The 144,179-nt window shown below is 42.2% G+C and overlaps 2 protein-coding genes and 2 long non-coding RNA genes across 14 annotated transcripts; 3 read left to right on the top strand and 1 right to left on the bottom strand.

Moving 5' to 3' along the window:
• The first annotated feature begins 7,730 nt into the window (after positions 1-7,730).
• CHRNA1 (cholinergic receptor nicotinic alpha 1 subunit) lies at positions 7,731-18,840 on the top strand. The gene is made up of 9 exons (XM_038421749.2): positions 7,731-7,956; positions 10,514-10,659; positions 10,765-10,809; positions 11,293-11,402; positions 11,821-12,016; positions 12,577-12,814; positions 14,095-14,318; positions 15,674-15,913; positions 18,605-18,840. The coding sequence occupies exons 1-9, from the start codon at positions 7,917-7,919 to the stop codon at positions 18,734-18,736; spliced, it is 1,371 nt and encodes a 456-aa protein (XP_038277677.1). The 5' UTR covers positions 7,731-7,916; the 3' UTR covers positions 18,737-18,840.
• A 7,988-nt stretch (positions 18,841-26,828) lies between these two features.
• Positions 26,829-29,344, bottom strand: LOC119863756. Its single transcript, XR_006277838.1, has 3 exons — positions 29,289-29,344; positions 28,511-28,664; positions 26,829-27,855 (listed from the first exon to the last, which is right to left on the bottom strand). It is a non-coding gene; the product is annotated as an uncharacterized LOC119863756 (long non-coding RNA).
• Positions 29,345-33,480: 4,136 nt separating this feature from the next.
• WIPF1 (WAS/WASL interacting protein family member 1) lies at positions 33,481-116,355 on the top strand. Of its 11 annotated transcripts, none has more exons than XM_043505311.1 (9): positions 33,481-33,856; positions 83,890-84,005; positions 97,436-97,524; positions 99,030-99,159; positions 102,101-102,253; positions 104,701-105,468; positions 108,310-108,531; positions 111,083-111,196; positions 112,585-116,355. In XM_043505311.1, the coding sequence occupies exons 3-9, from the start codon at positions 97,474-97,476 to the stop codon at positions 112,638-112,640; spliced, it is 1,494 nt and encodes a 497-aa protein (XP_043361246.1). In that variant the 5' UTR covers positions 33,481-33,856; positions 83,890-84,005; positions 97,436-97,473; the 3' UTR covers positions 112,641-116,355. The 11 variants fall into 11 exon arrangements, with proteins under 11 accessions (XP_043361246.1, XP_038277252.1, XP_043361242.1 ...); XM_043505307.1 differs by lacking the exon at positions 33,481-33,856 and adding an exon at positions 40,095-40,315; XM_038421329.2 differs by lacking the exon at positions 33,481-33,856 and adding an exon at positions 62,081-62,331.
• A 23,091-nt stretch (positions 116,356-139,446) lies between these two features.
• Positions 139,447-142,622, top strand: LOC122458127. The gene is made up of 2 exons (XR_006278007.1): positions 139,447-139,528; positions 141,886-142,622. It is a non-coding gene; the product is annotated as an uncharacterized LOC122458127 (long non-coding RNA).
• The last annotated feature ends 1,557 nt before the right edge of the window (positions 142,623-144,179 follow it).

Genomic DNA, 144,179 nt, shown 5'->3' with positions numbered 1-144,179 from the left:
ATCACGCACAACACAACCACCAAGTCTTGCCTCCAGTGCTTCATTTGTACCAGGGCTTGCCAGGTTCTGAGCTCGGGAACCTCTAGGTTTGGCAGTCCACAGCCCCAGTATCTCTGGGCTTGCTGTGTCAGTTATGAAAGTAAAAAATATTGCTTGAGCCTCGGCACCTCTCTCATTACAAATTAAGCACTGCTTCCCTCTGCATTCATAGTGATCGTTCTGGGGAACGGGAACATCACAGTACCTTATCCCCATCTGCACAGTGTACTTCTAAAACTGTTTTTAATACCATAATAAGGAGCTTGTGGGCCTGTCTTTGGGTTTTTATTAGTTATGGATCAGCAGCAATTTGTTCGATGTTATACAAACATATGAGAAGACATGATCTTTTCTGCAAGGATCTTACAATCTGGTTAAACCACAAAACAAACAGTTCAGAATGCACTGGGTGATCATACTCTACTACCATTAAAAAGTCCATATTTACCACTTGTTACCAGTGGAATGTTGTGCACATATTGGTAAAGTTCCTGAAATAACCAGGAAAAACACATGCTTTGGTGTGAAACTAGGCACTAATGAATTGTGTGCTGAGAAATTCAAATATAGTTTGTCACATGGAGAGATGAAATCAGTTCTTGGGACTGTAAAATACATTTACAGTATTTCCTGTTCTGACCAGAGAGAAATACTGTGGTATCTCAGATAGCACAGTGAGGTGAATGTTGACTTTTAAATGGCACAGGTTGTAACCTTAGGTGAGGTGAGGTTCAGACCAGGGGTGGCAGAGCCTTCCCAAAAGTGGGGGGGGCAGGGGCCCCTGCCCCCTCCCCCTCCATGGCCCTGCTCCACCCCTTCTGCCCCAGGCCCACCCCTGGCCAAGCCAGAAGTCAGACTGGTCTGGGAGCCGTGGACTCTCCAGCTGCCTGGGATGGGGGGGCTGAGAGCAGCCCCCAGCTGTATCCCTGCCCCGTGCCCTCCTTGTGGCATGGGGATGGGGCCTCGGAACTGCAGCCTGGCCATGGAAAGAGCTGCGTGGCTAGACAGCTGTGGGGACCCGGGGCGCAGACCCTCCACCTGCTCTGGGGGGGGGGACCCAGGGGCGGTGACATGGGACGGGGGCTGCTCTTGGTACCCCAACCCTGGGCAGGTGGAGGGTCCGTGGCGCAGCGCCCCATGCTGCCCAGGCTCCCCAGCTGGCGTCCAGCTTCCAGCCTGGCCAGAAGAGCAGGACCTTGGGGGGAAGAGGAGGGGTGGGGAGGTCCGTGGTGAAAAGTGGACAGGTCCAGGCCCATCCACTTTCAAAAAAATGGGAGTGCCTTGGCCCACCTTGTTCCAGCGCCCTTGGTTCAGTCACTTTGCAGAGGTCATTGTTAGATCATTTCATTCAATAAGCAAAGGCTTAAAGAGAAGACCTACTGTGTGTGAAGAAAAAGATGGCGCTAGTTCTAACCCTAAGTGCCATTTTGTATATTTTCAAAATATATTTTAAAAAAATGAAATAAACTAATCTCTGCAAATGAATCCAGTAGTAAAAGAGCCAGTACGGTAGGGCTAGCTGTTCTGGGGATCTATCAGAGTTACAAAAGCATTTCCCAGGTGATGTACATTTATTTTGGTTGCCCAGTGCTCTCTTATTCCAGATGTGATGCACAATGATTTAACAAGTCTATCTTTTACTTTGATGAGAGCATTTCACTGGAGGCAGACAACCTCCTGATGTATGTTTGAGTTTTCAAATCCATAGCTCAGATTATTTGTGGAATAAGTCATGTAGCGCTTGACATGCCAGTGAATTAAGACCTGTTATTAGTTTTGTTTTTGGTAGCCATGACATTGAAAAAGGGGTTGTAGTTAGGGCTGTCAATTAATGGCAGTTAACTCGCATGATAAACTCAAAAAAATTAATCATGATTAAAAAAATTAATTGTAATTAAGCGCAGTATTAATCGCACTGTTAAACAAAAGACTACCAATTGAAATTTATTAAATATTTTGCATGTTTTTCTACATTTTCATATATAGTATTCTGTGTTGCAATTGAAATCATAGGGTATATTATTTTTATTACAAATATTTGCACTGTAAAAATGATGAACAAAAGAAATAGCATTTTTCAATTCACCTCATACAAGTACTGGAGTGCAATCTCTTTGTCATGAAAGTGCAATTTACAAATGTAGATTTTTTTTGTTACATAGCTACACTCAAAAACAAAACAAAGTAAAACTTCAGAGCCTTCAAGTCCACTCAATCCTACTTCTTTTTCAGCCAATCGCAAAGCAAACAAGTTTGTTTACATTTACAGAAGATAATGCTGCCCTCTTCTTATTTACAATGTCACCAGAAAATGAGAACAGGCATTTGCATGGCACTTTTGTAGCTGGCATTGCAAGGTATTTACATGCCAGATATGCTAAACATTCTTATGCCCCTTCATGTTTCGGCTACCATTCCAGAGGACATGCTTCCATGCTGATAACGCTCATTAAAAAAATAATGTGTTAATTAAATTTGTGACTGAACTCCTTGGGGGAGAATTGTATGTTCCCTACTCTGTTTTACCTGCATTCTGCCATATATTTGATGACTTCAAACATGTTGTTCATTTTAAGAACACTTTCACTACAGATTTGACAAAATGCAAAGAAGATAAGAATGTGAGATTTCCAAAGATAACTACAGCACTCGACCCAAGGTTTAAGAATCTAAAGTGCCTTCCAAAATCTGAGAGGGATGAGTTGTGGAGCATGCTTTCAAAATTCTTAAAAGAGCAACATTCCAGTGCGGAAACTACAGAACTCGAACAGTGGCAATAGAACCTACATGGCCAGATTTCAAGCTTTAATCACTTAGCCCATGCTGTCTGTGAAATTTAATTTTCTATGGCCATACTTTTGTGCCTTGCAAATCTCATCCATCTATGTAAAGAGGAACATATTGCCTGCCTGTTATACAAAAAGCTCAAAACAAGCTGCTCTAGCAATTCTACTGATGCTGAAAGGGCCTGGGTAGTGGATCTAGCCAAAACCAATGGGGAAATGTTTAGATACAACTAGGCCTGCACCAGATCACCATAGTGGCCAAAGTATCCTTAAAATCCCAGAGCAGTTTGGATGCCTTTTACAATGAATTAGCCAGGACTGTGTGATCCAACATGGTGCACTTGTTTGTTAGAATGGGCATCTATTGGGCAGCCCTCCCATGAGTGCAGTGCTGAATGATTTCTGATTTCAAATATGGAGGTTCATGAATGCCAGCTTGGATTGGATTTACCTTTCTCAGTCATAATAGTGAGTCATAAATGCTCTACCTGGTACATGTCTTACCACAGAAAAATCAATAGCTGTCTGTACCAAGCTAGCAGCTGAAATAGTGAACTCTGTTTTCATGGATTGACCTGCTGGGAAAGTATTAAGTCTGTTTTACTAACTCTCTGATGCAGGTGGCTCATTAGTCTGTGCAGATATAAGGGAGATGGACCTAGCTACCTTGAGAGAGAAGACTTGATCCAACAGTGCAAAGCAGCTACCTGACGATTCCCTCAATGCAGGAGAATTTCCAAGAGGGAAAAGCACTGTTGTAGCTAGCTGTAATCCCTTTGCACTCTTCAAAGTAGAAGGCACGGCCGGGAAAACAGCTGGAGTACTGCCATGCCAGAATTCTCCCTTGGGAACTGGAGGTAGGTGCAAGCGAGAGCAACCCTTACAAACTGGGGTTTTGCCAACTTTCCCCCCCCCCAACCCAACTAGGGTCTAACCCTGGGTGCAACTCAGCTAGCACCAGATTTAAATCCTAGTCCTGAAATAGGAGCCCTAGAAGCAGCCAAGTCTAAGAAGATGGCTTGAGATGAATTTGGAATCTCATTGTTAATTTATTTATTAATAATCAAAACTCCAGAAAGGGGGCAGACTTTTGATTCTATATAGTTTTATACAAGAGGGCTGAGCCGTGTCTGATATGAAAACTCTAACTTCTAAATTTCCTGATGTTGGCTAATTGAATTAGCCCACAATATTGCCCTAAAATAGGCATTTGCATGAATTAATGCAGTCATTGCCCAAATATTTTTGTCTGCATCCCCCCTTATCTGGTCCGTAGTCCCCCAGGAACCATGCTCTGGAGCTGGGGCTGGGTGTGGGGCCACAGTCAGGAGTGGGGTCAGCGCTGCAGCTGGGGCCTCAGCTAAGAGCAGGGCCAGGAGCTGGGGGCCATGGCCAGAAGCTGGGCCAGAGCTGTGGCAGGGGCAGGAGGTGAGGCCAAAGTGGAGCTGGGGACAGAGCAGGGCTGGGTGGCACTCCCTCCCCACTCCCATGGGGTCTGCTCCGGGCCCTACTGGGACCCCCGGAATGTTTCTTTGCAGACCCGTGGGGTCTCACCCCACAGTTTAGGGACCACTGAATTAATGTTTAGTCCTTGTGCTGTTCTTAAAAATACATTGGAAGGAATGTGAAAAGTGCATTCCGACGGGATCTCAAGATAGTTAATTCTTTAACTGCGTCTCCTGTTGAAAATATGTATTTCCTCTGTTTTGGTTTTCCTAGTGATTGTTTGTGATAGTTATCTCTTAAATGCTGTTGATGTGCCCACTGCATCTTTTCTAACCATCTGTTGCCACCTGCTGGTGATATTATTGAGTTGCCAGACTAGAGTGTTATGGTTTCCAGTAGAAAATGTATGCCATACTGTACATAACTAGGGGCAATCTGGTATCAAACACATGGCAAATGTACAAATTACTTTTCAAACAATCTGCCTTCTGTTATCAGATATCGCCATAATCTACTGTCACCAACAATGCCATTTTTCGCATATCAAACTGAACTAAACACTGTTAAGGTGTTCTTGGTTTACAATTATATATGAAGTAAACAAGCTTCTATTATTTATTTCTCAGCTCTTATCCCCCTTCATTTTCCTGACAGTATAGCCAGTTACACTGGCTTAACGCTTTTATACACAAACACATGCACTGAACACTCACCCCCACCCCCTGTCTCTTAAATGAGGGATTGCACGGCAGATCCATGTGAACTAAATATCCTGAGTTAAACCATGTAATAGAAGTGGTTTGGAGACAAAGAAACCTACTCACCCCTTTTCCCTGCCCTGTTCAAAATTATCTTTATTCCTTTTTTTATTTCATTTCTGGTTCTTATGTCAACAAATGACATAGATGAAGTTGCCATTATAGCCTCGTCTTTCTGTACCATTTCTTCTCCTCCATTTCCCACAATAGTTCAGGAAGTGACTACCTGCAAGTGTGCGTAAATTTTTAATGTTTTCTAAGTCAAAGTCTGTGTTCTCCACCATTCCACCAGAAACATTTAATAATCAGGCTGAAACCAGTTAACTTGTAAACTGATTGATTACATTATGCTGGCACCCTTATGCAGTGAAGATTTAACTTCAATACCATCAGTTCATTGTTGGGGTTTTGAACTCAGGCCTGGTATTAGTCACAAATTCAGATAAAAATGTAAAATCCTAAATTCAGACAATATTGAGTTAAAATTCTTTTTTATAGCCTTCCTGGATGGGACCCATCACTCCATTCTATTCACTTGTGTGGTTAAAGCATGTGTTGCTATGGCATTTTCAGCACCCTAGGCCATGGCTCCATCTGAGATCAGGGAAGCAGTGCTGAGGGACCAATGTCTCAAAAACCAAAAGGCTGAGGTTAAGTGGAAATAAGTCAGAGCAGGATTTAGCTGTCTTCTATTAGCAAATGATTTTTGTAAAGCATCTTGAGGCTTTGAAGCGAAAACAGTTTTCTTAGCAAATTATGGAAACCAGGTGTTGTATTACATCTCTGTAAATCCAGATGAATTCCCACTACTGCTCATTTCACTCCTGATTGTTGTTTCACCAAGACAATAACTAGTCATACTACATTGTTAACAACAAACAACTTTCATTTCTCTCAGTGCATATTTAAAATTCAGAGTTCAGCTGGCCTGAGCTTTTGGAGGGGAATTTTTTGAATCCAGACACTCTGCCAGCTAAACTCCACCCCCTTCCATTCAGGCTGTGGGTCCCTATAGGTCTTTTTTGAGAAAACTACTCTTGCAACATCCTTCAGATGTGGACCTCGGATTTTCAACCAGTAAGTTATAGCTAGTTATCCCACGTACAGCAGTTTGTTCCAGAAATAAGGACTCTGTTTTGAGGTCTACACAGCTGCATGAAAAGCAAACCATGCTGAGTGTACAAATTTTCTGCGCCACTTATACATTCCATGTCTGGCTGATTCCAAACAGAACACAATAGTATAGCTAGGTTTTTTGGAATGGTTGAACCTTATGTTATCCCAGACCTATAATAGGCATAAGACAATGGTAATTTTTTGTCTGCCTCTGTTTGGGACTGAACCTGCCATTCCTAGCTTGGGTATGTAAGGAATGCTGGGACAGACAAAATGTGCATATCTGAAGCTGCATGTTTAACATTCCAGTGATATCATCATGAATTTGTATCTTTGTGCAGTGTTACGCTGGGGGTTGGGTGAAACTTGGCAGAAGCTGGTGGGTATAATAGCCACCTTTCATTTGGAAGAAGCAGTTAATAAAAGCTAATACTAGAGGCATAGAGTTTAAGACCAAAAGGGACCACAAGATCATCAGATTTGACTTCCTGTTTGTCACAGGCCACCAATACCACCCAGTACCCACACATTAAATCCAACAATGAAAATGAGACCTAAGGAAATGAGACCCATAGGAGACTTGATTACTATGTGCCACAGGTAGATAATAGAAGGGACTGGGTGTCTGATGGCCCTGCAATGGCAGGGAAATGATTAAGTGAGATATTCACATATAATCCTGGTAAGTGACTCACATCCACACACTACCAATCTGAGCTGGGGGAAATTCCTTCCTGAACCATCATATGGCAATTTAGGTACCCTGAGCATGTGAGCCAAAGCAGCCAGCCAAGCACCTGAGAGCAAGAATACTCAGTGCAACCTCAGAGCCCTGGTCTGCCCTGCTCCATGTCCCATCTCCAGTCATGACCACTCCTGATGCTTCAGAGGAGAGAGGTAAAAAAAACCCCTCCATTGGAGAAAAAATCCCCAGTTAAGCTTCTTTTGGAGTAAGAGAGCTAAAACAATAGGGGCCACCAGCCAAAACACAGGCTGAACACAAGGCCAGTCAGCACCTGAGCTATGTGGGCAGAGGGCTTTCACTGAGGCTGAATGCAAACACACACAGCTGGGTATTGTTTTGGTGGAGCTCTGTGTGAGATCAGATGCAGTGAGAAACACCACAGAAACAAGCAGGAAGGCAAAAGTAAGCACCAGAGATGCGCTTGTAGCCTGGGAGAAAGCTAAGTGAGAGAACTTTTTGGTAGAATAATGGCTGGAAAAAGAATCTTGAAATACTGAGCAAGGAAACTGTCCCCTGTTGTTTGATTCCTACTTTGTACAAAATCCTGTGTCCTTGAACATTCTTTGTAAATAGGATTGCATCAAAGAATATCTGACTCCATCACCAATTTCTCCTCCTAGCTGAAACTGACAAGACCCCAAATTCAGCTAACCACTCAGGTCAAAAAAGATTATGTGCAGCTGAGGGTTTTTTTAGGTTGGGAGTATTCTAGTTAATCCTTACTTGGACACTAAATTACTCTACAATCTTCCTTTTACCATGGAATGTGTTATGCTTAGAAAAAAATATCCCACTGTAAACCAGAGAAGATGTTTGGCTGGGCAAATATAGCATGTTACTGTTCCTGCACTGGTGCAGTGGCTCTCAGCTGTCATTCCCATAAGCAGGTGGTGTAAAACAATAGCTCAGCAGTCACATTTTCCAAGCTGTCTATCAGGAAGCAGCAGAGCCCTCCTCAGTGAGAGACCGTCAAGACTTTGAGATCCCCGCTAGTCTGTGTGTCTAGCGGAGACAAAAGGCCACACAATGAAGTTCCACTACACACCCCTCCTCTTCTTTTGCTCAGGTAAGCTCATTTCAACAGTTGGTTCATTTTTGGTTTGGTTCATTGCTTAATGTGTTGCCCGCTGCTCCTTGTATATAACATGAACTGTGTTAATAAACTTTATGAACTTGAAAGGATGACATACAAAATTAATAAAATACTGGCTTCTAAATGCAATGATATCAGTTTATTCACATTTGAAGACTGAACAAGTGGAGAAATATTCAGATGCTTTAATCACAGTATGCACTGAGTTCAAAAGTCGAGCTGCTTTCTCCCCTCCACATTTGCTGCTTTTTTTCTGCCATGTGCCATGTTTTAGCACAGAACAAAAAAGACTTTGAAATCTTTGGGGATTTTTAACACATATGGCTTGAAATGCAATATACTGTAACAAACGTTTTCATTTATTTGTGGGGAATACTGATAAGTATACTGAATTGATTGACAGCTGCATGTGTTGTGCTGGGACCTATTAATAATTCCAATTAAACTGTCCCCTAAGAGATTAAGTATTTTGTAATCTTAAATATTTTTCACCAAATTAAAAAAATTACTATATTCCTACCAAGACCTATTAGAATAGAACTGTAGGAAGGATTTTGTTAATTGGATTAATAGAAACCAGTGTAACTCTTGACCTAAATATAACTCTGGAATCATAACATACCGTCTGAAACATGACACCCAATACTGCCCTTCCTGTCAGTGGAAACAGGAGCTGTTTGTCTGCAGCAGAATGTGATGTAAACTTCCGTGTTTTGCCATCCAAGCATCTTAATAGCAAGAGTTGTGTCATTTCAGTAAATCTGATCCATTTGGAGAAAAGTATTTCATATAGTATAAAGCAGCTGAGACCCAGGAGCAGATTACAGCTGGATCCTGAGATTCCCAGCTCAGCTATCTTAAAGGACATGAGAGTAAATCAATTAGAAACCAAGTGAAATCCTGGTCCCACTTAAGTCAATGGCAACACTCCAATGGCCTTAAATGAGCCAAGATTTTGCCCTAAGAACCTATTCAAGAGTCAGAAAAAGGATTTTCAGAAGGGCTAACCTCTGACCTAAATCTGCTCCCATCAGAGTCTATTCCCTGCTGGATGAAAAGATCACTGGGAGTAAAACAGGCGGCTCTGCAGAGCCAGCTTCGCTTTCCATGCTGCTACCTGCGATACTGAGTACAAGGAAACGTGTTGTGCCCTTGTAATACTGCATTAGCCAGGCTGCAGTTTGGTCCCTTGTAGGTAGTGGAATTTAATTTAATGCTTTCTCAACCACATGACACACCCCACCTATTTTCACAAGTAGTTTTATTATGTGTATTCTGCCAGTGTGAAGAGAATGAACTGACTCGTAAAAATACGCTGTTACTGAAAATTTCAAGTTGATAGCAGCTTCTAGAATATATGCAATGTAGCAAAGAGCTTTAGCATTGTATATTATCCCTCTCACAACTTGTGAGGGTTTGGGTTTCCATATTATGCAACATCTGCAAGGGCCATTTTTACATACCAACTGTTCGCTTTCACTGTGACTTGAAGCAGATGTACACAACCATTTTCTAAAGAAAAGATGAAAGTATGTAGGAATAAGACTGCAAGATGACCGTTCCCTTGTGGCTCTCTCAAAAATGAAATGGGAACTCATCATGAGGGTATGTGACTGATCAAAATAATTTCTAAAGCAGATTTTTTTCTGTATATGTCTGCTCACTGAAAGAGTGAGTGAGCAAGATATGGGAAGAGGAAATGGAACAAACATTGAATAAAGATAAAGTGTTAGGTCTATCTTGTCTGAAGTCACACAAGCCTTTTAATTAAGAGGGAAAGCCTGTTTTCCTTTTCCATGAGGATTTGAAATGACTGACTTGCATGCTGTTGCACTTGAAATTCAGATATAAAATAAGATGAAGCTGGATCAGTCAACAGATGTACACAGGGAGCAGATTGCAGGAACATAGCGTTAATGTCTTCTTAACCACACAGCCATGCTGAGAATCACTCCCAACAACTCCCAGCATTCAAAGCTTAGCATAAGCTTACATAAATAAAAAACAAGAACAAGCCACAAGCTGGCACTTTTAGCTAAACATACTAACATTATTTGTGCATATTCTTTAAACCTCCAGTGTTATGGGCAAGGACAAGAATGTGGATCTAAGAAAAAAGATGCAAGAAATACCTGGCAATGAGTCTTCAGTTTGCCTAACTATCCAAAAATGCAGGGTGAGATAGGTTTTAGGAGTTTAATGAAGCCTGATTCCAACTTTGATGGTGGGAGTTCTTGATGTTCGTTGGTCTCCTGGATGGAACTGTATGTGTTTTGAATTATACTTGCTCTTGCAAGCAAATATTACTCAGAATCAGAATTGGTTATCATCCCTGATGACTATGAAATAGCCTAAGACATGGTCTACAGATAAAAAGAAGCAATGAAATAGTAAATAAGCTTTGTTATGGTTAGAGTCCCTCACTAAACTGGCACATGACTTTGTATCAGTAATATTCGGAAGATGTCCTTACCAAGATTGCAATATATTCTATCACTGTCTTACTGATGACATATTTGCTGTTCTGTAGCTGGTCTGATCCTGTGCTCTGAACATGAAACTCGTCTAGTTGAAGATTTATTCAAGAACTACAACAAAGTAGTGCGCCCAGTGGAAGATCATCGTGAGGCTGTTGTAGTCACAGTTGGGCTGCAGCTGATTCAGCTTATTAATGTGGTACAGTATGAATGATGATGTTTAACTGTGTTTATTTATATGAGCTCATCAAACATTTCTTCTGAATAAGCTTTTTCCCTAAACTTTCTGTTTGTTGTTTTGAAGGATGAAGTAAATCAGATTGTAACAACCAATGTACGCCTGAAACAGGTAACCTCTGAATCTCATTATTCTTGCTATTCCAAAGCAAATCAATGCCCTGGACCTAATCAGGAATGTGCTACTCTCCAGACATAAATATTACACGTACAACATTTTCTGTTATGGTTTTCTGAAGCAGCTTAGGCAGATGGCAGAACTGACTGATGATTTCTTTATACAGTCCTGGAACCTTGAAGTTCCATTGAACAACATGGAGCTCCTGAAAAAAGACACTCTGCATTTGACAAGATGTCCTTCTCTGATATTTTTCAAACAGCAGATTTGTGTTACAGTTATTTTAGATTATTGAGGTAATCATCATGTATTGTTTGAACATATATAAGAAAGCAGCATTGGTAGAAGGACACATACAGTACTTTTGTGCCTATCTACATGTATCAATGGTATGACAATCAGTAGATCTTGGAAATATTATATTTAGTTCCAGCAATACCCATAACAGTTTTCCACTAGCTAAAATTCTTTTTATAGCAATGGACGGATGTCAACCTAAAATGGAATCCAGAAGAATATGGTGGGCTGAAAAAAATTCGTATCCCATCTGAGATAATCTGGCGCCCCGATCTTGTTCTTTATAACAAGTAAGTAGAGCTAATGGTACAAAAACTCTGCATAGAGCCTCATATAACAAAAAAATACAGAATCTGAAGTAGAGGAAGGAGACCAATGATCATCCTGGTGTTTTTTCAATACCTATTTGAACACTTCATATGTGTCTGAATGACTAGCCAAGCGTCACTTGGATTAGTAAATGGAAAAGATCGAGAGAGAGAACGTCTAAAACAGGGTCTGAAACAGTTATAGTAAATCCAGTGCAGGACAGAAAACCTGTCTATCTTTTGAATATCAAGACCAAATTCTTGGCATGCACCCCTCCTCATAACCTAATGACAGGGAAGTTACACCCTGGTATTTCAGCCCTCCTTCAGATAGATACTGTATTATATGTATGTCAGTTATGCTATCCATGTCACTGTTAATTTCCTCTTCCTTTTGCAGTGCAGATGGTGAGTTTGCTATTGATCAATTCACCAAAGTTCTTTTAGAACATACAGGCAAGATCATGTGGACACCACCAGCAATTTTTAAAAGTTACTGTGAAATTATAGTCACACACTTTCCATTTGACCAGCAGAACTGCAGTATGAAGTTGGGCACTTGGACGTATGATGGTACAGTGGTTATCATAAATCCGGTATGAATCAACTTTTTAAATGAGAGTACCAGTAGCCATTGAATATTTTAATCTGAATTATTTTTTCACACATTTTTTTTCTTTTTCTTTTTTTAAAGTCTCAGGTTTAAATGTTAATTGTAAACTGCTCTGATTGAAAAATAAGCAGGTACTAAATTACTGAAATTATTAATTACTGATGCCAAAATATAGAGTGTACTACCAGCAGTATTCAGCACTACAGGTCTTCTAGAGCTATTCTGCACACATTTAGTGCATAAACTTCATGGTCAACAGCACGGCTAAAACTCAGAGAGCCAACTCCTCAAATTGGCACAGCTCCATTGACTTCAGTACAGCTATGGCAACTCTTTGTTAGCTGTAGTAGTATTAGGGCTTAGTATTAGGACACAGCCACTAGATTGTGATTACACATGTATCAGTAGGGTTGACATTCTCACTCCTGGAACAAAGAGTTCCCTCAATCATATACATTGTCTGTCTCTCTTTCTCTCTCTCTCTCATTTTCTATAATTTATTGGTCAGTAGCTCTTATTGAGCTATACTATTTATCCTGTCAGGAGAGTGATCGCCCAGATATGAGCAACTTTATGGAGAGCGGCGAGTGGGTGATGAAAGATTACCAGAGCTGGAAGCACTTCGTTTACTATGCCTGTTGCCCTGACACCCCATATCTGGATATTACTTACCACTTCCTCATGCAGCGCTTGCCTCTCTACTTCATTGTCAATGTCATCATTCCCTGTCTGCTCTTCTCGTTTTTAACTGGGTTAGTGTTTTATCTGCCCACTGATTCAGGTATGTGCATTGATTACATTACTGTAATAAGCTCCTGATTCTCAAAGAAAAGAGCAATAACTAACAATTAAGTCAATGGGATCTGTCAGGATCAGCCCCTAAAGTGATGGATGCTATAAACCTAGCTGAGGAACAGTTTAAACTCTAAAACTGCTATTATATGGGCCTGACCCAGCTCTCTTGGAAATCAGTGGTAAATCATTCATTCAGTTTCACTGGGAGCAAGGTTCAGCTGATTGATTTTCTGCCTTTGAAATTAATGTATTAAATATGTTAATAAACAATCAAAGGGTGACACTGGAAACCCTGATATAGCACGTTTGGGTAGGGGATTGTTTCAGCCATTAGCTTCTGTGGTGGCATGAATAAATATATTAAGCAGCCCTGGGCTCTTTCTGTGCCTCACTGTTAGGTGCTCTCTAATCTGAGAAAAGCACCTATTCATTGCAACCATTTCCTGGTGCTTAATTTGTCTTAATCCATGCCAGGATTTTGTCCCTTATCCTTGGTTGTTTTTTTCCTTCAATTTCCTTTTATGAAGGGTCTTATCAGGAGCTTTTTTTAAAAAAATGCATGTCACTGGACTGAACAGAACAAAATGAATGTTCATTGTGCTTTGTGGTTCAGTTTTGTCACCCTTAGTTCTAAATACGGTTGCCAACCCTCCAGGATTGTCCTGGAGTCTCTAGCAATTAAAGATTAATCTTTAATTAAAGATTATGTCATGTGATGAAACTTCCAGGAATACGTCCAACCAAATTGGCAACCTTAGTCCTAAAGGAAGTCTCAAATACCGACTGAGCTCTAAGGCCGTGTGCTCTCTTGTCCAGTCAATCAGCCCCCGGTGAAGCTGCCATTTATCCAGAGCAAAAAACAAAGCCACCCAATGGAGCTGAGGAAATCAACCCAAAGGAGCAAGCCCTGATTAGAGGCTGTGTTTACTCACTTAACTCCTGCAGCACATACTCATGCTCATAGCAAGTGAGTTGTCAGTACCTTCAACCTGTCCCCAGTCCCAGTTTTGTCCGTGATGCTGGGGCCTTGATCCTAATTTGATCCCTCCACAGTGGCACAAGAACATGAATGACCAGACAGGTTTGCTGCTTCTTGTGATGCAGGAAGATATAAAAGTAGTCCTGATGTATAGGTATACATTCAAGTATCCAAAATGTACCAGCAACCAATCACCCATGAAATCACATTCTCTTTCTCTCCATGATTAATACCCTCTGCACTGTACCACATTAATGGCAGTGTTGTTGTTTTGTTCTGCATGGCAGGTGAGAAGATGACTCTGAGCATTTCTGTTTTGCTGTCTTTGACTGTGTTCCTTCTGGTCATTGTGGAGCTGATTCCTTCTACTTCAAGTGCAGTGCCCTTGATAGGCAAATACATGTTATTTACCATGGTGTTTGTCATAGCATCAATCATCATTACCGTCATTGTAATCAACACCCACCATCGCTCCCCAAGTACCCATATTATGCCACAGTGGGTGAGGAAGGTGAGAAGGATTATTTGTGAATTTCTCTGCTCGAGCACGGCCTTAAATATTTCACTCTGAGGTTTATGTGATAAAAATCTCAAGGTGTTGGGGGGAATTTCCTAATCCAGATAAATCTCAGGGCTCCCTGGCTGGACTGCAAAATCACTGCTTTAAGTAGCAAAATTGCCTGTTGTTGGGTAGACTATCAGAGGGAAAACCCAATATCTGGGAGTCAGATGAGGCAAAACAAAGTGGCAGCTGTGAACACAGAAAAGGAATTAGGTAGGTTGCTTATATAGCTGTTTATGGGAACCGACAGATTATCAGGCTGCACTCCTGGCCCAGCCAGTGGCCAACTCCATCAGCCAGCTGCCTGCCCAGGTGTTCATTGTGGATCCACAGAGTGGAGCTCAACTGGGGCTCCCATGACAACTCCTCAGCCCATTCCTTACTCTTCTATGAAACAACATTATTCCACAGCTGCTGGGAAAGGAGGGAAATCTCCCTCTCCAATTTAAATGATGGCCACCAGACCTTACCAAGACTCATGGCAGAGTTGTGGGTATGTCTCCACCAGGGAAACCCAGACCATCTGTGGCCACTCCTGCTAGTCTTTCCCTTACCCAGCTTGCATGAACTGGCATTAAACTATTAGGCCAGACCTACCACATACAGACCCTATATCTTTAAAATTGCTCCTGTGTTGCAGTAGAAATTGTCTTTTTTTTTTAATGGAACTTTAAAAATTATTATTTTATCGAATCCCTGCAAGGCAGAAAATCCCCAGCAGAACGTGAGGAATTTTAAAAGGCTAAGTCTGTACATGCTGTGTGATCAGGAAGAAAAACCTCCACTGATTTAAAGAAGGTAGTGAAAATCTGTGTTTATGTAAGTGAAACAGGATAGCCAACAAGAAGAAGGGACAAGCAAAAGCAGGCCAAAGGGATTTCTCTGCAACACTTCTAGACAGTGTGGGCCCAATCCTCATTTGGTGTGTATCAGCATAGTTCCATTAAAGTCAGTCGAGTTGCGCCAATTTATGCCAGTTGAGGTTCTGGTCCTGGGTGTTATACTCCAGTTATGTTTGGATCCTGTTAAATCAGTATACATTTTATATGGCAAGCAAGAAATTGTTTCTTGAAAATGTGTGAGAGGCTTGTGTATGATTCAGTAAGCTCCAGGGCATCAGATTTATACAGGACAAGTAAAGTGTGACTAAGGCATGGGCTGTGACATACTTTCAAACAGGAAATTTCTAGCAAATCCAGTAGAGGAGATTATTTGGTAGTTAAGAATGTTGTACCTGCTTTTCTTTGTTGTAATGCCACATCAGTAAGATAATCTCCCTAAATTAATACAATTTCTTTTTTCAGATCTTTATTGACACAATCCCAAATGTTATGTTTTTTTCAACAATGAAACGACCATCCAGGGATAAACAAGAGAAAAGGATTTTTACAGAAGACATTGATATTTCGGAAATCTCTGGGAAACCATGTCCTACTGCTGTCAACTTCCACTCCCCACTTACCAAAAACCCAGATGTGAAAAGTGCTATAGAAGGAATCAAATACATTGCTGAAACGATGAAATCAGACCAAGAATCCAGTAATGTAAGGCATTTTTTATGTGTGATTCATCCTTCGCTTTTAAAATAAGACACTTTATTTTCTGGGAAAAATAAATCTTTCCATTTCTCACAAGTACACCCCAAACATAGTTTCTGCTGTATCAAAGAGCCCTGTTATTCCCTTGATGCAATCTGTAAAGAATGATAAATAAAAGTTACAGATGACAATTGCGTCTTTGAAAAAAATTATGCACTAAGATTTTCCAAGTGTAGTACATGAACTCAGAGAGGAGTGAGCACGGATAGTTAGAATGGTTTCAAGGAAATTAACAAGATTCCTAATGTATTTCATGCAGGACATTTTCCTAATATAATAGGCAGTTTGCAGTACACTCAAAGCTGGGAAATAAATCTTAACAAAACTCCATGCTAACAGAAACATTTTTATTTTACCACCTCAGATCTTACATGTGATATGCAAATGTTAATTCCAATTTTGATAAGCTTTGATTTGGTGGACTCAGTGCTCCAAATAATTCCTATAGGAGGGGCACATAATAGGCATCCTTTAGAACACACTGGCCTTTTCTACAGTACCACCCAAATGAAGGCTTAGACAGCATTTCCCAGGAAAAGCTAAAATTTGCCCCTCTTCTGTAGCAAGTTAAGTATATGTGCTAAAACCCTTATTTATAACTCCTGGTTATATACTTCTGTCCTGAGTTGTTTCTAACATTTGGAGGTTAACTTTAATACTAATTCAGCACTTATCATTTTGAAGGATCCCAGAGACTTCTCAATTATATACAAAAAGCACCATTGAGATGCAGATGTTTCTGGATGAGTGGCAGCAGCAGCTTGAGCTTGGGGCGTGTTGGTGAGAGAATTATTTTGGGCACCCCCAATTTAACTAATTCATTTTGGACCACAATATGAAAAAAAAGTGCAAAATTCTCGCCTGAATGTTTGACTGCAACGGAAATGCTGGCTCAGCTGAGATAGTTAGAGGTTCAGTCAAATACTCCAGTTTGCATCTGAGTTCATTTTGTGGGTGAAAACTGCACCTGAAAAAAGGGAGGCCTGACCTCAGCTCTTTTGAAGATTTGCACCTCATTTGTAAGGAGGCTCTTTGAATCACTGGTTTCAGAGTAGCAGCCGTGTTAGTCTGTATTCGCAAAAAGAAAAGGAGTACTTGTGGCACCTTAGAGACTAACAAATTTATTAGAGCATAAGCTTTCGTGAGCTACAGCTCACTTCATCGGATGCATTCGATGAAGTGAGCTGTAGCTCACGAAAGCTTATGCTCTAATAAATTTGTTAGTCTCTAAGGTGCCACAAGTACTCCTTTTCTTTCTTTGAATCACTGGGAGCCTTTTGAAATGGTGCTCAGCTGTCTGTGTGGTCTGTGCATCATTTCTAACATTTACAAAAGGTTTCCAAGACAAATTGCAAAACCAAGCTGGGGGTTGTAGCCATTCTGGTGAAATGTAGCACTTACGAAGTACTTGAAAATAGTAAGTGATTATCACAGTCCCACTGGGAATTAGGTTTCAGAGTAGCAGCCGTGTTAGTCTGTATTCGCAAAAAGAAAAGGAGTACTTGTGGCACCTTAGAGACTGACAAATTTATTAGAGCATAAGCTTGCATGAGCTACAGCTCACTTCATCAGATGCATTTGGTGGAAAAAAAGGAATTAGGTAAATCTAATAGTCAGTTTTACAGATGGGGAAACTCAGGCAGAAAGGTTGGAAAAGCCTTAGGTTACAGAGAGTCATTGTTACAGGCAGGATTAGACTGTATGATTCCTGTGTGCCCACTCCCGTGCTTGGCACACTACTCTGTGCTCACTCACACTGCTTGTCTCCCCACAGAAGCTGCTTAGCAAAAGCCCCAGTTCTGAGCAAGTAGCTTGGAGGTTCTTGAACTGGCAAAGCCAGCTTGGGCACCATTGTCCCCCACAACTCTGAACTGAGTTTGGCTCCCCACAAAAATCCAGGGGCCTATAGAAAAGGGTATTATGTCCCAAAGGTTGCTGGATGGACAAAATGGGGACCATGAATAACCTAAAACCTTTAGGAAAAATGGTGACTGGTTTTGAACACTCACAATTGGCATACACTTTTAAGACTCATTTTGCAGTCTAAAGGGTATTGAGGTTTATTTTTAAAAGAGCCTAAGGGATTTAGGAGCATGTGTTCCATTAAAAGCCAATTGGAAGGCGCTTTGAAAAATCTTCTTTATTTAAATTAAAACCCAGGCTAGCTTTGATATTTATAAGTCCCCACAATCAGGAATAAGCTTGTGGCCAAATGTCTGTAGTGCTCTGAAATGCCCACTTTGGCAGCTGTCCGCACACTGCAGAGTGATGTGTGGGAAGGGGGTGGGTGTTCAAGAGTCTTGGCTGGAAACACCATGGCAAATCTCTGCTCTTACAAAATGAGCAATATGATCTTTTAACCACTATAGAGCACACAGGACCTCTGTTCTTAAGGCCGCCATTGAAAGGAAGGTTGAATCACCCCTTAATTTGAATTTGTGAGTCCGGCTAGCATAGGCGTCGCAGACCACTAACTTGTCACTTCAAAGAAAGTGAGTATTTTTCCATAATAATATTAGAAGCCAGAGAGAAGCTTTCCTTTGCAAAGATAGTAATTGCCCACACTTTCATATTCTGCCTTGTAAGGAATATAGCTCTCAGGAGGTTCTAACTGTCTCCTCTTTCTTTCATGCCCAGGCTGCAGAAGAATGGAAGTTTGTTGCAATGGTAATTGACCATCTTCTCCTTGGTATCTTCATGCTGGTTTGCATTATTGGAACACTGGCCGTGTTTGCTGGTCGTCTTATTGAATTAAATCAAGAAGGATGAATATTAAATCTAAAATGTGTACTATCCCTGGCCAGGGGTAGCACATCTTTATTCACTTCATAGGCTTTTATTGAATACATTTCATTGTTCTAACTGTTGTGTTCTTCCCAGCTGTCTGAAGGTTGCACAGCTTAGAATCACTTCCCCTGGGGAACAAATAAAGGAAAAATTTAAATGATGTTTTCCACACTTGGAATTTCTGAGCCACTTCCTGGTGATGTCTTTTTTGTCAAAAGAAAAAGATCTGTGCCACTGACAATGTGAAAATGCTATGGAAATGGCTGTAAACCAGGTTCTGACCCATTATAATAATCTTAAAAAACATTAATGTATAAATAGAATGTTTAACTTTGAAACATATTAAGGGCCAGATTGTGTCCCAGCTGCAGCCCATGTCGATAAAGTATAACTGATAATAGAATTCTTCACTTCATGTTTTATATGTGCTTTAGATCATTATCTAAACTTAGCTTTCAAGCTGGTTTTAAATCTCTGATATGTGGTTTCTGTATTGGCCATGTCACAAATGACCCTTCCATTAGCAAGAGAGGTGCCACCAGCAGAGGGCTCTAAAATTCCATTGTTAAGTGTGATTTTCAACTACAGGTGACTTTGTGAAAAGTGCTTCTGCTCATGGAAACTCTGCTTGGCTCAGCAAGAAGAGGGCAACTTTCCTTTCAGGTGTTGTAGGTGGAATCCAGCTCAGTACAGGTGATCTGCACAAGACCTCCTTGCTGCCAAGTCCTCAAGGAGCCACGTGCAGGAAGTTTCACAGGTAGAGCAACTGTGCAGAGGTAATGTGCATCCAATGTTCATAGAGCAGGTCTCTGTGCCTGTCCCAAATAGCCTGCACAAAAGAAAGCTGTTGGAAGCAGACCAGAAGCCAGGTCAGTGTTTAAAGTGGTGATTCTAAACCCCCCATGGGGTGGCAGCTGGGCGTGGCCACTTTTGGCTGAAATAATGGGTGTGGAGAGGCTGCTTACGGGTTGGTGTCATGGATTCCTTCCCTTGCCCCACCACAGAGTTTCCTGAGAAACTAGGTGTAGTAAGACCTATTCCTTGGTCCCAGATCTCCTGTCCCCCCGCATGCTCACTCCCCTCTTCTAACCTCAGCCTTCTTTCTAAGAGTGTATCTCTACTTCAAGCTGGAGGTGTGATTCCCAGCTCGAGGCGACATACCCGCACTAGCTCTGATTGACTGAATACATTAAAAATACTGTGTAGCTGGGGCAGTGTGAGGGAAGTATGTACCCGTCCAAGGCAACAGGCACGTACTTAAGGTGGGTAACTCCTCCTGCCATATGCACTGCTACTGCTATGTGCTGGTTTTAGCACACTATCTGGATCAGAGCTAGCCTACATTTCCTCCATCTGAAAATCACCCCCACCCCCAGCTCCAAGTGTCAATGTATTCCAAGATGTAGTCATGCTGAGGGGATAACTTATGTGAATTTAGCCTCTTTGTGTCTGTGATTTCTCCAAATAATTCTTGGCCTGAAGATTGTTCCCCATATTCAAAATTCCAGCTGTGTTGACACACACACAGGTAACGTGGAATTGTTTCTGTTTCTTTACTGGATGAGAGCCATTCTTAGAAGCAGATTGTGGATACTTATATTTCTGAAATCAACATTTGCTCTCTATGAATATGCTCTAATGTTGGCCTAAAATGTTGTTGAATTCCTGCCTTCAGTATGTTAATTGGAATATTCTCTGAAACTAACACAAAAGGAGTGTGCACACAGGGGAAAGAAATCCAGTTTCTTTTTTGATCAGATAGTCACAGCATGTGTTTTGATGTTTCCACTCAGCTGTGCTGCCAAAATCAGAACAATACTTCACTGTGGAGAATGGAGCAGGTTAGCCCATGGCACTGGGCTACAGAACCTCTCAGCTTTAGGTCGCTGGTTGAAATCTAGATCAATTGAATAGTAACTTATTCGTTACCATATGGTGGCTGTTGTTTGCTCTGTGTACAGGCCCAGCTTTGTAATTCTGCGGGGTGAGCATGATCCTGGGAGGGGAATCAGGCCATGATTTTGCTTCCCCTTGTAGTCCTGGTGCTAAAAAAGGAGATGGGGCCAGCTAGTGAATTGCAGAGCTGCAGCAGGATGTCAAGGTGCCATGCAGCCTCCTTTTTTTACTCGTGCTTAATGCCAACATTGTATTTTTGTGAAATGTTATTCTCCTTTCAATATGTTTTCTAAAGGAAAAATACTCAAGCTGGCCGTTTACAAAGTTAATGTTAAAGAAACAAGGCATGCGTGTGATGTACTACTAAAATCACCAATGCTGTCATTATTAGTTCATTTGTTCAAGGCTTGTGATATGGGAAAACGCTTGGACTGAATTATCATTCTACCCCTGTTCTTACTAGGTCAGGAATAAGGCAAATTGGCATGGGAACTTGCTTTGCCACTATACTGATTGTACTTGGTCTCTGGATAGACAGAGGACTCAGTCTCCAGTGCTCTCAAGCTCACTTAAGTCACATTAGACTGCTCAATATCTCTATATACAGCCTGAAGATGTTTCTTTGTAAAATGTATCTCGGAGGAGACTTTAATATAATATTAAGTGACAAAACGGTGAAATAAAAATACACTATTTTGAATAACAATGATAAACCAGAGCAAATGTGCTACTACTCAGATAAGTTAGACAGCAGTTCCATCCTGTGGTAAGATGGAGTACTGCTGCTTTTTTTTCATGTCATATAAACACCACCCTATATCGGAAACCTACTGACCGCTATTTCTACCTACATGCCTCTAGCTTTCATCCAGACCACACCACACAATCCATTGTCTACAGCCAAGCTCTACGATATAACCACATTTGCTCCAACCCCTCAGACAGAGACAAACACCTACAAGATCTCTATCATGCATTCTTACAACTACAATACCCACCTGCTGAAGTGAAGAAACAGATTGACAGAGCCAGAAGAGTACCCAGAAGTCTCCTACTACAGGACAGGCCCAATAGAGAAAATAACAGAACGCCACTAGCCATCACCTTCAGCCCCCAACTAAAACCTCTCCAACACATCATCAAGGATCTACAACCTATCCTGAAGGACGACCCATCACTCTCACAGATCTTGGGAGACAGGCCAGTCCTTGCTTACAGACAGCCCCCCAACCTGAAGTAAATACTCACCAGCAACCACACACCACACAACAGAACCACTAACCCAGGAACCTATCCTTGCAACAAAGCCCATTGCCAACTCTGTCCACATATCTATTCAGGGGACACCATCATAGGGCCTAATCACATCAGCCACACTATCAGAGGCTCATTCACCTGCGCATTTACCAATGTGATATATGCCATCATGTGCCAGCAATGCCCCTCTGCCATGTACATTGGTCAAACTGGACAGTCTCTACGTAAAAGAATAAATGGACACAAATCAGACGTCAAGAATTATAACATTCAAAAACCGGTAGGAGAACACTTCGATCTCTCTGGTCACTCGATCACAGACCTAAGAGTGGCTATCCTTCAACAAAAAAGCTTCAAAAACAGACTCCAACGAGAGACTGCTGAATTGGAATTAATTTGTAAACTGGATACAATTAACTTCGGCTTGAATAGAGACTGGGAATGGATGAGTCATTACACGAAGTAAAACTATTTCCCCATGTTATTTTTCCCCTTCACCCCACCCCCCATTGTTCCTCAGATGTTCTTGTTAACTGCTGGAAATAGCCTACCTTGCTTGTCACCATGAAAGGTTTTCCTCCCCCCGCCTCCGCCCCGCTGCTGCTGATGGCTCATCTTAAGTGATCACTCTCCTTACAGTGTGTATGATAAAACCCATTGTTTCATGTTCTCTGTGTGTGTATATAAATCTCCCCACTGTATTTTCCACCAAATGCATCTGATGAAGTGAGCTGTAGCTCACGAAAGCTTATGCTCAAATAAATTTGTTAGTCTCTAAGGTGCCACAAGTACTCTCTTTCTTTTTGCTGCTTTTTGTGAGTGAGCCATTTCCGAAATATTTCCTGTTGTAGGGATTTTTTTAGTCAACATTGAACTGGTGTCAGCAACAAGCATCTGTTCATTAGTTTTGGGGCACAATATTAGGCTTGAAATTCTCCCTTTGCAGCCTATTTTTCCTGAATAATGAATAGAAATGAAGGGGAAAGGACTGAAATTAATGACTACTCATTCAAGACAGTGGCCCAGGCAAGTAGTATTGCTATCTTAATGGTGCTGAAGAATTTGCTGCAACTTTAACAAAACAACTTTGAATGTAATATTGTTCTGCAAGAATTATATTGTGTGTTTGCACGGTATAGACATTTGCAATATACTGTGGACTAAATTCATCCCTGCTTTAATATGTAAATCTCTGCCAAACAAGAGGTGGTGGAAGCTCAGCCTGAATGGGTAGGGCGAGGTTTGGGGATGGGGTATGAGCGGAGGAGGGTGCTGTGCAGAGGGAGCTCAGGTTATGGCAGTGGCAGGGGGAGAAAGGGGTAAGCACTCACCTTGACCTGGGAGGTGCACAGCAGGCCTAGGAAACATCACACTCAGGCGCCTGCAGCAGAATGGTGTCCAAACTCCCTGTCCCAGGCACCCAGAGCAACCGCCCATCTAGCTTCCCATGCTGGCTGCTTCTTTCAAACACCTGGCAGAGGCTTCTGCCCTGGAGCAGAAACTGTCCTCCCCCATTCCCAAAATGACTCAGCTCTGCCTAGCTGTCCCTTCCAAGCGCAGCCCAGCTGCACCCCCACCTCCAGGGACTACCTCTCTCTGTCAGTGAGCGGGCTGGGCCAGAAGAGGAGCAGGGCCCATGCTGCCTTGTCTTGTGCCCTCCCACGTACAGAGGAAATATTGCATGGGCAGAAACAGAGATCACCCCCCACTAGCCCCCACTCAGTTCTGCTACCCCAGTGCAAAACTGTATGCTCAGCGTTTTCTGGCTGACTGTTGTTTTGGTGAGCTACAGCCCCAAACCACAACTAAATAAGCTTGCTGTCTGGACTAGAGTCCTGTTATTTGCAATACTCCACCAAGAGTTTTCACTACCTGCTCTTCCCTATTGAAATTATTTGAGAAGGAAGGGAAACTCCCAAGTCACATCCTGTCATTCTCCCACTCCGTGGTACCATTGAGTCTCTTAGCACTATAAACCACCGCTGAGAGTTAAGTGTCAAGGCGAGGTCTCTGATGGCATGGTAATAGGGCTAGCTTTACTTCTGACCTCTCTGTGGTCACTGAGTATGTCTTCACAGGTCTCAGGCAAAGTACACAGGGTACTATAGTTGAGCAGCCAGTCTATCTAGTCCAGTGCTTATCCAGCAGGTCTGACTAGATTGGGTACCTGCAGCGTTCTTCCCTTCAGGAGCTTGTGACCAGCGGTGAAAACAGTGACCAGACAACCTTCTTAAAACACTGTTTGTTCTTAGCAGTAGGAACAAAGCATTAAACCTAAAAAAAGGAGGATTTTAATATAGCAAAAGGTCTACACATCTATCTGACCTTGAATCAAGCCATCCTCTTAATGGGGACCCAACATGTCTAACTTCTCCCAGACTCTCCCACAGCAGGCTGTAGGTTCTCAGTCTCAAAAGGCTGGCTCTTGCTTTGAGGGAGTGTGTGTCTCTTTAAACCCTCCTGAGTCTTTTGACTCCTTCACAGAGACTGATTTATTCCTGGGGGAAACCTGTCTGGCAAACCAGCAGGAGGTTGCACCAGAACATCAAAACAAATAGCTCTTGCATTGTCTCACAAATGTGTGCTGAGAAATGTACATCAGAGTTCACCTTCCCCTTCCTGACAATTTCCTGACAATCCTGTAACTGAATTACCACAATATATGCATGCAGCAAACATCACAAAAACCCCACACAATATTAATAAATTATGACAAGCAATGCCAAATCATCACAGCTGGTATTAGTGATTCCACATCCTCCCTTGGTGGCTTGTACCACTGCCCAAGGGTTTGCTTCTGTTGGCAGACGCAGGGCACAGAGGTAAGTTTATAGTGACAGACTAACCCAGGGTGGGGTGTGGCAATGCAAAGCTGACACAGCCAGCTAGCCCTGTCTCAGAATCAAGCAGTGCCAGCCATTGGATATGCGCCTCTTGGGGCATCTATTCTTTTTCCATTTTAGATTAAATATGTTCTCCTAACTCTAACCAAAGAAGGGGGCACCCAATTCTCTTAAGATGCGCCTTGCTAGGAATGAGCTATACTTTGTTCCCCCAAAAGTCTCTAGAGGATATTGAGACTATAGGAAAGTGTCCAGTTTGTACACCCAAAGAGACAGACTGGGCTGGAGATCCTCTAACAATGGGTTTCCTCTCCAAGGAAATTGGTTTGAAAATATTTGGTGCGATCTAGTCTATCCTAAAGGCATGATATTTGCTCTTCTGTTTTTAGGTCATCTTTGGCAGGGATGAGTTAGCAATATCAAGAGAAGGAGTGAATCCCATCAGAGGCAGGGAAATCAGCTGATCAGTCCTTTCTGCCTAGCAGAATTTTAACACTGAACTCAAATCCTGACAGACAGCTCAGTTCTTCAGGGTGGATTTTACCTGGGCCTTTTGGTTTGAATATTCATCTAGATCTTCTATAATCTCACCCTTCCTGATTTACCTTGTTTTAAGTACTATTACATCACACCCTTTGTCATTAGTATCTGTAGACCAAAACAAAGTACTGTTAAATATATTCATCCTGTCTGTGTCATCTGTTACTTGCCCTCTTTGTTAAAGTCAGTTCTACTCTGAACAGTGTGCCTGTAAAAAACAGCTTTGGGGAGGTTGAATATATTGTCTCAATCATTCCAGTTCTAACCTGCTCTGTTTACATGTAACGAGAGGTCTACTGATTATTTCTAATGCCCAACCCTGCAAGGTCTACATGGAATCTTAACGCTTAACTCTCTTCTTGCTAACTTGTGTATCATCCACAGTAAGAGATGCTGCCCTGGGTTCTACCTGTAAACCCCCATTTTTTTCATATGAATTGTGCAACTTTATGGCCTTCAGTAGGCAGAATTTGGCCCTGAACATTAACAAAACAACTTTGAATGTAATACTGTGCTATTGTTCTACAATAATTATATTGTGTCTTTGCATTTTATAGAAATTTGTAATAAACTATGGAATAAATTCATCCCTGCACTCATCGTTGTTTCTTCTGCATTAACATCAAGAGTAAAAAGTTGTGAAAGCCTAACATTGGTGCTAAAGTGAACAGTAGTTTGAATGATTGCACATGTCCATCTAGTGTAGGTGTGTGCATGCCTCAGCAGTATCCATCAGGGCAGTGTGAGCACCCGCTGGTGCCTCATACCACTGCATGAAGCTATAAAGTGCTGCACTGCTGCTGATCCCCCTCAGTTCCTTCCTATTGCCAGGTTTCAGAATAGCAGCCGTGTTAGTCTGTATTCGCAAAAAGAAAGGGAGTACTTGTGGCACCTTAGAGACTAACAAATTTATTTGAGCATAAGCTTTCGTGAGCTACAGCTTACTTCATTGGATGCATCCGATGAAGTGAGCTGTAGCTCACGAAAGCTTTTGCTCAAATAAATTTGTTAGTCTCTAAGGTGCCACAAGTACTCCTTTTCTTTTTCCTGTTGCCAGTGACATTTGTTGGAGCACTGATCTTTGTATCTGTAAGTCTTCCCCCTTTTAGTGTATATAGTATCTGTGGGGTTCGTTTTTAGTCTAGTGTGTTTGTACATATTTAAATATAAGAATAAGTTTAGGACACTTATTTTCTAGAGTAGGGTTCCTGGTTCCCGGCTGGGTACCAGGCTCAGTACCGGACCAATTCCTTCAAGGCCTGTCACTCACGTAAAAGTCTGTGCCAATAGGCGACCCACCCCCCAGCTGCTATAAGTGTCTGAGAGAGGCCCAGCTGAGTTGACAAATTTCACATTTGTAGAGCATTCAAACCCTGATCAAAAAAGGGACAGGGCTGCCAGACTCAAGCACCTGCTTCTGGAGTCTGTGCTTTGCCCACTATTGGCACCTTCCCGCTTGGAATGGGTACCAAGCACATCTGAGTCAGTTAGGTGTGCGCCCCCTGATCTGACTGAGTACACAGGCAGATCCTCACCACCACGGAGAGGCAACATAAGTCTCCCATAGACTCGGTACCGAGGTCTTTGAAGATTATGATAAAGGTACCGAGCAGAGGCAAAGACTCTGAGGTGGGCCAAAGAAGAGGCACCACCAGACACACTCCGTAAACCAGCAAGGATTGCTGACTCTGGAGCCCAGATTCTACAGGTGGGCTCCTTTCCAGAAGGTTCCATCTAAAGAGAAGCCAGTGATGGGTTCTGATCCAGTCTGCCTGGTACAAAGGGGCCATCTCCACCATGGTCTGAGGAAGTAGACTCCTCATCAGCCTCTGAGGTTGGATGATATGTATCCTGACCTGAGCATGCCCAGCAGCCCAGCGGGGTGCCTGCCCAGTGCCTGCCCATTGCCTCCCACTGCAAGGTGGAGAGAAGATATTATGTCCCTTCACAGGGATTTGAGCACTTCTATAACTATGTTCCTCCAGGCTCCCTGGTAGTCACTGCTGCTAATGAAAAAAAGAGACAGGGACACCAGGTCTCTACCGCCCACCAAAAAAAATAAAATGAAAAAAAAGCAGACTTATTCAGCAGGAAGGCTTATTCCACAGGGAGTTTACAGCTTGTGATCATGAACCAGCTGACTCTGCTGGGTTGATATGATTTAAGTCTGTGGGATAATATCCTGAAGTTCAAAGCCAAGCGTCCTGATCAGGCAAAGAAGTTCACTGCTATGGTAGATGAGGGCAAATTTGTTGCCAAAACAGCACTGCAAGCAAGCCTGGATGTGGTGGACTTTATGGGCTCGAGCTCTGGCTTTTGCCATCACTGTGCAGTGTTCATCTTGGCTGCAGTTGTCAGGTCTTCCCTGGGAGGCAACAAATGATTCAAGACCTCTCATTTGAAGGCCCTTGGTTCTTTCCTGATAAGACAAATGAGATCCTTCATAGTGTTAAGGTTTCCAGGGCGACCCTCTTAGGATTTATACATCAGCTGCAAAAAGAAAATCATTCCACCCACAGCAGTCCCAGCTGTTTCAGCCCTTCTTGCTGCATACCTTGGACTTATCTAAAAAGAGGAGCAGAAGTTACAAGAGTGTCGTCCTCCTCTCCTACAGCTGTCAGTTCTTCTAGGCAAACTAGCTCCTTCAAACTATCATTTTTGACCTGTTGGTTGAGAGCAGTTTACCACTCACCAAAGTACCATCTTTCCCCACTCCAACTGCCTATCCCGCTTTCTGAGTGCTTGGACTTCCATCACCATGAATCTGTGGGTCTTAAGCACAGTGGAGCTGGGACATACCCTTCAATTTACTTCTATCCCGCCATTACCCCATCCCTCTACAGAGACCCCTCTCTTGGGAGAGTGCTACTTCAGGAGCTCCAGGTTCTTCTCTTCATGGGGGCCATAGAGGACTTCCCAAATCATTCAGAGGGAAGGGATTTTATTCCCATTACTTCCTAATCCTAGTCTTGAATACAAAGGGGAAGTAGTGGCATGAGGCACCAGAAGGTGCTCATGCTGCCCCAATGGGTACTGCTGAGAGGAAACTCTCCAACAACTGTGCACAAGGTGCATACACCCCTACAGTGCAACACATCTCAAACAACAGGTAAAGAAAAATTGGTAACCGTTTTATCTGACTCTCCAAACTAACAAGAGTGCCGATCTTCTGAGTAAGAAGGTGCCATTTGCACAGTGAGGAGTACTGTAAGTAACTGACCTGCACTTTTCATTGTCATCCTCTTGCTTATTAAACTGTTATTGTTCCCTTTAATCCTTTGCTTGTAGTACTCCTTCATGTGCTTTTGACTTACTCTTCCATATTGTCAAGGCTGAATCCCCACTCTGTCACTTCAAGTACAGAAGGTGAGGGCCTGCAAGGATTCTAAAAATTAATACTGGCCACTCCAGGTTTGTATTAAACTCCTAAGGTTACAGCTTTTCTCTGACCTTGGCTTGGTAAACACTGCCACCACCCAAATGCAAAAAAACCCACAAAAAACCCCCAACCCTTTGAACCCAGGAAGGAGCACTTGGGAATTCCTTCCTCTGGGGTACCCTCAAGCCCTTTCACCCCCCCTCTCTCCTCCAGGGAAGAGCTGAGAAAGAAAACAAAGGAAATTAGCTGTTGCCACCAGTTAGTCAAACAGCATATGCACAAATCTCTTAGGACACCAAAAATCCAATCCTGTTCTTAAAAATGGTAAATTGTATTAAAAATAAAAAGAAAGAAAATACATCTGGAACTTAGGCTTTTGTTAGATTTTAAAAGAGCAATTCCAAAAATCAAGCACCCAAAATAGCTTTCTTGGGGGTTCAGCTTAAAGGTTACAAGCAAACAAAAGCATCTGGGATGAGCACCAAGGAGTTCACGAGCCAATAAGGAATAAAAGAAATAACCCTAATCGCGTCTTTCTACACATTCCCTAATTTTACTTACATCTCTGAGGCTTCAGATAAGTAGGTTTGAGGTATGAAATGATAATCTATAATTATACCTGGCTTAAAGCCGTTTACAGCATTGTTGCTCCACCCCTGCAGCCCAGAGCACAACAGACAAAGGGAAAGTTTCTTTCTCAATTTTAAAAAGTTCTACCTTCTTATTGGCTCTTTTGGTCAGATGCCCACTTTTTTTTTCTCTACCTGGGGGACTTTTTAACCCTTTACAGATAAAGCAAGTAAAGAACAGCTACCAAGAGGAGTTTTACAGCCAACTGGCTGGCTGGGTGTCCATCAAAGGGAGCTATCCCCCCACTTTATCACACATGTCCTTAATTTAGCATCCCCCTGACACTTTTCTAGTCTACCTTATTTTTGGTATGATTCTTTTTCTACTTTCAAAGGCTCTTTTAATCATATTGGCCACTAACTCTTTTCCCTATGCACTTAGATTGCTTTCTTATGTGCCTTGGATATTTTGCCCCCAGAAATTTCCAGCCATCCTGAATGTGTCATCTTCTTCAGCAATTACTCTGTCCAAGGGACCTGACCCATTAACTTGAGGGGTTTTTTTAAAGTCTGCATTTTAAAAAGGCCATTGAAGAGTTCCAGAGGACCGTTTCCAGTGCTGCTTGTGCTTGGAAGCAGCAATCAGAATGGGCTGCTGCTCTTAATATTCGCAGTGCAAATAAGCTAAATTTGACGGCCTTATTTAACTTCCTCAGCCAGTTGTACTTCAGCCATGTGACATGCAGCTGAGTTGAAGTGGATATGGCAGAATGAGCAGGGAAACGACAGCAGTCTACTCTAAAAGCCTGATTATGAGCTCAGATATGCCAAAGGTTGGAAATATTTCCTTCTGAGCACTCACCCGGGACCAGTGATTGGAAAAGCTTACTGGTCCTGAAAGCATTTGTCCAGGTCCTGCCAAAGTGGTTCTGGCTCTGTCAGGTCATGAGCTATTAAACATTAGACAATAAAAGACAGGTGTCACTTGATAATCTGAACACAGTGCAATACACTGTTTTTGAATATTAGTATCATAAACATTCTCAGCATTCCCCCAAAGCTTAAGATTCTGTTTGTTCCTTTGCTGTGGTTGCCTGAGAGGCAATCTGAGTCTCATGATGCTGCTGACTAAGCAGTTTCTGTTTCCACATTTAAAAGGAGCCACAGAGACATACTGAAATTAAATGGAGAAAATACTGGATTTAAGGATGGGGGTGGGGAGTGGAGGGAGATAATTGGACTTTAAGAGGGACGTATGTGGTGCATAAGCATTGAGCTGGTTCTCTGCTTGGCGGGGAATTTCACCACTAAAGAATTTGTTTTCAGATGTGGTGATCTTTACAATATCAGACTTCACAGCTGTCACTGGTCTCTCGCGTTAGCACTGCTTTTGATATGGTCCAGAATTTAAGATAACAAGGCCCAAGTCTGAGTAATTTTTGATCACCAGATAGCCACACATGTATCATCAACACATAGATTTGTGTAGGAATCTGAGCAGTGCTCAGTAACTCACTGTGATCCTGACACCCTAAATATATGCTTTGAGACAGCTAGGCATCCTCCACATTTGTGCCTGGTGTTACAACCCTGGAGGAGCTCCCCATGGTGGACACTCACTAGGTTGCTGTACTTGGATTCAGTCACTGGACCCATGTGCTCTTAGGCAGGTTGGGGATGGATAGAGTCTAGGAACAGTTTCTGGCTCTGGGCCTCTAGGGATGCAGATATTCTGGCTAGCACTCCTTTCTGAGAGATAAGGACTCCACAGTCCAACTATCCAGACTCCAAAACTAGAGCCAGCTCTTCCAAGCCTTCCCACCAAAGCTGTGGACCCTCTGGGTTACTGTTTCTCTCTTTGGGACTGACAGTGAAAGCAAAGAACACATAGATTTTGCAAAGGAATTTCTAAACCAATCACACTTTACTCCTAGACAAAGCACAGGAGATATGCAGATCTATGGCAAAATAACAAACACCGGCACACAAAACCCTCCAATATCTTCACTACTTCTACAGCCCTTTGGGTTTTGGTCAGTACATTCAAGATTCCAGGACCCACTGCTACTGCTTCTTCTCGCCTTGCCGTGCCTTGCCTTGCTTTGCCTTGCAGTTCTAGTCTTCTCTCAAAGCAGCCAGAAAGAGAGCCTTCTCTTTATACATTTTCAGTCCCCCTCACACCACTCCAGATGACTCGCCTCAGTGGCATCAAGTCCCTCATTAGCTGCTCCATTTCTTGGTTACAAGTTTATCTGGGAGAACTGGTTCCTTTGGGCAGCAGCAAGCTTTTTGTCCTAGGGTGCTTTAATTCCGCTTCTCGAGCCGAGAGGTTACTGTGGGACATAGATAGCTGCTTCGTTATTGTGGGATAGAGATAGTTCTTGAAGGACACAGCTGCTTTGCATAGCCCTTCGCCAGGTAGCGGAAAGCCCCCCTTTGAGAAGTACCTAATTCTATATTCATGAGCTGTTTTTGTGTAGTGCTTATTAACGCTGACTGTCTGCCCCTCCGTTGGACTCCGTCCCAGGCAAAGCTCTGGTGTGCTGGGTTCCCCACCTCTGTGACTTCAGTGCTTGGAGTCCCCGTTGCGAGTGGGTCACTAACCTTCAATAAAGCCAATAACTCACAGCTGTGTGCAAGCTTCAAGCACCTTGGCCCAGAACAGAGACCCTCCAGGTTAATGAAATTTGATTGCTCTGCATTGTGAGTCATCTGCTAAGTCCTCTTGGAATCCTAGTCTAAGATGGAGGTAAAAAGGCAACATTGAAGGCACAGAGCAGCATACATTCAAAAATACATTCACAAAACAAAATGAAGTTTGTAGTTTGATATAGACATGGACAGACATAATCTGTCACATGTCATGTGACTAAACAGAGAGGATCTTAGTCTTACACTCATTATTCATGTAGCCTCCTTTCCTGCCCCCATTTCATAGGTATGGAGGGCACTGCATGCATCAGAATCAGTGCAGATCTGCTGATGGTAGGGGGAGGATTTGTGGAGCCCACTTAGACCAGGCACACCATAGAGCCCAGCTTTGTAGGTGAGGCTATGTTCATAGGTACACACAGTGTGTCTGAGGGGTGGGGATATGGTGAAACGGGGACAGGTCAATGAAATTTGCGACTGATTGTATTGACCATGCAGGGAAGTGCACAAGGGCTGTCTATGTAGGCTACTCAACCCTTGTGAACCTGGGATAGCGGCTTCAGAGCTGCATAAGAGGGAGAATTCTTCCCCATTCCCTCTCCCTGTGGATTCACATTTCCTCCAGCGCAAGTACTTAGGCTGGGTGCTGGGAACAAGATTTTCACCAGTCTCAAATGAGTTGATCTGAAAAAAAAATCTTGATGTAATTTACTCCATACACATTGTGGAATAAACATCTCATGAGTTCCCTCACATAGACAGTCCATAGGGAACAATTTACCTACATCAGTTTTAAACTGCTTTGAGCTAACTCAGTGACCCAAATGCAAAATCTGGTACTCAGGAGCCTCATGTGGATTTGTGACCCTCTTTAGCAGTCCTTGTGTCTGTGAACCCCAAATGGCTGTAAACACATATCTGCTTTTTTCACTTGTGAGCCTTGTAATATGGATAATATTCTTCATGTGTGAACTAATCCAACTATAAATGGGGAAAATAGACTTTTCTCTGTTTAAAGGTTGCAGAGCACTACGTGTGTAATGATAAAACAGTATAGAAATGACTTATAAATGTGTTTGAGAGCTTTGTAACATTATATAGCAATAGCATGCCACTAAGTGAGGTGATACTGCTTTGGTTTGATAGGAATGCAGCATGCCACATGATAGTGCAGCCCTCAATACTGTCTTGGGATAACTACTAATCTCTTGGTGAAAGCATGAGAGTAAGACATAACTGGTTTGTTCAGGAAACAGAATACTCAATCTTTGGCCTCATACTTCTATGAACTTTTAGGCATACATAGTCCTGAGGAATCCAGAATGTATATAGATTTCTGATTTCCCTGTATGTCTTTCGGCAGAAGCCATGGCTATGCCTTTTTGATGGGGTGTCCACCCCACACAAGGCCTAAAGAGGTTTAGGTGGCTAGATGGGGCAATTAACTGCCCAGGCTACACCTGGAGGAGGACCCAGGGAGTAGGGATTAATTAGAGAGGAGGCTCAGCTGGTCAGGAACAGGAGTAGCCTGTATGAAGCCCAGGAACTGAGAGCAGAAAGGGGGTGATAGGGAATTAGTCTGTAATTATTCCCTGGGTGAAGAGAAGTGTATTTGGGATTCTAGAGAGTAGTCTGCATCTACAATTGCCTCTGGGGGGAGGGAATTTGGGCTGGCAAAGCTGGGGGGGGAAAGGGCAGTTCTACCAGACACTGGGAAAGCAGCACAGGCCAGGCAGCGGAGAGCAGACGACCTGGGACAGTTTGCCCTGAAAGACTTTGATAGCCTGAAAGAGGAGGACCATAGTGACCTGGCCAGAGGGCTAAGTCATGAAGAGGAAGCTGTAGCTCCTAGAGCAAGAGGGGTTGCAGGGTGAGAGAGGATGATGGGTAGAGAGACTGCTAGAGAAGGGCACAGCACCTGGAAGGAGCTAACCTGCAGAGTGGCCAGGAGGAGGTGTCACAAGTGGTGAGTGGACCTGTGACAGTCTCATATAATACCATTTGTAATTGCTGAGATGGCCAGAGTTTGTACAGGGATCAAATGAGACAGGTCAGTTAAAAAAAGGAAGACTATGACCTGTAATGTGCATAAATGGAAAATCATTCTTGGAACAGAGGTGTATTGGAACAATCATAGAAGATTAGGGTTGGAAGAGACCTCAGGAGGCCATCTAGTCCACCCCCCCCACCCGCTCAAAGCAGGACCAACCCCAACTAAATCATCCCAGCCAGGGCTTTGTCAAGCTGGGTCTTAAAAACCTCTAAGGATGGAGATTCCACCACCTCCCTAGGTAACCCATTCCAATGCTTTACCACTTTCCTAGTGAAATAATTTTTCCTAATATCCAACCTAGACCTCTCCCACTGCAACTTAAGCCCATTGCTCCTTGTTTGGTCATCTACCACCAATGAGAACAGCCTAACTCCATCCTCTTTGGAACCCCTCCTTCAGGTAGTTGAAGGCTGCTATCAAATCCTCTCTCACTCTTCTCTTCTGCAGACTAAATAAGCCCAGTTCCCTCAGCTTCTCCTCATAAGTCATGTGCCCCAGCCCATTAATCATTTTTGTTGCCCTCTGCTGGACTCTCTTCAATTTGTCCACATCTCTTCTGTACTGCCCAAAACTAGACTCAATACTTCAGATGTGACCTCACCAGTGCCAAATAGAGGGGAATAAATCACTTCCTCGATCTGCTGGCAATGCTCCTACTAATGCAGCCCAGTATGTTGTTAGCCTTCTTGGCAACAAGGGCACACTATTGACTCCTATCCAGCTTCTCGTCCACTGTAATCCCCAGGTCCATTTCTGCAGACTGCTACTTAGCCAGTCGGTCCCTAGCCTGTAGCAGTGCATGAGATTCTTCTGTCCTAAGTGCAGGACTCTGCACTTGTCCTTGTTGAACCTCATCAGATTTCTTTTGGCCCAATCCTCTAATTTGTCTAGGTCACTCTGGACCCTATCCCTCATGGGCGCTGACTTCCCCTCTGCCCTGTGAGTGCTCAATGCCCAGCCCCTGCAGCACCCTTGCCCTGCCCCAATTCCACCCCCTTCCCCCAAGTCCTCGCCCTTGCCCTGCCTCTTTACTGCCACTCCCTTGAGCGAGCCATATCCCCTTCCCCTGCTGCTTCCTCCTAAATGCTGCCAAACAGCTGTTATGCAGCAGGCGGGAAGTGCTGGGAGGGGGAGTAGCAGGGACTTGGTTCCCCCCGCAGGAGGAGGCGGTGAGGACGGTGTGGGGGTGGGGGGAACTTGGCTGCCAGTGGGTGCGAAGCACCCGCTGACTTTTCCCTGTGGGTGCGAAGCACCCGCTGACTTTTCCCTGTGGGTGCTCCAGCCCTGCAGCACCCACAGAGTCGGTGCCTATGCTATCCCTACCCTCCAGCATATCTGCCTCTCACATCAGCTTTAGTGTCCTCTGCAAATCTGCTGAAGATGCAATCCATCCTATCATCCAGATCATTAACAAAGATGTTGAACAAAACCAGCTCCAGGACAGATCCCTGAGGCCCTCTGCTTGATACCGGCTGCCAACTAGACAGCGAGCCATTGATCACTACCTGTTGAGCCTGACAATCTAGCCAGCTTTTCTATCCACCTTATAGTCCATTCATCCAATCCATACTTTTTTAACTTGCTGGCAAGAATACGGTGTCAAAAGCTTTGCTAAAGTCAAGATCTATCATGTCTACCATTTTCCCCATATCCACAGAGCTAGCTATCTCATTATAGAAGGCAGTCAGGTTGGTCAGGCATGACTTGCCCTTGGTGAATCCATGTTGAGTGTTCCTGATCACCTTCCTTTCCACCATGATTTTTCCAGGGATTGAGGTGCAGCTGACCAGTCTGTAGTTCCCCGGATTCTCCTTCTTCCCTTTTTTAAAGATGGGCACTATATTTGCCTTTTTTCAATCATCTGGGACCTCCCACAATTGCCACGAGTTTTCAAAGATAATGGCCAATGGCTCTGCTATCACATCAGCCAACTCCCTCAGCACTCTGGGATGCATTAGATCTGGCTTCATGGACTTGTGCATGGCCAGCTTTTCTAAATAGTCCTTAACCTGTTCTTTCACCACTGAAGGCTGCTCACCTCCTCCCCATACTGCACTGCCCAGTGTAGCAGTCTGGGAGCTGACCTCGTCTGTGAAGACTGAGGCAAAAAAAGCACTGAGTACTTCTGCTTTTTCCACATCATCTGTCACTAGGTTGCCTTCCCCCATTCAGTAAGGGTCCCACATTTTCCCTGACTACCCTCTTGTAGAAGTAGAAACGCTTCTTGTTGCTCTTCACATCTCTTGCTAGCTGCAACTCCTATTGTGCTTTGGCCTTCCTGATTACACCCTTCAGGGCCGGCTCTAGGCACCAGCAAAACAAGCAGGTGCTTGGGGCGGCACACTTCTAGGGGTGGCATTCTGGCGCCGGCCATGCTGCCCCTAGAAATGTGCCCCGCCGCCCCAGCTCGCCTCCGCTTCACTTGTCCCCCTTCCCTCGCAGGCTTGCCACGCACAAAACAGCTGTTTGGTGCAGCAAGCCTGGGAGGGAGGGGGGAGAAGCTGAGCAGTGGCGTGCTTGGGGGAGGCGGCGGCGGTGGTGGAGTGGAGGTGAACTGGGGTGGGGAGCTGTTCCTCTGCCCCCCCCCCCCGTTACTTTCTGCACTTCCCATGCTCACCTCCGCTCCGCCTGCTCCCCTGAATGCACTGCCTCTCCCTCGCCTGAGAGGGAGGGGGGAGAAGCGGAGCGGCAGCGTGTTCAGGGAAGCAGGTGGAGCGGAGGTGAGCTAGGGCGGTGGATTGCGTGGGGGTGAGCTGCAGGAAACAATTGGGCGGGGGGGTTATGTGGCATGCCCAGGGGAGGAGGTGGGGCTGGGGATTTGAAGAAGGAATTGGGAAGGGATGGAGTTGGGGTGGAGCCAGGGGTGAGGGGGGCACAAAAAAAAGCGGGGGCAGCCAAAATTTTTTTTGCTTGGGGTGGCAAAAACCCTAGAGCTGGCCCTGACACCCCTGCATGCTTGAGCAATATTTTTATACTCCTCCCTAGTCATCTGTCCAAGTTTCCACTTCTTGTAAGCTTCCTTTTTGTGTTAAGCCAAGCTGCCATTTTTGCTATTCTTTCTACACATCAGGATGGTTTGTTCCTGTACCCTCAATGAGGCTTCTTTAAAATACAGCCAGCTCTGTATTGTCTCAGAGGGACAGTAGTGCACAATGGAGAGTCCTTCTCACCGTTCTACCCACAGCAGCTAAAAAGCAATGCCCTGGATAAACGCTGCTAAGCTACTGTGTCATCAGCACTTTTGTTTTGAGAACTATTTTATTCAGGTACTCAGCACTGGGCTATGAGGCATTATTAACAGAAGTTTCCTTTCTAGAAAACTGGAGGAAGCCTAGGTTAAAGGAAGAAGAATCTGTTGCTTGCCTGCCAAAGCAATTTCTATATGAACAAGTTAATTGAGGTAAGACAACAAATCCTGCTCAGAGGCCTCATGTGGAGAGGGGTAATTGACCTCCCCACATATCTCCTTCCCACTGTTTAATTGTGTGTGGTTTTTTTCTGCTGCCTGCCTCTCTGCCTGTAGCATCATGTCTCCAGAGCTGCACTACTCTCCCCCTGCTGTCTGGTCTCAAAGCCATTGAGGCAGGCAAGGAGTGGGGTTGAAAGACCATTCTGTTGGGAGGGCTGGAACTATCTTTCAACCCTGATCCAGATATGCTGCTATTCTACCTGGAAGGTCAGGGCAATGCTCAACTGACTGCGACAGCATGTAGCACTTTCACTTTGCCAGTGGAACTAATGGCCACATAATAGCAGTGAGGCCAAGAACCCAGCAGGATTCACCAAATGATCATCCTGTCTGGATAAGAAATACTTCCTGAGTTCAAGGGGGGAATCTAAAAAAAATAACAGAGATTTGAAAGGGATATAAGCCCTCATGCTTCAGGCCATAACCCCCCTCTAACAATTGGGGGTTAGGAATAAACTTTCTCTGGGAGCAGGTGACCCTGTAACCACTTACTGGGGAGTTTTTTGTACCTGCCTCTGAAGTATCTGGTGCCATTCCTGGAGACAACTGGTCTGATCTAGTCTGACCATGCCTATGCATTTATGATGGCAGGAAATAAGTTGGCTTGTTCTTGTGACCTGGTTATAACTGGCTTTCTCCTCTTGATTCTCATTCTCTATTTGACTCCCATGCATGGTTTTACTGGGGTAGAGTAGTAAGTGTTGCTGGAAGAGTGTGCTGAATGCTACTCTTCACCTTTATAAGCTTTTTCATTCTTTTTTTTTTTTATCTGCCTGCCCACTCTCTAGTTACTTCTAAGATATACCAGTTTTCCCCAAACTTTTCTTCCCCATCGCTACCCAAATCCCCTATTTACCCGTGAAAGGACACTTTATAAACAAAGGTTTCAGAGTAGCAGCCGTGTTAGTCTGTATCCACAAAAAGAAAAGGAGTACTTGTGGCACCTTAGAGACTAACACATTTATTTGAGCATGAAAGCTTATGCTCAAATAAATTTGTTAGTCTCTATGGCGCCACAAGTACTCCTTTTCTTTTTATAAACAAAGAGGATATAAGATGACATAGGTTGCCTCAAAATGGGCCTGAATCCCTCTTAACGTCTGATAATTAAATATATGGCTAAAGGCTTTTTATATGCCTCAGAAAATGCCTTAATTATACAATGTGTCACTATAAATTCTGTGGGATTTTAATATAACCACTGGAGTTTGTGAATGCTGACCCTGTCATAGGACAAGGATAATCACTTTTGAATGCTGGCAGGATCATGTGATGGGAGGTCGTGAAGAAAGTTCACTTTTATATTGGCATCTCTGTGTGTCACATCTTTATTTAACAAGATCATTTAGAAAATGCCTACCCTCCTGTTTGCATCCCTGGTCTATATGAGTGCACACTCTGCGATATGTAATGCCTTTCCTTCAGACTTCTGTCCCTGATCCATGGTAGGGCACCAGGTGTAGTACAGCTTTCAGCAGGTGTGCAACCACCTGTGTTCATACACACTCCATAAGAGAACTCATCTGAGTGGTATGGTTAGATGTCGATAGATGTTTGGCTGTGTGCATGTGTTCCCTTTGTGTGATGCCCCAACCCTGCACAGACAGCTGGCATGGCAGACCTTGAGCGAACTGCCGACGTCTTAGGCTCGCTTCCTACTACATTCCCCTGCTTTTTGTCTTTTTATGGAGAGGCTATTTACCCTTCGTCCTGGAAAAGTATAATGCATCGACTGAAGATGGGTACTCTTCCAAAAATAATTAACTACCTGCTTTTTTCCTTGGTCTAGCACGGGCACCCTCTTTCATCTGATTTCTTCTTTGTCCAGTTTGTAGACGGTCTTTGGCATGAGAACAGCCACTCATCTGCAAGCAGATTAAGAGTGAGGGGCAGGAAGTGTGAACTGCATCTATTTATTATCTATGGGGGATAGCTCGTGAGGGTGCCTGGGTTGCTGGGGGGCTGAGCTGGATACCCCCTGCCTCCCAGTGAGAGAGAATTGCCTGCGTTCAACTGGGTGTCAGCTCTGGCCACCACCAGCCTGTTAGAGCCTGGGGAGGGGAGGGGGGGGAAGAGATTGGGTAACTACCAGAGGTAAATTTGTTAGTCTCTAAGGTGCCACAAGTACTGCTTTTCTTTTTACCAGAGGTTACAGGCTGCCAGTTTAAAAAAAAAAAAAATAAATAAATGAAATTATCAATAAAACACTGTGTGCTCAACTGCTGCCTCCAGCTCGGGGGGTTGGGCAAAGTGAAATTCAGCGTTTCATTTCAAGGGCGGGGAAAGGGGTGGGTTTGTTTGGTTTTTTTTGTGGGGGAGAAGCTTGTTGTTAATCACAGAAAAGAGGCGTGCTTTGCTGATGATACTGAAGGAGGGAGGGGAGGAAAGCCAGCTCCCGCTGGGCGGAATCCAAACCGCAGAACTCTGCCTCTTTTAGAAAGTTCAGGGGCGGCAGTTTTTAAGACCATAACGTTTCCTCGGCGGAACCGAGGCTCGAACCCCCGTCGCTCGCTCCTCCTGCGGGTCTGGTCCCCGGCTCCGGCCCTTGCAACAAGGGGGCTGGGCTTCCCGGGACGCGGAGCTTGCGAGGGGCGGCTCAGTGCCCAGGGCACGCGCTGGGCGTCGGCCCTGCTGGGGCGTCACTGGGCTAAGGGGCATGCGCAGACGCGTCGCACATGCTCATTGGGACCAGCCCGGGCGTCGGGGCATGTGCAGAAGCAAAGAGGGCGCGTTGGGCAGGTTCGGCTCCGGCGGCTCTTCCTGCTGCTGCGCAGCCGCTCTCGGGCTCTATAAATAGTTTCCCATCCCAAAATGCTCCGGCCGCCACCGCGGCTGGCTAAGAGGCGGGCGCTGCCTCCCTCGCCCGGGGCGTAGGGAGCCCCGCGGGACCCAGGCGGAGTGCGGTAAGGGGGGGTCCCCTCTCCTGGTGGGGGAGGGGGAGTGTTGTCTCTGGGTGGGGCTGGCAGCGCGGGGCGCCTCGCTCCCCCCCCCCGGGGGGGCGGTAAATACGCGGCAGCAGCTGGAGCGCGGCGCTGCCGGGTTGCCGGCGGCGGGCTCGGGTGCGTGTCGGAGGCGGCGCTGGGGAGCAGGGGAAGCTGCCGGCGGGGTTGGGGGCTTGTTTACTGCCGCGGAGTCTCGGGGTGCTCAGAGCCGCGCTAATGAGCCCTGTCAATCACCCGCCGCCCCTCCGCGCGGATCGCCGCAGAGCCTCCCGCCGCTTGCCGCTGGCTCCCTTCCCCGGGCCAGGAGCTGCCGCCCGCCCCCAGGCACCGGGGACCCGCCGCGCTCCCAGCCCCCGGGCCGGCCGGGGCGGGCAGCCTGCTGGCTGTGGCCCGGAGGCGCAGCCTTTCGGGAAGCTCTTGAGCTGGGCTGCTCGTCCAAAGTTTGCGCGCTGGGGGAAAGGTCCCTGCCTGCCTGTCACGGCACCACGCCGCCGAGCCGTGTCTGGCGGAGCAGCGGAAGGAGGCGGGCTGGCCTGGCCAGGCTGCGAGTCGGGGACTTGCTTGTGAAAGGAGCGAGCGAGAGAAACCGCGCCTGTGTTAGTGCGATGACACTGAAGCTGAATTCTTGCCATTTCTGTTTTCCAGACCTGTCTGTCTAACCCTTGGATAAGCTCCCTGCCTTCTGAAGCAGCTCCCGTTCTTGCCAGCCGTCTCCGTAGACCGTGCGCCCTTTTCTTGCCACCCTTTTCTGATTTTCCTTTCCTTGTGCTCTACCTTCTGGACTTCTGTTGTTGGGGTATTTTTGGAGGGGCGGCTGCATGGAGAATGGTTGGATTGTCTGTTCCAGGGGTAGGCAATCTATGGCAGGGGTGCCAAAAGCAGAGCGCTAGCTGATTTTTTTTTTTTTTTTTTTTTTTTTTTTTTCAGTGGCACTCTGGCTGCCTGGGTTCTGGCCACCGTTCCAGGGGGCTCTGCATTTTAATTTAATTTTAAATGAAGCTTTTTAAACATTTTAAAAACCTTATTTGCTTTACATACAACAATAGTTTAGTTATATATTAAAGATTTATAGAAAGAGACCTTCTAAAAACGTTAAAATGTATTACAGGGCATGCAAAACCTTTAAATTAGAGTGAATAAATGAAGATTTGACACACCGCTTCTGAAAGGTTGCCAACCCCTGGTCTATTCCGTTAGTAAGCTGTGCGGCCAAATGCTGCCCTTCCTTAAACACCATAATTCTGCCCTATTCTATGTAGATGTGTTCCAGCTAACATCAAAATGCCTGTTTCTGCCCCTGTAAGTCCCATGCAGCCAGATCAAACTGGAGGAATTGGGGGGAGGCCAGGATAAATTAAGCTCCTTCCACTTGTGACACCAAACTAAGATGCTGTCTCTGTAGATTGTGCAGATCTAAGAAAAAAAAATGGATGTCCATCTTATGAAGTGCTTTGATCAGCGGTTAAATGGTATATGTTGGTATTTTAAATTGTGTAATTAGGCTTCAGAGTTAATACCCCATGGAGATTGATGGAGCAGTTCACCTCTCTGAGCTATTGTTTCAGGCTTGCTTGCTTTATTTATTTGTAGACTCAAGCAGAAATCACTAAATCAGTTTACATTCTCTTCAGAATCTGAAGTGTTTTTTGTCTTTTGTTTCTGCATTTGTCATTTGTGTACAACCAGTTGAGCCAAGGTTGAAGCAGAATTTGGTCCTGTGACTTTAGGTGAGACACACTTGTTCAGATTTCCAAAACATAAAACTTCTTATCACTTTTTTTTTTATTATTATTTTTTAATGTTGCTTGAGAAGGAGGAATACATCTGGCTAGAGCCAGGCATACAGGAATGATGTGCAAGATTCTCCCATGATGCTCTGCCAACGTGCCTCTTTCCTGACCTCCTGCCCTCCCCTTTCCATACCCTTCCTTGACAGAGTCTGAAGGTTTTGGAGATCAGACATTCACCAGGGAGCCAAAGTGACCATCAAACTCTATTCAGGTGTTGCCTAGATCGTATTATTTTGTTTTTTTTTAATTCATCTTCTCTAGAAATGGAAGGCTGTCGCTGAGCTGAGGCAAACAACAGCCTGCAGGCCTGCTCCAGGCGACAGCCTTGTTAAGCATAGCATATACCATGGCTTATAGTTGAAAGACACAAGCAGATTCTCTGTGCTCTTAATACATGTGGGGAAGGCATATGAAAAGTGAAGAACAGCCATGTTTTCCATGTGCTCCCACCTGTCTGGCCAGTGGGAACACATGAGAAGAGAGCAGGAACAGAAAGACTGAGAGGGTCAGAGGAAAGCTACACAGGAAAAATAACTAACTTTTTTTTTTTTACAGAAAATCCTCCAGCAGAAGCATGGTAGGTATGTGCTCACCCTTGTAGGATGGTTAGCTATTTTTGATAGTCTCTGTGGTGGTTGTTCTTCCATTGTTTCTGTCTCCAGCTGGTGCTGTTTTTTATCCTGCCAGTACTTTGGGCATATCTATACTACAGGTACTACAGTAGCACAGATGCAGCTACACTGCTATAGTCCTGTAGTGTAGACACTCGTTACAGCAAGGGAAGGAGTTGGTCTGTCACTGTAGTAAATCCACCCCCTCGGGAAGTGGTAGCTAGGTTGACAGGAGAACTATTCCATCTACCTAGCAGTGCCTATGCCGGGGCTTAGGTTAGCTTAACTACATCTCTCAGGAGTGTGAATTTTTCACATCCCTCAGCATGTAGACAGATCAACCTGCATTTTAGATGTAAGCCAGGCTTTTGTCTTTTCCCCACACCTCTCTGCTGCTGCTTTTCTGCTCCATGTTATCTTCTTCCCATGGAGTTAATTGGGATGTTGGCCCTTAATGTGTGTCTGTCTCTTGCATAGTCCCTTAAGTTACAACTTAAATCACTATGTTGTCCATTCTCTCTTCCAAAATCATTGAAAATGAATGTACTAAGAATATTATGTGACGCACATTAAAGAAACCTGTTTGGCTGCCTTCTCTTCAGAATGGAAGCTGTCTGGGGCAGGGTCTCTATGAAACATAGAATAGAGACAGCAATGTCTAGCACAGTGAGGGCCTCATTCTTGGATTCAGTTGGCAACTAACCACTACCATAATAAATGGTCATACCTCAGTTATTCCTTTTCAGATGCACACACTCCGTATAGCTAACTTGAAACTAAAGGTGGCGAGAACCAACGGTTCTGCAGCTTTTTGTTGTTTGTTTTGCAAATCTTTTTGTAATGCTCTGGATACAGCGTAACATTTTTGTTCAGTATTTACTATCCCATCTGCCTTGAAATGGGAACTACAAGCACTTAAGTTATCTTGTTGCACTCCAGTATTTCTTTAATAACTTCAGTGTCCTCTAATGAAATGTAACTTTCTACAGTAACACACCACTCATTGAATGGCAACAGATATCCTTATGTCTGCTGTAGGAATGAAACTCCAAGGGGTTTTTCACCCCTAAAGTATGCACACCAGGATCCCATAACTGCATCTGGATTCTGGACTCTAACCCTCTTACTTAAACAGTTGCTTCTGCGCTTAGTGTAGACCCAAAGAAAATCTGAACTGTATTGGAAGCAAGCCTTTACCTGTGGCAGATGCGTGCTCTTCCATTCCCTGCAGCCTCACATAAGACAAGAATAAGACCCTAAATGTAAGATACCAGAGGGGCTAATGACAGGTGGGTGCTATCCTAACTTCTTTGTGAAGGCTGCTCATTAAAAGATGGTGCAGTAGGATTGCCGACAGGACTGAATCGCCATGAGACAAAACTTAAAAGGGAAATGACCTGGCTGAGTCACTGCCATGTTTGCCCAGGTGCACCTGACCGACCTCACCGAGGTCAGTTAAAAGAACCCCCGGAGTACGGCGACAGTGGCTACCAGTCATACTGCACTGTCTGCTGCCGAAAGGCAAGGAGCTGCTGCTGTGCAGCAATGCAGTACTGCATCTGCCAGCACCAGGAGACGTGGTGATGGTGAGCTGAGCGGGCTCCATGCTTGCTGTGGTATGGCGTCTTCATGGGCAACCCAGAAAAAAGGCATGAAACGATTGCCTGCCATTGCTTTCATGCTGGGAGGAAGGAAAGGGGGGGCTTTACGATATGAACCCAGAACCACCTGCGACAATGTTTTTGCCCCATCGGGCACTGGGATTTCTACCAGAATTCCAATGGGCGGCGGAGACTGCGGGAACTGTGGGATAGCTATCCACAGTCCAACGCTCCGGAAGTCGATGGTTGCCTCAGTACTGTGGATGCACTCCACCGACTAAATGCCAACTAAATGCACTTAGAGCATTTGTGTGGGGACACACACAATCGACTGTACAAAAACACTTTCTACAAAACCAACTTCTATAAATTCAACCTAATTTCGTAGTATAGACAGCCTCAGGCTGCAACATACCTTGTTTATTGTCCCTTGCCATTATCTCACTGATAGTCTTACATCTACCACGTTGTTTCTTTGCTTGTAAAAATTGCCATGCTTTCTTTGGAAGCAGAAAAGACTGTACCTTTTGGCTGGTGGTATAGTAGCAGCCGAGAAACAATAATCCATAAGTCTCCACAAGGAACAGAGCTCTACCTTAAAGGCACATATACTATCTCCAATTACATCATAGTGGTATCCTTGCATTACAACTCAAAAAATCACTTCAGTCTTGACTAACTTGAGTATCTGGACCTTCGAGTTACTGTTTGGAAACAATGAGTAAAGATATTGGGGGGGTCCCCCCCAAAGGGTGGTGGTGGGGGGAACTTGTCTAAAGATCTTGTGAAATGGGTAACACATGTATCCAAAGCCTAACAGTGAGCTGCCGTGAAATGGTGTAAAACTTCCATTCTGATTAAAAGTGGGTGTTCTCCTCACTGATTTCTCTTATTCTTCTTGATAACTTGACACCTTGGGACTAATTTAGACACTTTCTCCTTCGTGACTTCATTCCTGCATGTGGTGTAGTTTTAATTTTTTAAGCACTGGATCTGGTGTAATATGTATTGTAAAGGGGGAGTGTGATTGTGTCTTGGTTCACAACTGCTCAGTAAGTCTCTATGCATTTGAGAGAAATTTCAAATAAGCATTCCTGTTATAAGTTGCAAACAGGTCTCCTATTTTGGGCAGGATAGCTTTTATACTTGGCAATATTAAAGGGAAAATACTAGAATTGGCTTTAAATAATAGGTCTTGAAGATATACATCGTATTGCATCAAGCGCATAGCAAAGTGTTCACACTCTTCTATTTGATGTTTCTTCTTTCAAAGAGGATCGTGAATCATCTGTCAGTTAATCAGCCATGCAAGTTGCTAACTTATACTAGTTATCAAATAGCCCAGGGAAATGCATTATAAAAAAAACCTAATTTAACTGCTGCTTTGTAGTGCACATATTTGTTGAACAAAAATAATGAAATATTGATGGATTTTTGCAGCAGTCATTCCTCTTGCAATATCAGTTTGATGCTCTGAGCTGTAACATTGACACTGTGTAGATTAAGGCTGAACATGAGATATGGTTTGGTCATTAGCATGCGGCATGATAGATACAGCATGTGAAATCTGCAGAACTATTTCAAGAAAGCAGCAATAAATATTTTTTTTTTCTGTGTGGAATTATTAGCAAAGAGCTGGATAGTTCTTGCATGTTTTCTACATCTAGATACTTTTTTCCAAGAAAACATACAATGAAATCAGTGTCTGGACTACAGTACTCCAGTATTAGGGGTTCGATAATTAAATAATAGAGATGATCTCGGCAGCATTTAAAGCTTGGAGAATAAAAACCGACTGCTGTTGAGTCTTAAGATTTGAACCTTTAAAGGATGCTATAGAGCATTCGACATGGGGGTTTTGCAAGATGACGAGTCTAAAGGCCCGTGCCTATAACAGAATGACACGCACAGGCCTGAAAGAGCTGCTCTCTCTGGGCCCAATCCAACTGCCACTGAAGACTGCCTGCCACTGACTTGGAGGGTGTCAAATTTATCTGGTAATATCAACCTCCTCTCTTGTGGGTGCAGGTTATACCAAATCTGAGAGAGTAATGAAGTTGAGAGTAGTAGAAAGTCTGCCCAGCCCTAGTAGGAGATAAATTGGAAACGCATCAAATAGCTTGACTTTCCTGTTTTGTAAAGTGGATTATTAACATTGTCAAGTTATGGTGCCTGTCTAGGGTGTATTTCAGCATTTGGTTCTAATTACAGATATCCAAAATTTAGATTTAAAACTCCTAATTTTGTAGCTAAATTAGCCTCCTGATTTAAAAACAATGATTCCTTTGGTTTATTAAGATGTTTATACAAGACTTGCCTTCTTGACTCTTTCCATAGCATGTATACATTATCCTCCTCCTCTTAGGGCTTATGTCCTTTGAAGACTGCCCACCCTCCACACCCTTATTACATCTTTTTATTTTTGTTTAGTGCAAACTTTAACATGCATCTAGCCATAGAGAAGTACAGGATGTTCTCTGTACTATGGAAAAGAAAAGAGGCTAAAAAAAATAGCCAATTGCATACTAGATCTAGGTGCCTTTCTTAGTATTTTTTTTTCTTCTGGATTCAAATGTCTTGTTGCATATGCCACTCTACTTACATTTTCTGGAGGAGTTGGGGGGTCTTTCAGATATTTTTGATGAACTTAAAGGTGTGAGATTGAGATCACCCTGGAGTGCGAAGTACTCTGACAGTTGTATAGGTACAAGGTAGGAGCAGCAGAGCAGACTTCGCCACTAATATATTTCAGCCTTGACCTGGAGGGGAGAACTTCTAGTCTTGAGAGGGGAGTAAAACTTATGTGCCCATTCAATCTTTGGCCTCTCTTTGCTGAGACTGCTATTTAGGGACCCAGCTGCCATGTGGAAAGGTGGCCACTAGGAACTGGACTGGTGGCAGACACTGTACAGATTCCTAGAAGGACAATCCCTACCTCCAAATAGTTTAGACTCCTAAATAGAGAAGGTTTCCAAAGAGATTGGGGAGAGGGGGGGAAATACAGAAGTACAGAGAGGTGAGGTGATTTTCCTAAGGTAATACAACAAGTTCTGTGACAAAGTTAGGAATGCAACCTAGATCTCTTGACTCCCAGGTTAGTGGATTATTCACTAAACTACACTGCTTCTCAACATAAGGCTATCACCTCCCACTGCTCAACTGTTATAAATCAGTGAACAGAAGGGGTTATTGGGGGAGAAGGGGATAGCCTCTCATTCCACTTTATTGATCTTATTTTGGTTAATCATCTGTCATGCTCTGTTATGTTTTTAAAAGTCATCCACGGAATCAGAGTTTAAAACTTGCATTTAAAAAAAAAAATCTCAAGGAATCTTTTTTTTTTTTTAATGTAAAAATTGTTTAGAAGTAAACAGAGCAGCATATGCAAGGGAGCCTTTTGGGTATTAAGCCTGCAGAGTTAACTGTGTCTCTGTTTCGAATTCCGAATGCTGTGAACAAGGGCCCATTCAGCTCTTTGGTTATAAGTTATCTTGAATTGTATCAAGAAGAGAAAAAGTGACTCATAGAGAGAAGCTTCAACTTAGTGTTTAATTCTGTTGCTTTTGTTTCAGTAGCTCATTTTTTTGAGTGATGAGGCAGGATTCTACTTTCTTGTTTCATTGGCAAAATTATTTGCCTCAAATGTAACTTGTGCAGGTCCTCTGCTAATTGCTAGCATCTGTGAAGCTCTACTAGATTATATAAGCATAGCTAAAAAGTCAGTAAAACCTTGTATCGTTCAGATTTGTCCATTTTATACTCCATAATAAGAGCTTGACTTTGTGACTAACTAACTTGCAATGGATAGCAAAACCTTAAGAGGGCAGAGCTATGACCTGAAAGCTGTGAAATCCTTTAAGTCACAGAAATAGATATAATAATGTGTTGTTTTTATTGTCAATACAAGTGTTACAAAGATCAGACAATGTATTGTGGTGCTATATTGGAAGGAGAGTTGTGTCAAGAGTTACTCTAGCAGCTGAGTCTGCCAAATAAATAAAGCTGAATTGCCCCTAAGCCAGATTGCAGTGGTAGTGATAAACCGCAGGGTTTGTGCTCTGAAATGTATCACAGACTAGACACACTCAGTGACAAAGCAAGCTGAACTATTCAATCTTTTCTAAAAGATGAGTCCTCAAATGGGACACATGTACAGTAGAAATAGCTGACTAGAGAAATATCCCTCCATGTGAGAGGTTGTCCAGGGCTCACTGATCCAAGTTGACTTAAAGTCCCAATGTTTATAATAAGAAAAGGAGTACTTGTGGCACCTTAGAGACTAACACATTTATTAGAGCATAAGCTTTCGTGAGCTACAGCTCACTTCATCGGATGCATCCGATGAAGTGAGCTGTAGCTCACGAAAGCTTATGCTCTAATAAATGTGTTAGTCTCTAAGGTGCCACAAGTACTCCTTTTCTTTTTGCGAATACAGACTAACACGGCTGCTACTCTGAAACCAATGTTTATAATGTTCAATATGTCTGAGACTTCTATTTACCAACATCAGCCACTAATTATTTTTACCTAAGGGAACAGTACTTGTATCCGATGAAGTGGGTTTTAACCCACAAAGGTTATGCCCAAATAAAGTCTTTAAGGTGCCACTGGACTCCTTGTTTTTGTGAATACAGACTAACACGGCTACCCCCTGATATTAAGGGAACACAGTCAACTTGAAATCTAATGAGTCAAAATTTAGTTCTAGATCGTGTCCTCTCAGTCTCCCTGCTGACTTGTCATACAGTCACATTTTCCAGTTTTGTGGTGTTTTCTCTTTTGCTGGCTAACAGACCCACACGGACAGAGGAGACCATGGAAATGACTGCATACAAATGCAGTCAAATGTGCAAAACAACCAGAAAAATATTTTGTTTTTTGTAACAGTCCTCTGAAGTGTTAATTGTGACAATTGAAGGGGAAAGGATTTCAAAGAAATGTGACTTCAATTGGGTGTCTGTTTGTTTTTTAACAAGTAGCTTAGAACTGTGTGCTCTGGCTTCATGCTCAGACCACTAAATCTTTAGCCCTGTTAAGCCCTATAAAGCCAGCAGATCCAGCCACCTGAGATTTTCCCTGCCTAGGGGAATCCCCTGGGTAGCACAGAGCCTTCGTAGCAGCTCCTACACTACTGCCCTCTATTCATTGATGAAGGGTGTCCTGCTAGGGGCAAGGGGCCATGGCTGGGACATTCCTAGACCCTGGCAATTCCCAGCTCCTAGAATGGCCTTTTAGACCATGGAAGCTGGATGTAAATTACAGCAGCTTTTTGCCCCCTTCTGGTCTTGTATCAAGTGAAATGTGCGTGAGCTGAAGATCTGAGCCAGGGCCTTGGCATCCATAACCTGTTTTCAGCTGAATTCAAGGTGATACTTTTTCAGCTCCCATTAGAGCAGAGAACACAGTTCATTCAAAGCAATAGAGGTGTGGCTTCTGATGAGAACTTCCTATGAGTGCTGGAAGATCCTTCCTTTTTGTGGGTAACCCAACCTGAAATCTAGCAGGTTTCATATCTGGTGTCTGCTTTCTTTAATACTTGAGAGAGGTGGGAGAAGAGAATGACCCTCTCTTCGTCCTCCTTTTGCTTTAAAAAAAAAACAACAAAAAAACAAAAAAAAAAAGACTCAACCCCCAGCTAAGATGCTTAGAAAAGCTAGTAGTCTGTTGTGAAAATGCATTTTCTGACCAAATTCACTGGACTGATCAGCATTTGATCTGTATGGACAAGGTCAACAATTAAATATTTAGCTCTTGTCTCTTTCAAATTACTTTACAAACATTAACTAATCTTCCCAACTTGAGCACTGTGATCACTATCATTTTGGCATCCTGACAGCCACATTGCACAAGCAACATTAATGCTGGCATTTCCTTACTTTTCTGAGTGCTTGACTTTGTGACCTGAATGTTCTTCTAACGTAGTTGTTTGGATCTAATTTCCTATGATGTTTGCCGCCTTAAAAAAAAATGGACAAAGAGTGTGGAACATATTGATTCTCATATGCTTCACCTTTAGATCCACCAACTTCTACCACTTGAGTTAACAGGTTTCAGAGTAGCAGCCGTGTTAGTCTGTATTCGCAAAAAGAAAACGAGTACTTGTGGCACCTTAGAGACTAACAAACTTATTTGAGCATAAGCTTTCATGAGCTACAGCTCACTTTATGCATCCGACGAAGTGAGCTGTAGCTCATGGAAGCTTATGCTCAAATAAATTTGTTAGTCTCTAAGGTGCCACAAGTACTCCTTTTCTTTTTGAGTTAACAGGGTAAGTGATAACAATAGTAGGTTGTCATCCTCTTTATGGGTAGCCACGAGGGGGAGACAATACAGGCTACTTTTTTTTCTCAGTGGGTTTCACAGAGAGTTGCTGACAGCAGATGAATGGGGGGACTTGGGAATCCTGGGTTCTATTCATGCTTCTGATACGGGAGTATATCTAGTGATTATTATCCCACCTCACCCTCCCTGACTCCGGTCCATGTCCCTCTTTCTCCCAGTCCACCTCCTCACCCTTCTCCATTCCAGCTGCCTCCTCCTGTTCCACACTGCTTGAGTACCATCCAAGGGAGAGCTTTGAGGCATGGGAGAGACAGTCTTCCTGCTCTCAGTCCGTGTGTGTGGCACCATAGTGACCCCTGGCAATTGCAGGGGAAAAGTGTCACTCAATCCCTGCAGTCCTGGGCTGGAGCATGTTCGGTGTAGACTGAATCTTCAGCTACCAAACTCTATCAAGTCTCTCCTGAGCATAATTTGGGCTGATTTGCACAGGGACAGCAAAAGCACATCCCTGACATTAGGGTGACTTCTCCCTGCCAGATTTCAAGCCGTTGTTCCAAAGCATGGAAGCGCTAGAATCTCTCAGTGAAATGATGGTAAGAGTATTTTAACGTTGGCTAAACAATGTATTTTTTTCAGAACTAGGTCAAGAAAATGGTTGAATCGCTTTTGATGAACTATTCCTTTTTAAAAAAATCGTCCTGAGGCAGTCACCCGGCATGGAAAATTTCAATGCAAATAATAGTTTGGCCAAGTTATAAGCAACTGAAAACAGGGTCTTGTAATGGGAAGTGTCAGGCAACGTTAACCATGGGCATCACTACCTGTACTACCTATTACAAAACCTTTAAAATGACCTTGAACCACAGGGGAAAATAGTTAGTCTATAATTCCATGTTCTTATTGTTATTACACTCATGCTCCTTCTGTTTCTTAGACTTGTTACAATCTAATTTAAAACAAGATACAACCTCTGTGGGACAGGGGCTGTTTGTACAATAAGGCTCTGATCAAGAAGCACCAGAAGCTCCCTAAAATCAGGGGGGCCCACCAGTGCCTGGACTGTGGCCCTGCATCCCACTCTGCCCCTTCCCTCCCCCGAGGCTCCACCTGCACTTATCACGCCCCATTCCATGTATTCCCCTCAGGCCCTGCTCGCTCCTCTCTATCCTACTCCCCCCGATCGCACACCCTTAAGGCAAGGGGAAAGTACCCCCCCTTGTTTGTTCTGACACCCATGCTCTGATCCTAATTGTGAGCTATGGTAATTCAAATAGTAACACCCTAGTGAGGTAGGTTATAAAAGTATTCCTGTTCTGATCTTACAGATAGTGAAATCAAGGGAGAGGTGAGGTGAAGCACCCCAAGGCCTCAGAGAGTGTGCACATCAGAACCTGGTCCAGAAGTCTGTAGCTTCTAATATGTGCTCAGAACACCTGAGACCCTTATTGTTTGGCCTCGGAGTGTTAATATATTTGCTAAAATAACACACAGCTGTGCCAAACAATTGCTTAAATTGTATCTAACACCATAAAGCTTCAAAGGAAAACAGATGGCTCCCAGCATTTTTCTTTTCTAAGAAGAAGCCACAAACCACATTGCAATGGCCACCCTGAGGATCCTGCTTCTGTGTTCTCAAATCAAAGCTCGGTGTTTGTTTTAAACAGGTGAGTTTGGGTAGGGTGGAAAATAAAGGAGTTATTTTTGTTTTATAGCAAAACTCATTTTAGAAGTTCTTTGGATGGGCTGGGCTGGCATTCTAGTGGCATCACAACATATTATCTTGTGGAGAGTCAAGTTCTGAGTCACTTTCATTTGGGGGAGCATGTCGGGTGTCCAGGAGCAACATGGATGCTCTCTGAAGAGAGCTGATTTAGCCCTCCTTTGCTAAAAGTGGGACTGTAACTCAAGGGAAGAAAATGAAGGGGCTCTTTGAGGTTTCAAGAAGGATTTGGAGGAACCCTTAACAGAGGTAACTTGATTGAAACAGTGAGTGTCATTTTTTTTAAAATTTTCTCTTTTGAATTCCCCAGTATGGTGCATTTCAAAGTGAAGAATATAAGGCCATATGCTTCCTTGTACCCCCGAGACACCTAAAGTAGATAAAATGGGGTCAGCGCAATAACTAGAAGTATCCTGGTTAATAGGTAGAGCCCACCCACCACTCCCAATCAGAACCCTGCATAGTCAGGCCCTCTGAGATCTGACATGGTCTCTCTTTCGTTCACATGTCCTGAATGTGAGTGTCTGTGTATTCTGACTAAAGTGAAGAGGAAGACAAACTATCCCACTGTTATGGGGAACTAGAATGTGAAGTGTTCCATGACTGACAAACAGCACAAGATGACTGGAAAAGTTCCTTTTTTATTTATCTAAAATGAGAAATTGTATGGTAGAACATCTGCGCTCTCACAAGTGCATTGCAGGGTAAAAAGCTGCTGATGCGTGTCAGTGTGAAGGCATGTTAGAGCCCAGACTAGAATATTGTAGGCAATTCACAATATCTTGATAACAAATTCTCCTCTTAGGAGAGGCAATGGTGATTTGAATTACTTACAGTAGGATTGGTGCAAGACAACTCCATTCTTAAACTGAAACAACTTGGTTTTTGGCTAAGATCTCCCTTCAGTGCTGATTCCCAGACGTTTGTGTTGCTAAGGGATTCTGTGTGGCATAATGCCAGCTATAAAATTACAGGACTTTTGTTCTTGAAAGCATGGTTGTACAGGGGGTAATATTTGCTTTGGGAGCATCAGACACAAATAGGCAGTCAAGAATCTTCAAAACTAGTATTCACAATGACAATCGATTTTAAAAAAAAAATCTTCTACATGGGACTTTTGCTTAATTGGGAGAATAATTTTGGACAATTACTAAACACATCACAGAGTTAATGTAAATCTAAGTTATTAACATCAGAAGTAAGCTTGGCAGAATTCAGTTATTTCTTTTCTCTGGATTCAGCTGTTAATATTGATGATTTTTATAAATTTTAATAATTTTTTTCAGTTTTCCAGCCAGGGCTGCCTACTACTCTCTGTAGCGCCAGGGACACTGGATCTTTGCAAGCTCAAAGTATGGGGAAGACTGTGGTCCTGGTGGGGTAGGTAGAGACCCCTGGCCAGGACTGGAGGAGGACAAACTGCTGGACATGGAGGCCATTCTGCTGCTGAATGGTTCCTGCCACGGGACAGCTTGTGAGTGCGTGGGGCTGTGGCAGCAGGACTGCAAAGGGCTCCCTGCATGGCCCCAGAGCTGGGATACTGTATCCCTGTGGGCGTGGGCTACACTCAAGGACTGCTATGAATGGATATTGTTTTCACGTATTTCTGTACGTCCAGTGAAATCAAAATTGACTGATGATTACCATCTTAAATTGAATGTGCCAAGCCTACATGTAACCCTGTAGCAATAAACATACTGTCTAACTGCTGGTTTAGCACAGTCCTCTGTTGGTAAAACAGGGAAATGGATGAAGTAACATTCTAATCTCCTGTAGCATGTGGTAATGCTTGGAGGCATGTCCACAAAACTGACAGCATACCTGCCAGTCAGTCCAAAGAGCACCATACCCATGCCTCTTATGCCTTAAGGAATCTGACCCATAGAAAACTCAAACAATGGGAGAGAGAGGGTTGGCATAGAAAGAATCTCCATAAAAACTGTGAGTCTTGCACCTCCAGTGCCCTTCCCATTCCCGGGGCACCCTAACTAGTAAAGGAGAGGGGATGTTAATCTATTCTCTATGCTCTAGGTTTACAAGTATAGTACAGCCCTGAGGGAAGTAATCTTAGTTAAGATGAGTTTTGGAAATTGGATTGTAGTATATTTTTACTCTATAAGTAATAACAGAAATCTTCAGACAGCCTACTTTCAAAATATACAGTGATAAGGGTCCTCACTGCCCCAAGATAACATTGTTAGAGCATATATCCACTGCTCGAGCACAAATTCAATATTTCCTTTCTCTACTGAGGACCTAACTGTCTACTGTTTATTTTTTCATCTTTGAATAATCAGATGCTTACTGCCTTTTATGCTTAGCTGCATTCTTCCTCGGAACTCCTGCTGACTTGACACTGGTGCCAGAACACAAGATGGGTGCCTTATCTTTCACTCTTAGGCAGCATTTTAAGGGGCTCCTCCTGCTTGCCAAATTCAGTATGGAGCCCAGTCTATCCAACCCACTGCAGCCCCTGTCTAGTGTTGGTAACTGTTTCCTTCTAATGAACTGTTTCCTTCTATTTATGCAGTGGATAAAATTCCACACCCTTCTCTGTTAAGATAGAGAGGTGGTCCCCTAAAACTTTTTCAGGTTTAATTCACTAAAAATTGGTTGAGGGGGGGATTTGGAGCCAAGCACTGATAATGGGCAATGAGCCTTTCACTTCTAGAGTAGCAGTTTGAATCTCAGCCAGGTTAGTTGTAACTGAACATCATTGCCATATAATGGCTTTTGGATGGTCTACTCGAAATGAGACGCAAGATAGGTGATCTCATATCTCTTGTTGGACCAACTTCTATTTGGTGAGAGAATAAGTGAGTTGTCTCACATCTATTTCTAGTGGGACAGGTGCCCACATCAGAAGAGATGCTAGCTAGTTTTCATCTTGAAAGGCATGAGGTGGTCAATGACTGAATCTGCATAAGCCTAAACTGCTCCCTCAGCCAAAGCAAGCGTCCATTTCAGGACAGGGCACGTGCACACTGGGCATGGTGATCTGAGAAAACTTGCATGCATACTGCCTGTGCTACATCCCTAGGGCTTAAATGGGATTTCAGTGATGCATAGGCCTTGAGCCTGCCCTCTATATGTGCCCTCTCTGAATAAAATGGAGCACATCAGTCTCCAAGGCTAATTAATAGCAATCATTTTTTAAAAGCTAGTGGAAACAGACTCTGATCTTGCACTCCTTACTCAGCCAAAGCTTCTATTCATGTGAAATTGCTAGCAGTTTTACATAAGAAAGGAGCAGAGGATGCTATCAGTTACTTGCACCTCTGATGAGTTATAATTTTATTAGCAGACTGTCACATTGAGACATACACACTGCAATCTGAGGTGTGGTATGAAGCTCAGGTAGACACATTCACAGCTGCAGATATTAGGAGAGCTATGTTTGTGTGGATTTTAGCACAAGCTCTACAAGTATGCCCGGGACCCTGGGTACCTACTCACATTTTGTTGAAACCTGCACTGCCGCATCTACACAACAACTTTTAGCCATGATAGTGTGGGTGTGTCTACAGTGTAAATGTCATCTCTGGTTCCCACTGGTGATGGCACGAGTAGGAATTTGTGTTTCTATCTGTCTCACCCAGGGTCCAAATTCAGGCGGGTTCAGATAGAAACAAATTCATAGGCCAGTGTCTATGTTTTTTAGTGTTTTTTCACCCCCCTGAGCCAGCAAGTTAGAGCGCTATAACGTGCAAGTGTAGCCAAGCCCTAACTCTCTATTCAGGTGTGGAGTACTGTGTATAGAAATGCTGCAGACTTAGAAATCAAATGCTATGTGGATATGAACAGCCACCAATTCAATTAATCATAATAGAAGTCCTTTGTCTGTCTGATTCTTGAGATTAGACTAAAATTCTGAGTCATCTAATCCAACATAGGATTTCCACAGCTATCTAGATCTTTTGGCAGCAGTAGGTAATGTGATAACTGGATCATAATATCAAAAAAATGTACAGAACTTCTTCAGGAGTTTACTGATATTCATGATATTTCCTTTTTTTTTCAAGCCAAACAAGTAGCATTTCCAGAGCACTATTTGTCAGTTTAGCAACTATTACCCACTTAAAGTATATGGGAAAGCTTACAAGTTTCTTGATCTCTTCATGGTACCAAGCAAAGATTTAGCTATATGACTAGGCATCCAGTAGCTAAAACAGTGGGCGGAAACTAGAAAACGTAGTCTCCTCTTCGCATATGCCTCTTAGCTGTTATAACTTTAGGTGCAAACCTCTAAAGAGCTTGAAGTTTACGTTAGAAAAGCATTCAAAATTCGCTTATCTGAACCTTTTATGAGCTCTCCACATTAGGTTTTGATGCAAGACTCCTGGTTTCACAGAAATGGCATGAGAACAGTATCTTTTGTTTTTGTGGTGTTTCAGTTCTTCCAAATGATATCGGCAGAGATGAGTGAAACTTTCTTTCTAAAGGAAGTTACCTGAAAATTTTTGGCCCCTCAAAGGTTCAGTTCAAGTTCTTTTTGACTCAGTTCACTCATCGTCCTACCATGTAAGGAATGGGAAAATTGTGCTTATATTTGATATTTGTGAAGGAGCCTCTTAGGCATCCATTAAATATTTAAATCTCACTACAAACCATTGATGCCAACAGGACACCTACCCCTATATCACATGCTCTAGTTCACCCCAATACCAAACTCCCACTGTTTACTAATCTACAGCCCCCATCTGTGCTGATAATGAACAAGAGGAAATAGAAACAGCAGGGATTATAAACTATTGAAGTCCCAATTTCCATGCCTGAACATAACTCTCTCAGCATATATTGCCTACCATATGCCTGCTTTGAAGTTTGAACACCTCTCTATTAGTGTCCCAGTTCTTGTGATATTGGAAGATTGTTGTTGAATATTAAAACACAAAAATGTTAAGAGAACCTGTCCTTAAAATATCTGTGTTAAAGCAAAGCAGTATGTTAAGTTGTTAAGGTTGCTATTTAATTAAGAATGGAAGTAGGAGGTTATTTAGCCCCTAATATGAAAATACTTTTCCTTTTAAGAACCTCATCACGGGGTCCTTGTAAACATTTTTATATGGAAAAATGCTTTATTTTACAAATGAAATAGCTTTTTAGATAGATAGATAAATGGCTTTGCAAGCATTTAAACAATTTTCTGTCAGTGATTCCAGCATCAATCCAAAATAGCTTCAGACAAGAGGATGAGATGAATCATGTGGAAATAAAATATAACACTACTTACTATATTCTGAAGTTCCTCAGAAATATCCATGCACATATCTCTATATAGTTCTTTACTTAACTCTTAGCAGTTCCACATGCTTTAGTGTTCGTGCATTCATTTATGTCTTGCTTGTTAAACTTCAGGACCAGTTATGGCTGTGATTGGAACATTAGAAATAGAAAATATTTCTCACAATATTTCACTAATCAGGGTGTATCCAGACTGTCCTATTAGTTAAATATATGTGAATTTCACATAACAAATATGCATGGTCCAGCTCTCTGAGGCAGGCACTAGATCTGGCATATTTACCACAAGTAAACTCTGGGGCTAAGTATTCTCCATTTGTGTATATTGCATTGTCCAATATACTTGCAAGCGTTTTCATAAACTAGTTGTGCAAGTCAGAAACCTCAAACATCCTATGATTTTTCATTCTACACTCTCAACCCATCTAGGACAACAAACATTGGTATAAATTGTCACTACAGCCACGGGTATTAGCATCTTACAGTAGCATATCTGCTTGTTTATAATGGATAGTACACAATACTGGTACATATGCTAATAAGCTGCACGGTGACCTTTGGCTCAAAGGTTCAATCAGCCTGTTAAGTGTGCTGGTATGGCAAAGCATCATAATATGACATTGCAACCACAGTTCTCATTGGTGTGTATTACAGTCCTCTTTGCTACAGCCACGATTCGCTCCTAATAAGGGTAGTCTCTTTTTCAAGTGTAAGTTACTGTAGTATCAATGAGGGAAATATCAGGACCAATTGTAAAAATCTGTCCTTTCCTGTAGCTTACTGTCTTGTTACTGCATATACCACCCCTTCGTTGGTTATATGGGTGCACACCAGGAGGAACTTAGGTATGTCCTGCCCTCAAAAGAGGAAGGGATGACTTTGTTTCACAGTGTATATAGGACGCACCGCATTAGTTACAAACGATTGGCTCACCTCATAAGGTGTTGGGTAACCATAGGGAATCCACTGCGAGGGAGAGCAATACTCCCAGATCTGCCAGAGTACAGCGTCCACATTGCTGGCATGGATGGACAATATGATGAGAGAGGAGAAACAAATAGTTTGTCTGTGGGAGATGGGCCTAATAGCCTTCAGATGCATGTTTCCTTCCATATTTTGGAGATGTGAGGACAGACCTGACAGACAACAGGATAGATCCTTAGGCTACGGTGATGGCTGAAAGCACCCAGAAACCAGCAGATCCAGCTAGGTGGGAGGTGTAGTAAATTCCCCTGATGGCACAGGAGTGGCATAGCTAGAGCTCCACCACCACCTCAGACCAGGGAGAGCAATGCTGGAGTGCTACTGCACTCTGATCTGTGGCTGTGGCTCCTTGGGAACAGCTGTGGCCAGGCATAATTGTAAAGCAGTTCTGAGGTTGCTCTAAGTCAGGGGAGGGCAAACTTTTTGGCCTGAGGGCCACATTGGGGTTCCAAAACTGTATGGAGGGCTGGGTAGAGAAGGCTGTGCCTCCCTAAACAGCCTGGCCCCCGGCCCCTATCTGCCCCCTCAGAACCTCCCATCCATCCCCCACTGCTCCTTGTCCCCTGACAACCCCCCCCCCCCCCCCGTCCCCTGACTGCCCCGACTCCTATCCACACCCTGACAGGCCCCCCGGGAATCCCATGCCCATCCAACTCCCCCCGTCCGCTGACTGCCCCCTGGGACCTCCTGCCCCTTATCCAACCACCCTGCTTGCCGCCCCCTTACTATGCCGCTCAGAGCAGCACGTCTGGCAGCCACACCACCCAGCCAGAGCCAGCCACACGCCCGGCAGGAGCTCACAGCCCCACCGCCCAGAGCGCTGGTGGCAGGGCGAGTTGAGGCTGCGGGGAAGGGGGAATAGCGGGGGAGGGGCCAGGGTCTAGCCTCCCCGACCAGGAGCTCAAGGGCCGGGCAGGACGGTCCTGCAGGCCGGATGTGACCTGCGGGCCGTAGTTTGCCCACCTCCGCTCTAAGTTATGCTGAGGACAACCTGTTCCCTAGAAGATGGGAGTACAGAGCTACATATGCTCTTCCCCCCCCCACACCTACCAGCTGCACCAAGCAGAGCTCTGGCACAACTGAGGATCTAGCTTTCTATCTCTAACAAGCAGTTCCCATGTTAAATGTGCCACTATAAATGGAGCCCTTTTTCATGTGATTAAAAAAAAAATCATCACTTGTCAGCAGTGACTGTTACTCTTGAAAAACTTCTAAAGGATCAGTTTAAGCTGAAGATGAGTACAATGGAGCAGTGTGTTGTGAACAAACATACAGCAAGTTCATGAACTCTTCAGTTTCCCCTTACTCCTCTAGTGCTGAGGCATAAAGAGCAGAATGTCTCTGCATGTCACAGAGAAAGATTATTCTAACTGAAGGCATTTCACAGTGTGCTAAATCATCTTCCAATATAAGTAATACTAGGCCCTTTATTTGGTCATTTGGGCCCAAATTTTCAATTGTGGGTGTAGCAAGGGTATCTGCATGCGCATAGTGCAACCACAGGGACTTGCAGGTGCATGCACAAACAGACACTCATGGACCCAAAATGGGAATCTCATGCACAAGTACCCATTTTGCACGCAGGTGCCTATTTTCCAGTCACACTTACATACGCATTTTTGTGGGTGTAGTTGTGCCCTCTTCTTGAAAAATATAATTCTCTCTGCTTTCATGGAGGATTGTTTACATAACATCCAGGGGCCAAATTTTCTTAAGTTTTGAATTGGCATTACTTTTCCAGTTGGAATGGATCTGTTTCTTTCTGAACTCCTCCTTTTATACCACAACAATTTATACCAGTTTTGGGCAATTTTCCTAGTGATAAGATCACAGGCTAGGAGGCAGATCTGTTTCCCAGTCACTCACTTTACTACATGAGGCAAGTTGTCTGTACCTAATTTTTTCCCATCAGTAAATGGCTTTAATACTTGCCCATTTGAGGTAAAGTGTTTTGAAGTCTTCAGATGAAAGACTTATTATGTAAGTATGTGGACATAGCACCCATCTCATGAGGACAGACTGTACAAAGAGGAAGTAGAAATGGCTTTTTCTGGAATTGGGGAGGAGTCTATCATCTCTTGTAGATGAATGATTCCTTCCACATTTCAGAGCTCTTTGGACAGACAGAATATATCTATTAAGAAATCACACTGCATTGTTGCCCCTTTTAGCCTGAGCAGTTAGCCAATATTTGGGACCTTGTCAGATTGCATCAATTTCTCTTGCTAACAGAAACAATGAGTCGGCTATTTCCGTTCTTGTTAATTTACACCCCTCCACCCTAAAATATGCAAAACGTCTGGTTTCCCTGAACATAGTAGAAACAAACAGGAAGCAGTTTCCTCATCCAGAAATCCAAGTCTGCCTTCTCTGCAAGTATTGTGCCCAAGCTCACTCTCTGGGCTTCCTCCTAGGCCATGCTCCCATTGCTTCTCTCTCTGTTTGCACACTTTTTCTCCTTGCTTTCTGGTTTCTTTCGCATACATAGATACATGCAGCTGCAAACCAATGCCCTAGCCCATGCATTTGCAGTGAGGCTCTAGGGAAACCCCTTAGACCACATAGCTTAGTTTCTACTCAGGCCTTGCCATGCTGGCACTTGCCTTCAGTGGTGGCTTCTATTGTTTCAGTTATCACAAAAAAAAAAAAAAAAGACACATTTAATTATTCCTTTAGTTAGTCTAAATGAAGGATGCTTAGGATACCTATCTTTTCTTACCAGGTCTGTGATTGATGGCCACCCTTAACACCTTCCAGCATAACAATATTTTGTTTCTCCTCTTTTCATGCCTTCTCTGCTCCTTTTGTGATGGCAGTTTTTGATACTTTCTCTCAAAAACATCTGTCTCCCCTTCCATGGTGCCATTTAGGACTGAAATGCTCTTTCAAAATCCACTTCTTAGGTCTCCATCTTGACTTCAAATCATGGCTGAAAACACACTTCAAAAACACTAACTACTGAGTAACCATGTATCATATCCAGGACTTTCACCATCCTCCCCCTACCCACTGTATGTTCTATCCCAGCTTGTTTGTTAGATGGAGTTACTTTGGATGTAGACTGCTCTAAATGAGAGGAGAGTTTGGCCCTATATTTTCAAAGCACTTTATAAGCATTAAATAATTACTCCTACAGCAGCTCTGTGAAATAAGTAAATTATGTTGATGGAATGATGTGTAGGTCTTAGTCTGTACGGAAAACAATTATTTTCCCAAAAAACAAATTTCTACTACATACTGCCTCTATGCAAAATTAATACTTCAAACCTAAATACTACCACTCATAAAAGCCTATGAACAATATATTCATATGGAAATTTCCCATACCCATGTGCTATTGCATTAGTGCAAATCTACCTAATTACTGCCTGATGAGGCCATTCATGCTTCCTTTAAGAAAAAAAAAAAGCCAGCTAATGATATTGTAACAGCACCATAATATTCAAAGTGCATCATTAATATAAATGAGCAGCATACAGTGGTCCATTCAGTCCTTTGGGAGCAGCCCCCAAAAGAAATGTACTGGGTGTCTTTCTGGCTATGCAGAAATGTATGAACTGTTCATCTTGATGTTGTGGTTACAGTATGTTTGTAGTTCTTCATATGCCCAGTAAGTGAGTTTAACAAGTTTAACAAGGTGCAGTGAGGAAGTGTGATGTCACATGCAGCTCTTACAGGAAACAAGCTAGAAGATATTTAGGGGAACTTCAGAATTTGGTGATTTCCAACGGATTAAACAACACAGGTTAGTCTTTCTGAACTGTTTCTACCCGCTCTAAAGATGTGTTATATGCATTTTTAAAGGTCCCTTTTAACATTTGACTAGGAGGGCTTTAGCAGAACACTTGTAGCTGTTTGTAAGCATGAGCTATTACAGGAACCAACATGGAGACATTATTATGAGCATGAAAAAGTAGCATTTAGCATGGCTTGCTGCATTGGGATGGTGTAGACTTGAATTGTTTAACAAAATATGAACTTATTAAATTAGATTTACGCTGTGGAAATACTCCTACTGTCTGGGTTTTTTTTGTTTGTTTTTTTGTCGTAAAGGGGTCTTTTTAGATTCTTTATATTGAACGAAGGAATCGATTTTATAAAACTAAAATTCAGGTGCTAATAAATACAGTAAAGTACTTTTTAAAAGGTAGATACAAGTTGTCAGCTGTGTAAGAAATTTTGATATTAAGTGGAGAAAATCTACAGTTCCTTTTCTTTTAACGTACATAAATTCTTGTTTAGTCACTTAGTGCAGTCTTATTTTCCCTTCTCTCCATTCTGCTCTTTTCCCACACCCACCCTAGATTTCCTATGGAGATTCTGTCTCAATCTTTCCTCAACTTTGAGTTTCCCATGCTTGGAAATTTCTAAGTGTCTCAAATGAAACTGAACCTATGTCTTTCATGTTCCACCTGGAATACACAGGGAAATAAGTAGACAGAATGAGCTCTTCTTTTAAATTTCCAGACTAAATTTTTCTTTTAAGGAGTCAAAAGATGTGTAAAATTTTAAACATTACTAGAGCATTGTAGTTTAAAAAAACAAAAGGTTGAAAATCAGAAAACTCAGCATGAAAGTTAAAAATAAAAGAAACCTCTGAAAGGTAGGAAATAGAATGCTATACTAGTATTTCTAAAAAATCTAAGCAGAGATCCTGAAATCAAGATAGAGACATATTCTTAACTGAGTTACTGCATTCTTACCAAAAAAAACCTGAGGAGTACGTGTGGCACCTTAGAGTATGTGTGGCACCTAACAAATTTATTTGGGCATAAGCTTTCATAGGATAAAACCCACTTCATCGGATGCATGCAGTGGAAAATACAGTAGGAATATATATACATACACAGAGAACATGAAAAATGTGTTGCCATACCAACTGTAACAAGACTAATCAATTAAGATGGGCTATTATCAGCAGGAGAAAAAAAAACTTTTGTAGTGATAATCAGGATGGCCCATTTCAAACAGTTGACAAGAAGGTGTGAGTAACAGTAGGGGAAAATTAGCATGGGGAAATAGTTTTTACTTTGTGTAATGACTCATCCACTTCCAGTCTTTATTCAAGCCTAATTTAATGGTGTCCAGTTTGCAAATTAATTCCAATTCTGCAGCTTATCATTGGAGTCTGTTTTTGAAGTTTTTTTTGTTGGAGAATTGTGACTTTTAGGTCTGAAATTGAGTGACCAGGGAGGTTGAAGTGTTTTCCAACTGGTTTTTGAATGTTATAATTCTTGACGTCTGATTTGCGTCCATTTATTCTTTTGCATAGAGTTGTCCAGTTTGGCCAATGTACATGGCATTCTTACCCTCATTTATCCTCCACTTAGTAATGGAACAATTATGGTAATGTGCCATGAAAGAAATGTCTTCCTTTTTGTGTATATGAATTTCAAAAGTATGGTCTCTTATGATATACAATGAAACTAGCCCTATATCCAGGACTGTGTGAAGAAGTTGTAGCCCATGCCCTGTTCAGGAAAGCTAATGGAAGGTCTGTCTTCCAGCCTTGCACTGGCGGGTGTTTTTTCTCTGTGATAACCGGAGTTTGCATTAGATGTGGGGTATGATGGTTGGGGACTGAAGGAGAAGTTTGAGAGTAAAGGTTGGAACTTTAACTGAGTGTTTCTAATACCTCTTTCTTCCCAGCACCTTTCAGTAGTGATTTTCTTGAAAAAACTATTTTTGTTCATTCCTTTAAAAAAAAAATCATATTTCCCTATTTATTTCCATATGAGCTGCGTGCCCGCTCCTTTGCCTCAGTCCTAAGGCAAGTGTTAAACATGAGTATAAAATCATTGAGCAGCATGTCAAGGACCATGAACCCCCTTGCCAGGCTGTTCCTCCCACTTGTCCCTGGATAATAACACAAGGTCCTCCCACAATGGCTGTTCCTGTGTTGTTGCTCCTCTCCTCATCCTAGCAGCACATGAAAGCTCCTTGCACTGGTCCTACATGGAGCTTTGAAACTCTGCAAGGCAGAAGCTCCTGCAGAAGTCCAGTTTCTGTCAACCCTTACTTGAGTAACTCTCAAGTTCTGCAGAGTTTATAAACCCAGGATGCTGCAAGCAAAAGCTGTCTGATTTAGGTCTGAGAAGTTTTTAAGCTTTGTTAAAAGGGATCTTAGCCCTAGCTGAGTTTCCCTGATCCTGCAGAACTCAAGTTTTGCAAGCTCCCAAACTCATTGAGAATCTCTGCTCCAATGGAGTATATAGTCTTTACCAGGACTCTGTGGACTCTCTAAAATCCAGGTACTTCTCAGAGGTTCACCAATAACATTAAAATGAGCACCCCTCCTCTTGCAAAAATAAATAAAGGCATTACTCCTCATTGAGGATGGAAGAATAATCTGAATGATGACATTTCTTTGAATTATAACATACTCCAGAAAGATAGGAAACCTCTCTTTAAAAAAATAAAAATCTTTGATTAGTTTTCAAATGCCTTGTCATGTTACTGACTAGACTTTCAAAAATCACCACTTCTGACAGGGGACTAAACAAGAGACATTGACAGCAGATTGGTGTAGCAAGAGGACAGGTAAAAACTGGACATATAATGTAAACTTAGACACAGTATAAACTATAAAGAAGTTACCATCTCTCCATGATAGCTAATGAGTGAGTTTCATGGGATTGCCCTATAGCTAATTGTTCTGATATTACATTGTGAGGGGAAATAGTAAACAAAAGTAAAGCATAAGAACGGCCATAATGGGTCAGACCAAAGGTCTATCTAGCCCAGGATCCTGTCTTCTGACAGTGGCCAATACCAGGTGCCCAAGAGGGAATGAAGAGAACAGGTAATCATCAAGTGATCCATCCCCTATTGTCCCTTCCCAGTTTCTGGCAAACAGAGGCTAGGGACACCGTCCAATTTTCCATCTTCAGACTGTGTTGTTTTAGTTAAAATCCCACCTCCTGGAATCATATACATACTGAGAATTTCAGCTTTCAGCGGTAGAAGGAAAAAAAAAAAAGATTCTACCCATCATGGTCACAGAGAAAAGATAGAAACATGAAGCCTAAAGGCTCAAAATCAAAAGGCAAATAAAAGACCCAGAAAGCTGGGGTGTAAGTCAATCTCTCGATTTTTGAATGCATGGACTTGGCAATACTGGAAAATGTTAAAATTTTCAGTCCATAGGAACAGTGACATTTGCATGGTGTGTGTTCTGTTAGAAATCGTAGGCTTGACTCCATCAGCTGAGACTCTTATTTCTGTGCAGTACTCGGTAGTGGGCACATCAGTGGCTGGCAGCTTTTTTGTTAAACATGATAAGAGTGTGATTAAATCATGAGGTCTTCCTAACCATCCGCATCGTCTGTCCCCCCCACCCCCGCCATGCTCCTTTTATGCTCAGTGTGAGGCTTAGGCTTTGTCTACATGGAGAGCTGCACCAGTTTAACTCAAGGTGTGACACTAAAATGATTTAGTTAAAACAGTGCAAACCCTTGGTGAACATTATTTCAGTTTAATAGTGGTTTAGCATAAATCAATTAGGAATTAATTTGAACTAAATCAAAATATGCTACTCTTAAACCAAAATAAGTGTGTCCACACTGGAGTTTGCAGCTGGTATTTAAATCAGTTTAAAAATGAATTTTGTTAAGCGGCTGCAACTTTCTCATGTAGTCAAGGCCTAAGTTTCATTCTGCCACCAAGAGTGAAGGCAAATGACCAGAACAACTGGAGGAAGTACAAAAGAAGGGGAGCTAGGAGAATCAGAATAGTGGGGCAAGAGCAAACAATGGGGCCAGGAAACTTTTTCTATAAAACAGGCTACTGTGTCAGTCTGTTACATAAAAAAGGGGAAAGAATTTTTCAGACAAATTAAAAAAGAGGGCTGCAAAAAGAGAATAGAATATAAAATGGATCTGGAGGGAGAGAGAAACTAAAACAAAATATAAAAATAGAACTAGATGGGGACAAATTCTGTGCTCAGCTAAATATGCATCTTCCACTGAAGTTGATGAAGGGGGTGCTAGGGGTATTCTTACATCTGTCTAAGGGTATTATTTGATCCTTAGCTTGTGAAGTAGAGAATTTGGTTTGTGTACGTTTCTATCTATGTTCTAGTTGAATTCTCCAGGGAAGAAAGCACACAACTCTGTAAGTTTGTGGTAGTTTAGAAGTGACCTGCAAATAATAATTAGGGCTGTCAAGTGATTTAAAAAAATTAATCATGTGATTAATCGCACTATTAAACAATAATAGAATACCATTTATTTAAATATTTTGGATGTTTTCTACGTTTTCAAATATACTGATTTCAATTACAACACAGAATACAAAGTGTACAGTGCTCGCTTTGTATTTATATTTGATTACAAGTATTTGAACTGTAAAAAAACCCCAAAAGAAATAGTATTTTTCAGTTCACCTAATACAAGTACTATAGTGCAGTCTCTTTGTCATGAAAGTTTAACTTACAAATGTAGAATTATGTACAAAAATCCGTTTTATTTTTGAATGCCATGTAAAATTTTAGAGCCTGCAAGTCCACTCAGTACTATTTCTTGTTCAGCCAATCACTCAGACAAACAAATTTGTTTACATTTTCGGGAGATAATGCTGCCCGCTTCTTGTTTACAGTGTCACCTGAAAGTGAGAACACGTTCTCATGGCACTGTTGTAGCTAGCGTTGCAAGATCTTTATGTACTAGATGCGCTAAAGATTCATATGTTCCTGATGCTTCAACCACCATTCCAGAGGACATTCTTCCATACTAATGGTGGATTCTGCTCGATAACAATCCAAAGTAGTGCGGACCAACGCATGTTCATTTTCATTATCTGAGACAGAAGCCACCAGCAGAAGGTTGATTTTCTTATTTGGTGGTTCGGGTTCTGTAGTTTCTGTATTGGGGTGTTGCTCTTTTAAGACTTCTGAAAATATGCTCCACACCTCATCCCTCTCAGATTTTGGAAGGCACTTCAGATTCTTAAACCTTGGGTTGGGTGCTGTAGCTATTTTTGGAAATCTCACATTGGTACCTTCTTTGCATTTTGTCAAATCTGCTGTGAAAGTGTTCTTAAAACGAGATGTGCTGGGTCATCATCCAAGACTGCTATAACATGAAATATATGGCAGAATGTGGGTAAAACAGAGCAGGGGACATACAATTCTCCCCGAAGTAGTTAAGTCACAGATTTAATTAACACATTATTTTTTTTGACAAGTATCATCAGCATGGAAGCATTTCCTCTGGAATGGTGGACGAAGCATGAAGGGGCATACAAATGTTTAGCATATCTGGCATGTAAATACCTTGCAATGCCGGCTAGAAAAGTGTCATATGAATGCCTGTTCTCACTTTCTGGTGACATTGTAAATAAGAAGAGGGCAGCATTATCTCCTATAAATGTAAACAAACTTGTTTGTTTTAGCAATTGGCTGAACAAGAAGTAGGACTGAGTGGACTTTGTTTTGTTTTTTAGTGCAGTTATGTAACAAAAAAAATCTACATTTTGTAAGTTGCACTTTCACGACAAAGAGATTGCACTACAGTATTTGTATGAGGTGAATTGAAAAATACTATTTCTTTTCTTTATCATTTTTACAGTGCAAATATTTGTAATAAAAAATGTACACTAAATTTCAATTAGTATTCTATTGTTTAACAATACAATTAAAACTGATTAATGGTGAATGATTTTTTAAATTGCGATTACTTTTTTTAATCGTGTGAGTTAACTGCGATTAATTGACAGCCCTAATAATAATGTTTAAGAAATTCCAGATTTAGAAATGTGCTGAATTTTCCCCACAAAAAGGAGTAATAGGAGTGTTTAGCACAGGGGTGGAAAAACTTTTTGGCCTGAGGGCCTCATCAGGGTTCCGAAACTGTGTGGAGGGCTGGTGTAGTGTATTAAATTGCTCCCCGTAGGAATGTGCTACTTACAGTGTACTACTTACAGCTCTCGCAGCCTTGCTGCCCCGCTGGAGCGTGCAGCCCTGCTGTCCAGAGCGCTGGCGGCATGGTGAGCTGAGGCGCCGGGGGCTAGCTTCCCCGGCCGGGAGCTCAAGGACCAACCAGGACAGTCCCGTGGGCCGTAGTTTGCCCACCTTTGGTTTAGCACAACACTTATTCACTCACCAGTTCCTGCTGTGTATGAATCCAGCTTGCATTGTGCAGTGACTTCATACCTGTCACAGAACAAACTGCTATGGCTTGAAGCTGACCCATCCTACAGGGTCTGATGAGTGAACAAAAATGCATAGCACTGTAACCAATATGTATCTGAACCTAATAGGCTAGAGTCCGAGATTAGAGCAAGCTTCCAGTGTGCATTTCACTTGATTAGTATAGTTCACCCAGGGACATCTGATGGAGCAGGAGTTAGTGTGGATGTCTGACCTAAAAATATAGGTAAGTTTTGTAAGTTGCTAACCTGCTGAATGATCCCCTTATCCTACCCAGAAGGGCATTCACTACACTATTCCAGAATCACTGGATTTTTAAAAAAAACAATTTTCAGGTCTTTTTTTAAAGCCATTTCATTGCCCATAGTAATGTGCCCCATCTGCTGAGTTGACCAACAGTATCTTTTGCCTGTTGTGGTATTTGCAGTACTTCCCTCACATGCTTTGGTCTCCTCCCCTTGTTTGAATTCAAGTTCTGCAAATCATTTCTGTAAGTGGCTGTTCCGGGTGGCTGGAGGGCGTGGGGGTTGGTTTCAGCTTTTGCAGGCATTTTTCTATAGTATTAAACTTCAGAAAAGCCTGTTTATTACTAAGCTATTCACTGAGTCTTGGTTCCTTCAGGGGGGCAACTGCAGATACACTATTCAGTCTCCTCAGACCATACCCACTCGCACATGCTTGTTGTGTCTGATTCTGCTTTCACTTATGTTGTTTTTTACACTGGTATAAGTCCACTGACAGACTTACATTCATGTGGGACTAAAATCAAGCTCTTTCCCTATTAGAGTCAAGTATTGCCTCTGGGTGCATACACGGCATCTTTGTTCCGTCACCAATTTGCCCAAAGAAAAGGGGCAGCACCCGCTTGGCACAACTGCCAGATTTTCCTGTACAAATTCTCACTCCCACGAGCAAATGCATTTCCTCCCCTGTGACAAAAATAGATGCATGTATAAGTTCAGGGGCTTCTGATAATTTGGCCCTCTATAGATACCAGTTCCATGCTTTTGTCCTATTAAAGCACTCAACTTTGCCAGTGTCAAGGTTCTCTTTAACACAGAGCCCCTGGTATGTGTGGGAGGCTTGGGAATTGTGGCATGGGGTACATAGAGCCTGAGGTGGTGGGGAGAGTTGTACTGAATCCTTGAAAGATAGAGGAGTAAAGTAGGGTGGCAAAGAGGGAGCTTGTGGGGGAGAGTAGAGGGGTGCAAGATGACAGTAAGTTCAGATACAGAAATAACAAAGTGTGTGTGACCTTCCAGTCATTACTTTTTAGAAGGTTCCTTATTGCACCCAAAAAAAAAAATTGGAAGGATTTTCCTGGGGAAGAATTAATGGCGATGTTGGCGGGTTGTTTGAAATCCTTCTGATGTTGCAGTTTTCTTTCCTGGTTCCACAGGAATGATTTAAATTTAGGCTGTTCCAAGGTTAAGTGTATCAGATCCTGAGCCAGACCCACAAGCAAATTGGCATGCATAGTATGTTTTTCCAAAGTTAACTGCATCTTAGAGCTGTAAGATTGTATCAGCAGATCAGGAGCTCACAGAAGGGATTGCTTTGACCAAGCATCATGAATTTCTACTTGTCCTAACTCCTGGATTTGTATAAACAATTATTTTGCAAGTTTGCATATTTGGATCCATAACTATAGCTGTACTATGAAGCTAAATCTTAAGATTGGACTGGGCTTTTTTACCAAAGAAAAACCACCTTCTCCAGTTTAGTGCTTCTGTGGTAGAAGGCTTGTTGGAGGTGAAGTTTAATGGACTGTGATATGCAGGAGGTTTAGAGGACTAGATGATCGAATTGTGCCTTGCGTCTATAAACTCTGTACAGAGTCACAACTGGTGGGCTAGCTTAGCGTGGTGTAAAGATAATGCATTCTTTCCATGGGTCTTTACCAATAAATACAACAACTAGTAAGTGTCTGTTTTCCGATTCATTTTGAGTATGTGTTAGTGGGAGCTTGGCATTATTCCAGCGATCCACAAATATGTACAAAAGTGAAATTTTATGTATTTCTTCCTTTTGTGTCATCAGTGGCAGAATTCACCCTTTTGCTGAAAAAGTGGCAGGGATTTAGTAGGATTCCCTGTTGAGCCAAGCTGCTATGAAAAGGGTGCCATCCCCCCGTCTAGTGCTGCATCTTTCCCTTGATTTGAGATGCCTTCATAGTTTCCAAGATCAGAAGGTACCACTGTGATCACCTAGTCTGACCACCTATGTAGCACAGGCCAGAGAACATCCCCAAAATAATTCCTAGAGCAGATCTTTTAGAAACATCCAATGGCAAAGACTTAAGATTTTGTCAGTGATTGGGATTTTTATTCTCCATGGTCATGTTGCATGCCTGTGTTTATAAGACCCACCAAACACAGGCCTTTAGTAAACTTTTTGCTTTACCTTGGCAGGAAAGTCACTGTCTAAGGGCAAAGATGATGAACAAGTTCTTGGAAAGAGCTAGAAAAGAGAGCACATCCGTAAGTTTGTATGGCTGCAGCTGTTTATTGTGAAATACCAGGTCAATACTGTCAATATGTCCAAACTCGTGCGTTCAGGAAACTGAATGTTTTTAAAAGAACACTTGCATTTCTCCCGAATTAGTGGCGATGTGTGCTGTAATGGAAAGTTTAATGCTATATTGAGGGAGGAGTAGCACTGATGCATTGTCTTACACTGGTCCTATTCCAACTTCACAGTGTATGGCTAATTTCAGAGTCTCTGTATTGACAGCTTACTTTGACATTGCTCCAGCTACTAATGAAAGCTGATGGATTTATTTTTAAAGTGTGGGGAAACAGCAAAGTTTATATTACTAGAAAGGCAATGAGAACTTTCAAATGTATGGTACAATAGTATATTCAATGCTAAAACATTTCAGGAAGTGTAACTGACATGTTATTGCTAGGTTCCTCCTGAAGATTTGACTCTCCTAGTTTGAAGTCATCAGATGCATTGGGTTTGTTGTGTTATGCACTGTGACAGAGTATGGAGGTACTATTCATCACCAGCACCCAAAGGGTTAACTCTATGTCTCAGTTATATACAGATATTCATAGCAAGGTAAGGAAGCAGGCCTAGAAATTGCAAGCCAGAGGCAGCGGTTAATTCTATGCCCTGAGCCAGGACCCAGACACAAAGAACTAAGATTTATACTGAATTTTTGGCTGTGTAAAACCAGTTTGTTTTGTTGTAAATAGAGCTTCCTAAAGAATAACAAGTTAATGAGGAACATAGGTGGCTGTGGTGTAAGTGGATGGGATCTTTTTCACCTTCCACTGGCTTTGTCCATTGTGGTCCTTTTCCCCTCTATAACTTCTCACTGTTGCTACTATTGCTGCTCTAAACAGGATTAGATGAACAGCACCTTGCCTACATTACACTAATGAAGCTACACTAACGGTAGCAATAGCAGGAAATCTGAAAGTGAAAGAAAAGCTAATGTAGACACAGCCTGTGAGTCACTCTGGTTGATTAAAAGCACCTTGATGAATTCAATAATCGCAAAGTCCAAATCTTGCAAGGTCTTTTTGTCTCTTGCAAGATTGCCATCCTGGGCTGCAGTGTTAGGGTAACATTTGCTCTCTTGAGAATAATGCTTTCGTGACTGAACAAAGGACCACAAAACAAGCCCCCTGCTAGTTATGAAGTTGACCTAGACACAAAGCTAGAGATGAGTTTGAGGGTCTGGGGTTCCTCCATCCCGCTTGAAGGTTTTGGGGCTCAGATTTGAGGTGGTTCTTCATTTCTATACCTGTATCTAATTCAGAGATTTGAGGAACTGGGCTTCAGTCAATATATTCTAAACTCCATTTCCAAACCCATTTAAATTAAACCCAATTTATCTTTGTCCATGCTGTCCAGTCAAACATGGTTTAACCAGAGTCAATCTGCACAGGTTTTAAACTATACATTTTAAACGTGCTGAGCAAATCTGGGACCCAACACCTCGCTGCTGCTTGCCATTCCCGTTATAAAGAGGAAACGGAAGGGAAAACTAGGTGCCATTCCTTGAGTTCCTCCAGTTTAGGGACTACAACACAAAGCATGCCACAGTCAAACTGTAACTCACTTTCTCTTGTTGCGAGGGGATATTTCTTTATGCTGTTGAATTTCAATGTGTTAGTAATGATTGAGATGTTAAACACTGGTTACAAAATTCAATTGGTTCCCTCACTATTTGTAACACCTCTTCCTTGAGCATAATAAGTACTTTCCACAGGTACTGAAATGTGCATTTAAGAGTATATAATGTACTACAGCGTATATATAGGTGAGTGTTTTCATGTGACTTCATGTGTGCTGGGGTTCTGCCTCCTTCAAAGTTTGCAAAATTATAAATAGATGATTGGAGGAGGCCCCAGGAGACAAGGGCTCAGTGTGCCTGGTGGCTGGAAATGCCACCGAAAGTGTCAGAGACCCTAAATTAGGGGACTCAAACTCAATTTACCTTAGGGCCAGTGCCAGGCCTCAAATCCTCCCAGCGGGCCAATAATATCACTGAAGATTAGAAAAGAAAAGATTAGATTAGATTCAGAAAAGAAAATGTTTATATTGTATTTTTATTTCAAATTTCTTAGAAATAATAAAACTGTCATACAACTTTATACAATTCTTCACCTGCCAGAGAGTTTTTGGTGTTTGCCAGACATCAGGCATCGCTTCAGTTCTGTCAGTTTGTTGATGTTTGGCCTCAGTGACTGAGCAGTTGAAACATTCAGGATTGCAGCAAGGTGTGCGTCAGATAGTTTATCTGGCTTGCTGTCTGGAGCAGAGTGTATTGTACTTATGTGTACCAGAGGGAGCTCCCTCTCCATTGTACAACCATTGCCTATGAATTTCACTGATCTTTAACAATTATTTTTAAACCCAATTTCTCAACTGGAAGTTTTACTGAGCTTCTCTTTGGGCTCTGAGAACAAACTTGAGATACTTTAGCTCAAAGGAGGACTTCCTTCAGCTATTCTGAATGCCTGAGAACATCTGAATTCATGTGTGTTGCGGTTCTGTGTCCTTCAGAGTGTGCAAAATTACAGAGTGAATCTGTAATGAAAATGCCTCCTCAATCATGCAGAAATTAGTGGTGCTACAGGAGCACTAAATGAATTTTCATATATTCCACTTTATTTCTCGTGCAGTTTGTGAAATTGACTGATTTAGTGAACCTTTCAGAGTGTCTATGCTGCAGCTGGGAGTGAGTCTCCTAGCCTAGGTAATAAATTTGTTAGTCTCTAAGGTGCCACAAGTACTCCTTTTCTTTTAGCCTGGTTATACAGACTTGTGCTAGCAGGGCTCAAGCTAGCATGCTAAAAATAGAAATGTGGATGTTCCAGCTCGGACAGAAGCTTGGGCTGTGAAGTCCACCTGACCTCTTAGGCTTAGGGGTCAAAGCTGGAATGACCACATCACTATTTTTAATGTGCTAGCTCTAGGGTTACCATATGTTTGTATTTTCTCAGACATGTCCAGCTTTTTAATTCTTAAATCGCCATCTGGTAGGAATTTTTAAATATCTAAAACATCTGGATTTTGCCACATCAGTCGGGATGCCTTTTGTCCCAATATCTGGGACTGCTCACCTCACCGCGCACACCAAAGTCCTCAGGCTGGCAGTGCTTCCTGGGGCAGGTCCCAGCACCAACTTCCAGCAGGAGCATGCAGTGTGGGTGGCCCCTAGGCACAGAGGTGGAGGGGGTCTCCGTGTGCTGCACTGACTTCCTCCTGCCCAATCAGAGCTGCGGGGGCGGGGCTTGCAGACGCCGGCAGTGGGCAGAGAGCCCTCCCCCACACCTGACCCGACCCTAGGAAGAACAAGAGGGACCTGCCGGATGCTTCCCGGGAGCTCCCCCAGGTAAGCACTGCCGGGACTCCCCACCTCGCCCCCTGGCAGGTCCCTCTGGCTCTTAGGGTCGGGTCGGGGGGGCAGAGGGCTCTTTGCACGCTGCCAGCGCCTGCAAGCCACTCTGCGGCTCCAGCACAGAGCTCGTGCTTGTGGCGGGTGCAGCACGTGGAGACTCCTTGACTGCCCCGATCCTAGGAGCCAGAGGGACCTGTGGTAGGAGGGCTGAATACTCAAGTGGGGTGGGGTGAAGAGGCGAGCGGTGAGCCAGCAGCAGGTGGAGGGGGGAGAGTAGGTGTGCGAGGGGGGCCAGTGGCTGGCTGGCAGGCAGGCAAGGAGGCAAGTGGTGGGCAGGGAGGGTGAAGAGGCGAGTGGTGAGGGAGCCTGCAGCGGGTGGGGTCCAATGGGGCAGGGAGGGGGTGGAACTGGGGCGGGGCTGGAGGGCATGAGCAAATACCCCTCCATGGAGTGTCCTCTTTTTTGAATGTTCAAATATGGTAACTCTAGTTAGCACAAGTTTGTCGGCCTAGGCTAGGATTCTTGCCCCCAGCTGCAGTATAAACATATCCTTATAGTTGGGTCCTGCATTTCTGAGAAACCACCTCTTTCCATATTTTAGACCAGCAGCTGAGATCATATGGGATGCTCAAGCTGATAAACCCAAAATTTACACACTTGGTGAGCCTTGATGCTGGATCTTGTTTCCTCCTTTGGTCTGGCAGAACTGTGTGTTGACCATCCCCTCCCAGCATGTTGAAGGGCTACCAATTCATGGAGGTCTATAATTTATCATTCTTTGTAGGTTCCAACAATCCTCATTCACTAGTCAAATACTTAGTTTTCTGCAGCTTGCATAAAACATTTCTGAAATGAACCGTGCTATGAACTGGAGCTGTAAGGGTACACTTCTGTAACCTCAGCATGGGAAAGTCTCTCTTGACGTTCTTGCTGTGCCTTAAGTAGTACATTTGATGCCCCAACATGTGGGCCCCCTGCTTGCCTATGCTCATGTGTTTGTCAATGGCACCCAATTCATCTAATTTAAAACTGGCTGACCCACCTTATATCTGCTATCAAAAGGTTCAGATAGGCAGGCTGACTAATGCTGCAAGCGTTCTGGGTTCTGTAATAAATCCCTCTACTGGGCCAGCAATGCTATATTATGTGACAGAAGAGAACTATACTGAAGCTCCCTCCAAGAAGACAAACCTTTGAAACTGGTTCCTTAAAACTATGAGTTGGGAGGGGTTAAATTTATGTGCCTAAGTTCAAAAAATTTGGTGTGGATCTATAGGTGAATGTGCTAAATGTTTCTGGAAGAAAATGATGGAATTCTGTAGATTTCAGACACACACACAAACACAGCAGCAATAGAATATGGTTCCTCTCCATACGTAGAATGGGGGCTTTAATCTGGCAAATCGAGTTGACAGTGTGATTTAACTTCCACCTAATGTTAGCACTGCTATGAACTGAAGAGGAATTACTTGTTTAATGAAAAATTAAAAAGTACCACATAAACTGATGGAAAACAGAGACTCTACTTGGTTATCTGCTGCAGCAATAAGGGGAGGAACATCTTTTTGGTGTGTCTTTTTATTTCATAAATGCAGTGTTTAGAAACCTACTTTAATTATGGGACTTCTAAAGGGACAATAAAATTGTTAGATTAAATGGGGGTGACTTAATAGGCTGTCCAAATTTGGGGTGTTTATGCATCTGCAGTAATTGTCAACTTAAAGTGAGCATTTCTGTAACTATGTGCGAATTTCATTGGCCAAATGCCAAATTCAGCCATCCCATTAAGGTGCCCACATTTTAAAAACTGGGCTCTGTATTTGAATCTTTTCTCATCTCTCTTGGGGCCAGATTCAGTAAATACAGTGCTCCTCCCACTTAAATTTTTGAGCAAGACCCAGAAAATACATAATTATGGACTTGCCCAGCCTTGCCAAGTTGAAGTTTTGTTGAATCTGAACTTCCATGAGTGAAATAAAATATATTTTGATCATATTTACACTATTAAAAGCTAAGTGGAAATTAAGCCAATGAAGAACAAAGTATATTTGCATTAATGAGACTTTACTGTATGAATCAATTTATAAAACATTTATGAAAAATGTGTTTAAAAAGTTCACCTCTCTGTTTCAAGTGTCTTATGATGTGATATTTCTTTTTTTCCAAAGAGCAGCCCTGGAAATACTACATACAAGACTGAATGTTTTCTATTACTCAGGGTTATTTTCCAGAATGGCCTGGAAGGAAATATTGGGTGATGAGAACAGCAAACGAGCATTGATGGCTAAACTACCTGCATAAGGATAAAATATCAAATGCAAGTACTGAAGGCTAAACCAGAGGTTCGGGGTCCTCTGCGGGGCCACGAACAGGTTTCAGGGGGCTGCCAAGCAAGGCCAGCATTAGACTCACTGGGGCCCAGGGCACAAAGCTGAAGTCCCAGCGCATGAGGCTGAAGTCCAGGGCCCTGAGCCCTGCCACCCAGGGCTGAAGCCAAAGCCTAAGCAATGTAGCTTTGTGGGGGCGCCTGTGGCATGGGGCCCCAGGCACTTGCCCTGTTTGCTACCCCCTAAGCCAGCTCTGGCTTTTATATGCAGAAAACCAATTATGGTGGCACAGATGGGCCGGGGGAGAGGCTCAGAAAGAAAACAGTTGAGAGCCCCTAAGCTATAGTGTCCTCTGTTCAGTGAATTAGATGTGAATCCATGGGCTTCCAGCTGCTATTCCATCAGATAGGCTGGAATAGCAGTCACTTACCCTTCTGAGTCTCCTGTGTAGGAATTTCTGGATAGAGCCACTAGATCTATGTAATCACAAATCCAGTGGTCCCATCCCTAATCTGTTCCAATGGCTTGTGGCTGGTATGGAGGAACCCCCATTCAGCCATTCCACCTGCACTACTGCTTGCTTTTACAGGGCTACCACTGGGGCTTCTGCAGGCCCTCCACAAAGCTGTTCATTTTACCTGACGTGTACTGCCTGCAGAAAAACATGTAGACATGGAGGGCACATCCATACTTCCTGGGTTTATAGACTGGGCCCTAGATCCACAAAGGGACTTAGCCATTGTGATGCTGAGCCTAACTTTCAGGTGCCTAGAAAATCATGGAACAACACTGTGATTGACAGTGCCTGAGTTAGGTGCTCAGGCTCCTACACAATGGATGGGGGGAGAGAGGCACTTTAGACTGCGATCCACAAAGCCAGCATGCTAGCTGGTGAGCCACCTAAGCTAATCAATGGGAGAGGGGGCATGAGCTGAGCTGAGCCCTGCCCCCAGTCAGAGATAGATGCCTAAACTGGGGCTGCAGAAAGGTGCCTATCTCTGCTTGCAGTCCATGAACAGTGGAAAGATAGTGTTCATGCACAAGGCTATAGAGTCATTCTAACTCTCTCTGGCCCAGTTAATATTTAATTATCTAAATGAAGGAGAGATTGAGGCATACACGCATTAGAATAGCCCAGTGGTCAAGGCACTCACCTGAGACATGGCAGATCCCTGTTCAAATCTCTTCTTCCCTTCAGAAGGATGGGGGAGTTGAACCAATGGCCTCCCATGTCCTAGCTGAGTACCTTATCCTCTAGGCTAAAGCAGCTTATCTGGCTCTTCTGTCCATTTGTGTGAACTCACCTGAGGGGGCCCAATCCAGTAGGCATCCTCTGAGCGCATATGCCAGATTGGATCCTGTGACTGACAATGCAGGGAGTGAACCAGTGAGCCTGCACTCTGATCACTTAGATGTTAATCAGTTCCCCTTGAGAAAACTGACAAGGGTAATTAGACAATCAGAATGGATGGTCTAAGGAGCCAATTACCTTGTCAGCCCCAGGTTGATAAAGAGGCAGGAGGGAAGTGCCGAGAGAGGAGCAAGAGGGGAACAGGGCTAGTTGAGCTTAGTAACATGGAGGCCTCAAGGGAGGGAGAACTCTGTTTCTCTCAGGTCCTGGGGAAGGGCCAAAAAGTGCTGCTGGTGCTGTAAATAGACTATTGCACAGGGATTGTTGTGGAAATGATGGAGGGAACTTAAAATAAAAAGGATAGCGTGAAGGCACAACTCCTGGAGTTTATGCAGTTTCTGCAGGGAAGAAAGCGGGAGAGAAGCCACACCCTGTGACCAGGGCCGGCTCCAGGCACCAGCTTTCGAAGCAGGTGCTTGGGGCAGCAGTTCGCGTCCCGCGGCGGCAATTCGGCGGCAGCTCTGCTGATCTTCCCACTGCTGCGGCTTTCGGCGGCGGCAGCAATTCAGCGGTGACTGCTTGGGGCAGCAAAATTGGTAGAGCCACCCCTGCCTGTGACAAGCCCCCACATGCAACCGAGGCGGCCAAACACTTATCTTCCTTGGTGTGAATCACAGTGGAGCTTAGGAAGGAGACAGGCATTCAGTCATAGAGGGACACAGAGTGCGCATGCTCAAGGAAACGTAGGCACCAAAGAGATGTCACTGCAAAAATGAAGGCACTGAGCACCTTTAGGCACCTACAGGGTTAGATGGCAGCCGAGTGGGAATTTTGTGGATCACAGTGGTGCCTAAAAACAGGACTTGGCCACCTAAGTATGTTCGTGGATTGCATCCTATATAATTACTCCTTATAAAATATTGCCACTCTGGAATAGTCTTTCTCCTCCAGAATCCTACCTCTGACAGTGGCATGTGCCAGATATTCAGAACAAGGCTTAAAAACTTATAATGCATTCAGCGGTTCAGTGTTATACCTTGGAGAGAGAATTTCTCCTGACCCTAGCTAATAATCTACTTGTCCCCTGAAGTTTAAACTGATAGCCCTTGTAATTTTATTATAGCTTCTGTAACTGAAGACTTTGGACCAGATCCTCAGGTAGTGTAAATCTGTGTAAGTCCATTGACTTTGATGGAGCTATGCCAGTTCAAATCAGCTGAGGATCTGGTCTTCTATTTGTATTCATTAAGCTGTTCTCCAGATGTTTATTAAGACAGTGAGATAATACAGGTAATGAAATACATGGGATAAAAGCTACATTTTAATAGTGAAAAGCTATCTGGACTTTTTTAAAGTAAATTGGATGTATGTAATATGGATTTTTGACCAATATTTAAAAACACCAATTGTGATGTTAGACCTATTTAAATTGGAGTTAGCTGAACCATTTGTTTGGCTTGAGCCACCTACTGATATTTTGGAATTGTATTTTTTTTTGATGGATTTTTTTTTTAACAGCATCATCAGCATATTGCTTCCTTTACGCATTTTTCTGAGAAAGCTTGCAGCAGAAGTTCCTGCTGAACAAATGTCAGGCAAGCCAGCTGATGGTGAAAGAACATAGCTGGTAAACTCTTGATTTTTTTTTTCTTTTCTTGGCTTAAAATTATATCTCATTAGCTGATATTGCTAGGGAATTAGGTGATGAAGTGAATTAATTTTTAGTAAAGTTCAGAGTCCAGTTTTTAAAATCAATCCCTTCAAACAAAAACAAAAAATCTAGGTCAGGATATTTAGAGTTGAGATTAAACTCTTGCATTTGAGTCACCCTGTGGGGGTTGTTCAGGGTGTTTACTTGCTTGTTTGGGGTTTTTTTAGTATTGCAGTTCACATTGTATGTGCGATTACCCTCCAACCGCAGTACCGAAGAACTGCAGGGTCAGCTGTGGATAGTTTGAGGCTTAATTCTGCTTTAGTTGATTAAAGCAGATCCTCAATTTATTTTAGATGCCTTTTGCATGGGAACTTCCTCTTTTTTTTTTCTCTCTCTCTCTCTCTCTCTCTCTCTTTAATTTTAGGTTTAAAACCGCTTCTGAAAATTTGTTTAATTTGTTGGACGTTCTAAAATATTTACTGAAACTATAGCAGCATCTCCAAATTTAAAAATGTGCTGTAAAATTAAATGTAAAATCCAGATGAGGCTAAACTTTAAAGGGCAGAGACTTAGTTCAAGCAGGCAAAAATGTGTAAGCACAGTTACTTTAACTGCTCGTGCACAGGGATATATTGTCTCCCATCTCTGAGCACATACAGTTATTCAATCTACATGCACATTTGCACAAGCATCTATGACATACAGACCTCTGACTCCTTCTATAAAAATAAATGTGGGCCAAAGAATTACCCAAGGGCATACTTTATTTTTAGAGGCTCTTTTGGAAGGAGGGCACTAGATAAAATGCCATTTAAAAAAAAAAACAAAGCTTTCAGCATGCAAACATTAATAGTGTAATTTGGACTAATTTGCACTTCAATAGGTAAAGCTTTATTTTTAACTGAAATTTTGCATTGTTTATAAACTTGTATTTGGTTTCTATCAGTTATTTATATTTAGTAGTTTTTGCCTTTTGAAGTCTGTGGATATCTGGGAGCATGAAAAATGCAGGGATATGCCCAAAACATGTCTTCACTTAGTATGACATCAGTTCACAAGCCCAAATCATCACTGCTTGTGTGCAGGAGCACAGAGGGAAAGGCACAGGAAGTTCTTCATCTGCCCCAGCCCTTCCATGCAACTGGCAGCACATGTTGCAGGTTGCTCTCCCCAACCCCAAGAGGCAGGGTGCCAGCTGTGCTGAACGTGACAGAGGTTATATTTGAGCAGATTGTGGGTGTGGCCCCCAGCCATCACCTTTCCTCCTCAGCAGGACAACCAGTACTGAGGGAGCACAAGACATACCTTTACTAATAAGGAGTAGCAGTAGATGCTGGTTAGTATATTCCCCTAATTTAGTATGGTGTTTGTGCATGCAGATGTATAGCTCAATGCCTTATCACAATCTGTATGCACAATCACAATTTAGTGACCCAACACATTTATCTTTGCACACCTGATCCCAGACATTTTGAGCCCCAGCTTCAATATCCTAAACATGCCATGAGCCTGAGCAAACTGCCACTAAAGTCAATGGGAGTCTATCCATTGCCTCTGAGAGTTGGAGTAGACCCTACATCACTGATTTCAGGGAGTTATGGGTGCTTACCACTTTGCAGGATCAGGCCCTCTGTATATCTCTGTACTTTAGAACATGAAATACAATTTTAGCTATCTACATATCAATTCACTGTCTCCCCATGCTCCAGAAAATTGACTGATATGGACTTCCACATCACAGACTTGTAAAGTACTTGGATTATAATGTTCTGGTACCATGGCAATCTTACTTAGTTGGAATTTTCCACGTACACAACTCTGCTGGATTTCCACAATGGAATTCTTGGTTGCCTCAGGCTGGTGGGGAACAACTGTTGTGGACCAATAAATTGTTACTGTGCTGGTGACAGCTATCACTCTGCACATATCTGCTCTCATACTGGTTCTTTACATGCAATTTTGTTTTGCCTTTACTTTCTTCTGAACTAATGTACTTTGTTTTATTGGATCTGTTCTGGGGTCCTGTGGGTGACTTGTTACTAAGAACACTGAAATTTTTGAGAGATTTGGAGAGGGTAAGGAATTTTTCAGCAGGATAGTTAGTGTTACCAGGAAGAGTTCACTGGGTTCTGCTGGCTCAACAGTTATAAAGGAAATAGATTCATAGATACTAAGGTCAGAAGGGACCATTCTGATCATCTAGTCCGACCTCCTGCACAGCGCAGGCCACAGAATCTCACCCACCCATTTCTATGAAAAACCTCACCTATGTCTGAGCTATTGAAGTCCTTAAATCATGGTTTAAAGACTTCAAGGAGCAGAGAAGCCTCCCTCAAGTCAACCATGCCCCCTGCTACAGAGGAAGGCGAAAAACCTCCAGGGCCTCTCCAATCTGCCCTGGAGGAAAATTCCTTCCCGACCCCAAATATGGCAATCAGCTAAACACTGAGCGTATGGGCAAGATTCACCAGCCAGATACTACAGAAAATTCTTTCCTGGGTAACTCAGATCCCATCCATCTAATATCCCATCTCAGGGGATTAGTCCTATTTACCCTGAATATTTAAAGATCAATTACTTATCAAAATCCCATTATCCCATCATACCATCTCCTCCATAAACTTATCAAGTAGAATCTTAAAACCAGATAGATCTTTTGCCCCCACTGCTTCCCTTGGAAGGCTATTCCAAAACTTCACTCCTCTGATGGTTAAAAACCTTCGTCTGATTTCAAGTCTAAACTTGAAATGGGTCTGATTCTCTAGGAGAAGATCTGAGAGGAGCCTTAAGAGCAATCATGTCTGGGGGCCAGTATGAGCTGAACTTTATCTTATTATTGGCAGGGGGTGGGGGGGTTATTAGAGGATAAACATCCAGGAAGGGTGAGTTTGGACTCCATAGCATGCCTAGATTATTTGAACAGATATCTAATCTACCTCGCCTTATACATAAGAATGTAGACACATCCTATCCATTCTTGTATTTTTTTCAAGAACAAGTTTTGAGTTTTATTTCCTATTGTGTTTTGTTTTGTTTTTGTTTTTTTATGCTTGTCCATGAACCATCAAAGACTTGTGGTTTCTATGTGTCTCAGTTCATGCTGCTGTTTGCAAGAGGAAAAGGATTAAAACATGGATTAAAATGTTGTCATGTTCAAAATTTAGGCTGTGACTCTGAAAGAAATGAACATGTCTCTCTGCAGTCTGACTGGATCTGGAAAAACACTTACCCTGACATCGGTTTTGCATTCGCATATTTCCAAAGACTTCCCCACACACTGCTGTTAAAGATCTCTAGTAGCCTGCTTTCCTACTCCCTTCTTTTGGATACTGTAAAAGCTCCAGTGTTGTGTGAAACGGGCTACCCTGGTCAGTACTGAATTGTTCTGTTTTGTAAGGGTGAAATTCCTTTGTAAGGGTGAAATTGCACTCCCATGCAAAAGGGCTACACTAGACCTGTGTGCCATTTAAATCACATTAAGCCCTGTTTTGAGGCCTTAAGTGTATAGATGTATAGGCCTTGTTTGGTTCTCTGCACAGGGGTGAAAGAAGGGGAGCTCTGAGTTGAGTCCCAGAAATGGAAGCAGATGCTCAGTATGAGTGTCAGTCCCTCTCTTCGTTGTCTCAGACTGCTTCCTTAGCCTTTCAGTGATACTGGAATTTTACACAGACGGTGGCATGTTTGGGATCAGGTCTCCAGCCAGACAATACCACCCCTCTTTGGGAACTGCCTCTGCTTTCAAATAAAGCCCAAAAGTCTCAGAATAAATGAACTTCCCCTTTCTGGAATTGTCTTCTCCCCAGAATTTCCCTATATCTCTTGTGTCCATGGTAACTTCCCTTTCTGTAGCTATCCAGTTCTTTACAAGGCCTTTTTAAAGGCGAAATGTCTACATCTCCTGTTCCTTCCTCGGCTTTCCCTGTAGTGCAGGTTAGTAGTATTTTTTTTCCTCTCCTCTCTTTTCCAGCATATTTTTCTGTGACAGCTTTTAATGCTCCAGTGTTCTTCTGGACTACGAGTCTGGTATGCCTTGCGGCAGAAGCGGGACAGAGTAATGCTAGACCCCAGGCCTTCCTTTTAAAGGTACATAAACTTTGTTAATATGTGCAAAGTTATTGAGGGTAAACTGTCACTTTCCCTTTACTGAGCTACCATGTTTTCCATGGAAGATTATTTTATTTTATATTTTGCCCCCAAACCAATATTTTTTTGCCTGAAGGCTGAAATATTTCAATTTGGATATGCTGCCCTCATGCCTCATGGAAGCTGTCCCCATTCTTCTCTGTATGCCAGGCTCCCTGGCCAGACTGCATCTTTGATGCACTTTTATGATGCAGCTCTCTCACCATGAAGAATCACTGATGCATTGTGTGGGAGCTGTAGTTTGACCAGGGTCTCTGGTCAACAGAGGAGAATGGGGACATGAAGCACCTGAACTACAGCTTTCATTAGGCACCACAGTAGCATTTCTGTATTTGAATTTTTGCTGAACAAATCTCAATTTTTCCATGGAAAATTGAGATGAAAATGAATCTTCTTTCCATGTGCATTGACGTTATCCATGGTGAGGAAAGCCCATTTTCTGATTCACTGTAGTTCTGAGTTACTGTTTTTTAACTGTGATGTTTTAACTCTTAGGCTTGCTCTGCCTGAAGGTAGCTACATTACCAAAGTTGTGGCTCATATTACCCAGTTTCCTCTAATGCAGCACTTTTTGTGTTCCTTTCTCTGTCATTAGCAAAAACAGTTGGGGATTTTAACAGTCCCAAATCAGTGCTACTTTGGAAATTAGGCTCCTTTTCACAGAATAAGGAAAGTCTTGAGAGGGACAATCAACGGTTTTGACTGGTGACTTCATTTTTTTTCCCCCCTTAAGAGCCATATTATGTTCTACAGTTTGTTGTTTGTTCCTTCCTCTTTCTCTGTTTGGAAATTAATCATACAGGAAATGATTAACCGCAGCTACTCTCTCTCTGCCTGTCTCTGACTTAATGTGTCATATTAAGAGAGGCCTGAAAGTGAATTAAAATGGATGGCTAGATGCACACAACATGCTTTTGTACAGACTTACAATCCAGTTGTTCACTTTGGCCATCCCACACAACTAGTCATCCATTTACTTTTAGTGGAATAAGATGTTTGTTAAAAATAACTTAGAACTACGAAGTTAGAATCTGAAATTGCCAAAGTTTGGGGATCCAGGGTCTCAGTAGACCCATTTCTACTTAATTCCTTTGCAGCTTTCCTTTGTAGAGTGTGATGTCTATAAGAGAAGTCTTACTTCTACCTTTAGATTTTTAAATGAGATTTTTGTTGTTGTTATGACATGCTGCATATCATGACTGTTTTTATTCTGTTGTTGGAAATGATATGATGGCTGTCTAACCATAGCTGGTGGACTTAATTAGCACAACAGTCATGCACATTTAATTACTCCTGGGGGAATTCTGTGACTCGGCGCATGTGCAGAATTTATGTCCCCCGCAAATTTCTTTGCTTCCCCGCAGAAAAAATGACTTTCTGACAGGGAAGCAAAGGAAAGCCACAAGGGTGGTCATGCATTTCTTCCCAGCAGTATGTTTCAGGTTCCCAGGGCAGCCGGCCTAGAGGTAAATCACTGTGGGACAGGGGGCGGGACTGGGAAAGAGAAGACCTGGCTGGTGGCTCCTACCCTCTGCATGGCTCTGCTGCTATTCACAGCTGGGCTGGAAAGGATGGGACTTCCTCTTCCCCTGCATGGCATCTGGGGCCTGTTCAGACCCATGCCAAGATTTCTCCCCCCCGCTGCAGGAAGCTCTGCAACACCCCACCCCCAACACACACACCCTCAGTTGCAGGGAGAGGGATCCCTGTACAGGGAGCTGCTCCCCCATACACCCAAACCCCATGCATCCAGACCCCCCCTCATATTCAGACCCTTCCACATGCACCCCCCCCCATGAGCCCCACTTCCCCTGCACCCTGGACTATCCCACTGAGCCCCAACCAGCTGCACCTGGATCCCCACCCCATGCTCCCAGCATCTAGACCCTGCTGAACCCCAACCACTATCATCTGGACCCCCCAGAAGAATCCCATTACTCTTGCACCCAGAACCGCCAACAAGCCCCTGTGCATCCAGATTCCCCTGCACCCAGACCTGCACTGAGTTGCCCGTACCCAGATTGCGCCATAAAGAACCCTCTCAACCCACACCTGGATCCCCCCATGTTAAGCCCCTCCACACTTGGATCCTGTCTGTGACGGGTTTGGTCAGAGAGATGCTTCTTGGGACTCTTACCTGACATGCTGGAATTACCTCTGAGCCCGTTTTCCACTGCCAGCTTGGGACTCCAGAACCCTGCCTTGTTGAGCCAGACATGCTAGCCTGCTGCAACACAGACCCAGGTTTGGTCTACGCCCCCAAAACTGCAGACTTTAACCAAAAACTGCTCACCAAGTCACCTATCGCCAGCACCCAGACACCCAGCTCTCAATGGGATTCAAACCCCAAATAAATCCATTTTACTCTATAAAGCTTATACAGTGTAAACTCATAAATTGTCCACTCTCTATAACACTGAGAGAGAGATATGTACAGCTGTTTGCTTCCCCAGGTATGTATCACTTTGGGTTAATTAATAAACAAAAGTGATTTTGTTAAGTATAAAAAGTAGGATTTAAGTGGTTTTAAGTAATAACAGACAGAGCAAAGTAAGTTACCAAGGAAAATAGAACAAAACATGCAAGTCTAAGCCTAATACAGTAAGAAACTGAATAGAGGTAAATCTCACCTTCAGAGATGTTCCAATAAGCTTCTTTCACAGACTAGACTCCTTCTTAGTCTGGGCTCAATCCTTTCCCCTGGTACAGTTCTTGTTAGTTCTAGCTCAGATGGTAACTAGGGGATTTCTCATGACTGGCAGCCCCCTTTGTTCTGCTCCACCCCTTTTTATATCTTTGGCACACGGTGGGAATAATTTCTCTCTCTGGGTTCCCACTCTTCCTTCTAAATGGAAAAGCACCAGGTTTAAGATGGATTCCAGTACCAGGTGATATGGTCACGTGTCCTGTGAGATCCCAAACCTCCATTCTTTCCGGCCTGATTCACAGGAAGGTTTACAAGTAAACAGAGCCTTTTACAACCAATAGTTCTAGTTAATGGGAGCCATCAAGATCCTGGGCCATTAATGATGGCCCACACTTTGCATAATTACAATAGGACCTCAGAGTAATACTTCATATTTCTAGTTTTAGATACAAGAATGATACAGTCATACAAATAGGATGAACACGTTCAGTAGATTATAAGCTTTTAGTGATACCTTACAAGAGACCTTTTGCATAAAGCATATTCCAGTTACATTATATTCACACTCATTAGCATATTTCCATAAAATATATGGAGTGCAATTTCACGCTGCACTGCTGAGCCTACCTGCCGACATAGAGGAGCAGGGCCCCGGGGTGTTTCTGGGACAGACCGGGTCCTTGCGCTGTGTTGGGATTGGGTGCAGCCTCACTGCTGAGTCTGTGTCGGGTGGGGTGGGAGGGGCTGCACAGTGATCTCCCACCTCTGTATAGCCAGTGGCATGTGCTCCCCAATGCCATGCTAGAGCCTCAACATTTATTTGACAAACAAAATTTTCAGAATTTTTGTAAAGGATTTTGGTGCAGAATTTTAAAATTTTTGGTGCAGAATGCCCTTGGGAGTAACATTTGGTAATTTGCAAAATAACTTAAATTAAGATCACAGCCTCCCTGCACTGGTCCTTAGTGTTCAAGATATGTGAGTTTTAGTGCAGTTTTTAGTTGTATTACCTCCTAGTGACTGGAATAGATGCCTTGAAAGAGGATGAAAACATATAATGCTGCGTTCTAATCCTCCTCTAGATGACTTTGTAGCGTAGATGCTTTTGGATTTGAGAGTTTTAGTCTCAGCAGGGGCAGATTCCTCAAACCAATCTGTGATGGAACCTCTGGGATGGTCTGTCTAATATTAGTAACACTAACCTGATGGATTATAAACAGGTTTGGAGGATTTTTTTGTTTTTCTTTGCTTTAAGAAAGGGAAGAGTTGGAGAAGCCCAAAGAAAATGAAGAAGGTCTATCAATATTCTAAGAAAAAAGAAAAGGAGTACCCGTGGCACCTTAGAGACTAACAAATTTATTAGAGCATAAGCTTTCGTGAGCTACAGCTCACTTCATCGGATGCATTTGGTGGAAAAAGCAGAGGAGAGATTTATATACACACACACAGAGAACATGAAACAATGGGTTTATCATACACACTGTAAGGAGAGTGATCACTTAAGATAAGCCATCACCAGCAGCAGGGGGGGGAAAGGAGGAAAACCTTTCATGGTGACAAGCAAGGTAGGCTAATTCCAGCAGTTAACAAGAATATCAGAGGAACAGTGGGGGGGGGAGGGAGAAATACCATGGGGAAATAGTTTTACTTTGTGTAATGACTCATCCATTCCCAGTCTCTATTCAAGCCTAAGTTAATTGTATCCAGTTTGCAAATTAATTCCAATTCAGCAGTCTCTCGTTGGAGTCTGTTTTTGAAGCTTTTTTGTTGAAGGATAGCCACTCTTAGGTCTGTGATCGAGTGACCAGAGAGATTGAAGTGTTCTCCAACTGGTTTTTGAATGTTATAATTCTTGACGTCTGATTTGTGTCCATTCATTCTTTTACGTAGAGACTGTCCAGTTTGGCCAATGTACATGGCAGAGGGTATATTTAAAAAGCATAGTTATATTGCGGTAGCTTCTTATCATTCCTTTCCTTGATGAAAGGTGCCAGCAACATTTTCAGCAATACTAGGGATAGCACTCGGGTGAATTTCTGTTATTACTTTGTACATAGCCCATGATATTGATTGTGGAGTCATCATAATGTACTGGATTTGTCTGTGAGGTTGCCTCACAGCTGTTGCCCTGCCAGTTGTGGAAAATTCTTCTTTTAGCACAGATACAGACCTTTATTTTTGGAGCTTAAGGACTGGGTTTCTATGCATCCGATGAAGTGAGCTGTAGCTCACGAAAGCTTATGCTCTAATAAATTTGTTAGTCTCTAAGGTGCCACAAGTACTCCTTTTCTTTTTGCGAATACAGACTAACACGGCTGCTACTCTGAAACCTGTAGTCTTGGATGAGATGTGTGTATTAGGTTCCTGTTGTATCTCTTGCCTACAGCACAGGATTCATTACAGTGCGTGTTCAGATACTGGCCCTTTTAATTTTTATATATAAAATAATGTTAATATACAGTACTTTCCCGAAATAAAATGCAAAGAAATTAACCTTGGATTGCAAAGATCTATGGTCCTAAAGTGTCAAAGCCAGAGACTCTCATCCTTTTGATTTGTAACGTGGTGCTTTGTCTCACTGTTCATTAGTGTTGCAAGCACCTTTGTTAATTGCAACCACACTAGGTACATTTATTATTGCAGAAGTTAACATAAGAAGGGCCATGCTGGGTCAGACCAATGGTCTGTCTAGTCCAGTATCCTGTCTTCTGCCCGTGGCTGTTGCCAGATGCTTCAGAGAGAATGAAGAAAGGAGGGCAATTTATCAAGTGATCCATCCTCTATCGTCCAGTCCCAGCTTCTGGCAGTCAGAGGTTTAGGGACACCCAGAACATAGGGTTGCATTCCTGACCATCTTGGCTAATAGCCATTGATGGACCTGTCCTTCGTGAATTTATCTTACTTTTTTTTGAACCCACTTATGCTTTTGGCATTCACAACATTCCCTGGCAATCCACAGGTTGATTGTGCATTGTGAAGATGTACTTTCTTTTGTTTGTTTTAAACCCACAGCCTGTTAATTTAATTGGGTGGTCCCAGGTTCTTGTGTTAAGTGAAGGGGTAAATAACACTTCCTTATTCACTTTCTCCACACCTTTCATGATTTTATAGACCTGTATCATATGTACATCCCCCTTAGTCATTTCTTTTCTAAGCTGAACAGCCTTGATCTTTTTAGTCTTTCCTCATTTGGAAGCCATTCCATACCCTTGATCATTTTTGTTGCCTTTCTCAGAGCTTTTTCCAGTTCCAGTATATCCTGGACAAAGTATTCAACATGTAGGCGCACCATGGATTTATGTATTGGTATTATAATGTTTTCTGTCATATTATCTATCCCTTTCCTAATGGTTCCTGACATTGTTGGGGTTTTTTGACAGCCGCTGCACGTTGGGAACAATCCACAATGACTCCAATATCTCTTTCTTAAGTGGTAACAGCTAATTTAGACACCATCATTTTGTATGTATAGTTGGTCTGCTGTTTTCCGATTTGCATTACTTTGCATTTATCAACATTGAGTTTCATCTTCCATTTTTTTTGCCCAGTCTCACAGTTTTGAGATCCCTTTAACTTTTTGTAGTCTGCTTTGGACATAACTATCTTAAGTAATTTTGTATTATCTATAAACTTTGCCACCTCACTGTTTATCCCTTTTGCCAGATCATTTATGAATATGTTGAACAGCATTGGTCCCAGTACAGTCTTGGGGGACCCCTCTATTCTCTCCACTGTGGGGGAAAATGACCATTTATTCCTACCCTTTGTATCCTATTTTTTTAACCGGTTACTGATCTAAAAAGACCTTCCCTCTTATCACATGACTGCTTAGATTCCTTGAGAGCCTTTGGTGAGTGACCTTGTCAGAGGCTTTCTGAAAATGTAAGTACATCTTATTGACTGCATCACACTAATCCACATGCTTACCATCACCCTCCAATAATTGTAATAGAATGGTGAGGCATGACTTCCATTTACAAAAGCCATGTTGACTCTTCTGCAACATCATGTTTATATATGTGTCTGATCATTTTGTTCTTTACTATGGTTTCAACCAGTTTGCCTGGTATTGAAGTTAGGCTTACTGGGCTGTAATTGACAGGATCACCTCTGGAGCCTTATTTGAAAATTGGCATTATATTAGCTACACTCGAGGACAGGATTACTGGGCTAGATGGACCTTTGGTCTAACCCTGTATGGCCGTTCTTATGTTCTCAGTAAGATTTTACTTCTGATTTTTTATAATAAGTCTTTTTGTCTCTATCTCTTTTCCTCTGTTATTTAGCCATGGTGACACTTTATTGGTCCTCTTGCTGTTTTTGTTTTGTTTGGGGTACACATATAGTTTGAACCTCTTTTATGGTGGTTTAAATTAGTTTCCATGCAGCTTGCAGGCATTTCATTCTTGGGACTGTTCCTTTTAATTTCCATTTTATTAGCCACTTCCTTTTTGTGTAGTTCCCCTTTTTGAAGTTAAATGCTACTGTGGCGTGTTTCTTTGATATTTTTTGGTATTTTTCCTCCCTACAAGGATGTTACATTTAATTAATTATGGTCATCACTTTTACTGAGCGGTTCAGCTATATTCATCTCTCAGACCAGACCCTGAGTTGCCACTTAGGACTAAATTAAGAATTGCCTCTCTGCGTGTGGGTCCCAGGACTAGCGTCTCCAAGCAGTCATTAGTGATGTTTCTAAAGTTTATCTCTGCATCCCATCCTGAGGTGACGTGTGCCCAGTCAATATGAAGATAGTTGAAATCCCCCATTATTATTGGGGTTTTCTATCCTTTATGACCTCTCTAGTCTCCCTGAGCATTTCACAAGCACTATCACGTCAAGTGATTGGTAGTATATTCCTACTGCTATACTCTTATTATTCAAGCATGGAATTTCTATACACAGAGATTTTATGGTACAAGTTTGATTCATTTTAAGATTTTTATTATATTTGACTCTAAGCTTTCTTTCATATACAGTGTGCTCCCCCACCAGTATGACCTACTCTGTCATTCCTATGTATTTTATACCATCGTATTACCATGTCCCATTGATCACCATTGTTCCACCAAGTTTCTATGATGCCTATCTTATCAATATCCTCATTTAATACCAGGCACTCAAGTTCACCCATCTTAGTATTTAAACTTCTTGCATTTGCAAACAAGCACTTATAAAATTTGTCAGTATTTAGTTGTTTGCCTTTGTTATATGATTGAATGAGACTCGTTTGTTTGATAGTTTCAGCTTCTTCCTGTACTTTGTCAACTTCTATCCTCTTCACTTTACTAATATATAGAGTTTTCCTTTAATTTAATAAATTGTTCCCTATTGGATGTGTCTGTCCAAACTATGCATTTGTTGGCCTCCCCCAGCCCTTCGTTTAAAACTGCTATACGACCTTTTTAATTTTACATGCCAGCAATCTGGTTTCATTTTGGTTTAGGTAGAACCCAGCTTTCTAGTATAGGCTCCTCCTTTCCCAAAAGGTTCCCTGTTCCTAATAAACTTAAATCCTTTCTTCGAACACCATCTCATTCGTGCATTGAGACCCAGCAGTTCCGCCTGTGTAACTGGCCTGCACAAGGAACTGGAAGCCTGTGGGAGAATGCTACAATGGAGGTCCTGGACTTCAGTCTCTTACCTAGCAGCCTAAATTTGATCTGCAGCACACCTTTCCTACCTTTCCCTGTGTCATTGATACAGACATGTGCCACAACCACCAGCTCCTCCCCAGTTCTGCATATCCATCTATCTAGATGTCTTGAGAGCTCTGCAACCTCCACACCTGGCAGGCAATTCACCATGTGGTTCTCCTGGTCATCACAAACCCAACTATCTATATTTCTAATAATTGAATCCCCCATTACAGTTACCTGTGTCTTCCTGCTAACTTGGTTTCCTACCCCTTCCCCAGAGGTATCCTCGGTTCAAGAGGATACCATGACATCATCTGGAAGGAGGGTCCCAACTATGGGATCATTTCCCTTTTTGTTCCAGCTTGATGTTCTCACTGATTTTATCCTTTCCCTTTTATCACTGATGTTCACTGATTTTATCTTTGAGCTGCCTACATGCATGCATTTTTATATATAGTGTCATTAATTTGCAATGACTTACCCAAACTGCCTTTGTTAGCTTTTTGCCATAGCAATTACATGAAGACAACAAATTATTTCCCATTTAACTCAGTTGAGGGAGTTAAGATTTTCTTATAAGTGAAAAGCATGACTATTCCCTCCCACCCCTCTTGGTATGATGACATAGTAATTGTGCAGGCAACTGCAGCTATGAAAAGACTGTATTAAGAAACAGGATGATTGTGGTTTGCTGTCAGAACTAATTTTCCTGTTGACCTTTTTTTTTTTTTTAAACAGGAAGTTGAAGAACAAAGCGCATATGTCTTAATTAGCTCTTCTGTTAGAGTTCAGATTTTAAATATTGAATTTTAGTATAAGAAGATTGGGAATGGATAATATTTTGTTCACAGTTTTATTTGATGATCATAAGAGTTGGAAATATGCAAAACTCTGAAAAGAAATGTTCAGAACTTACTGGTTTCAGAGTAGCAGCCGTGTTAGTCTGTATTCTCAAAAAAGAAAAGGAGTACTTGTGGCACCTTAGAGACTAACAAATTTATTTGAGCATAAGCTTTCATGAACTAATAAATTTGTTAGTCTCTAAGGTGCCACAAGTACTCCTTTTTTCTTTTTTTCAGAACTTACTGTGATAGTGTCAATTAACGCCTACTTCTGTCTGGAAATATTTCACCTGCTAATATTAGAGGTAACTCCTACAACTACAAAGATCAAAGAGAATTTCTATCAGTTTGGTTTGACAGCACTGTGTGTAGACTCAGTAAGTTAATCAGCTTCTCCTTTCATTTGCATTGGTATCTCACAGAGCAACAAGAGAGAAACTTTTTTTAAAGGAATATATAAACATACAAACATTGGGAGAGAGACTCCAAGGCAAAAGGAGTGCCTTAAACCATTTTGAACTCCATTTTCTCCCCCGGTTAGTTAGATTTCAAGATGGTGGTATGTTCTCCCCCTTTCTTCTCCCTGTTGAAGACTTTTGGCAGTATTGATTACGGTCCCAATTCAGAAAATTACTTACGCACATCAATGGGGCTGAAGCACATCTTTAAAGTTAAGCACATTCCTAAGTGCTTTCTTGAACTGCAGCCTATATAAATTCCTTCTCTCCTCTCCGTAGCATGGATTTTGTTTTAAGTGTATTTGGAATGCTTTTTATGACTTTACAAATAACTAGGAAAATAAGTTGTTTTTCCTCAATGAAACACACTAGCATCTTAAGATATAAATCTCTATTTCTAAGCAAGTTTTTTTTTCCTAACACACCTAAACCTTCTTGTCATTTCTGAGATATTACAGAATTGCAAAGTGGTGACTCGAATCCAGACTAACAGCTCAGATAATTAAACTTCCCTTTTCTAGCATTAATCTGATTTTAATCTATGTATGCTATCTAGCATGAGGTAGAGCTGAAGTAAGTAGAATGTGTTTTATGCAAGTCTTGTTTTGAGACTTAAAAAATAAGTGTGGAAAAAATAAGCTTTGTGTATTCCTCTGAATAACTACTGTGGGAAATATTACTGTCAGCACGGAAGCCTGGAGGGTAACTTTTATGCCCACTCCCATGACTTTTTAACCTGTTCTGCATAGGTATGTTTTGAGTGACTGATAGTGGCACCTTCTTCTAATGCCTGTTTATTTGAACTGGCAAAAGAAAAATATGTGGGAAAAAGAGGCATCTTAAATAACAAACTAGCTTCCTGTTCCAGAAACCACTTTCTTTTAAATGTGTGCTTGTTACCTCCACTCACCTATGGCAGTGAGGCAGGCAAGTGTATAATGTTCCCATCTGTGGTGATCTCTTCTTTCCTGCTGCTGCAGCTTCTGGCCCAGGAATTTGATCTTTCCTTCATTCAGCAGCAGTCAGCATGTTGACCCCATCCTGCTTCTCCCTCCTTGTCTAGTACTCAATAGCTAGGCTTCTCCAGAAAGGAGCAGCTGATTATAGAGGTAGCACTCTCTTTGCACTACCAATTCCCTTCATCTTCCCATTCCACCCTCTGCACGATAGGACTTGCTGGCAGTCTGTGGGACCTTCAACCATAGTTGGAGAATCATTGATCTTAAGGATACCTCTAAGCTAATGCTTCTGAATGCAGCTGTGAAAAAACAAATAGAAAAGTTCTGGGTTTCAGAGTAGCAGCCGTGTTAGTCTGTATTCGCAAAAAAGAAAAGGAGTACTTGTGGCACCTTAGAGACTAACAAATTTATTTGAGCATAAGCTTTCGTGAGCTACAGCTCACTTCATCGGATGCATTCGGTGGAAAATACAGTGGAATGCATCCGATGAAGTGAGCTGTAGCTCACGAAAGCTTATGCTCAGATAAATTTGTTAGTCTCTAAGGTGCCACAAGTACTCCTTTTTTCTTTTTTAGAAAAGTTCTAGTGCTTCTGTTCCAAAATGCCATCTGTAAACGTTGGACTTACACAGAATCCTTTTTTTTTCCCCTTAAGATCTGACCTATATTTTAGCCTTAATGAGATCTACAAAAAACCCATGGTAGAACGTTTTACTTTCATCTCTTTGAATTATCCAAGCATGAGATTTCAGATCACGGGAATGATGGGAAATCCGTAGTGTGTTTTTCACAATCTAATAACTCAAAAATAACATGGCTGATTTAGGGAAAACTGTTTTGGGTTTTTTCATTTTTGTTAGGAGATCTTTGGGCTGAGACGAAGTTTTAGAAACCTTTAATCCTAAAGGAGGTTGTTAGACAGTTTTTTTTTAAAAGTAGCTGAATATGAGGTTTACAATGACATTAGAAACCTAACCTAACCTTACCTAGAACTAGTTCTGCTTACATCTGTTGTTGCTGTTGCTTCAGCCAGCATTAGGGATGTGCAAGCACTGTGGTTGCACGTAGTGCTACTTGCCAGTGGAGCCTCCTCAGAAGCCAAAACACTCGGGGGTAGATCTACATGTACGGTGGCATGTTGAGTACAGAAACTGCACATCCAGCTAGCGGTGAGGCGCAGCTAAGGCGAGTTGAGGGCCCTCCACACCGGGGCCCCCAGCTGTGTACCCTGAACAACCCAAGCAGTGCTACCCACCTCTACACTGCCATTTTTAGCAGTGCAGTGTCCTGCTGCCTGCCTGCTGCGAGAGCCTGTCTTTGCTGCAGTGAAAGGCTCTGGCAGGAGGGAGGAAGCTTCTGGAGCCTTTCACTGCAGCATGTAGCTACACATGTAATGCCTATACTCCGCACACCACCATAAGTAAAGACATTAGCCTAGAAGAGGCTGCAGAGGGGTAGTCTGTTCTCTCTCAGTTGGGCAATTTTGTGCTATTTCCTTCCCCCACCAGCCCTCCCGATGTTTATTCATGAAAGTGTCATTTGTGCCGGTCGCTGATAACTTGCTGTCACAGTATTTGATAAGTTTCAGAGTAGCAGCCGTGTTAGTCTGTATTCGCAAAAAAGAAAAGGCGGACTTGTGGTACTTGTATTTGGTAAGAAATCTTTCTCTCTTCCACACCCACTCAGTCTGTTCCTATACCAAGCTGAGATTTTTCTTTTATAAAGTACATCGTACTCTGAGGCCTGGGTTTCTGCTACAATAATAGTTTGCATTTCTATGGTGCTTTTCATCCTTGCAGATCCCCAAATGCTTTGGGCTAAACTGCCCCTTACCCGGCCATGTGCGGAAGTAAGGCCTCTTCAGCATGGCCACGTAAGAGCAGCCCTGACTGCAGCCCCAGTGGAGTGAGGGAGAGAGTGGGCCGCTTGCCTGATGCTCCCTCGGTGAGGAAGCAGATGGGCAGTGAGAAGAGCCGTGGCTGGGCATACTACTGACCTGCCAGAGTAGCTGGCCAGGCATACCGCAGGGAGTAAGGTGCTCCCAAAAAGAAATGAAGTAACAAACTTTCCCTCCCCCATACCAGTCACGTAGGGTAAATAGGGAGCAGAGAAGAGGCACAACTATTTCTTGGCATTCATGGCAAAGCTAAACGCTTCCTTTAGTCAGGGATGGGCATGAGCCTAGTGTTTCACTGTAGCCCTTGATAAAATACAAGTTGTAGATGTAGCAGTATTTGCAAACTTCATCGTTTAAATGGCTCTTAGGGGACTGCATCCTTTTTAAAGTATGAATTTAAAAGTTCTAATAGCCATGGGTGTTTTTTCAAAGTGATGCTTGGAGATTTAGCTGTGTGACAATCCCTGAGACTTATCCTGCAGTCCTTGGCTCAGGAGAAAATCTCATGGGATTCAATGGGAACTTTGCCTGATCATTATTTATTATTGCACATTCTAAAGTGCCTGCCACCAGAGTGAGTAGTGCAGAATAAGGGCCATCAACAGGAAATGCACAACTGAATCCTTACATACTGCATAGACATTGTGGTGGTATTGCCCAGTAATAAGACATCTTTACCTGAAATTATCATAGTTGCAAGCCACTGAAATCTTGTGTGGACCCCCAGTTTATGTATGTCACTATTGCTAATACTTATAGCTGTTTCTTGTCAAAGTTTAAAATACGAAATATTCTCCTAACACTGATTTATGCTCAGAAAATGTAGCTGCTAAATCTGTTAGCTAAGCAGGTGGTTCAGCAGTCAGGATAAAGTGTGAATACAAAGGTTGTAGATTGGTTACTTTACTGTATCTCCTTGTTGTTGACAGGTTTCATAGCAATATCGGGAAAAGTTCCACGATAGACCATGCCTGTCCCTCCCCCTCCAGCTCCTCCACCTCCCCCAACTCTTGCACTGGTAAGTTTCAACTTAGAAGTAGTCACATGAAATATAAATGTAAAATATCTTTTGTTACAGTGCACCATGTGGGTCATATTTAAAGGGGCAAATTCTGGACCTTTGTGCACAATTGTATATCTGGGACTCGGGTGAGGGATTCCCTCAGTGGTTGGAGAATGTACTCCTTGCAGGAATACAAGCTGTGCTGCTACTCCTTCCCACTGACTGACTGTCCGCACCTGCTCTGCATCCCCTGCTCCCTCCATACAGGTCGGTTAGTCTAATATACAGTTTCTCAACCTGGAGATCATGGCCATGTTTCAGGAGGTTGTGATCACCTTCTCTATCATTATAGCTACATGGGAGGAGGTTCGTGAGACTTTTTCTCTGTTGTAATATGAGGCCATCCTATGGAGAAGGTTGAGAACCATTAGGCTAATGGATTGTCCTATTTGATGAACCAGTGGCTTTGATCCATCCCTGCCCCACTTCCCCTTTATGCTGCCACTGAAAGCTATGCCACACAAAGGGTGCAGAGGCGTTCTGCTGTCCCCACTTTCTGGGAAACATCCATATTACTGAGCTGGCAAATCAGGAAACCCTTTCAATGATCATTAAATGATCTCAAAACAAATTAGGTTTTGGGATCTTTTCTCAGCTGCAGTTTTGCAAGGAAATGGATCAAAGAAGGGGAGAAACCTAATGCAACAAATTCAGTCTGAATGAGTAACATGTGTTTTCCGTCAATCATGAGAGGCTTTAGAAACATCTGGAAAGATTGGAACTCTTATTTTGTATAACAATACAAAACATTTCCTCTCTTTTTCTAAACTTGTCATTACCCTTTCTGAATGCTGAGATAATGCAAAAGTTACATTCTGAAAAGACAAAGCAGATGCAACTGAGGTTGGGAATCTTAAAACCTTGACTGGAAATCAGAAAGGCCTGTGATTTTTGAAGTGGAGGATCAACATTTTCCAGATAGATTTTAATGAAGAGAAAACAAACAGTAGCCAAATGCTTGATTTCCATCTGAGACATCCAGTGTTTGGATATGATGTACTTCAGTGTGATTTTTTTTTCAAAAACTTCAATTTTTCTGTGCAAGTCAGCAGTGCATATGGTTTGCTCTTGTTCAGTCTCCAAAATAGCAACCTTTTTATTTTCTTCCATCTTTTCAATTATATTTTTAAATTGAGATTTCTAAAAAAGACAGCTCTATTGTGGCTACATATGTATCAAACATGGACTCTGAATGCTGGGTGGAAGAGAGGACTGTTTCAAATTAGACCAGTGATGTGGCAATGGATCCTGAGTGCTGAAACAGAAGTAGATTTTTGGGGACCAGAATCTTTGTTTGCAAGGCTAACTGCATTTAGTGCCACGTTTGCAAGAGGGAGACTGTGACCTGAAACTCATTTTGACTGCTTTGGGGTTAAAAATGGAGGTATCCATTTCACCCCTTATTTCAGCAGGATGATGCAGTTTTATTTCATATCTTTATTTATTGTTTCATTTTGCAGGCAAATACCGAAAAGCCTTCCTTAAACAGGTCTGAACAAGCAGGGCGAAATGCTCTCTTATCTGATATTAGCAAAGGAAAAAGGCTAAAGAAGGCTGTTACTAATGATAGAAGTGCCCCTATCCTAGATAGTAAGTACAATTCTATTTATTTTAATGTATTTAATGAATGATGAGTTAATATGCAAAATTAGAGTAGTTTTTATAATCAGAAGGTGAAGAGATGCAGGATGGTCGAGCAAAATAAATTATTGTAAAATGGTCAAATAATTTGCTATATTCATGTATTAAATCACTTGAGATATCCATTACTGTTTATAAAGTGTGTATATTAATTTGTGTGCTAACTCTGGTAAGTCTATAGCAAAATGTAACTGGCACAACTAAGTGTAATGGTGGAGAATGGGGGAAAAAAGTGTATTGCTTTTGAGTTTTGCAGTACATGTTTATTTTAAAGGCAGACTGCAGTGATTTTTTAAGTACTACTTTAGATGGCTATAGAAAAATATTCTTAATTTCAAAGCCATATATAAAAATATCTACACCCACCACTGATATGAAATGGTCGGCTGTTTTAATAATTACAAAAGGAACTGCATCTTGATGTCAGGACAGGATGATGAGAGCTGCTGGTATACACCCAGGATGGGTGGTAGAAGCAATCTGCATTCCACAGGTACCACTGGCCCTTTGGCTCTGACTAGGTGTCTATATTATATGGATGGAAACACTAAACCAAAGAGAAGATCCAGAAAAATATTTAATTTGCCTAAAAATATCTGGTAAAAGCATGTACTGTTCCCTGAATCTCTGATCTTCCTGTTACAATGCTTGAAAATCTAATCAGTCTGATAACATTTAATATGAAACAATTACATATTTATGTACAGGTTATTTTAAAAATATCTCCTGAATTATTTAATAATGTTCTACTTTTGATCAAGTGAATGGAAATGCTCTTTGAATCCCATTACAGTCTTTCTGTAATGCACTAAAAGTCTCTGCACAACAAGACCAAAAGTATGTGCAGTGTTGGGATAGTGCCCGGGTTGAGGCCTTATTTATGAATTGACTCTAGTATCTCTAAGCAAAATCTTAGTCAAACCTCCGAATCCGAACCTGGGAGGTGTCGCTCTGATGCATGCAGTTGCATCATGCTGAGGTGTCTCCTATAGAGTTACCTAGCTAGACATTTTTGTTCTATGCATGCAGAGGTGCTAACAGGCTACTTCACTTTGAATAAATATGTGCTAACAATATGTGTTAGCATCTCTTCCACCTTGTATTTTGTTGTGATGCTCTGAGTATCTGTCCCAAATCAGAAGAAAAGCTCTGTGTAGCTTGAAAGCTTGTCTCTCTCACCAACAGAAGTTGGTCCAATAAAAGACATTACTTCTTTCCAGTCTGGGGACAGAAATGCTGTGTGGCTCAACCTGCTAGATACTGTTCTGATGCACTGTAGCAACTCAGTTGCATGACGGGCTACCTGTGCTGGAGGAGGCGCTCCATCCAGTTGAGCTGCTGCAGTGCATCAGAACTCCACTTGGCAGATGCAGAGGAGACTGGAAAAGCACCATTCCTAAGATCTCTGGGAAGATAGGAGAGAAACAGGAAAGAGGATCAAGGAAAACAAAAGCCCATCCCTTTAGTAGGTCATGGGGCCATTGTCTGGTGACAGAAGGCATTTCACAGCCAGATCAGCTGATGGGAAGCACATTGACAGGCACTCAATCCAGACTTCCAAGGTGGGGGTGTAGAGAAATACAGCCTCAGCTAGCCCAGCATGTTTTAACCCTGGATTTTAACGGGAAGATGACTGAAGAAAACCAAAGCACTAAAAGGAATAAGATCTCTTAAAAGTGTACCAGAAAAAACAAGCAAAGTAGATCTAGGTCGTATTCAGCAAGATGCCTAATTTTAAGCATGTGTGTATTCCCACTGAAAGCTAGACACATTTCACTACACTGCTGAATTGGAGCTATCATGGCTAGGCAATCAATGGGGATTAAAGGTAGATTAAATAGTAATATTAAAGATGATGGTATCTATTTTCTTGTTTGCATGAGTTAGTAAACTATGAAAGATTAAAGTCTTATAGCATCCGATGAAGTGAGCTGTAGCTCACGAAAGCTTATGCTCAAATACATTTGTTAGCCTCTAAGGTGCCACAAGTACTCCTAGTCGTATAGCAGGAACTCTCCCGAGATTTACACCCTAAGCAAGTCAGAGCTGAATTTGGCCCAGTGTGCCTAACAAAGGGGAATGGTGCAATTGAGCATTTCTCCATAATGCATCTTTTCTCTTTAAGGGAGAAACTACTGAATAGTGTGTCTTATTCACAGACCTGAAAACCCTTTACAAAAGATGGGAAATACCATTCTCTCCTTTTTTTAAAAAAAAATGTAGAAACTGAGGTGCAGAGAAATGACTTGCTCAGGTTCACATGGTATCAGTGACAGAGTAGGGAACAGAACCTCTCCTGATTCCCCATCTTGTGCCCTGCTCATTGCATCATGCTGCTCTAAAGTAGTCCCTTGCCTTTATTTAGCACCAGGAAAATACTTTCATGTGCATTCCAGTTACTGTGTCAGTATTTGTCATGGTCAGAGTAGAGAGAAGCATTTTTATATTATGACCTGTTCTGCCTGTTAGAAAAACAAGCTAAAATCCATTCCTAGGCCTTCCCAAAACTATCTAAAAACAAATCACTGATCCCTTGAGGGGCTTTGTTCAATATGTATTTGTGGCAGCAACCCCATTGGTGACTGAGGTTTGTGCACATTCCAAGCCTCCAAACTGGACCAGAAAGGACAGGTCTTCCATCTATAACCAAGCCTATAAATCTGGGGAAGGTAGAGAAGGATTAGGGACCAACAGCGAGGGGAAAAATGGAAGCCCAACATGAAAGTGTGGCTGAATACCACGTGGAATTCTCAACACCCCAACCTGTTCTAGTCCCAACTTCTGCTTTGTGCCTGCTTCATAATCCTGTAGTCCAAGGAGCTACAAGGATAAGGAGGCGCTATGAAAAATACTGGCTGTGTTTTAAAATTTCTGATTTTTGTTTCAACAGAACCCAAAGGATCTGGTGGTGGTGGCAGCAGTGGTGGAGGAAGTGGTGGAGGAGGTGGTGGTGGCAACTATGGCGGAGGTGGACCACCTGGCTTAGGAGGCCTGTTTCAGTCAGGAATGCCAAAGCTCAGATCTGCAGCAAATCGAGATACAGGTAAGGAGGATTTCCCAGATCTGTGAATTCAGTCAAGAATATTAAAAGCTTTCTAAATGATAAATTTACATAAACATTCATACAAGAGTAATAAAATAATGCAAGAGTTCTTTGGCTTAGGGAATACCTCCATACATATATAAACAAAATACAACTAAAATATCATTAAGGGGTTAACTTTAAACTCTCGCAGACAGTAAACTCTGAGGAAAACCGGCATTCATTCTTGTGCTTCAGTATTTTGGTCTCTATAGCGGATATGGTCATCCATTGAGTAACTAGGTACAAGGAAGGGAGTTAAAAAAAACACAGTTTCAGACTTAAATTTGGCTTTGTGTTTCTTTCTTAGTGCTATGTTTTATAGGGATATTTGTGGGGGAGAAGTTAAATTCCTTCCTTCCTTCCTCCCACTCCTGAAGGTATTACTGAGAAATAAAAATCTTGGGGATTGAGACCTCACCTGTGGTGTACAGTAATAAGAGCCAGATCCAGTCCAGTGCACCCTCAAAGTGTAGCATCCAGAGGATCCCAAGCTAGAACTCCCTTAAGCCCTAGGAAAACTGACCTCCTCTTAAACTGGAGAGCCCATTTAACCCCACAGGGGCATAATTTACCTGTTAAGGTATGTGTCAAACATCTTAGTTGGCTTCTATGCAAGCTGTCAGCAGCAGCATGCATTAGCTGGATATACACACTTTTTTGTGTTGCACAGGTTTTCAAAGGAGCTGCCCCATGGAACAAAGCAGATTCTGCGGCAGGGAAGATTTATAAAATCAGGGATTTGCCACTTGTTGAGGAAGGTTGGGCCTTAGTGATTATTGACATGAGAGGATGTAATGGCTCCACCTAAATGTTACTAAAAGCATACTTAAGATGCTATTAATGGCCTATGCTCATTATAGATCTAACTTAATATTTCAGCACATGTTGACACAAACACAGACTTTCAGAGGTGGTTTTATCTATGTTAGCCTGTGCTGGGAACTCTTCTTAATCCAAAGGTTCCCGGCATAATAGGCCAGTGTTTCTTCAATTGCAAAACTGCCTCTTCCAGAGAAACACAAGCTAATCCATAAAAAATAGATATTGGAAGAGGGGAGAAATAGAGTTTTTTTTCTGGATTACTTTCAAGTCCTCTTCCTTTTGATGAATTCTAGTGATAAAATATTGATTGAAAGTTAAGACGCTTCTGCTCACATGTTGAAAACCCTAAATCATTGTTCTTCACAGTTTTTCCAAGAAGAGTTTCTTCCCTCTATGCTGTTAATGTTTGCATCAGGGAAGCCTGAAAATAAATCATTATATCATTAGCAATGGTCCATAATAGCTCTAGTCCAGTGGTTCTCAACCAGGGGTATGTGTACCACTGGAGGTATGCAGAGGTCTTCCAGGGGGTACATCAACTCATCTAGATTTTTGCCTAGTTTTACAACAGGCTACATAAAAAGCACTAGTGAAGTCAATACAAACTAAAATTTCATACAGATAATGACTTGTTTATACTGCGCTGCTTACTTACATTTCAGTGTATAGTATAATATTTATATTCCAGTTGATTTATTTTATAATTATATGGTAAAAAAAGAGAAAGTAAGCAATTTTTCAGTAATAGTGTGCTGTGACACTTTTTTGAATTTTTGTCTGATTTTGTAAGCAAGTAGTTTTTAAGCGAGATGCAGCTTGGGGGTACGCAAGACAAATCAGACTCCTGAAAGGGGTACAGTCATTTGGAAAGGATTAGAGCCTCTGCTCTAGTCTATCATAAGTATCCTTTGTATGCCATCCTGCTGTGATAGAACATAATGACTACATTGGAGCTGTTGCTACAAATGCTTTTAAATTACTTATTGAGTAGTCTTATGGGGACAAACCCAGTAGCGTGGCTGGCGGGGAGCGGGGCAGTGGCCGCTCCCCCACCGAGCAGAAGTGGCTTCTTTTTAATTCTTTGGCACCTTTGAAATTTTTACTCACCCGGCAGCGCTTCGGGTCTTTGGCAGCGGGTCGGGGGAGCGGAGGTAAAAAAAAAAAAAAAAAAGGCACCACCCCCTGATACTCACCCGGTGGCGCTCCGGGTCTTCAGCAGGATTTCGGCATCGGGTCCTTCACTCGCTTCGGCAGCATTGCGGTGGCGGGGGGGGTCCTTCAGTGCCGAAGACTGGAGCGAGTGAAGGACCCGACGCCAAAGTGCTCCTGAAGACCCGGAGCGCCGCCGGGTGAGTACCAGGGGGTGGTGCCTTTTTTTATCTCCGCTCCCCCTGTTTTTCCAATGGCTACACCACTGGACAAATCCTGAAGACTTCAGTCAGTCCTTACAACCAGTGCAAAACTCCCAGTGCATTCAAGTAACGACTTGAAAGTTTTGCCCATTCTCACTGTGTTTTACCTTCTCTTGCCTATTGCCCAGCCCTTTACCCTGATGTGAGTAGTATTTACTTCTCTGTTTCCAGATTCTGGAGGAAACAGACCTCCCATGCTGCCACCAGGAGGAAGAACAACATCTGCCAAACCTTTTTCACTTCCAGGTGCCGTTGGGAGATTTCCAGGGCCTTCTTTGGGGCAAAGAAATACTGCTCCCGAACCACAGAGAAACCGAATGCCACCTCCGAGACCTGATTTTGGTTCCAAACCAGATACAGGACCTCCTCCAGTGCCAAATACTCCAAGACCCATTCCATCAGGTTTACACAACAGAGTATCCCCTCCTGTGCCAAGAGTAAACAGGCAAACCAACGCGGGGCCTATCCCTCCATCTTTCCCAGGAAACAGAAATACAGGATTCGGAGGATCTATTCGCCAGTCGACTGCAAGTTCCTCGCCTTCTTTCTCTAACAGACCTCCCCTTCCTCCTGCGCCTGGCAAGTCAACAGATGACAAGCCACCACCGCCACCTCCTCCAACAGGAAACAGGGCACCCATCAGCCGGGAACCTTCATTTCCACCTCCACCGCCTCAAAACAATAAACCTCCCATTCCTTCCACGCCTCGGCCATCCACTGTCTCACAGGCTCCACCCCTGCCTCCAGGCAGGCCAGGCCCACCTCCAATTCCACCCATTTCCAGTGGAAATGATGACATGCCACGTCTTCCACAAAGGAATCTCTCTCTAGGTTCTCTTGCTCCTCCCAGCTTGCCTGGGACGGGTCGATCCGTCCCTCTTCCTCCCGCTCCAAATGAGCGGCCTCCTCCTCCAGTAAGAGATCCACCTAGCAGATCAGGTATGGCAGTGTGCATGTTTTCAGCTCTCCAGACCACCCTTGTAATAACTAAACTAATTGTTATCCGCGTGGTTTCAGTGACGTAGAATTAACCTCCAATACCAATTTCCTTCATGCTTTTCTGAATGTAATATGAGCTGTAGCTTTAAACTGATTGACATGCTTTGCTGTTATTTGCCATATAAATTGAAGCTATAGACTAAAATGCCAATCAGTTTTAAAAATTGAAGTCCTCCTTTCACTGAAAGAGTGTGATTGACTGGTTTAATCAGTTACATCTTTAAAAATCACTATTCAGACTTGAATTAACTACCATGACCTGAGTTTGATTTGCAAGTTATTTTTGCAGAAACATGGGTCATGTAGTTGCCACTTTGTGTAATACTACCTTTCTTCAGTTGGGCTGATTACAAGCACCATGCCACTCAAGTCATTTTTAGTAGTAGTAATTATGCTGTAGTATTTACACATTCATTATTATTATCATAGTTAATAGCAACTACAAACAGTATGTTTGATCATTATATTCTTTGGTGCAACAAACTTGTTTTATCTGTGGGTCCAATTAGATGAGTAATTTTTACTCCCGGGAGTAATACAATTTGTCAGTGGCAATGTTCACAAGTAAAGGTTTGCAGAAATAGGCCCTGTGCATGTTAAACATCATGTACACTTATGGTATTATTTAAGTTATTTTAACAAGATGTATACAACAGTCGTTAGCATAACAAGTGTCATTATATTTGAGTCAACTTTGTCATTTATCATATGCAGATTTCTAACGAGACAGAAAATAATATTGTTTCCATGGTGATATTTCATAATATACTTTGACCTGTGTCTTTTATTACTAATGTTCAGGAAGATAGATTATACCCTTATTGTTAATAACAATCTTCTTGATAATATAGTAAATAGAAAGGGACCTTGTGTTTGCTTCTTAATCCATATCCTTCCAATATTTACGCTGTTTTTAGTTGGAATAATTTCTCTCATTATCTTAAAGTTACTAAAATGAATAAACTCTCACTACTGGAGCACCATTCCAGGATTGCAAGCTGTAGTAGCAAGTAAATGTAAACCACAAAGTACATAGGATTTCTTCTGACACATTTTTGCTTTTGGATAGTGGCACAATATCTGCTGATTTATTTTTAATAAATGTATCTGTAATACAACTTTAATAGATGTTACTAGATTTCTTTGAGCTGAGGGAATACTTGTAATAAAAAAATGATTTAATCAACACAATTTAATTCTAATTGCCTCACATAATGTGCGATATATTTCGCATTGGTTCTAGGCATATTACCGCTACAGTTGTTCAAATATACTGACATTTGCTGACAATACAAAATTATTCAGGATAGTTCAGTCCAAAACTGTCTATGAAGAGCTACAAAGGGATCTCACAAAACTGGTGACTGAGCAATAAAGGGTAGATGAAACCCAATATTGATAAGTGAAAAGTGATGCACATTGGAAAAAAGTAATCTCAACTATACATATATAATGGTAGATTCTAAATTAGCTGTTTTCATCCAAGAAAGAGATTTTGGCATCCCCATAGATTGTCAAAAAGGCTAACAGAATGTTAGTTGCTATTAGGAAGGAGATAGAAAATATGACAGAAAAATATTATACTACTACTATATAAAGCCATCGTGCGCCCACACCTTCAATACAGTGTCCTGTTCTGGTTGCCCTATCTCAAAAAGAATACAGTAAAACTAGAAAAGGTTCAGGGAAGGGCAACAAAGATGATCCAGGGTATGGAATGGCTTCCATATGAGGAGAGACTAAAAAGATTAGGGCTGTTCAGCTTAGAAAAGGAATGACTAAGGGGAGATACGATAGAGGTTTATAAAATCATGAACGGTGTGGAAAAAGTGAACAGAGAAGTGTGTTTTACCCTTTCCCACAATACAAATATCAGGCATCACCCGACTGAAATTAATGGTCCGTTGGTTTAAGGAAGTACTTTTTCACATAATGCATAATTAACCTGTGAAACTCATTGCCATGGAATGTTGTGATGGCCAAATGTATAATGTATAATTCCTGGATTTGAAAAAACTAGGTAAGTTTATGGAGAATAAGTCCATCAATGGCTATTAGCCAAGATGATCAGGGTGACCCTAAACCTCTGATTGTCAGAAGCCAGGAGTGGAAGCCAGGAGTTGGTCACGCCAAAATTGCCCTGTTCAGTACACTCTCCCTGAAGCTGTGGTACTGGCCATGATTGGAGGCAGGATCTGGGGCTAGATGGACTATTGGTCTGGCCAGGTATGGCCGCTCTTACGTTCTTTTGGTTCAGTGAGCTCTTACACCACTTCCCATCCCTTTACCTTAAAAGAAGGTGTGGCTGAAGAAAATGGGATATGGCCAGGACCCTCTGTGCTGCCCTGATGCTCCATTGTGGTTTCAGCTGTTTGTGACCATTCGCAGCCAGCATAAGTTAGAGTAGTTTTAGGGCTGCATTAACGTGGAACGAAGAGACTAGCCCTGCACAGAGGCTATATGAGGCAATGGGAGTGGAAAGGTGACATTTAAGCCTCCTTTCTGTATAAACATGCCCCTTGAACCTGCACTCTTTGCACATCAGCCACACCAAGGGGAGGGTGAATCAGGAAAGAGATGTCAAACACTGCATTACTATTATCGCTCCCTCTGGCTGAAGGAGGCAGACAGCTCTCCCCATTTCTTTTGGATCCCATCAAAGCTCGTGTCCTATCTGACACCCTTCAGAGCGATGCAAGACAATAATGCTTAGAGCTGATAGAATAGTGGTAGGTTTTATGACACAATAGATTACTGATTTGTTTCTTTGTCTTGATTCAGGACCCCTTCCACCTCCTCCTCCTCCTGTAAACAGAAATGGCAGCATTTCACGGGCATTGCCTGCTACTCCACAGCTGCCTTCCAGGGCAGGATTAGAAAACCAGAGAGGTGGACCAAGGCCTCCACTTCCTCCTGACAGACCTGGTTCCGGAGCTCCTCCACCACCACCTCCTGCACCATCATCAGCAATCAGAAATGGCTTCCAGGACTCATCATGTGAAGGTGAGCTGGGTTTTCAGACATACTCACTGTATCACTCTCTCCTCACTCAGAAGTTTTGCTTAAGTAAAGCTATCAGTGTTTGGCCCCACAAACGTTAAATGAGATACTTCACAGATGCTTTGGGTCTGATTCCTAGCTCTCACTAGTTTTACACCAGCGTTATTCCTGACTGACCCAGGTGTAACTTGGGCCTAAAAAGGCCTGCCATATGGAGTTATCTAAATATTTTAATGCAGAGAATAGAAGTGCAAAGTTAACAGTACTGACATGAACATACTAGCATGCCAGTGGGACTTCAGCAAGAACTGGACCTCAGAAATTACCATTCAAGGGTAACCTAAAAAGAGGAAATGGCTGTGTGCCATTCTTTGCTGCTTTATGCTGTATAAAGGCCTGAAGGATTTTTTTTTCAATATTAAAAATTCAGGTCTCCTCTGCCCTGAAACCCTTGGGATGATTGAAGTAGTGGGATTATGACATTACAGGAGACAAAGTAAAAGTGGTAGAGAAGGAAAGGGATCTTTAATCAAACTGTTTAAAACTTTGAGTTTTTCCATTTTGGCCACTAAACAGTGGGGATAAAGGATATATATGTGCATTAAAGATGAATTAGTCCTTTCCTTTCAATTAAGGCATGAGCTGACAATATACATTTGAGTCTCCCAACAAAATCAGGAAAGACCAGACTTGACATTCCTGATATTTCTGAGGTAAAAAGCAAGCAGAAAATAAAACTATAAAATAATCCTTCTGAGCTTTCTTGATGTATCATAAGAGGCAAAACTGAATGGAACCATTTTTTTTTTTTTGTGCAAATCGCCTTTACGGGACAGAACCTACATAGTTCCTGTACAAGCAGAACTCTAATTGAAATCAGGGTGAGGTTTGCTTGCCTCAGGAATGCAAATCTGGGCCCCAAAATAATCAATCCTGTGGTCAATTATTGGTGAAGTTCTCAGGTCGTAGCTGGATGACATTATACAAAAACCTACATTACAAGAGTGTTACGATTGCAAAGTGCTGGAAATGACAAAAAACAAAATTGCCTGTGTGCCCTTATTCTGCCCCTTGAGCATCTGCATTCAGATACAGGACAGTGTAATATGAGCACGGGCTATTTTTCCCAGGATTTTGATTTGCTATTAATATGTCATTGGAATCCGACCCCTCTTTTGTTGTACAGGGAAACGTGGGTCTCTAGTGGTTGAAGAAATACTGATACCTTTAGCTTTATCTTCACACTTTTTACAAAAGATGCACATTTCTCCTTGGTTATGCATTTTCTCACAGGTCTGCTAATTTTTCTTTTTTCTTTGAACATTGAATTTTATTGGATTCTATAAAAAGAAAAGGAGTACTTGTGGCACCTTAGAGACTAACAAATTTATTAGAGCATAAGCTTTCGTGAGCTACAGCTCACTTCATCGGATGCATTTCAATGCATCCGATGAAGTGAGCTGTAGCTCACGAAAGCTTATGCTCTAATAAATTTGTTAGTCTCTAAGGTGCCACAAGTACTCCTTTTCTTTTTGCGAATACAGACTAACACGGCTGCTACTCTGAAACATTGGATTCTATAGTGGTTCTAGTTGTTTGGATGCTTTGTACATCAATGAGGTCTACATACCTGTAATGCAAATTCAGCTACACATACACTGAATCCTACTACACATTTCTATCGTAGGTGGTAAGATTAATTTAATATAGAATATGTAGGGCCAAATTTATTTTATACCTAAGTGGGTGCAATATTGATGTCACCAGCAGGTGATCTAGAATCAGGAAACCACATAGAGTAAGATCCTCCCACCAACTTCAGGCCCTTTACACTGCGTACAAGAGCCAGAGTGATGTGAAGAGACTCTCTAAAAGCTTCATAGCTGACTATGGGAGGATCCCACAGCACAGGCACTGTGAAAAGACAGTCATAAGGCTGCCCTTCAAGGACTACCCCTTACAAGCTATAGCATGGGGCTCATGCCCGGGTGGGGCAAAGGGCAGAAGGGGCCCCAGTACACAGCACTGTAGAGATTCAAGGCAGTGCTATGGCTTTACAATGCTCCATAAAAAACAAACTAAGAAAAATAATCCAAACAGGAGTCCGCTGAAGTCCACAGGAATCCTAATACTGTGACTCAGAATGTTATATGCAGACTCAGTATGTTCCACCCACCTTACGTTCTGTGCAGAAGAACATAGCCGTCAGGGCTGGGATTAGATGCCCCAACCAAGGGGACGGTGGCTTCAAGCCTTTGCATAGATAGGCCTCCAAGGGCTGCCTAAGCTAAGTTATGGTATTTTCCCCTGGGCTGCCCTACAAGGCAGGTGCAATGACATAAATGATCAATGAATGATGAACTGAATTCAGACTAATTTGGGCCATCTTTTTGTTCTGTTTGTATAGCATCTAGCACAATGGGGTTCTGGTCTATGACTTGGGCTTCTAGGAGGTACTGCAATACAGAATGTGTACTAATATCAATACTATGCAACTCTTCTATTAAGGATTGTTACTTTTTAAATTTTCCTGTAACGGTTTATTTTTCCCCAGATGAGTGGGAAAGCAGATTTTCCTTCCATCCGATATCTGATCTGCCACCTCCAGAGCCATATGTACCAATGAACAAAAGTTACCCCAGTAAACTAGCAAGGAATGAAAGCAGAGGTAAGTTGTTTCTTTGTTGGGTTTTTAATATTTTTTTTTCGCCAAATATTGTTAATTTTGAAAGATAATAGTCAGGCCTTCAGATGGCCTAGTGATGGATCTGGTGAAAGAACCTATTAGTGGAGGATAGGTATATTTATAACTGGGAACAATTTGCATCTGTATGTATCTCCTTTTCCTTAGTAGACTGAGTTTACTAATTTCTCTACTAATTACCATTACCCCTTTTCTGTTAGCTATTGGCTACACACACCATCCAACCTAAAAACTCATAATTCTGCCTTCAGAAATGCAAAAACAACTCCCATTCGGATTGTAAAGGTGTTGAAGGGCAGAATAGGGCCTAATAGATCTACCAATATTTTTGTTGTTGTTGACTTGAAGAAATTTAATGGTTGAGTTCTTATGTATACAAATAGTGTAGGTGTTCCCTGTGCAAGTCCCTCTTCTGTTGTTAATAGACTCTATAGACACGAAAATATGTAAAATGTCTTTGGGGAAAAAAATGAGAGAAACCAACATCCTCTTAATAATTTAAGATTTATAAGTCTAAAGCCTGATCTCGCACCCTGTCCATGCAGGAAACACTGAAAGATTGTTTGCAGGATCAAGTCCTATAAAACTTGCTACTTTTTTTTTTAAGTGGGGAGAGGGCCTGGGAACTGTATACCCTTCTCAAATTTAATTTGCTTAGTTTTTGGATGAAAATTTTCTTGCGGAGAAATGGTGCTTTGAGATTTTATCACACTTAAACTGTAGAACTTCAGTGTTTTTATTAAAAAGAAAAGGAGTACTTGAGGCACCTTAGAGACTAACAAATTTATTTGAGCATAAGCTTTCATGAGCTACAGTTCACTTCATCATGAATGCATTCCGATGAAGTGAGCTGTAGCTCACGAAAGCTTATGCTCAAATAAATTTGTTAGTCTCTAAGGTGCCACAAGTACTCCTTTTTTTTTTGTGAATACAGACTAACATGGCTGCTACTCTGAAACCAATGTTTTTATTACAATTTGCATTTGTTTTAAAGTCACAGTAAAAATTAATGCCCTTGTAGAAGTGATGACTCTTATTAATGCTAACAAGAGTTATAGATGTGTCTCAAGAGGAGGAAAGAGCCTAAAGGCAGAAAAAACGCATGCTTTCCAGGTATTTGTGGCATTAAATGTATACTTAATAGGAATTATGCTGTGCATCATTTATATTTTTTATCTTGGTAAATAAATCATCCAATAAACTACACAAAACTGCTCATAAAATGGATAATACAGGTACTTAAAATGTGTAGTTCTTCACATATCGTTTCATGAGGAGCTTGGGCATGCGTTTCTGTGTAAAAGAAATACATCATGATGAACACATCAGCCATCTTTTTCTGTCGTTTCTAGATGGCTCTGGCCGAAGGGAAAGAGGTGTCCCACCGCTCCCGCCTATACCGAGGTGAAGTGGGTTTCCAGCCCTTCTCAGAGTGACTGCTGTTTTGAAGTGTCTCTTGAATTACTTCTCACGCCCATGTCATTGGAAAGTTGCCTCTTCTGCTTTATTTCCACTTTTGGCTTGTGATTAGGGGGAATTTGAGTATCTGTTAGAGAAGTAAGATACAGTTTATGAACTGTAGTTGCTTAAAACTGTAGATTTTACTTGCTTATATAGCAGGCTGTCATGAAAGGCATTTTGGGGACTATATATAACAATATATATATTCTTACTGGGTCCAGTCCTGTTCCCATTGATCTTGGTGGGAGTTTTGCCATTGAATTCAACAAGAATGGGCGAAAGCCCATTGACTAGTTTTGGGTGAAGTAGTTGTAACATTACAACTACAAATTCCAATAATTTACTGCTGTCTGTCTGGAAACTAGTCAGATGGGGACAGCACACAGATGAAATTCCCTTGGATCTTTTTTTGCATGCTTCCGTGCCCTATCCCGCTTCTGCATGCTACTGCCCAACTTTTATGTGAGTCTGCAAGTTAATAGTTCAATGCAAATTCTTTTGACCATAGTTTAGCCTGTCGGAAGCGTGTGTTTATGCTACAGATTGCCTTCCCTGAGGGTGACAACTAAATGGCATAATTTTCTGACACCCCATGAGCACTGGGCTCCAGCAAAGGCTATCTCCTTCCATCACTCCAGGGAAAGGTTGCCATGACATGAAGGAGCATCCTCAAAAGAAGAGAGAAAATTGGGAATTCAGCAGTGTAATAGTGTCCTGTATGGCCCTGATGACTTGTTTTGTAATAGTTTTATGTTGTTAATCTCTACTTGTCCTTTCCATTTGAATGTGGATCATGCCGCAGTTATCCATGCCCTCAAAATTGGATTACGGTAATGCTCTTTATGTCGGACTACACCTGAAGGCTACTCAAACTATGACTAGTACAAAATGCAGCAGCCCCCTTAATTATATGCTCCTTCTGTGAAGCCTGCTAACACCTATGCGCCACAGATTGCATTGGCTTCCCATTTGGTTCTGGGTATAATTCAAGATGTTTTTGACTAATGAAGCTCTGTGTGGTTTAGCTGTTCAAGAAAGTGCTTCTCCCTTGTGTTACATGGCAATTGAGATCAACTGAGTGCTTGAATGAATGGCTCTCACTTTTAAATAAGAGGAATCTGGTGGAAGGGCATTTTTTAGTGAAAGCCATAAACTCTGGAACTTTCTGTCCATGCTGGTTCAACAGGGGTGGAGTATATTGACCTTCTGAGCTTGCTCTATGGCCTACCTGGGTCCAAACTTTTGTTTGAGAGGGTATCAGGAGGGACCTGAAGGAAATTTCCTTATTAGGAGAAAGCAAACCTTTTTTAGGCATTGTGATGATTAATGAAATTGCAGAACTGTTTTTAAATATTGTACGTGAGCAAAGAGTGTTTGTTTAGTTCATTTTATAAACTGATATCAACAAATGGAAAAAGACATTGGAAATCATAGGAGGACTTTGATTCTGGATTTGAGCATGGCTGATGAATGTATTTCTGTCAGCTGGACTTCTGAAAGTTAGCTTTGAAGAATGACTATCCGTCACCTCCCCACCAATCTCTGACTCTCTGTGTGCTCATTGGAGTCCCCAGGAAGTCCTCACTGATGGACATGTTTCATACTGTGTTGCTCATTAAATCAGAGGAAGAAGCCATGCAGTTTAGAAATATATTGGGATAAATGCCTCCCCCAACCCAGCAGTGGAAAACATGATTCCTGATTCAGCTCTGCGGGTTTTGTTACAGTATGATACTTTTGAGCCCAGCACTTGAACATCTGCACGGGGTTGGGTTGGCAGAAGAGACTCTTCAAAATGAACATTGAACCCTAGGGAAACATGTCCAGTAGGACCTTCTCCATTATGTGACTATGCAGTGGCAGATCCCATCCTGTCTTACAGTCTGTGCAATCCCGTTGACAACAGGGTAGGATTTGAACATGATAAATATAGCTTTGCCTTTCCAGTATGTTTGTTTACAAAGTCACGTTTGGATTTTTTTTACCTATGATAGTATTTGATAAAATACGTATTTTTACATTTTGATATCTCTGGGCCTAATTCTGAGATGTGTTCCACAGACCTGATCCTACATCGAAATCCACTCAGCAGCGCACCCATACGCACACGCGCGCATGCACGCACACACACACACACACACACACACACACAGCTGCAGGATCAGAGCCATGTGAGCTTCTTGCACAGATTTCAGAAGAAGCTCCCCCTGTGAAATGTATCTTTGGATCAAGCCCATGTGATCAGTAAATATACTAACATCACTTGTAAGAATGGCACTTAAAAAAACCAAAAAACATACAGGCTATGAATATTGAAAGTCTGTGTGTGGCCCACTATTGTGTGAGTCTAAAGTCCAAAGAAGATTTAAAACACCTAGTGATATTTATAGGATAAATGATTGTATTCATGCTGTTTAAACCAAAGCACTTATGGCTTTGAGGAATGACATCATGGACTTAATACAATATTTTAATGCATCACCCTGCCAAAGTCTTAATAAAATATGAATAGTTATGGAGTGTAGCAACTGAGAGCAACTCCAGATGTTATATATTTTTGTAACTTATCTGCATATAGCAAAACAGTTTTACTTCGGCTGTGTCAATGAAAATGCTGTATTTCATTCCTGTAGCTGACTGCACCATCCAAAATACTCCACAATTCACTTCCTGAGCAGAATTTCTCTAATAATAATAACCAAAGCCATAACAAATTAGCCTAAGTCTAATTTTAAACTGTGATGTGGGCTTCAGTGAGGGAAGCAAAGAAATCTAATCTGTTTGGAACTGTCTGATTCTTAGCACTTTCTTTCGAGTAGAAATTTTTTCAATATGTATACGCTAAGCATCCATAAAACACCTTTGAAAAATGAAAGTAGTCATTTTTCCCTCAGATACTATTAAATGTATATTATTTGATTGTAAAATTCACCAAATATATTCAAAAAACAGTGCATCATTTTAACATTCAGTATATCATTTTGTATACAAGTAGATAGTTACCATAAGATCAGTATTACAGTATTTATTTCACTATGTATAATGTTTAAAAAAGATAAGCATGAAACAAAACTGGTTAATCCAAGGGTGTCTTACTATATTTTAACAAACTTTTGATATCAAAATAGCAATTACTGCCTTTTTATAAAAATTTTAGATGTTATGCTTTGATGTCTAATGTAAAATACAAAACAGTGCTTATAGAGTGATAATACGTTTGAGCTAAGTGTTTGCATTTGTAACATGCTTGATCCACTAATTTCAAAGGGAGTGAAATGTTTGAAAAGACTGCTGGATCAGGCCTTTAATTGGGGTATGAATGGAAGTTTGCTTAATTCCAAATCAATTTCTGGTGTTAATGCATTTGGAAATTAAGCGCATTTACCCCACATGTTTACAGTCATTGGACCAATGTATCTCTTCTGTTATACCTGTACGATCCAATTAACTTCAGTGGGGCTGTGCAAGTGTATTAGAGGACCACTGACTGACTGACTGTGTTTAGATTTTAGTATGTTTATTTTGGTGGCATGGCATTTTAAACATGCACTCCTTAAACTATCTTTGTCATCACCTGAGACTCAAATTGTGATAAAGATGACCACTGAAACTCATTTCTATGCAAATCAACCAGATAAATAAAATCAGAGCTTTCTGTGTGAGATGGCCATTTTTATTCATATTTTCTATTCAGTATTTTTTGATGAAGACCACATGCTATATATCTGTTGGAGTAACTTTCTTGATACTTTATGACTTTATTCTAGCCACTCTGTTTAGGGATAAGAATTGTTACAGGAAACGAAATATGTGACGCAGGAATCAGGAATTTTTGGAAATGAACTAAATAGCCTTGCATTAGCTTTCTTTGGAAACTGTGATTCCCAGCACTAAAAGGTTCAGAAGAACAGCATCTTCTGGGATGGAACTACAAGATACATTTCTTACAGTGTAAAAAATTAGACTGCTTCTGTTCACAGGAATAACTGTTTTACATGTCTGTGGTGAAGTTTGCATCCTATTTATGAGGAAGGTGTGGGGAACGAATTTCCACTTGGGTTTGGGTGTCTTAATACTATAATTTTGCTATGCAAAAAAATGCAATTAGAAACTACGCTTTTCTCCTTCTAGAGTCAAGAATTCTGAGTCCTATGAGCAAGCTTTTAATTTTAATTCAAACAAAATATTATGTAATGAGAAACCTTGACATAGTCTTTATGGCAACAGAATCTTAGAAAGAGGAAGGAAGAATTTGTGTGCATGGATTACATAAAAAATGGGCTAAATATTGATATAACAGTTCAAAACAAGACCTATATGTGCTTTTTCAGTGTCACATTATAATATTGCGAATGTTGATGTCTTACTGTCCAGTAGGAACAAAATCTACTCTGGCATTACATTGGGTGTATAGTTTTCCAAACTGTACTCAACCAGGAAATAATGAGAATACCTTGCATGAAATATTCATTAAAAGAAAAACGGCTAAGGAAAATGTCTCAAGTGAAAAGAGAGGAGGTGAGGAAGCCCTTTAGGCTCCAAAGCATCTAAAGTGAAATCTTCTAGGCTATTTAGTGTCTAGACCTGCACCATTGCCGACAAAGGAGAGGTTTTGCAGGTGTTCAATGGGAGCAGCTCAGGCTTATATAAGTTTTTAGTTCCCAAGTGTCTGCAATGGCTATGCAAGTCAGAGAGGAGGAAATGAAGACTGTGTCCAGAGAAAAAGAACAATGAACCTAATCGAGTATGTTTGAAATACAGTTTAACTTGGTGCACTGATGACAGGTGTCATAAATATAAAGGGAAGGATAAACACCTTTAAAATCCCTCCTGGCCAGAGGAAAAACCCTTTCACCTGTAAAGGGTTAAGAAGCTAGGATAAACTCACTGGCACCTGACCAAAATGACCAATGAGGAGACAAGATACTTTCAAAGCTGGAGGTGGGGGGGGGGGAACAAAAGGTCTGTGTCTGTCTGGGTGATGCTTTTGCCAGGGACTGAACAGAAATGGAGTCTTAGAACTTAGTAAGTAATCTAGCTAGATACGCGTTAGATTATGATTTCTTCAAATGGCTAAGGAAAATAAGCTGTGCTGAAGGGAATGGATATTCCTGTTTGTGTCTTTTTGTAACTTAAGGTTTTACCTAGAGGGATTCTCTATGTTTTGAATCTAATTACCCTCTAAGGTATTTACCATCCTGATTTTACAGAGGTGATTCTTTTTTTACTTTTTCTTCTATTAAAATACTTCTTTTAAGAAACTGAATGCTTTTTCATTGTTAAGATCCAAGGGTTTGGGTCTGTGGTCGCCTATGCAAATTGGTGAGGTTTTTTACCAAACCTTCCCCAGCAAGTTTTTGGTAAGGATTTTGGGGAGGGAAAGAAGTTTCCAAACGGCTTTTCCTAATAAAAAAACCCAGTTAGGCGTTTGGTGGTGGCAGAGAAAGTCCAAGGGCAAAAGGTAAAATAGTTTGTACTTTGGGGAAGTTTTATGCTAAGCTGGTAAAAGTAAGCTTAGGAGGTCTTCATGCAAGTCCCCACATCTGTACCCTAGAGTTTAGAGTGGGGAAGGAACCATAACAGGCCTGTAACGTAAAGTAATACAAAATGTGCTAAAGGCAACACTTGACATCTGGACTTGCGAAGCCACACAAGACTGTAACAGAGGAAGGAATAGAGTTCAAAATGGTTCCTGAAGAACAAATGAAGCATTTCTCTGAAAGAAACGTGTCAAGTCCAGCTGACGGTCTGCTGTGCTGAGAGAAGATTCTGGTAAATGTGAAGTCTTTGGGAAGCTTAACCAAAATTATCCAGAGCTGAGCTTGGAGCTAAGCTCGCTGGGCTTTTCATAAAACGTTAGTCATCAAGCAGAACAAAAACAACATTTATTTTGTTTGTGATTCTTTTTCTCTATTTTCTGCCCTATGTTAAATAAATTTTTTGCTTTTTATTTAAGATAATGAATTGATTGTGGAGACTTGCATTTAATTTAGGAACAACCACTATCAGGTCCTTCAGGAGAAAGGAAACTGACTACTGGCCTTAAAGGGAAGCAGAAGTGTAATAATTAACCTGGACACTTGCTCAAGACTTGCAAAACTTCTTCCCAAATTGCTATATGCCACTTCCTTGCAGCACAGTGTGGGACTAAAAGGATGTCAAGCTTGCTTACAATGATTTTTATATACACTAATTTAATACTTAAATTAGCCTGTTAATTTTGGTTAATGAATGTTACAACTTTACATTAAAAGAAAAAGGAGTACTTGTGGCACCTTAGACTAACAAATTTATTTGAGCATAAGCTTTCGTGAGCTACAGCTCTGATGAAGTGAGCTGTAGCTCACGAAAGCTTATTCTCAAATAAATTTGTTAGTCTCTAAGGTGCCACAAGTACTCCTTTTCTTTTTGCGAATACAGACTAACACAGCTGCTACTCTGAAACAAATTTACATTGCATCTTATGATACTATACTTAGGTAGTGTGACAAAGTTCTGTCCTTGCCTTCGTGGGTCCCGCGTTTCCTGGCGGATTTCGCTAGCCTCAGAGGCTCGCTGTGACCTTGCACGTAACCTTTCTTTCTCTAGGGACAAGGGTCACAGTCTACTGAGCCATTTTCATCATAAACCAGCAAGGGAGGTGAGGAGAAGTTATCCTTCCTTGCACAGTCTCTGTTGTCTCCCAGTCTCAGTGGGCAAAGGCGGGGAGGGGGAGCCTGGGCCCACCCTCTACTCTGGGCTCCAGCCCAGGGATCCTAATAGTATCAGCTATGGTAGCTGACCTTTTAGAAACATGACATGTACAATTCCCTGGGCTACTTCCCCCACAGCAGCCCTCACTTCCTCAAGGTCCACTTCACCCTTACCTCAGGGCCTCCTTCCTTGTGCCTGATATGGTGTGTGCTACTCAGCCTCTCCAACAGCACAACTTCCTCCCACAGCTCCTGACATGCACCCCCACCTGACTGGCTGGGAGGCTTTTAACTAGTTTCAGCCAGCCCCTGATTGGCTTCAGGTGTCCCAATCAACCTAGCCTTCTCAATGCCTTCTGGAAAGTTCTTAATTGGCCCAGGTGTCTTAAATGACCTGGAGCAGCTGTCATTTCACTTAGCCTGGCACCAGGGATTTGTTTAGCCTGGAGCTAATATATCTATCTCCCACTACTCTTCCAAAGCCATCTGGCCTTGCCCCATCACAGTAGGTATTATTTTAGGGCCAGATCCTACAGTCATAGCTGAATAAAGACTTCAGGGTTTAGTTCTAAGCAAGACACACACAAATCTTAAAGTGAGGTGTAATGCCAAACAAAAATGTATACACGAGGAAAGTGTTATGCATCAAATGTCTCCACTAAACAGGGAGAAGCAAATATTTTGCCTTTTGGAATGCAAAATATCAAGCACTTCCACATTTCCTCAAAGAAATGTCCTTTCACTCCTCGCAATTCTGCTCTCACTCCTGGTCTTTAGACTTTTCCTATACTTTAGTCTAATTGGAGCCAGTATATAGGGTTAGAACCCCCTAGTCAATGTCTGAAAATACAAGCTGGGCTTCAAGTCTCGTTCTCCCTTCAACCTCTCCTCAGAAGTAGAAGGATTATTTAACCCTAGTTAGGATAGTTCACAGCAATAACCCTAAAGCAGCTAATAAGTAGAACCACAAAAATTGGCAGGTGTCTGAATGCCTGAAACTAATTTTAACCGTGTTCTTAAAGTGACTGGATTTCAAGTTAATGGTGTCTCCTTATCACAGTTTATTATTTGTATTCCAGTAGTTCCTAGAGTTCCCAACTGAAAATGGAGCCCCATTGTGCTACGTAGCGAACACCTAGTGCGAGAGAGCCCTGACCCCAAGAGCTTGCACTATAAGAAGGAAGAAGGAGAGGAAATATGATTGACAATGATGATGTCTGTGACAAATCTTTTGATGATCAGATCCTTTTGTGAAAGAAGTCCACATAGTACTGCATCTCAATTTACCATCATAAAAATGCAATGGGCTCATCTATTATTCTTTCACAGATGGTGAAATTGATGTAATCAGTATAATGGTGCATTCTGAGATGGCTAAACTGTTAAACTCAGGGTACATGCAGAATATAGTCTTTAAAAACATCCATTTTGGTGATGGGCAGTTCTCTGGGTTTTTTATTTGCAATTAGTTAAGAGTTGTGTAAGTTAAGCTTCTATAGAAAATCAGGCATAGAATAATCTTGGAAAGGAAGCCACAAAAGATAATTTTGTAAATGTTTCAAATACAGAGGGTAAAATTCTTTGCATTCCCATAGGAAGCTGCTGCTAATGCTCTCCTTGACTTGTATACCTTCAACAATATCTGTGTGCTAGATCAAAATCTTTCATCTGTTCCTTGGTAAATAGGTTCAAACAAAATTACAGTTCTTGTTTATATAAGGAAATAGTTCCAGACAAAAGGACATGCTGTTAAACACCTCCTTGGAAACTTGGAATACTTGAAGGGATTATGATTTCAAAATGGAAATCATATGAATAATTTAAATAAAATATTATAAAGGGAGATTAGCTAGAAGTAGCGGAGCTGGGGCCTTCTGTTCCTTAAACTACACTGTCACTGAAAGGAGCTAATTAAGATCAGATGAGTTCATGTTAATATTACAGCTCACATCCATGGTGCACACAGTCTCGTTGACTCTCATACTTTTCAACTGTAAAATCCTTGGGTAAGTTTTAAATAAGAGAGGCCAGAAAACTAGGTCATTTTCTTCATTCAGCTGCAACCAAGCATCTGCCTGCCAGCTCCTAAACTTCTTAGTCAGTGAGATGGGGTTAAAACTAACACAGTCACTCCTACTAATGCTATTCTCCCAGTACATTATCATTTACCCTCTGCCAGACCACATGGATAGTCATGACATTTGCACCATGTCTCTGACAGCAAGGAAATCAAATCTTCCAACTTCTAATGCAGTTTATTCAGTGGATTTGGAGCCTAGAAGAAGCTTCCTCACAAATTTAGAGAAGCAAGCCTTCAGGAATGAGGTGTGGCTGTAACCTGGCTGGCTGTGAGCATAAAAAGGACAAGAAGGGGAAGCCTTAATATGAGAACCAGTGAAAGGTTGTAATAATGGTTACCGTATTAGTTGCATTCCAGTAGCACCTAGAGGCCCCAGCTGAGAGATGGGGTCCATTGTGCAATGCGATGAACTAAAACATAGTCTTTTTCCCAAGGAATTTTTTTATTTTATTTTAAGTTCTTCTGCAGAAGCCAACTTAACAATAAAGAATAGTAAATATTGCCTGTAATCACAGTATGTGGTGGATTGTCTAATGATGTATACAGAGTATAAGATAACATGAGTGAGTTCTACAGAACTCAGCCTGCTGGGCACTTATATTGTTTTGGTTTCATCATTGCCTTTTTTTTTTTAACCACTTAATTTCCTTTAAATGCCCCTCTCTATCTTTACATCATTCATTTTTTTTCTTCCTCAGCTGAATCAAGTCACATTTTTATTTCAGAAGTGCTGATACTAGTTCCTGTGAGTGCTTTCCTCATTTTGAATCTTAAACTATATCTTGTTATTTTCCCCTGTATTAGTTATTTCTACTAGCACTCATAATGTGCTCTGCAAAAAGAATGCATCATCCCTGCCCCAAGTAGCTTGTAATCTAAAGAAAGACAAATAAACAGACACAGGGTTTTGGAAAGGGGTCCAACATGCACGCAACTGAATTATATTTTAAGTAGAACATCGCTTTTCAGGGCTAACCTGTGCTCAAAAATAGGAATGTCTGGTATTTGATGGCAGTAGTTTTTACGAAAAAATGTTTTAAGCTATTGGGACCCGTTTTCAAAAACAGCCTCTAATAATACAAGCGCAACTCTGTCAATCTATGTTTTCATGTGTGAAATTAGTCAAATCAAGTGTGTGTGCCCAGAAACATTCAAATTTGTGTGCAAAGCATACCAGCTCATACATACACACATCAGGTAATTTGCTATCTATCAAGCTGATTTTCTTATGGAAATCTAAGGTTTTGTATGCACCATTCTGATTTGAAAATGTGAGCCTTTATACATACATAGCACTGTGCAAATGATAAGTTCCCCCCACTCCCATTTGCACCAATATTTTCCCATTTATTGCAGACTGCAGCTTTTGATAAACACAAAAACAATTACCATTAATCTGGCAAACATGATGCATTCCTTGTACTTACTAATGTGTTGCAGTTTTTCTCTTTGGACAGCAGAGGGCCAAAGGCATCACATGCAATTGAAAATCAATGTGTAAGCCATTTCCTAAGGGAAGGGTGTGTGTGGATGAGGAAGAGGAGCTGAAGTGTTCAGACTATGACAAGAGCTCCGTAAAAGGAAGTGGCTCTGCAGCTGTGAAAGCAGTGCACGTATTAGTGTCTAGCGTGCAATCTTATTTCCACTGGGCCAGTTGTCAAAAGGTTGTGGAAAGTGTTGTTTTGTTATGCTATCTATAAACCAGCACTTTATTGCTGGAGTCTTGTGAAATCTTTCTGTAGCCTTACTGAAAACAGAAGCTTTCGCTTCTGCTATCTTGCAAGTTACTTGCATTACTATGAAAGCAGTGAGACAAGGAAGATGTTTTATTTGAGAATACACAAGTGCATCTATAAGATTCTAAAAAAAAAACGAGGAGTCCTTGTGGCACCTTAGAGACTAACAAGTTTATTTGGGCATAAGCTTTCATGGGCTAGAACCCACTTCATCAGATGCATGGAGTGGAAAATACAGGAGCAGGTATAAATATATGAAAGGATGGGGGTTGCCTTACCAAGTGTGAGGTCAGTCTAACAAGATAAATCAATTAACAGCAGGATACCAAGGGAGGAAAAGTAACTTTCGAAGTGGTAAGGAGAGTGGCTCATTTCAGACAGTTGACAAGAAGGTTTAGGTTTTGTAATGACCTAGGTTTCCTAGTAGCCCTGTTCTTTCTGGCTGATTTCATGGAACACCTTCCCTGAGTCTGCCTGCCTGACCCTGACCCCTCCCTTTCTTCATTCAAATTCCTCCTTCAAACTCATTTTTGCTATACTACCTCCCACAAGTGAATTATTACGAATTTAAAAATAAAGTAATGCCCAGGTGCCCAAATAACCACATAATTTTATTTCTGGGACCCTCATCTTGCCTGTGCATCTTGAACAAGACTGTAAATTCTTCAGGGTAGGGACCATCTCTTTTTATTTGTCCTGCAAAGTGTCCCAAAAATTTGGGGAAAGGGGACTGTAAAAATAATTTTATTAATAAAAACATTCAAAATTATTTAAAATGTCTGTAGTTGATGTAACAGGTATGGACACACAAGAACATATAACACGACATGAGAGGCCTGAGTATACCTCAGGGGTGGGCAACCTTTTTGGCCCGAGGGCCACATCTGGGTATAGAAATTGTATGGCGGGCCATGAATGCTCACAAAGTTGGGGTTGGGGTGTGGGAGCGGGTGAAGGCTCTGGCTGGGAGTGTAGGCTCTCAGATGGGGCCAGAAATGAGGAGTTCAGGGTGTGGGAGGGGGCTCCGGGCTGGGGCAGGGGATTGGGGCAGGGGAGCGGTGAGGGCTCTGGCTGGGGGTGCAGGCTCTGGGGTGGGGCTGAGGATGAGGGATTTAGGGTGCAGAAAGGTGCTCTGGGCTCGGACCGAGGGGTTTGGAGGGCAGGAGTGGGTGGGAGCATGGGGAGGTGGCTCAGGGTTACAGGCTCCAGATAGTGCCTACCTCAAGCAGCTCCCGGAAGCAGCAGCATATCCACACTCCAGCTCCTACGTGGCGGCGCAGCCAGGTGGCTCTGCACGCTGCTCTGTCCACAGGTGCTGCCCCTGAAGCTCCCATTGGGTGCGGTTCCCAGCCAATATAAGCTGTGGGGGCAGCGCTTGGAGTGGGAGCAGCATGCGGAGCAGAGTCCCCTGGCTGCCCCTATGTGTAGGAGATGGTGGGGGAGCATGCCACTGCTTCCAGGAGCCAAGCGGAGTGGCCCCCAACCCTGTTCCCCGGTTGGAGCACCAGAGCAGGGTAAGCCCCAGATCCCACCCTCCAGCAGGAGCTTGAGGGCTGGAGTAAAACAGTTGGTGGGCCAGATGCGGCCCACAGGCAATAGTTTGCCCACCCCTGGTATAGCTTCATGTTTAGTAAGCAGGAAAAGCCATATCTACCTAGACTGGATACTCTCCGCCACCTTCCTGGGAGCATGCTGTGTACATGCTGCATATGAATTTCCAGTTGATGGAAATCACAAGTAGTGATCATAAGTAGTGGGCATGTGGAAATACCCTCGGCGAGACAATTCACCAAACAGCTAAATTCAGTGTTTCAAGCAATTAGAGAGGTTTGCACAGTATATTGTGCAAGTGGCATAACACAGTATGGCATATTATAGCAGTAAGTAACTAAAAAGGACATTCAAAAAAATAGTGGCCCAATTTTTGCATTAAATTATTCTGCAGTATCTCCATAATGTTACTCTAGATTTACACTGGTATAACTCAGCACAGAAATTGGGCCATTTAAAAAAAAATCATCTATTCCCTCAGTCTGGTTTCACTGATAGCTTATGTCTCATTGCAATTTTTATCTTAAATATTTGAGACCTTTCTCTTTCTCCATCTTTTTTATTTTTGGTAGGTGAATTTATATTTTCCCTCCAGTGGAATTAAGTTACCCTTTAAGAATCCCTTACGTTTTAAAAAACAAAAGATAGTTTGTAAGCCCTACAATCCTGCAATTTACTGAGCCCTATTGAAATAAATTGGTGAGATACTGGCTACACTGAAGTCCTTGGCAAAATGCCCATGGACTTCAGTGGGACAAGGCTTCAGGTGGCTCAGGGATCTGCACGCCCAGCATCACTAATAGGATTGTGGGTTTTGTTCCTTAGCTACATTTCAGAATGTTTCCTCTTGGTTTACAATTTGATTTGTAATTATGTTGGCTCCGTACCAATTTGGATTCCAATTTGCAAAGAAAAAAAGTGTCTACTAGCTTGTTGTCAGTAGATAACATCTTGACTTTCTGAATTTTGGCATTATATCTCAGATTACTGCAAAAATTTTATTTTTTCCCCAGAATGTTCTTTACTTAAGAAAGCAAAGATGGTGTTTTCCAGAAGAGCACTAGGTGGCACTTGTGATTTGTTCACATAAGCCTTTGCATTGCAGTCATAAGGGACTACAACATCTATAAGGTCATAGTCAAATTATGAAATTATATCATTTATAAATTGTGTTTGATCAATATTTTACCTCATGTGAGAACAAAATGTATTTTTATATTTTAAGGTATATTCCCAACTCACAAAATATTTTGTTTTTAACCTCTTTGATCAGAATTATAGCTATGAAAATTTAAAGTTTGTGACAACAGTACCTTTCTATCTTTTGCCTGTTGGTACAGCAACTTGTAAAATGACTCAAGTATAATCTAGACAGGGCCTGATTCTCCACTCAGTTACACAAGTTTTATGTCAGTGTAACTCCATCAACCAACCTAAACCTGGTGTAACAAAGTGGAGAATCAGCTCCATAATTTTGTTACAAGAATGGATTCAGCGGGAAGGCAGGTTACTATTAGCATTTTAAAATATAAATAGAAACCCCCACATCCATTATTATAGCTAAACTGATAGAAGCAGAACAGAAGGTGAGAATTTAAACACTGTTCCAAAAGAATAAAGGAAGAAGGGAGGGCTGCCATCACTGAAAATATTCAGATCTAGAAACAGATACCCATCTCTTAAGGACCTTTAAGAATAATTAAATCAGTACTGTGATCCGAAGATCTGGCATGCGTGATCCATTTGAGGTCTCTTGCAACCCAAATGTGACAGTGTGTACCCACCAAAACTGGTTCACCAAGGATAAACCACACTCTGTGGGTGAGGAGGCTTATGTATAAAGAAGAGTAGCTCAGCTCTCTCTGGACTGGCTGCTAAAGGGAGTACATGTGTTTGCAGTCTCCTGCAAAGAGCCTACCAGCGCACCAAGACACAGGAGCCAGCCAAGTCTCCAGCCGACCCCCAGCTGCCCACCATCACCAACAGAGGAGAGACAGCAGAAGCCCCAAAACCACCAGTCTCAGAAGAAAGGGTAGGAAGTAGCCCAGAGGAACTAGACAAGATCTGGTTATGAAATCAGGGATATACTCTGTGTGTTTTGGAAGGACCCCTGCTGAGCCTATGGTGGATTTCCCCCCACCCCACCCCCCCACAGACAGGGCCCTGAGTTGGGACCTGGTGGAGTAGGGAGGGCCCGACTGCTACCCACCCCAGTGGCAGCCCACTCTACTCTGGCCATGGGGCCCTGCAGTCCCACAGAGGAGGGCAGTCTTACTGATACTGGCCACTGGGCTGTGCTCTCCTGGGAGTCAGGGCTGTGGTGTGGGCAATTAGGTTACTCGGGCTGCCAACCCCCAACTTTAATTCCCCCACAAACTGGCACTCCTCTGATGGGGGTACCTACCCCACAACATCAAATGATTCTAAAAACTTGAAGGGTTAAAATAAAATGCAAAATCATTAAACATGAGAAGCAGTGGGGGAGAGGAAGGAAGAGGAACCGTGAAGCATGTGCAGAGCAGTGGAGAAGATGAGGCATGAAGGCATGTGCAAGAGCACTGGAGAAGGATGTACCAGTAGCATGTACGGAGGAGTGTAGGAAGAACAAGAGACATGGTAGCATGTATATGGAACAGAGGAACAAAAGATTTGGAATTAGGAAGGGGAGATGAAATGAACAACAAAAAGAACTGGTCTGATGAGGTTTTCTACCCGAAACAGACAACACAAAAAAGGGTACAGTAATTGCAATGTAATGTTTAACTGCACATGTACAAATTCATTAAATGAGAGACGTACTTTCTGAAATGTTGTAAGCTGCTGTTGTTTCCATAGGGATATACTGTGGTCACAAACAGAATCATGATAAGCAGGGGAGATCGTTCGATTAAGGTCTGGCCAACAGTGAAAAGGTTTCAACGTACACCATTCAAAAACTCATAATATGTAGGTGTCAAAAGTGACTTTGGTTTTCCAAATGAATCAGTTTGTCACCAGCTGGCATGCTAGTCAAGTCATGCAGATTTCTTATCAAAAAGACAGTTTATTTTATGCAACTTATCTGAGTGAAAGTTTCCTTAGCAAAGTCAGAGAGGGCTTGCAAGCAGTGTTTGACAACTGGAGTTACAACTGCTAATCTCATTCCATTTCTTTCTTTTGATAGAATCAAAATGAATTTAATTTTCTCACAATGACTATGGATAACAACTCTTAAATGAATGCAGATGTGATGGAAAGATGTGACAGTCACAATACCTGTAACTGTCTTTATACAGTCAAATGAATGAATGTGGCTTCACATGGAAACTAGCCACAACTCACATTTCACTCCATCATATGGTGGGTTCTCAGCTAATTCAAAGCAAACATATACAATGTATAATAACTACAATGTCTATATACTGTACACTGTATAAACTAATGCTACTCAAATATACAGCTGTTTCTAAATCATAACATAAAACTGGAAGACAAAAGCTTTTTAATTTCAAATAACAAATCCCCTAGATTAAGCACTCATGAAGCAATATGTTAGAACAGCGAAGTTTAGAATTCTACTTGGTATGGCCACTATTTCTTTTGGCATTTTTTTACCCTGCAGTTTGACACGTTCACACAGTATTGAGGGGCAGTCTAGGGTTTGTACTTTGACTTGTCAAACTGATTTGTTTGCTGTGCTAGCTTTCCAGAAGATGTCATCTCTGTGCCAATGACCACGCTGCTTTTTTCACAATATCTTTGCATCGCTTTGTCTGTCTCCCTCATAAACTTTTAGGCCAAATCCTGGTCCTACTGAAATCATTGGGAGTTTTGCTACTGACTTCACTGTGATCCTTATACATTATACTTTGCAAGGGGGGGGGTGAATTTCACCCTCTATAACATTTTCTTTTGGTGCCTAGTGCTTTACAAGAAAAGGATGTTTCCATTTCAGTAAAGCTGTCTTTGAAGAAGCATTGCTGCCATTCTGTTTTGCAGAATTTCATAAAGATTTGTCTCTTATGATTTGACATGGAAGGTTGTAGATTATAACTAAGACATTTTTCAGCTCTTTGATACACCAGTGCTGATAAGCAGCCACCTCACAGAACCCCCTGGCGACCTCAGAGTAGTCCTGCACATAGCCTCTCACCTCAGTTTCACTTCTTGGATCCCCAAATAAACTCCACAGAGTTTTACCAGCCCTCTTTAGGGTCTGATTTATTACCTTAAAGTTCAAAAGTAAACAACCCCCACGCCCAGTATAGTCCAAACTTCCCATGTTCAGACAGAGACCTTCCTGCCTCAGCAGGCTTCTCTTGCCCCTTCCTTGCTGGAGCAATTTCCCTACTCTCAGAGTATTCCTTTGAGAAGCCTCTATCACTCTCTGTAGTCTCACTACAGCCCCTCTACCACCTTACTGTGGGCTCCTTCTGCTCTTCATAGGAAATTGCTTCATTCCTCTCAGGTGCGGCTCATTCTGCAATCAGGTTTGGCTTGGCCTCAGGCTCTCCAGGGCAAACAACCCGATTACATCCAGCAACATATGTCCATGTTTCAGATATAAAATAAGGTGGAAGTCATCATAGGCTGTAAACATGGACTTCAAGCTTTTGTGTGATACTGCGATGGTTCCAGATTTAATGTTCCAATCTTCCCTACAGAAAATACCAATTTGGTTCTGGTACCCAATTTAGACACCACAATGACTGGTACTATTGTAAAATGCTAGACAAGCAGATGGGAAACTTGATCAATGAGGACAATGTTTGACGAAGGTAATTGAAGATGCAAATTTACTTTGTTGTGTTTGAGGTCATTGGTATGATGCTAGATCTTATAAGCTTATGAGTTATGTTGTTCCAGTTTGTCTGTTATGTTTTGTTTATTTTTCATCTGAGTAATAAGTCTATAGTTTTATAGCTGTCTTGGCAAAACTATAGGTGATAAACTGGATGTCATATGGCGTATGTGCAATAAGAGCATTGTCATCCACATAGAGAAGTTCCTATGCAATATCTTCATTTACTTTTGGTACGTGTGTTCCATTTTTGCCACATTCCCCCCTGCAAAAGTAATGATACCTCTGTCTTCCTGCAAAGGTCAATCATTGTCATATTCTACTGGGAGCTTATTTTGTGATGTTCAGTGGTGTTATAGGCAGGGGTAGCAGCACCGCCTATTATTAAGATTGCCTGACACTACTATCAGCTTCGGCAGCAGGTAGCTAGGGCTAGAGGTGGCTCCAGTCATCCTAAATTCAGTTCCACTGGTGAAATCCAGATGTGCACTATGTGATGCTGTGATGGGCTCCTCAAGCTGCCTCCTAGCAAGCCAATGGGCCAGAGCAGGGAGCCAGGCCTAGGCCAGCACCAGGGGACAGGAGCAGAGCCGCCATTGCCCAGGGTGAGCGCTGGATGGGCCCATACCCCAGGCCTCCCCTCTGCACCAGGCTGGGATAGATCTGGGCACGGACCCCCCACAAACAATATTTTCATCCTCCACCTGTGATTAGAGATCCCTGCTTTCAGCTACTTAGAACTTCCAACTTTAGCTCTTTGCCTGGAGTTTTCTGTGCTGGGTGTCCGCCTCAGGCTGTAATTTTATTTTTATTTTTTAAATTTCAGCCAAAACTGCTGAGCAAGTTCTGAGAATGAGGCTAGGGAAAAACACATTGTTTTGCCAATATTAAAATGTTTTTGAAACTTTCTTTGAAAAGCTCTAGGGGCCTTTGACCGCTCCAGCACGGCTCCATACTTTTACAGGGTGCAGGTAAATATAACTCTGATGTTCTCTTATGAAAGCTATGTGCTCATCACAGAATGATTCAACACACTCCAGCTCTGAGCTACCAGGAATCAAAAGGGCTTCCCTGTAATGGCTGCTCCAGGCTGGGGTGGGACCAGGCACTGGAACTGACAACAAAGAGCTTGTGGCACCTTAGAGACTAACAAATTTATTTGAGCATAAGCTTTCGTGAGCATTTCATCAAATGCATCCGATGAAGTGAGCTGTAGCTCACGAAAGCTTATGCTCAAATAAATTTGTTAGTCTCTAAGGTGCCACAAGTACTCCTTTTCTTTTTGCGAATACAGACTAACACGGCTGCTACTCTGAAACCTGTAACAAAGAGCTTGTCTCTCCTTTGCTCTTGATGACATTCTTGTCCCTACCCCCAGGCTCAGGCAGAGTGGAGGAAGCTGTCTGATTGGGATGCAGAGGAGACAAAAGCCAGTCCTGGGGTGAGGAGAGGAAAAGGAGAAGATTGGGTCAAGGCTTCTGGTGAGAATGGGATGAGTAGGAGGGTGCAGAGAAGAAGTGTTCCTGGGAGGAGGAGGAGGAGAGGCTGACAGTGGTTGGACAAGGAGACTGGGATGGGGAGCTAGTTGCAGAGCCAGGGACTAGCAGGGCAGGGAGACTGGGAACAGATCGGGACAAGGAAACTGGGGCTGGGGGCTGTGGGGGAGACTGGAACTGGGAACCACTGAGGGAAGTTGGGTAGGGGGATGGCTGGCAGACATGAGGAGCTGTGGGAGGAATACTGAGATTGGATGAGGCACTGGGGTGAGAGGAGTAGACTGGGACTGGCTGGGTAAAGAGACTGAGACAAAACTCTGGGGGCAGGGGAGACTGAAGTTGGGAGGAAGACTATGACTAAGAGCCAGTGTGGGATGAAGGGGAGAGACAGATCAGACAAGGAGCCAGGAAGGAGGAACTCCTGACTTACAGCTGGGCAAAGAGACTGGGGACAAGGATTTGGGGCAGGAGGGGGAGACTAGGAGTGGTTGTGCAAGGAGACTGGAACAGGGATGAGAAGCCTGAGTAATGGAGACTGGGACTCAGTAGGCAAATAGAAGGGGACTGGGACAAGGAGCCAGGAGGAGAGGGGGAAAAGAGCAGGATTTGGACAAGGACAGATTGGAGGGGACGAAGTAGAGGGGGTCAAGTTTGGTGTCATGGGCAGAAAAATCTGTGATCATTACAGCACACTCCCCTCCAGATCAGTTTTCCTTCGGCTCAAGTGGCAGAGGTCTGTATACTGGATCTAAAGGTTTCAGATCTGCTGATGAACCAGATGGGTATCACTATGATGCTCTATGATAGAATTTTGAGGAGGCGAGGATAATTCACTTTGCTTTTTTAAAAACTTGGGATATTACCCACCCATCCACATATACAAAATTGTAAGTGAAAGAACTAGGGCTGTCAATTAATTGCAGTTAACTCATGTGATTAACTCAAAAAAAATTAACTGTGATTAAAAACATTAATCGCGATTAATCACACTGTTAAACAATAGAATACCAATTGAAATTATTAAATATTTTTGGAAGTTTTTCTACATTTTCAAATATATTGATTTCTATTACAACACAGAATACAAAGTGTACAGTGCTTACTTTATATTATTATTTTTATTACAAATATTGGCACTGTATAAAACAAAAGAAATAGCGTTTTTCATTTGACTTCATAAAAGTACTGTAGTGCAATCTCTTTATCGTGAAAGTGTAACTTACAAATGTAGATTTTTTTTATTACATAACTGCACTCAAAAACAAAACAATGTAAATGTAGAGCCTACAAGTCCACTCAGTCCTACTTCTTGTTCAGCCAATTGCAAAGACAAACAAATTTGTTTCCATTTATGGAAGATACTGCTGCCTGCTTCTTATTTATAATTTCACCTGAAAGTGAGAACAGGCGTTCGCATTGCACTTTTGTAGCCAGCGTTGCAAGGTATTTATATGCCAGATCTGCTAAACATTCATATGCCTCTTCATGCTTCTACCACCATTCCAGAGGACATGCTTCCATGCTGATAATGTTTGTTAAAAAAAACAATGCGTTACTTAAATTTGTGACTGGACTCCTTGGGGGAGAACTGAATCATAGAATATCAGGGTTGGAAGGGACCTCAGGAGGTCATCTGTCCAACCCCCTGCTCAAAGCAGGACCAATACCAACTAAATCATCCCAGCCAGGGCTTTGTCAAGCCTGACCTCAAAAACCTCTAAGGAAGGAGATTCCACCACCTCCCTAGGTAACCCATTCCAGTACTTCACCACCCTCCTAGTGAAAAAGTTTTTCCCTAATATCCAACCTAAACTTCCCCACTGTAACTTGATACCATTATTCCTAGTTCTGTCATATGGTACCACTGAGAACAATCTAGATCCATCCTCTTTGGAACCCCCTTTCAGGTAGTTGAAAGCAGCTATCAAATCCCCCCTCATTCTTCTCTTCCGCAGACTAAATAATTCCAGCTCCCTCAGACTCTCCTCATAAGTCATGTGCTCCAGCCCCCTAATCAATTTTGTTGCCCTGGCTGGACTCTTTCTAATATTTCCACATCCTTCCTATAGTGTGGGGCCCAAAACTGGACATAGTACTCCAGATGCGGCCTCACTGAAGCCGAATAGAGGGGATTGATCTGCTGGCAATGCTCCTATTTATACAGCCCAAAATGCCATTAGCCTTCTTGGCAACAAGGGCACACTGTTGACTCATATCCAGCTTTTCATCCACTGTAATCCCTAGGTCCTTTTCTGCAGAACTGCTTCCTAACCACTTGGTCCCTAGTCTGTAGCAGTGTACGGGATTCTTCCATCCTAAGTGCAGGACTCTGCACTTGTCCTTGTTGAACCTCATCAGATTTCTTTTGGCCCAATCCTCTAGGTCCCTCTGTATCCTATCCCTACCCTCCAGTACAGGGGTGGCCAACCTGAGTCAGAAAAGGAGCCAGAATTTACCAGTGTACATTGCCAAAGAGTCACAGTAATATGTCAGCAGCCCCCCATTAGCTCCCCCCCCCGCTCCCAGTGCCTCCCGCCCACTGGCAGCCCCGCTGATCAGTGCCTCTCCCTCCCTCCCCACACCTCCAGATCACCTCTCAATGTTTTGTGGCATGCAGAAGGCTCTGGGAGGGAGTGGGAGAAGCGAGGGCACGGCAGGCTCAGGGGAGGGGAGAGGGAAGGGGTGGACCGGGGGCAGGGCCTGTGGCAGAGCCAGGGGTTGAGCAGTGAGCACCCCCCAGCACATTGGAAAGTTGGCGCCTGTAGTTCCAGTCCCGGAGTCGGTGCCTATACAAGGAGCCACATATTAACTTCTGAAGAGCCGCATGTGGCTCCGGAGCCACAGGTTGGGCACCCCTGCTCCAGCGTACCTACCACTCCTCACAGTTTAGTGTCATCTTCAAACTTGCTGAGGGTGCAGTCCATGCCATCCTCCAGATTGTTAATGAAGATATTGAACAAAACTGACCCCAGGACCAACCCTTGGGGCACTCCGCTTGATACTGGCTGCTAACTAACATGGAGCCATTGATCACTACCCATTGAGCCCAATGATCTAGCCAGCTTTCTCTCCACCTTATAGTCCATTCATCCAGCCCATACTTCTTTATCTTGCTGGCAAGAATACTGTGGGAGACTATATCAAAAGCTTTGCTAAAGGCAAGGAATAACATGTCCACTGCTTTCCCCTCATCCACGGAGCCAGTTGTCTTGTCATAGAAGGCAATTAGGTTAGTCAGGCATGATTTGCCCTTGGTGAATCCATGCTGACTGTTCCTGATCACTTTCCTCTCCTCTAAGTGCTTCAGAATTGATTCCTTGAGGACCTGCTCCATGATTTTTCCAGGGACTGAGGTGAGGCTGACTGGCCTGTAGTTCCTTGTTGTATGTTTCCCGTTCTGTTTTACACGCATTCTGCCATATATTTTATGTTATAACAATCTCAGATGATGACCCAGCACGTTTGTTTTAAGAACACTTTCACAGCAGATTTGATAAAATGCAAAGAAGGTACCAATGTGAGATTTCTAAGGATAGCTACAGCACATGACCCAAGGTTTAAGAATCTGAAGTGCCTTCCAAAATCTGAGAGGGACAAGGTGTGGAGAATGATTTCAGATGTTTTAAAGGAGCAACACTCCGATACGGAAACTACAGAACCCAAACCACCAAAAAAGAAAATCAACTTTCTTCTGGTGGCATCTGACTCAGAAAATGAACATGAATTGGTCTGCTCTACTTAGGATCGTTATCAAGTAGAACCCATCATCAGCCTGGATGCATATCCTCTGGAAGGGTAGTTGTAGCATGAAGGGACATATGAATATTTAGCACATCTGGCACGTAAATATCTTGCAATGCCAGCTACAACAGTGTCATGCAAATGCCTGTTCTCACTTTCAGGTGACATTGTAAACAATATGTGGGCAGCATTATCTCCTGCAAATTGTAACCAACCTTGTTTGTCTGAGTGATTGGCTGAAGTAGGACTGAGTGGACTTTGTAGGTTCTAAAGTTTTACATTGTTTTATTTTTGAATGCAGATATTTCTTGTACATAATTCTACATTTGTACATTCAACTTTCATTATAAAGAGATTGTACTACAGTACTTGTATGAGGTGAATTGAAAAATACTATTTCTTTTTTTTTTACAGTGCCAATATTTGTAATAAAAAATAAATACAAAGTGAGCATTGTACAATTTGTATTCTGTGTTGTAACTGAAATCAATATATTTAAAAATGTAGAAAACATCCAAAAATATTTAAATAAATGGTATTCTATTATTGTTTGACAGTGCGATTAATCGCGATTAATTTTTTTTTAATCACTTGACATCCCTAGAAAGAACATTATTCAAGTTTCGAAGTGAATCACTCTGAGGTTAGGAAATGCCAGAATTAAGGTTGCCTGTACAGGAAGAGCCCCTGTGTGACAATACCTCAGAGGACAGGATGATGACCTGTTATATTATTTCTTTTCTTTCTATATAGGGTGGTATGACGGGGTGTACCTGGCCCTTTGAGGCCCCCTGCTGGAGGCCTTGCAATGCTACCTTATCCTGTCCCAGGTAAGGGGGGGTCCTCTGGGCCTACCTAGAAAGACTGCAGAGAAGCAGCCAATCAGAGTGCAGCAGATTCAAATAAAAGGAGTTGCAGGGCCTGAGAAGCTCAGTTGCTGGCTGGGACCTGATGGGCTAGGAGACAGCAAAACTCTCCAAGCAAGGAAGCCTGGGAGAGACCATGCTCAAGCAGGGATAGGACAGAGACAACCCAAGGATTATAAGCCTAAGGTAACATGTGAAGGTGGTGGGACTGAGTGGGAAGCAGCAAAGGGAATGCAGCAGCAACTATTCAGGGAAGCAGTACATGGCTGCTGGTGCAGAATCCTTGAGTTGAGACCTGTAGTCGTGGGCAAGCCGGAGTAGTGGGAAGTAGTGGAAAGGCCAAAGCCCTGGAAAGGGGACGTGGCTAGTTTAAAAGCCCAAGAAAAAAGGCTAGATTTAAAAGGGCCCAGAGACAGGACTGAAGACCCCAGAGAAGGCCAACCATGTATTGAACCTTGATATCCCAAAAGAGCACTAAACTTGGGAGGTGACCTGGATGGAGAACTGGGGCAATGAGAACTGGTGAAGACAAAGAATTTCAAAGGAGAAAGCCCTGGGGACAGCGCTCTATAACAGGGCAGGGACTCTATAACAGTTAGCCTAGAAGGGGTTCATCCATTGTTGACTGAGTGACTTAGCCAGAGGGCTGAACCACTTAAGATCTACCTGATGAGGTTGTCAACCTACCGGGGGCACCAGGTGAAAAAGAAAACTGCAGCACCACACCCAGCTGACTGGAAGCACTCACAAGAGTGGGTTCATCGATTCCAAGGCCAGAAGGGACCATGGTGATTATCTAGTCTGACCTCCTGTGTAACACAGGCCATAGAACTTCCCAAAAATAGATCCCGGAGCAGATCTTTTTAGACAAACATCCAATCTTGATTTAAAAATTGTCAGTGATGGAGAATCCATCAAAAACTTTGGTAGATTGTTCAAATCGCTAATTACTCTCACTTTAAAACACACTTTATTTCCAGTCTTAATTTTCATAGCTTCAACTTTCAGCCATTGGATTGTGTTATTCCTTTTTCTGCTAGAATGAAGAGCCCATCATCAACTATTTGTTCCCCATGTAGGTACTTACAGTACCTACTTATCTTTGTTAAGATAAATTATTAATTTCCTTGAATCTTACTATAAGGCATGTTGGTTAATAATTCTTTTGGCTCTTCTATGAACCCTCTCCAATTTATTAACATCCTTTTTGAAGCATGGATACTAGAACTGGACACACAATTCCAGCAGCAGTTGCACCAGTACCAAATACAGAGATACAATAAGTGCTCTAATCCTACTGAGTTTCCCCTGTTTATGCATCCAAGGATCACAGTAGTCCTTTTGGCCACAGCATTGTACTGGGAGCTGATGTTCAGCTGATTATTCACCATGGCCCCCAGATCTTTTTCAGAGTCACTGCTTCCCAGGATAGAGGCTGCTATCCTGTAATTATGGCCTACGTTCTTTGTTCCTAGTTATGTATATTTACTTATAGCAGTATTAAAACATACGTTGTTTGCTTTGCCTAGCTTACCAAGTAATTCAGATTGCAAGAGCGGTAAGGCACTCTGTTACCCATTTGCCTCAACATAAAAGGGAACTGCTGGGGCTAAACTGAGTCACAACTCTTTGTCACTCCAGTTTGCTAGTCAGCCCCACAGATTCCTCAGGACTCCACCAGTCCTAACTTTGCCTTGCAGGTTAATCCTTGGTGCATTCAGCTCCCAGAATCTCCAGAATCATCTCCCTGCAGCATCCAGCCCCTGTCACCGGACACCCACAGAAATGACCAAGTCTGCTATCTCCAAAGAGACAGGATACACAGCCGCCTGTTGGCTCAGCTGAGGATTCACACTTTATTTTAACATACTGCACTGGGATGAACTTACAGTGCAAGGAAACATAAGTTTATTAATAAAGAACAGAAATTCAACTTAAGCAAAGGTAACATAGAGAGAGAAATAGTTACAAATAAAACTAAAGGATAACATGCTTCTAAGTGACTAAAACTTAACTAACTAAAATCCTTAGCTAAAATAAGATTCTTACCTAAAACGGCCTGTCAGTGTCACCCGCCCACATGTTAGGGGATCCACTGTGCAAAGATACAAAGAGCACTGGCCTCTTTGTTCCCTAAGTGATGGGTAAACAAAGGTCATTTTGCTTCCCCTTATATTCCCCTAAGTTTATTGTCTCTGACACCAGAATCAGGATGAATCCCTGGGGTTCAGACTCCAATGTCTTCCCAGGCTGATTTCACATCCTCATGTTAATTTGTTGCCCGTGTATCTCCAATGCAAATGAACTGCCTACTGTCTCTGGCATCACCTTGCTCAATTCCCATTAGAGACATGGGGATAACTATATTCCCTCTTGTCTGGAAGACAACTTGTTTCTCCCTTAGTTTGGTTACAGACTTAAAGCATAATATCAGTAATTCCTCATATAGTGTAATAAATACATTTTTCAATTATATTAATGGCCAATGCATCACCAGCTTTCATTTGGTATCTCAACAACATTATTTATAGATTGATATCATGACAGCAATGTGATAGGTGTAATGAGTTTGTCAGGCTTGATAGGAGTTGCTGACACAGAGTAGTGAAATACCAGTGGGCCTCTGTGTCACACAGTGACCATAAGATTAGATAGGTAAATAAAAGGGTTTTAGCAACCATGGGAAGGCCTTGGAAATAATGTGCTTAAAAGTTTAAAAAAAAATGTAAGTGGAGAGAAGTTGTAAAAACGCTGAACTCAGAATGTGGATGATAAGAAAAGAGGGGCCTCTAATTATCCCGGATGGTTCCAACTAGTTTGAACAATAAAGAAGGGTTGTGCATGTTGAGTCAGTAGTAACTTTAACATACCAGTGTTACCTTGGAGCTGTACCTGGTTATACACATGCTTCAGCTGAAGGAGTATTGGTCAGCAGCTAGGAAGAAGTATGGTAAAGATTTAAAAAAATAAAATAAAAAAAGACTTGGAAAAAGAGATCCCAGTCAGCTATCTTATCTACTTCAGGCCTAAGAACAGGGTTTAGCCCTAAACTGCTAAAGTTAGTAATTGGCAAAGACATAACTTTTTTGTTAAAGGGTAGAAAAGGGTGAGCTCTTAAATGGCTCATCGTTAGTACCTGGCTGACCAAATTGAAGCCAGTCAGCATAAGTTTGACCACCCCTGGGTCTCATCCTTTGTAAGTATCTGATCATTACTTATAAACGTTTGTTGTTATATAGCTGTAGTAACTGCTTATCATTTAGGCTTTTAAAAATGTTTAGAGCAATTACATAAATATTTGGATTTAATGAAGGAATTTATGATTAAATCAGTGTCTGGCAGGACCGTATATTAGTATCCACAACAATTCCAGTAGTGACCTGTCCTCTTCATGATTTACCACTCACCCAATTTTTATGTCATCCAAAAACATTATTATTCTTCCAGGTCATTGATGACAATGCCTAATTTAGGACCAAGAACAGATCCCTGTTGGACCCCACTAGAAACACACCCATTCAATGATGATTACATTTTGAGACCTATCAGTTAGCCAGAATTTAAACCATTTAATGTTTGCCATGTTAATTTTATATCATTCTAGTTTTTAAATCAAATTGTTACCAAGTCAAATGCCTTATAGACGTCTATTACCTCAACTCAACTATCTTTATCAATTAAACTTGTAATCTCATCTAAAAAAAGATATTATTAGTTTGACAGCATCTAGTTTCCATAAACCCATGCTGACTGGCATAAATTATACTACCCTCTCTTAATTCTTTATTATCAAGCCCTGTGTCAGCTACTCAGTGTTTCAAGACATATTGAAAATCAACATTAATGGTCCAGCAAGCTCTTCTGCCAGCTCTTCTAAAGCTCTTGGATGAAAGGTATCTGGACCTACTGATTTTAAACATGCTTAAGTGTTGTAGCTATTTTTTAATATTGTCACAATGTAGTGGAACAGAGAGTGCTATCACATCATATGATATGACCACATCTATTTTCCCCCCAAATACAGAACATAAATATTTATTGAATACTTCTGCCTCTTCTGCGTTATTATTGATAATTCTACCATTTTCATCCAGTACTAGTACAAAACCATTGTTAGGATTTTTTTTTCCTAATATCGTTTAAAAACTTATATTGTCCTTATCGCGGGTGTTGGCCATAGATTTCTCCTTGTTTCCCTTTACTTCCCTTATCAATTTTCTACAATTCCTAGCTTCTGTTTTATATTCTTACTATCAACTTCCCCTTTCTTCAATTTGTTATATTTTTTTTAGATGTGTTCACTTCCCCTCTAAACCAGGTTCATTTTTAAACCAATATAGCAGAATTCCTTGATTGTGGATTTTTGGGCATCTAGTAAAGTGTTCTTAAACAATTCCCAATTATTCACATTTCCCTGATTAAATTCTTCCTGAGAGCTGATTTGGCTCACAATTGTTTTCACCTTTGTGAAATATGGTACTCTTAAATTTCTGTGTGTGTGCGTATACAATGTATTTTTCTGGTCTGGACTTTATTCTGTTTGAACATTATAAATATAATCAAGTCATGATGATGGACTTATTATTGCAAGATCACTTTCACTGAAGGTGCCTTCCACCTTCAAATTCTCAACTAGTTCTGCCCTATTTGTCAATCAAATCTAGAACAGCCTCTCTCTCCTTCTCCAACTTCTGTAATAAAAAGTTGTCTGATGCGGGCTCCCCTGGGTCCTGATAGAGCAAACACATGGGCTTGGGCATCCATTGATAGAGTTGTGTACATGCGTCCGGGGGAGGAGAAACTGACGAAGAAGCAACAGAAAGCCAAGGATAGCCAGAACAAGCTCTAGGAACCTGAGAAAAGCCTAGAGAGATTTTGGGCGGAATGCTAACTGGAAAAGCACCTGGAACTGTGAGCAAAAAAACTGTTTGCCTGCTGAGTTCAGGAAAGCAGGACTTTGTAAATAGAGGAATCCATCAGAGAAATAGCTGACTCCAAATCAACTTTTCCACCTAATTGAAGCAACCCACTGGACCCTGAATTTTGGCTAACAGCTCAAATAAAAAAAGGGATAACAATATTCTCTGTCTCGTAGTACTTTCTTCTACATTATTGACATCAGTGATACAGTGGCCATCTGTACAGTATTTAATTAGTATTGTACTGAGGACTGTGTGGTTATTTTTCTCACTGTGTATTCTATAATTAGTTGAGTTAAAGAACTAGTTTAATATGTTAAAGGCATGCTGCCTTGTCTACATGAGGTTGTTAACGTGCTTAGCTAACATCTTTCAAGTCCTAGTCTAGACAAGGTGTTTCTAGGCTAGGGAGCATGGGTTTGAATATGGTCCTTAAACAATGTTCCCACTAGTGCAGCTAACTCATCTCCCCCCGCCACCTTTTTTTTTTGTTATTCCCTTCCCACTTTTTTTCATTTGTGAGCATCTCTTCTAAGTTTATTGTTCTCTCATTAGCTTCTCCTTTTTGTTGTCCTGCCTCTCCATTCTATCTTCTTTCCATTTCTGTTTCTCCCCTTTTCTGTTTTGTTTTTTCTCCTCCAGGCTGGTCATGCACATAGCACTAGTCTAGAAAAAGGAACAGAATGAAATTGATGTGAACCTAGGCTGTTTCACTCTGCTGTTACAGTTGGAGATGCTGTGTGTGTGGGAGCATCAATGACACAGTCCAATACAATTATCTGCTGCTGGGAACAGAGGAAAGATAGACAAGCTGTGTCCTCTAAATCAGTACTGAACCAGTCACCTAGTATGGTGCAATGGAGCACTACATTGCTGAAGGTGCTGTTTTGGGACAAATTGTACTTAATGGAAGATTTCACAGCACTTTACACAGGACTAAGGGTCCTAAGACTGGTGTCCTGTCCACTGGTTTACGTTCTACCTAAACTCCCCTATAGTTTCAAACTGAGAAATTACTTTTCACTTTCTGTGTGGTGTTCCTGACCCAGAATATCTACTGTGTTTCATCCTAGAAGTGGTGCATTTGTCACTATACCACTTAGTCTGTAAAGAGTTTTCAGTCCAGTCAGGAAGAAAGGTGTTTTATAAGTGCAAATGATTATTTCTTGTATGTCCTTATTCTTTATCTTTCTGTAGTTGATATTCAAAGGGTAACAATCATAAAATACTTGTTTACATAACATTCTGTATTCTAAGTAGAAATCTGATTTCTCCCCCTCCATTTCATTTATTCTTTTCTCCTCTCTAGATTTTTTTTTCTTTTCTTTCAGTGGTGCTTAAGACTGGAACATCCCAGAAGAATTGTATTCAACCTTTTTACCAACTTGTGATCTCTTACTGAACTTTAAAATATGAAAGTTGAAGTTATATTAGTAACAATGTTTTCTTTTACCTCCATTCTTCCCTTAATGGTGTTCCCCACAATACCCCAAAAACAGAAGTGTCAGTATCAGGATAGGAGCACTTTTCTGGATCTAGGGATAGGGATGTGCATCTGACTACTATGCTCAAGAAGGAACACCTCCACCCCAACCAGATGTCTCGATTTTTATAGGGACAGTCCTGATTTTTGGGTCTTTTTCTTATATAGGCTCCTATTACCCCCCCACCCCCGTCTCAATTTTTCACACTTGCTGTCTGGTCACCCTACCCCACCACTGTGACAATCCCTTACGGTAGCTACTGGTGAGATGGGAAAGATTACACAGTGCTCCCTTAAAGTCTCCTACAATCCCTTTTCCAAACATTTTTGTTCCTTCAATGCCCCCTTCTGTTTTGGTTAAGGGCTTTTATATCTCTTTTTATATAAAACTTTTCATTATCCTTGCCCTAAGTATCCTGTTCATGTTGTTTCTCTCCCACACCTTCCCCTTCTTAAAATATAACATCCTATTTGTTCCCTTCAACTTCCCTTTTGGATTTGATAGATTCAGGGTATAAGAGCCAAGACTGACCCATTTTGGGGAGAGAATGTTTGACAAAAAATAAAGTTTCTTTTTAAGTTGTCTGTCACCTGTCCATCCTTTTTCCTCTGCAATTGTTGGTTCTGTCTCTTTTTTTGTTTTTCTTTCCAGTTTATTTACATGCCGAAAGCTTGTATTAAGTCCCTTTTCTTGTGTGTGAGATACTTGTTTGTTTGGTTGAAGCCCCAGGTTTGGTTTGGTTTTTTAATTGACTTCCTGAAGAAACTATGAAAATTCCCCTGCCTGTAAGTTCCACTGTCCCAGTTAGGAGGGGTTATTGGCACAGGTATGTGTACTCGAAGTGTTCAGAACACGGAAAACAAGCTGTTTTGGGCTTTGAGCTTTTGGAGGTCCTACACACAGAGACTGAAAGGGAAGGTATACAAAGAAAGCATTTTACACTTGTCCACCTTGCAGACAGATCGCAGTGAGATCAGAGCGGAAGCAACACATGACTTAGTTCCTTCCTGCTCAGCCACCACCAAGACTGATGGAAAATGGGTAAGTCATGACCTGATTTCTCCTTCCTCCATTAGTGGGTTAAGAAGAGGCAACTTAAAGTCTGATTCTCCTTTACAGCAGCAAGAGAATCATGACTTGATTCTAAATACCCAACTTAAGTTATAAGGCATAATTAATTATAAGGCCAGCCTTTGCAGGTTATATATTAACACAGTTTGGAAACAGCCTCCAACTAAATTACTGTGCTAAACAAGTTACAACAAATATAGAAAACTATCACCTCCAGATTATTCTCTCTTAATTCTATGATAATTGGCTCTTTCTGTTATTGTGGAGCATTACATGGGTAATGTTTAATTTCTAGTTTTAGTTCTAATTTATTTAGAAAAGAAACAAAATAGCAAATTAACTTTAAAAGCTTCCAGCTTTATGCCCTGCTGTTAGTGTTTAAAGCTTTAGAGATGAGGCTCCTTGCATCTAAATTTTATGCACCCACTGGCCCTATCCTATACACAGATTCTATAGGCATATAGCCCCTGGAGCTTTTGTGATGAGGATCTGGGGGCTTACAGAGCCAAACATTTGTGGGCCTGAGATCTGGTTCATGATGTGAAATGCTTCACCCGCTCATGCAGAACTGTGACAATATTAAGGGAGTGATACAGCAAGTTTCTCAGAGAAAGGCCCAAGCCCTACTCTTTCAGGCTCCCAAGAAGAGATTCCAAATGCTGTTGAGAACTAACCCCCAAAGATGCGAGTCTCTCTCAGCACAGGGAGCACAGGGGGCCAGAATCTACAACCCTTTTCTCCTCCCAAGGAGTGAGGCTGGGAGCAGCTCTGTTCCTACTAAGAATGAAAAGCGACTCTGGCTCATTTCGGGGAGGTCACCCTCTGCTCTGTGAGGTCACAGGAAATGGGGGGGGGAGCTGAGGGCAGGTCTGTGACCACCTTTCCCCTTCCTCGAGATAGGATTTCGGAAGGGTTGGGGGTCTGTCATAGCTCTTGTCAGGAACAAGACTTGGGATCAGATCTATAGTCTCCTCCCCCCATAAAGAAACGCGGGGTTAAGGTCTGAGGCCTCCCTTTCCCTCCCCAAGAGGAGTAGGGGGTACATGATAAACGCATAAAGTCCCAGCCTG

Source organism: Dermochelys coriacea, chromosome 11 (assembly GCF_009764565.3).
Source record: "Dermochelys coriacea isolate rDerCor1 chromosome 11, rDerCor1.pri.v4, whole genome shotgun sequence".
Taxonomy (NCBI): Eukaryota; Metazoa; Chordata; order Testudines; family Dermochelyidae; genus Dermochelys; species Dermochelys coriacea.
This window is presented reverse-complemented; position numbering and strand designations above follow the sequence as displayed.

What these genes read in the sequence shown, in the direction of transcription:
- CHRNA1 (XM_038421749.2), top strand. Translation starts at nt 7,917, where the DNA reads ATGAAGTTCCACTACACACCCCTCCTCTTCTTTTGCTCAG. An exon ending in TGATTCAGCTTATTAATGTG is followed by an intron (nt 10,660 to 10,764) that starts GTACAGTATGAA and finishes GTTGTTTTGAAG; the next exon opens with GATGAAGTAAATCAGATTGT. An exon ending in GATCTTGTTCTTTATAACAA is followed by an intron (nt 11,403 to 11,820) that starts GTAAGTAGAGCT and finishes TTCCTTTTGCAG; the next exon opens with TGCAGATGGTGAGTTTGCTA.
- WIPF1 (XM_043505311.1), top strand. Translation starts at nt 97,474, where the DNA reads ATGCCTGTCCCTCCCCCTCCAGCTCCTCCACCTCCCCCAACTCTTGCA. An exon ending in CTCCCCCAACTCTTGCACTG is followed by an intron (nt 97,525 to 99,029) that starts GTAAGTTTCAAC and finishes TTCATTTTGCAG; the next exon opens with GCAAATACCGAAAAGCCTTC. An exon ending in TGCAGCAAATCGAGATACAG is followed by an intron (nt 102,254 to 104,700) that starts GTAAGGAGGATT and finishes CTCTGTTTCCAG; the next exon opens with ATTCTGGAGGAAACAGACCT.